A 121,896-nucleotide genomic window follows, 5' to 3' on the forward strand; every position below is an offset into this window, starting at 1 on the left:
TTCATTTCTAATACTGCCCTAATGTCTGTCGCTAGCGCATCAATAGGCTCTATAACTGTGTCAGACCATGCCCCCGTAGGTTTATGTTTAAGGCTTCAGGACATAACACCTAAAGCTTGGTCGTGGAGGCTTAATACCACGCTTATAGAAAACATAGTTAATAGAGACATGATTAGAGATAAAATATTAGAGTATTTCAAGGTTAATGATATACCCAACACTTCAAAAACCATATTGTGGGAAGCTCACAAAACAGTTGTTAGAGGGGAATTGATTAGCCTGGGTACCAGGGTGAAAAAACAAAGAGCAAAAAAGAGTAGAACAACTCCTGCTACAAATCTCCGCATTAGAAAAAAAAGCACAAATCCATTATGACAGATGATGCTCAAAATACTTTGAGTCTCTTACGCTCTCAATTGAAGGATGCGCTCCGTGTTAAGTCGGCCAGAGCCCTGCAAGCGTTAAGGTTTAAATATTATTCACATGGGGATAAGGGTTCTAAATTAATATCAGCTCTTTTGAAGGCCCAGAGAAATAAGACCTTTATTAGCGCGGTAAGGACTAAAAATGGTAATAGATTGACCACGACCCCTGCCATAGCTGAAGAATTCTGTAAATTTTACACTTCACTTTACAACCTAGAGGACGCCCCTGGGAACTCTCCTCCCCATATGCAGGATCACATTGACTCTTTCCTCCATTCCATCAAAATACCTACTATCTCTGAAGCAGGGAAAGCTAGCCTCTTAACACCTTTCACAATCCAGGAGATAGAAACAACTCTCCATACTATCCCTTCTGGTAAAAGTCTGGGTCCTGACGGGTTTCAGATTGCCTATTATAAAAAAATTCAAGGAGGTATTACTGCCACACTTCACTAATAAGTGCAACTCTCTGATGTTGGGTTCTTCCCTCACTCCCCAGGCCCAGTTGGCGCATATAACTATTTTGCATAAAGATGGGAAGGATCCGGAAGACTGCGGTAGCTATCGACCCATTTCCTTGCTTAATACAGATCTGAAGTGGTGGGCGAAGCTTTTCAGCCAGCGCGTTTCAAAACTGCTCCCAGACCTAATAGGAGAAGAGCATGTGGGTTTTGTGCCGGGGAGGGAGGGTAGACACAACATCAGTAGAGTACTGCATTCCATATTTGTAGCTAAGGAAAGAAGGTCCCCACTTTTACTCTTAGGGACGGATGCTGAAAAGGCGTCCAACAGAGTTAATTGGCTTTTCATGAAATCCTGCTTGGTGGCGTTTGGTTTTCCTTTGCAAGTCATTGATGCAATATTTTCGTTGTATTCAGCTCCTTCGGACAAAGTATTGGTTAATGGAACTCTGTAGAACGCCTTTCAGATTAAAAATGGAACTAGACAGGGATGCCCACTTTCCCCCACCCTGTTCGTTTTGACTTTGGAGACACTTCTATTGAATTTCAGACAGTCCCCCAACATTAAAGGATTGAGAATTGATGGCGTACATCATAAGATGGCGGCATTTGCTGATGACCTTCTATTGATGATAACGAACCCAGAGGAAGCCATGCCTCGTGTCCTGGGGATTTTCGAGAAGTTCGGAAGTGTCTCTAATTTTAAAATAAATATGGGGAAGTCTGAGGTCTTAGGAATCTCATTGGACCCTGTGAAAAAGAGACATTTAGAAGCGTTGACCCCTTTTAAATGGCCCTCTGAAGCTATAAAATATTTAGGGATTATGGTGCCAGCTAATCCAGCTCTCCTCTTAAGGTGTAATTATATCCCCTTATTAAATAAAATAAAAGCGTTTCTCTCTAAACCCTCGTTGCCTAACCTCTCTTGGTTAGGGAGAAAAAATGTTTTGATGACATATATCCTTCCTCAGGTTATGTATACATTCAGGGCCCTTCCAATCCCTGTCCCAAAATCATTCCTGAATAAACTGAAAACACTTATGGGTAGATTTCTCTGGGCGGACAAAAGAGCCAGACTCTCTTTTGCGCTTCTAACCAGGCGTAGAAAACAGGGTGGCATATCCCTCCCGGACTTATCTATGTATATTCAGGCTATCCACCTGGAAAGATGGTTGGCCCTGTCCAGGCCGCAACCTTTCCCCCTACATATTTCTCTAGAAAGGGCCCTATTGGGAATAAATCAAGAAAAACTTTAGACCAAATAAATCCTTGCTGGCCACTCATATGATTACAGCTGCAAAACTCCTTATTCCCATTAAATGGAGGTGGACCCCCCCCCCCACTTTGATCATGTGGTATGATAAAATGAACCTTATGTGTCAAATTGAGGAATTGGCGGGGTGGGAGAACAACAGGAGTGTGTTCCTTAAAACTTGGCAACCATGGCTCATGCACATGGAGGAGAAATATGCTCGGGGCAAGTGTTGGTCCGCCTGATGTATCAACCCCACAAATATGGTGCTGTAGATAATGCATTTCTCAATCGTTCACATTTCCTATACCAAGGAGGTTGACGCTTGATATCCTGACTGACATGTATTTTTTCCCCTATGTTCTTTTTGTTTGATGTTTCTCCTCTAATATTGCCTTAAACATTGTGGAGTGAGACAATTGGGAGGAGGTTGGTCTCTTAGCCAAATTCCCATCCAAGGCCTATGACTGCAGTAGCGTGAATGGAAGAGTTAGTTGACTCTAGCATTTAGTATTGGCCACCGGCATCCCCTACCTGCGGCTAAGGGTATCACGGCCCTTCCAGTTGGTCCTCTATCCACCTTGATTGATTGTCAGAGTTGTGCCAAATTAATGATTATACTTGCTTTAACCTCTGATGTATTTATCTGAGCTTTGTATGTCTTTGTGTGAAAAAACGTGGACATAAATAAAGAATAAAAAAAAATAAGATTTGCAAAAAATGGCCTGGTCTTTAAGGTGAAATATGGCCGTGTCCTTAAGGGGTTAATGGCAATATGTCTGGCAAGTTGAAATAAAAAAGACCATACTCCAAGATTGGGGCTAAATACTTTATATTGATATATACTTTAAAGTAAGGAAAACCGCCCAGCTAAATCAACTTCCAGACCATTACAATATACACACAGGTGACATATCCTCATCATTACAGCCAGGGTAGAATAATTAACTCCCGCGGAACTTGAATCTGGTGTGACTAATCAATTACTTGGCAGTACACCAAGTGACTTTATACAAAGTGGCCGGTCCAAAAGCACACACAGTTTCTTAATCAAAATGTACAATATACAATACACGTGTACTACTATTAAGTACTTATACATAGAACAGGTAAAGTTCACACTACACAGGCCATAGACAAAACTGCTATGTAATGGCAAACAGTGGGTCATTCATGTAGGAGTCTGATAATATATAGTCTTACCTTAACGTAATAATGAGACGTTCTTCAGGTGACACACTCCGCCGCATGTTGAAGTCCTGGAAAGTCAAGGCAGGGCTCAACTCCCCCAACATCCGATCAAAGATAGCCACTGACATGTGGCAATATTTAAAGAACTTCAGAGGGTGCGCACGGAGGTCAGAGTACAAACCAACAAATTACCCTTTGCTGGCCCGCTGTGAAATTATTGGATGCACCCACATCCGCTTCCTCCGCTGTTCCTCCTCTATCTTTACTGGCCACTCTCCAAAACAGTGGAAGACCAGCCAATGCAAGAACACATTGTCAGTGGATGATACAGTGAAAGTGGACATCCTGCAAAGGGAAATCCAATCACCAAACACACACACCAGCCAAACGACCAAAACTCCCCAAACAAATGGAGCTGTCCAAAAAACCAATGCATGCTGGGGGTATTTATATGTAGTGATGGTCAGTTTGCAGTGTTTGCCAGTGGGCTGCCATCTTTAGTAAGATAGACTTACCTGTCCGGTGATGCACAGGTAAGCCCTTACCTGTGCCTGTGCCGGGAGCCGGTCTTAAATTAAATGCAGTCACCGGGAGCAGGCAGTTCCGAGAACAGCCGCCGGGTGCCTTCATCTGGCTGTTCTAAGAACTGCCTGCTCCGGTGACTGCATTTGATTTCAGACCGGCTCCCGGCACAGGCATAAGTAAGGGCTTACCTGTGCATCGCCGGACAGGTGAGTCTACCTTACTAAAGATGGCAGCCGCATGTGTTCGCTGGCGAACACAGCGAACTGACCATCACTGTTTATGTGTTTGCAGTAACTGTTGAATCTACAAAACGGACACCAGACGCAAGCAAAATTGCGCGATTATCATGGAATGCACCTCAACGGATCCTGACCAAATCCGTCACGCTCATGTGCAAGAGGCCTAAATGTTGTTGTTTTTTTAATGTGCATGACCTTTCTCTTTATACGTTAAGTTCATTTTGGTTTTAACACGTTGAGAGAGAAAATAATTGAGGAGTGGTGCTGACTCACCCACATCACAATACATAGCATGCAACTCCTCTGTCCTGAAATGACAACTACCCTCTTCGTTAGACAGAAAGATGAGTATTTGTCTAGCACAAAGTGTTGAAAGTTGATATTCCACTATGGCATACCTTTTAGCTGTGCAGTCAAGGAAATACTGACGTGAAATTGATTTCAGTAATGATTTCTGAGTTATGAAGTATGAGGAAACAAGCTACACATTAAACAATACAACTGACTCCCACTTCTTTTACGGAAAATAGTTTCCTTCCTCCTGTTCCCGAGCAATGCAAATTTGCCTCAACCGGGCAACATATGCACAAATAAGAGATATGCAACATGTGACCATATAACTACACCTTGCAATTGTGAGACATTTGTGCACTGGAGAGAAACAGATGCATTCAAACTAAGGATACTTTCACACTAGCGTTTTTACTGGATCCGGCAGGGTTCAACAAAAACGCTTCCGTTACTGATAATCAGTGATTGTCAGTTCGCATTGTTCGCCCGCGAACACATGCGGGCTGCTATCTTTTTTCACAAGTCCGGCGAGGCACAGGTAAGCCCTTACCTGTGCCTGTGCGCAAACCGGTCTGAAAACAAGTGCAGGCAGGTAGTTCCGAGAACAGCCACCGGGAGCCTTCATCGGGTGGTTCTCGGAACTGCCTGCTCCCGGTGACCGCATTTGTTTCAGACCGGCTCGCGGGACAGGCACAGATAAGAGCTTACCTGTGCCTCGCCGGACTTGTGAAAAAAGATGGCAACGCGCATATGTTCGTGGGCCAACAATGCGAACTGGCCATCACTGCTGATAATACAACCATCTGCATCCATTATGAACGATCCTCTTGTATTATCTTTAACATACCCAAGACGGATCCATCATGAAATACACTGAAAGTCAATGGGGGACGGATCCGTTTTCTATTGTGTCAGAGAAAATGGATCCTTCCCTATTGACTTGCATTGAGGGTCATGCCGGATCCGTCTTGCTCCGCATCCCAGGACGGAAAGCAAAATACAACATGTTGCGGTTTGCTATCCGGTCTGGGAACGCAACTAAATGGAACAGAATGCATTTTGGAGCATTCCGTTCAGTTCAGTTTTGTCCCCATTGACAATGAATGGGGACAAAACTGAAGCGTTTTTTAATATTAACCATTTTAGAGTACTTTCACACTAGCGCTTAAGTTTTCTGATATTGAGTTCAGTCATAGGGGCTCAATACCGGAAAACTTAAACGCTAGTGTGAAAGTACCCTAAAATGGTTAATATTTCTCAACAAGACTGATATCTAATTATAAGAAATGTCTGATTCCAATTACTACAGCTACAAAAGGAGGAACCAGAGCATAGTTCACTTGTTATATCGGGTGAGTAAAAAGTCTCAGGACACCATTTTATTTTAGAAACAAAAGGGAACATTAAATATCTGAATACCCCAGCAAGTAATGGGTGAGGGGGCCTATCTTTTAGGCTATGTCCGGAACATGGCTGCCATCTTTAAAGCCGCCATATTGGATCAAGGGGTTAAACCTGAACCCTAGGTGTCTCAAGAGCCATTCTGCCACATATTGGAATACCAGTGTTTAAACAGTTATATAGTTAACATCACTGTGCATTATTCTTGTATTTTTGTACAGCATTTATTATTACTGAAATGTGGCATCACTGTGTGCAATTACCTATTACTTCATAGTATTTATTATCATGATGTGCAGTGACATCACTGACTTAATTATTGTTACATCATGTTTATTACTGCTGCACTGTGACATCAGTGTGTTTATTATACCTGTGCTGTGACTTCACTGTCTTTATTATCCCTTCGCTGTGACGTCACTGTCTTTATTACCCCTGCGCTGTGACATCACTGTGTTTTATTACCCCTGCGCTGTGACATCACTGTGTTTTATTATCTGCGTGCTATGACATATCTGTGTTTATTAACTCTGCACTGTGACATCGCTATATTTATTACTCCAGCACTATGACATCACAGTGTTTATTATACAGGTCCTTCTAAAAAAATTAGCATATTGTGATAAAGTTCATTATTTTCTGTAATGTACTGATAAACATTAGACTTTCATATATTTTAGATTCATTACACACCAACTGAAGTAGTTCAAGCCTTTTATTGTTTTAATATTGATGATTTTGGCATACAGCTCATGAAAACCCAAAATTCCTATCTCAAAAAATTAGCATATCATGAAAAGGTTCTCTAAACGAGCTATTAACCTAATCATCTGAATCAACTAATTAACTCTAAAAACCTGCATAGATTCCTGAGGCTTTTAAAAACTCCCTGCCTGGTTCATTACTCAAAACCGCAATCATGGGTAAGACTGCCGACCTGACTGCTGTCCAGAAGGCCATCATTGACACCCTCAAGCAAGAGGGTAAGACACAGAAAGAAATTTCTGAACGAATAGGCTGTTCCCAGAGTGCTGTATCAAGGCACCTCAGTGGGAAGTCTGTGGGAAGGAAAAAGTGTGGCAGAAAACGCTGCACAACGAGAAGAGGTGACCGGACCCTGAGGAAGATTGTGGAGAAGGACCGATTCCAGACCTTGGGGGACCTGCGGAAGCAGTGGACTGAGTCTGGAGTAGAAACATCCAGAGCCACCGTGTACAGGCGTGTGCAGGAAATGGGCTACAGGTGCTGCATTCCCCAGGTCAAGCCACTTTTGAACCAGAAACAGCGGCAGAAGCGCCTGACCTGGGCTACAGAGAAGCAGCACTGGACTGTTGCTCAGTGGTCCAAAGTACTTTTTTCGGATGAAAGCAAATTTTGCATGTCATTCGTAAATCGAGGTGCCAGAGTCTGGAGGAAGACTGGGGAGAGGGAAATGCCAAAATGCCTGAAGTCCAGTGTCAAGTACCCACAGTCAGTGATGGTCTGGGGTGCCATATCAGCTGCTGGTGTTGGTCCACTGTGTTTTATCAAGGGCAGGGTCAATGCAGCTAGCTATCAGGAGATTTTGGAGCACTTCATGCTTCCATCTTCTGAAAAGCTTTATGGAGATGAAGATTTCATTTTTCAGCACGACCTGGCACCTGCTCACAGTGCCAAAACCACTGGTAAATGGTTTACTGACCATGGTATTACTGTGCTCAATTGGCCTGCCAACTCTCCTGACCTGAACCCCATAGAGAATCTGTGGGATATTGGGAAGAGAAAGTTGAGAGACGCAAGACCCAACACTCTGGATGAGCTTAAGGCCGCTATCGAAGCACCCTGGGCCTCCATAACACCTCAGCAGTGCCACAGGCTGATTGCCTCCATGCCACGCCGCATTGAAGCAGTCATTTCTGCAAAAGGATTCCCAACCAAGTATTGAGTGCAGAACTGAACATAATTATTTGAAGGTTGACTTTTTTTGTATTAAAAACACTTTTCTTTTATTGGTCGGATGAAATATGCTAATTTTTTTAGATAGGAAATTTGGGTTTTCATGAGCTGTATGCCAAAATCATCAATATTAAAACAATAAAAGGCTTGAACTACTTCAGTTGGTGTGTAATGAATCTAAAATATATGAAAGTCTAATGTTTATCAGTACATTACAGAAAATAATGAACTTTATCACAATATGCTAATTTTTTTAGAAGGACCTGTACTTGCACTGTGAGATCACTGTGTTTATTACCTCTGTACTGTGACATCACTATGTTTATTACTCCAGCACTATGATATCACAGTGTATTATCTATCCTTTTGGTGAGATATAATTGTGTGCATTTTATGGGGAACATTTATTATTCCCTCTGCACCAGAAAAATATCGCCAAAATGTCGCAAAGTTTGGCACGTTTTGTACGTGTGCAAAATTTTGTGATTTCTTTTGGCTAATACACACTGCATAACACTTTTGAAAGTGGCCGAGATGTGGGGCTGATATGGGCACTTACTCACAGATCTGGAGCAGGGTACACGTCTCCTGTCTTCATGTGTCCGTGAATGTAAAGTATTTTACTAAAACAGATTTTCAGCTTTTATCCACTGGGTACTTTCCCTTTAGCGGTTTTCTTTTCCGACATAGAGTTCCGTCACAGGGGCTCTATACCGGAAAAAAAATGACTTGCCTGAATGCCGGCATTTTTTCCATCGGGATGTATTAGTGCCGGGTCAAAATACCGGAATGCCTTTAAAAATGAGAAATTTTTTTATACCGGATCAGTTTTGCCTGATGACACCGGAAAAATGGATCCGGTATTGCAATGCATTTTTTCTGACTGATCAGGCATTTTTCAGACTGATCAGGATCCTGATCAGTCTGAAAAATGACATGCTTTTGCATACAGTTTGCCTGATCATGCAGGCAGTTCAGGCAACGGAACTGCCTGCCAGAATCAAACAACGCAAGTGTGAAAGTACCCTTACTATGTTGTTACATGCTGTGAAAACGAGTTCTTTCTGGGAAAAATGCCTATACGACGACATTTGTCGCACCAATGTCGTGCGACAATTTTTATAATGGTAGTCTATGGTGTCGCACTGCGATATGCAACATGCTGCGACACGAAAGTCGCAAAAAAACATTCAAGATGGATTTTTCGCCTACTGTCTCGTTGCAGCATGTCTGACACCATAGACTACCATTATAATAATTGTTGTTGCGCGACACGTGTTGCAGTGTAGTTGTGCCCCTTGTGTCATGCGACTTATTGTCGCGCAGACCTAGCCTTAGACTTCATAAGAGGGATTTTATCAAGCCCTGCTTTCTCATCATGGTGCCTTTTATTGTGACCTACAGATGTGGAGTGAAAATTTGGTCAGGGCTGCAAAGTAGATACCTTTTTGTCACATTTATGACGTGCAAATTTTTAAAAAGTTACAGTTCCACTCCAGGCATCCCCTAGGTCAGTGATGGTGAACCTCTTAGAGACCAAGTGCCCAAACTGCAACCAAATACCCACTTATTTATCGCAAAGTGCCAACACGGCAATTTAACCCGAATAGCAATATAGTATATCTTCCATGTGCTTTATCATTTAGCTATAATAGCTTAATAGCCTACATTCAGTGAGCCGCTTGTGCTGTTCATAGTGCGTCCTGTGCTGATGAATGGCAGGAAAAGTCTAAGGCATATTGGTACGCCATAGACTTTTTCCAAGGCGCGGGTGCCCACAGAGAGGGCCCTGAGTGCCGCCTCTGGCACCCGTGCCATAGGTTCGCCATCACTGCCCTAGGTGTTGTTTCACTGAAATAGGCGCAACAACATTGCACTTGAGCCACATTTATTATAGCCATGTGCCATTTTCATAAAGTTGGCACAGGTCAGCATAACAACTCCAGTCTAACCTTAAATACGCCTACAATGATAAATCCCCCCTACCTGATTTATCATACCTTCACTCCAGAATTTTGGCATCAAAAAGTCACAAAATAGGGCTTACGCGACTGTTTTGCACTCGCTTGCGCAATAATTTATGCGATTGCGCAAACATTTTTGACTTTTTGCATGTGTACACCACTCACTCCAGTTTTGTAATATGGGTAGAAAAGTGGGTGTGGTGAGCTATGTTAATGAGTTTCACTTCAGATTTATCATTGAGACTTTTTTTTTAAAAGTCCCAAATAAGTCACAATCTCACTCCAGAAGCAGGGTGGAGTAGGAAAATTGGAGTAGATTCTCTAGACAGAAGTGTTAGGTTTAAGGACAAGCCAAATTTCTCAAACATGTAACATTTGATAAATGTGGCACAAAGTACTCCAACAAAGACTAAAGCAAAACAGACTTCAAATATTCTCCTAATGATAAATTCCCCCCATAGTGTTTAGTTACTTTGCCCCTTCGGTGTTACACAGGAGTGCTACATAGCGGTATTTGTCTTTACTACCATATAAGCAGGACTGAGAAGAGTGAAAGTTGACACAGTGGGGCAGCTTTACTATTGAAAATGCCTTACTTTTAATGTGCAATTTGCTGCACAAAACTGGTGTACACGCTTTTAGGCGCACAGAATTCAGGAGTAAATCTGGCACAGGATTTAAAATATTTAAAAAGTTTACAGGCATTTGGAAAGAATACAGACCCTTTGACATTTTTATGTTGCGGCCTTGTGCTAAAAAAAAATATGTTCTACTTTTTTCCCCATCATTTTGCACTCAATACCCCATAATGACAAAGTGAAAACAAAGTGTTCGAAATCTTTGCCAATTGATTAAAAAGGAAAAACTAAAATATTGCATTGACCTAAGTATTCACACCCTTTACTCCGGGCCAGTGGCGGATCCAGAGCCTGGTCTCGGGAGGGGCACTTCCAGATTATTTTCTACCCGCTGACACAAAACAATGGTGCTTATAGAACAGACTACACAGTGTATCGGTATACTGTATATTGTGTGGCACAGTGTAGCGGTATACTGTATATTGTGGGGCACAGTGTAGCGGTATACTGTATATTGTGGGGCACAGTGTAGAGGTATAACTGTATATTGTGTGGCACAGTGTAGGCTATATGTGTATAACAAACATATTTCACATGAAAACTTACAAATACTTGGCTTGGCCCTTGGGGATCTCGGAAACCACTTCAACACTTTGGCTGGGGGGCTTGGTGGAGCTGATGTGTTTTATCCTAATGAGAAAGATTTCATAATAACGATTTGGAGAAGGGACAGAGGGATAGCAGAGCAGGGAGAGGCTGGTGCTGCTGCTACTAGTGGGTCATACCATGGGGGATTAATAAAGCCCCCCCCCCAGTAGAAATAATTCTCCTTATAATGTGACAGTGCAAAAAATACCCCCTTGTAATGCCCCCAGTTGAGCTAATGTCCCCATTGTGCCCCATAATGTGCCAGTATAAAATACCCCTATATAGTGCCCCCATAGTGCTCATCTCCCTTCTTCCTTCTAGTGCCCCCCATAATGTACCACTATAAAATGCCCCAGTTGATGCCCTCAGTGTCCCCCATAATTTGCAAGTATAAAATACCCCTTCTTAGTGCCCCCTGTAGATGACCCCATAGTACTCCTCTCCCCCCTTCCCCATAGTACCCACCATAATGTGTCCCAGTATAAAATTCTACTGTATAGAGCCCCCCATATAAAATACCCCTTCTTTGTGGCCTCAGTAGATTCCCCTATAGCGCCCCCAATCATGTGCCAGTAATAAAAGCACTCCCCTCAATCATGTGCCAGTAATAAAAGCAATCCCCCAATCATGTGCCAGTAATAAAAGCACTCCCCCCCCAATCATGTGCCAGTAATAACAGACCCCCCATTATGTGCCAGTAATAACAGCCCTCCATTATGTGCCAGTAATAACAGCCCCCCATTATGTGCCAGTAATAACAGCCCCCCATTATGTGCCAGTAATAACAGCCCCCCATTATGTGCCAGTAATAACAGCCCCCCCATTATGTGCCAGTAATAACAGCCCCCATTATGTGCCAGTAACAGCCCCCCATTATGTGCCAGTAATAACAGCCCCCCATTATGTGCCAGTAATAATAGCCCCCCCCATTATGTGCCAGTATTAACAGCCCCCCCATTATGTGCCAGTATTAACAGCCCCCCATTATGTGTCAGTAATAACAGCCCCCCATTATGTGCCAGTAATAACAGCCCCCCATTATGTGCCAGTAATAACAGCCCCCCATTATGTACCAGTAATAACAGCCCCCCCATTATGTGCCAGTAATATCAGGCCCCCCATTATGTGCCAGTAATAACAGCCCCCCCATTATGTGCCAGTAATAACAGCCACCCATTATGTGCCAGTAATAACAGCCATCCATTATGTGCCAGTAATAACAGCCACCTATTATGTGCCAGTAATAACAGCCACCTATTATGTGCCAGTAATAACAACCACCCATTGTGCCAGTAATAACAGCCCCCCCATTATGTGCCAGTAATAACAGCCCCCCCCCCATTATGTGCCAGTAATAACAGCCCCCCATTATCTGCCAGTAATAACAGCCCCCCATTATCTGCCAGTAAAACTATTGTATATATAAAAAAATAAAATAAACACTTATACTTACCTCCTTGGCAGCGATGCCTGTGTCCCACGCTGTATGGCTCAGGTGGCGCAATGATGTCATCGCGCCGCCTATCAGAGGAACAGGGAAGGGACACACCTCTCCCCTGCTCCTCTGCACAGCCTTCTGTATCGCTGTCCTGAGGACTGCGATCCAGATGACTATGGAGATGAGCGCTTCCACAATGGAAGCGCTTATCTCCCTGTGGCCCACCGCCACCACCCCCATCTCTGAGCAGCTCGGGGGGGGGGGGGCAATTGCCCCGTTGCCCCCCCCCTGAATCCGCCACTGCTCCGGCCAGGGCTGGAGCAGACTGCAGCTGTAACTGACGCCAGCTGCTAGTGCAAGTTATAATGAATATAGTAAATCGGGTGGGCTGCGCTAAGCCACGCCTTCTGCTAAGCTCCTCCCATTTTCTAGCCACTTCATAAAAATTACAAGAAGCCCTACAGGCAGTTCTTTCCTCCCCATGGCTTGGTTTTTGCTCTGATATGCATTGTCAGCTGTAAGACCTTATATAGACAGGGGCTTTCCAAATCATGTCCATCAGCTGAATTTACAACAGGTGGACTCCAATCAAGGCGTAGAAATATCTCAAAGTTGATCAAGAGAAATTTGAGGCCCCAAGAACGTGGTAGTCGCAGACAGAGCTGAGCCTCTAAGAGAAAAGGCAATGCTCCCGTTGCTCCTAGAGACTCATTAGCATATACTTGAAATCTGCTGACAGATGCCCTTTAAATTTGAAGAAACCATAACAAAAATCTTGAGGGCTCTGTGCAGTATATAGTGAGTTTCTTATGCCATATGCATAAGATTGTAATCATCCAGAATGTGACCGATCAATCATCCGTCTGTTTTAGTGGCGTAACTAGAAATGACTGGGCCCCACAGCAAATTTTTTTATGCCCCCCACCCTCCCCTCATGCTACCCCCACTCCTGTTACTAGTCAAGATAGCTCTCTCAGACAAGGCCCAATAGCTGCTCTGTCCATTTCCTACAGTTTTACTGTATATATCATCATTGTATAATACTGATTAGGGGGCCCTGACAATAAAATCTTTTAGTCCTCCTCCTGGGTGGGCCCCCTTGCAGCCGCTTTCCCTATAGCTACGGCCCTGGTCTGTTTATATGAATGATCAGACCATCAACAAACCAAGACTAAACTGGCAAATATCAGACTTAAAAAGACTAATACCACTACTAACTGCAATATAATTGTCTTTAATAATGAAATGTCTATATAAATGATTAAAAGACATGTAAAATACACGGTCATATAAAAGTGTTTTGCTCCCTTCATCCCTGGCTCAGGTTGGGATCTGTCTTTTGCACAGGCGCCGGACTGTAAATTGGTCTAGCACCTGTGTAGGAGAGGATGTGGCCATGGAGGGGTAATAAAGTGGTCACGTGATTAAGCCACATGACCACCTCCATTTTGACTCCAATGGATGTGGTGGACACAGCAGTGGGATGTTTACACAGCCATGCATTGACATTCAGGGGCCATGTGACAAGAATAATTCTCAAATGATGGTCAACCCAACTAGTCCAAGTTTCAGCCTATGTGTATGGGCAGTTTGACACAGACCCTGAGGGAGCAGTGCATGACAGGAGGCTTCAAAGAGCAGCAAAAAATATTTATAATGGGACATTTTAATTTTTAGAAAATATAAATTGTCAAAAAATGAAATTATAAAAGATTAATTATACGGCTCCAAAATAACCAGGACTGGTGGGGGTAACATATTCACGATTTTTATAAATTGGACACTTGTGTCTCATTCAAACCACTATTTGTGGTCCTTGAGCTAATCCTACTTATGTGTCTACTCTATGCCTTGAAGATGTAATCATTTCAAATAATGTTTTGTTATGACCAGTGTTTAGGTTGCCATGACCTAACCATCTTGCTATTTGTATCTACAGATCAAACATTTTTTTTCTTTGTCCGTCTTCATACTGTTGATGTTCTGGTTGTGTACTCCACCCCGATCAAACATGCTACATACAGTCCCCACACCAAACATGTTCACTAAGCCTGTCCCAAAGCACAACCTCACCTACAGAAGGCACCTCAAGCACTTCACTCCACACCTATTACAGTTCTGCTTTAAAGAGTTACATTTCAAGTATCTCAATATTTTATTTGCCAAATATAGAAAACTAAAGGAGAACAAATGATACACTATTTACTGCAGTCCCACACATGGACAAAGTGCATCTGGGACAGCACCCCTTGCTTTACAAACCAATGCATTCTGGCAATATGGAGATTGGAGATTGCTTCTGGCAATATGTGTCGCATCGCCAGAGCCGTAACTCTATGGATCAACTTGTTGCGTATTTGAACCAACAATCTCTGGGTGGAAATGGAACATAAACCTAGGTAAGATCTGATAACGAAATGAAAATGTAAGCCCCAAATCATAGGGGGTTATTCAATTATCAATCAAGTATGGGTTATTGGTAGATTACACCAGAACTGTGTGAGACAGATGTGAGGTCTGTTTATCTATTTTATTCTATCATGTTTCACTCTGTGGAGGGTGCGCTTTGTCTGACACGTGTGCATCTTAGTTTCTAGTGAAGGCGCAGCCCCCCATCATCAGTGGCGATTACGTTAGTTCTTTATAGCCTCTCCAGTCTATCAGTGACCTCTCTCTGTTATAGGAGGTTGCGGTATATGTGGGTTTTAGTGTTAGTCAGGTAGCGTCCACCAAAATAGAAGTTTGTCTATTACAGCCACACTACTAGACTGTGCCCGAACTTGACACAGTCCTTTGTACCTGGGGCGCTGGTCCTTTTGCTGCAGCGGTCTTGTGTCAGTGTTCCTGGCTCTCTACATCTGGGTGTGTGACGCTGATACATTATTGCAGCATAGTTCACAGCAACCATGCAACACCCCACAGATGCGATTTATACAACTCTCATAGGTCAAATATCTATCCTAACTCCTGATGATCCAGGTTTACACTTGTGAAACGCTTTGAGTGAAACATGATGGAATAAAATGAGATAAACAGACCTCACATCTGTCTGACACGGTTCTGGTGTAATCTACCAATTACCCATAGTTGATTGATAATTGAATAACCCCCTATGATTTCGGGCTTACATTTTCATTTCATTATCAGATCTTACCTGGTTTTATGTTCCATTTCCACCCAGAGATTGTTGGTTCAAATACGCAACAAGTTGATCCATAGAGTTACGGCTCTGGCGATGCGACACATATTGCCAGAAGCAATCTCCAATCTCGGGTGCACGTACTCTATGCCTTCGGACATTATAACACCCCAACTAGGGTTAGCGTGTAGTGCCTTGTTATAAGCATTGTGTCTGATAAGAATAGGCTATTGCTTGTGATACAATGGGCCTTCTGCCCACATTAAAGAATTTATTATTTTGTATTTTAGTATCCAGACAAGCAGTGAATTCTTATAATAATTGGGTATGATATCAGTTGTAACTTTCTCTTTCAGTGTTTTTTACACTAGTTAGGAAAGACAGGGTCAATAGAAAAGGAGGTGGCATGTGCCTGTATGTAAGTTGTGATCTGAAGACAAGTGTGAAAGAGGCAATTGTGGGTGAGGATGGTGAAGAAACCTTATGGGTGGAAGTTCAAAGGGATATAAACACATAAAAAAATAATACTTGGTTTACTGTATAGACACCGTAACGTCACAGAAGAGATAGAAACGCAACTGTATAACCAAATTGAGCGGGCTGCACAGGCTGGCACAGTGGTCATAATGGGAGATTTTACCTTCCCAGACATTGACTAGGTTCATGGTTCTGCCTTAACCGCAAAGGGGAGAAAATTCCTCAACTTTCTGCAGGACTACTTCATGGGCCAGTTTGTAGAAGCTCCCACTAGGGGCGATGCTCTGTTGGATGTTACTGTTCGAGAAACACTAGGTAATAGTGACCACAATATAATTATATTCCCCTAAATTATAAGAAGCAAACTGTCAGGCAGAGCAAAGACACAGAATTTTAAAAAGGCTAATTTCCCTGGGTTGAGGGCAACATTTCAGGGCATGGACTGGGAGCAGCTACTGTCTACTGTAAAAATACTGAGGAAAATGGGAGAGCTTTAAATTGAGTAATTGCACACAAAAAAATATTCCTTTAGGTAAAAAGTATAATGGGCTATAATTAAACCCCATGGCTTACAGCTACTGTAAAAAGGTCAATAAAAGTAAAAAAAAAAGGTCATTTAAAAAATGCAAATCTGAGGGGTCAGTTGTAGCGTTTGAAGATTACAAAGGTCTTAATAAAATCTATAAAAGGAGATAAAATTAGCAAAAATACAAAACAAACAGCAGGTGGCAAAAAAGAGCAAAACAAATTCTTTAAATATATAAATGCTAAAAAAAAACAAGATCCGAGCAGGTAGGTCCCCTAAATAATGGTAGAGGGGGAGAAGGGGTAGTCACTGAAGATAAGGAAAAGGCAGAGTTACTAAATGTTTTTTTTTAGCTCTGTATATACAAAAGAGAAAGAAGCAGATATCTGTGGTGCTGGGGCTGTTAGCAAATTGAGTATATTACTAGATGTACTAACTGTAGATATGGTCCAAGAGAAGTTAAATAAGGTACATGTGAACAAGGCTCCTGGTCCAGATGGATTACACCTAAGAGTGCCTAAAGAGCTCAGTTCAGTCATTGCTGTGCCTCTGTTTATAATTTTTTAAGATTCTCTAGGTACTTGTACAGTGCCAAGTGATTGGCGCAAGGCAAATTTGGTGCCTATATTCAAAAAAGGATCTAGGTCCTTCACAGGTAATTATAGACCTATAGGTTTGGAAAGTATAATTTGGATTGAAAACTGGCTGAAGGACCATGTCCATATAGTTGTGGTCAATTATTCCTATTCAGAATGTCCCAGGATATAAGTGGTGTACCCTGAGGTTCAGTGCTGGGCCCTCTATTATTTAATTTATTTATTAATGATATCGAGGACTGGATTAATAGCACCATTTCTATTTTTGCAGATAACACCAAGCTATGTAGTACTGTACAGTGTATGGAAGATGTCCATAAACTACAAGCTGACTTGAACACTGAGTGATTGGGCATCAACTTGGCAAATGAGGTTCAATGTGGATAAATGTAAAGTTATGCATCTTGGTAGTAATAATCTCTGTGCTTCATATGTCCCAGGGGATGTAGCACTGGGAGAGTCACTTATAGAGAAGGATTTGGGTTTCCTTGTTGATCATAGATTGAATAACAGCATACAATGTCAATCAGCTGCTTATAAGGCCACTAGGATATTGTCATGTATTAAACGAGGCATGGACTTGCTGGGCAGGGATGTAATACTGACACATTACAAAGCGTTGGTGCGGCATCACCTGGAATATGCAGTTCAGTTCTGGGCCCCAGGCCATAGAAAGGACGCACTGCAGCTGGAAAAAGTACAGAGGAGAGCCAATAAAATGATAAGGGGCCTGGAGGGTCTTAGTTATGAAGAAAGATTAAAAGAATTGAATTTATTTAGTCTTGAGAAGAGATGTCTCAGGGGGGGACATGATTAACCTATACAAATATATAAATGGACCATACAAAAATACTGTGAGAAACTGTTCCATGTAACATGCCGTCAAAAGACAAGGGGGCACTGCCTCCGGCTGGAGAAGAAAAAGTTCAGTCTCCAGAAGCGTTAAAGCTACTTTACTGTAAGAACTTTGGAATAGACTTCCCCAGGATGTAGTCACAGCAGGAACCGTGGGCAGTTTTAAATAGGGTTTAGATGAATTATCAAAAGTAAACAACATTAATGCTTATGAAAACGTGTAGAAATCTGAGTCTCACTTCCTTCTGCGATTTGCTTCCCCACCTATCCCTTGGTTGAACTTGATGGACTTTTGTCTTTTTTCAACCGTATCAACTATGTAGCTATGAAACCCATTCTTCTCCCAGTGCACACGCTAAGGTTGGGGCTCCTGCCGGGGGGTAGTCGGTGTGCCCATGATGTTGAGTCTTTGTATGGGTGAAAGGCAGTGTGTGTATAGTGCAACGGTAAGCATATGGTGCAGGAGTCAATAACCAGGCCAGATGTGGCAGAATAAATGGCTCTCTTTACTGAAGCCACAAAGTAAGCCCCCAAGGGGAGAGTGTCAGTATCAAAAACATAATTTTTTATTAAATATGCAGATAAAACACACCACTGTGATGCAATAATCTAAAACGTGGGGGGTCCAAGCCTGGTACCCAGACATTGGTAGATAAAGAATAAACCTGCTCCACCTAGTGAAAGGTACGAGCAGTCTTACCAGACTAATAAATGCGATGGGACCAGCGAAGGTTTCAAGAGAGGCAAATCCAGAGGACATCAGATGTAGGTCCGATGGAAAGCCACGGTAATGGACGGGGTCTGTATAGACAACGGAGCACTGTGCTCCATTAAGCCCTATTGGTAGGGAAGGGGACTAGTTACATTCTACCTATCTATACAGAGCACCCGCCCGACAGGGGCGACCCCGTCCGGATACCTGTCCCTATTTCGGACCTGATCCCTAACTCTGAAAATAAACGTAGCCAGCTAGTGCACTCCTGATGACATCCTAACGTGGCACGTTTCTGTCCGTGTCGACAAAAGGAAAGAACACCGGTATACAGCCTGCAGTGACAACTGGGTCAGATGTAGATATAATTGAAAAAAGCCCCCCAGATGAGAGGGTGCAAATACGCAAAGGATATGGTGATCCTATGCTGGTTGGTCAGGAGGATATGATAATCCTACATATGGCAGGTCCCCTATGGTTGGGGGAAATAAAGAACTACCAGTCTGGCTAGATGTACCCTGGTCAACCGTACATGCTATTATCGTAAAGTGGAAACATTTAGGAGTAATAACACGTCAGCCACTAAATGCATCTTCAGTAGCTGATGACCAACTCCCCTTACACATACACCCTCAGTCTGGCTGGTGAGGAGAAAGCTGCTACTAGACAACAGATCCTTATCTCCCAGGAGGACAAAATGACCAGACTTGGAAATTCAACGCCCTCAGTCCTTCTCTACCCCAGCATCATCTATTGGGGGAGAGTTGGGAACTCCCCATAGACATTATATTGTTGGCCAGTCCCGAAATGGCGGGTTCGGCTTACAATAGTCTGATGTGTATGGGAGCCTTAAGTGGTGGGTCATGCAAACCCATTACCTCTCCGGAGAATGTTATTTTTATATATATATATATATATATATATATATATATATATACACACACACACACACACACACACACACACTGTAAGAACTACGGTCAGGGATGTTATATCTGGTAGACACTTAAAGAGGTTCTCTGGGAATTAAGAAAATGAAAAAAATACATAAATATTACATTATTATAAATATATTCTCAAATACCTTTTATTATTAATAATGGCTCGTTTTGTCTGGGAAGCAATTAGGGGAAACAAAATGGCCGCTGTCCCATTAGTTCACACAAAAACCTGTCCTGATCACACATGAGGACTGAGGTAAATAGCTGCCTCATCCTCCTCTCTGCTCTACTTCAGGGATTATTACCCTAAATACAGATGATAAAAACCACCACCCCACCGCCGTCAAAAAAGGGATCCCCAGGGGACAATACCTGTGGGTCCGTAGGAATAGTTCATCGGGAGGGAATTTTTATCATGAATCAGGAAAACTCAGGAAGAGACAGAGAGAGGGGTTATCCTCTAAATATCCTTAGGGACTCCTTCCAGTTTGCAGAGTCAAAAAGAAGAGAGGAGCTCTTAATACCAAGGCAAAGAGACTCTGACGAGAACCTGATACGTCTGATCTCTACCTTTGATTCTGGGAATGGGGAGGTGGTATCCATACTTAAAAGGCACTGGGCAATCTTAACTATGGACCCTGACCTAACACAGGTAATTAGGAACTATCCCCAGGTGACTTACCGTAAAGGAAGAAGCCTACGAGACCGGCTAGTCCATAGCCACTACGAAGGCCCAAAAAGAGAGGGCACGTGGCTAGACCGTAGGCCCCTCGGTGTCTTCAAGTGCGGTTCCTGCAAAGCTTGCAATTTTATTAATCCGTCAAAATCAATAACTTGCTCTGTGACCCAACGATCCTTCGCCATCCGTGACTTCGCAAATTGTAGAACAAAAGGCGTAGTCTACATCTGCCAATGTAGCTGTCCGTTGGACTACATTGGCAAGACTAAGAGGGAATTACGGAGAAGAATCTGTGAGCATTTAAATGACATTAAAAAATCTAAGGATACTCCGGTGGCCTATCACTTTAATAGCTGCCACAAGGGTGATGTGAGTTCGGCTCGTTTCTCGGTCTTGGAGGTAGTTCCCTTTCCCGAGAGAAGAGGTGACTGGGACAGAAGGATTCTCCAAAAAGAGTCCTCCTGGATTTATCGTTTTCAATCCGAGTCCCCCCTTGGTCTCAATGAAAGACTTCATTTTGCATGTTTTATTTAAAATCCTCCTTGTCTGATTTAGTACTTACGATCCTAAGTAATTTTTCCAGTATCGGCGGTATGTGACCCTAGTACTCTGTGCTGATCGGTGCGAAAAGCACCACGCTATAAAGGGGTAAACAAGACTGACTCCCCATATCTTTAAACATGACCTGGTACCTCTAAACTTTATCAATGTAATTGTAGAGGCAGGTCTTTATGTATGTATCCATCCTCCTTAATATCTATAACTAATAGGCATCACCTGTTCAGTGGTGTATTTATGTCATTTGGGAGTTCTGGTTTGGGTTACCTGTGCCCCCTATCTTATTTTAGTGTGTGGCATACAAATGGAAGACCCGATGTGGTTTACAGCAGTTCTGGCATCTGACAATAATGTGCGGACACTCTATTTAAATTACCGTCGGCCTCCCATTCGCCTGGGCAGTGCGGCATCCCTCTGTCACCTTCCGGTGTCGGCATCGAGCCCTATGCGGTTCACGATGCGTTCCACGGCACCGGAAGTGACATAGGCTGGAAGCCCGATGCGTTCCACAGTGCGTTCCGGAGGCCGGAAGTGCATTACCGGCGTCCGGACGCACCGACCTGATGTTATAAATACACTAAACCGGCACCAGCAAGTTAGCTGGGCTTAGAGCAGGCCAGCGGAGGGTGAATTGGCCAGCATCATCATCATGTAAGTGTGCACTAAGGGTCTCTATGTAGAGCTTGCAAATTTATTTTACTGCTTTAGCTGTGACCACCACAGTTATCTTTGATCTAATTTGTCTCCATTTGCATACATCTTCTTGGGTATCTCCTGATGGGCTTTATATATCTTGCAATTTGGTAACCCTACAACCTGCGCTTCCCATATCGAGCGTCTCTAGCTAAGTATCGTTTCTTGTATATCATCGCCTTTGTATCATTGTTGGACTTCGTCCAAATGTCTACCTACCTCCTGATGAGCCTGGTTAGTTACAGGTGAAACGCGTTGAGGTTTGCGTATTAAGATTTGCGTATTGTTTCCTTGAGAAGGTAGGTGGTGATCCTACAACCGGGACCACCTTCCACTCTCTTTGTATCTGTGAAATTTGTGATTGGCTTTTTGAGAGGGCAGGTGGCGACCCCATTTATCTGGACCACCTTCCACTCTCTGTATATCTTTGTTTTAACCGTTATTCTGTATCCAATATTCTTCCCTGGTTAGGGTCGATCTAGGGAATGGACAGTAATAGGTTCGGGGACAGGGAACCCCGCCTTTAGGGTAAGCGTTGTGTCTGCCCTGCCCTCTTCCAGACCTGGTCTTTTTGGCGGTTTCTCGAACCTATAGGTCTATAGACAGTATCGTGTCACCTGTGAATGTTCTGTGTAGGGGTCGCTACTCCCCTGTCAAAGAGTTTAATCTCTTTTAAATGTAGTACACTTTGTTGGTATATACATACCCACTATCACGATTAAAGGTATTTTTAAAAGTCACTAATTCTAAAGCAATGTATGATAAAAACTTTAGCAGAATCTCTTGGGAATTTAGTTAATGAGAAGACATGAAGTTCAGAGAGGACGGACAGGACAGTCTGTGGTAATGGAGATTGTAAACAAGTGCTGCTCCTCATTAGCCACACCCCACCCTCCTCTCGTGGTCTCCTCATCACCTCCATTCCCACAGATTCACCTGTAGTCTGGATCATGATTCCTGACAAGCAGAGCAGAGAGGAGGATGAGGCAGCACTCTGGCTCATTGCGGTGAAGTAACTTGTCCTGCTGTGTGATTAGGACAGGTTTTGTGTGTACTGATAGGACGGCGGCCATTTTATTTCTCCTAATCATTGCTCCCTAGACAAAACAAGCCATTCTAAGTAATGAAAGGTATTTGTGAATATATTTATTATTATAAAATAATATTTAAGTATTTTCATTTTTTTTGTTTTATTCCTGGAGAACCCCTTTAAGATATACTAATTGTAGACCTTTTTCTTCATTTTCTCACAGATTGTAATCGTGACAGAGCATTTAAACTATGGCACCAATAAAGATGTTACGGTGTAAAGCTAATGTCAGATAGAGCTGCTATTTATTACTAGATGACTAAAGCTAAAAGTTGCTATGCAGCGCATACAACTTATCAACAATTTGATAAGGTTCATCTACCTCACATACACTGCACGTAATGAAGTAACTAAAAGATAGAGTATCCTAGACAAAGGGTAAAAGGGTTTATAAAGATTTGCATATTATATAGAGCAGGGTTCAATATTATGCAGATAGGAGTATTATGTAACTAATAGAATACGTAAGGCCAAGTTCTTTAAAGTGAACATGTCAAAATGATTCAATTCTGGTATTATATTTCTACAAGTCTTTTTTTATTTTTCCTTTTTTTAAGCTACCCTTAAAGCATACTATGTGTTGCTTAGCTGAGCTAAAATTGAAACAGACACTTTTACAATATGGCACATAACTGCTATATGTCTCAGATGGGACTACCACTTTATGTTCAAATATTACATGCAGAATGTGACATAATAACATGAAAAGTTATTGCTTCACATATATTAAGGGGGCTAAAAATGTTTTAAAAATAAATATAAAAAAAGAATTAAAAATTCAAATCAAATTTAACCCCTGCTGCTCGCTATAGGTTCAAATGAATGTTCTAAATATCCACCCACACCCACTCACCAGAAAGCCACCCTGCAGGAGACCAAAATAAGCAAGACCAACCATAATAACTCAGTATAACTTTGGGATGGGGGGAATAACCACTCCAATTTACCACCAACTCCAAAATTGGTGGAAAGGAAAACTGGCTTGGTTGCCCCTAGCAACCAATCAGATTCCACCCTTCATTTTTCATAGGAGCTCTGAATAATGTAAGTTGGAATCTGATTGTTTGCTAGAGGCAACTAAGACAGTTTTCCTTTCAACCAGTTTTGATAAATCTCCCGTGGAGATTCTCCCCCGTAGTGCTTTGGAGGATAATAAAACTTCCTCTGATTACTCCTCCTAAACATAGTCCCCTCCCTACAGCCTGATGTTGGCCTTCTTTTAGGCTTTTAGACAGAGTCCTCTACTGTGATGGTTATCAGCAGCAACAACAAAGGTACAGTAGTTAGCACTGCTGCTATGGATTCAAATCCCACTAGGGCAACATCACTGAGGTATACAAGCTCTCCGCCTATTTGTCTGTGTAGGTTTAATTGGGACATTCTAAGTTCTTCCCACACACTGCGGGGGATTTGCCGGAGGATAAGCTTTATTGTCTTTCAATAAGACCAATCTGCAGTTTTTCTGTGTAGAATACAGAATATGTTGTATATCCCATAAGGATTGTTTTCCTCGCATGTAAATGGGGTATAAAGTACCTCATTCACTTGCATTGGATGCAGAATGTTACTGGATTTCATCACATTAGCCAAAACAAAATCCTCAAACATGATTGATATTGCCGTATCCAAAAAGGTCTAAACTAACTCCAAAAGGTAAGGGTGTATGCAAGGATAGGTTTTTGTACTGGGGCACATTATAAGGAGGTATTTTTATACTGGCACACATTATAAGGGGGTATTTTTTTGCACTGGTGCACATTATAAGGGGATATTTGTGTACTGTCACACATTATAAAGGGGGTATTTTAGTACTAGCACACATTGTAAGGGTGTATTTTTGTACTGGCACACCTTGTAAGGGAGTATTTTTGTACTGGCACACCTTGTAAGGGAGTATTTTTGTACTAGTATGGGAACAAAGGGGGCTTGATTACTATTGGGGGCACCGTCAACACTATGTACTCTGGCAGATAATTATTTCTATTATTGGGACTTTGGGGAGCACTATTACCGTGGGAGACACCCTGGCACAGTGTCAGCTTAGCACAATTACTTTTGGAGGAAATTGTTTACAACACTATTAGTGTCAGGGACATTATTTGCTGGGTGCAGTTATGTTTTAAGAAACTGTGTGCAATAATTATTGAAGGGGCAATATCTGAGTTGTATAGTATTTTTAGGGGCACTGTTTCTGCAGTATAGTATTGGGGAGCACAGCTGTGGCGAGATGATGGGGGTTTGATGGAAAAGTAGGAAACTAAGATGTCTGTTTGTCAAACTCTCCAGAGGAAAAAGATTGCTGAAAGAAATCATGGAGGTCTGGACTGAATGGAGAAGATGAGGAAAAAGAATATCTACATCAGAGGACACGTCACTGGATGTAAGAGGTATGTGGGGCTTCATTCTCCTGTATGTTTTGTAGCACTGTATGTAATGTTATCCAAGTATGTCTTTAACAGTAGGGCTGAAAGGAAGGGTTTAGGTTGAGAATTTGGCATGGAGGGGTGCCGTTTCAAAAAGTTGAAAGGCTAGGTGCACCCCTGCCCCCTGCCAGAAAGCACTGAGAGAAGAGGGGCCCAAGCTAAACTCTTGCATCAGGACCCAAGAGCCCTTAACTATGCCCCTCATCATTATTGTTCTATGGTCATAGGTGCTTGAGATATTATGGATCAGCTCCAACTGGATTTTATTGGTTAATGTATATTGTATTAACCCCTAATAAATCACAGTGGCCATATTTGTTTTAAGAGATTTGTGTTTGTCTATTATGTATTGTTTAAAAAAAAAATTATAATATATATATATATATATACACACACCTATATATATATATATATATAGGTGTATGTGTATGTATATATATATATATATATATATACACACACACACTTTTTTTTTTTTTGTAGGTTAATATTTATGTAGTATATAATCCCAAAATATTCTATTCCTGCTTGTAAACTCATCACTGCTTGTATTTAATTACATAGTAAAAAAAAAAAAAAAAACTTTTCCCTCTTAGTCATCTTCAAGTAAATGCCAAAAAGAAAACTCCTTTAATACAAGCCCAGTCCACCTGTCTGTTTTTTGTTAACACTGGCAATAGTGTTTTAATCTGTGAGGTGACTCAGAAGCAATGACTAGTATGTTAAAAATAACACAGTGGAGAGCACCGCCTAATATTTGATAAATAAACTGTCTACGAACAGGTAGATAAAAGAAACGTGCAGTTGCTAAATTTAGTGGAGCTATGCAATGGGTGAAAAAACAAGTGTAGGATTTTGTGTCTTATCCTATCATTATGCCATGCCGATTTACATTGTAAGGCCTTATGCACACGGCCGTTGTTTTGGTCCGCATTCGAGCCGCAGTTTTTGCGGCTCAGATGTGGACCCATTCACTTCAATAGGCCCGCGAAATATGCGGACAGCACTCCGTTGCTCCGTTCCGTGGCCTCGCAAAAAAAAAAATATAACATGTCCTATTCTTCTCCGTTTTGCGGACAAGAATAGGGATTTCTACAATGGGCCGCTTCCGATTTTTGCAGATCCGCGATTTGCGGACCGCAAAAAACGGAACGATCGTGTGCATGTAGCCTAACAGGGAAACATTGAGCTAGATTTACTATTCCTGTCCAATAGACTGTAAATGAAGGGCTTATTTATAAAAGCCAATACAAAGGGCAATGATGGAAAATGATACTGATCACTGCCTGCTCGTCCAGGTGTACTTGTGGCAATCATGCCCTTTGTATGGGGATGAATAATCACAACTGCAATCGTTTCTCCCCATACAGTTTGTCTGTTGTTTACACAGGGTAATGTGCTGCCAACACAGAAGATTTTGCGACTGCTAAATGATCACTTCACCTGACAAACGAGTCATTCGGGTGATCCGCGGCACATTTTACATTTGTTCCGATAATCTGTCTATGTACATGGGCCCTTAGCAGCCTTGCCAACCACAATTTTTCTTTTTTCTAAACAATTTATCCAAGAATCATGGACAGCCAACATTGTTACAGATAAATTGGAAAACCATAATGAATGATAAAGATTATAAGTAAAATAAATATGGAAGGAGGGGACACACCAATCAATACAAGTAATCAGAAGAGTGCAAAAGGGTGGTTAAGAAGTGGTGCAAAACAAGCCTGACCCAAGAGTCACAAGAACCACCTTATATGAATGCACATCCAACAATCACTATCAATAAAAATATATATAAAGTTTATTAGACACACCGACAGACAAACACATAAAAAAAATTGTATACAATATAAACAGCGTGTCAGTGTAAAAATATAGTATCACCGACACATACAGAATCCACTGAACGTCCACTGGATGAGGACATACAATATAACCCAGCTAAACAAAATATGCACCTATAAATAACAAAGATAATGTAAGATAAGGTAAGGCCACTTAATGAATAAAAGCAGACCCCAATGAGATCAAATAGCAAGAGCAAAAACCTGTATGAGCAGCTGGTGCAGTGGATCTGAGTGAATGAGAGATGCCCAACGCGTATCGCCGACGCAGTCCGGCTTCCTCAAGGGTAATGAGCCCAATGTCAGTGTGTCACATATATACAGGAAATGAGATCAATCAATAAAACATAATCCAATTCACCTGTGAAAGATTATAAGTAATACAGGTCTATAGCCAATATACCACAAAAATAATCTAGTCAAATACCACCAGCCTCAAAACAAAAAAAATGGGACGGTTGGCAACCCTGGCCCTTAGAGTCTTTTTTGGGAAAAACGTTTTTGTAACAGTTTCACATACAATTTTCAAAACCAGAAGTGGATTCAAAAGGTAGGGGAAAAAGATGAAAATGGGTTATCCCAGGAAAATGTCAAACAAAGTATTATTGCAATATACACGCCAAAAATGTTTTTAGTTTTCTTATGTACGTTACATTTTTCTCTCAGGTAGCGCCCCCTACTGTTTTTCCTATGGTCAAATTTCTGGTTCACCTTCTCTGAAATCAGTGGTGGACCAGTGATGCTAGTTATGATAATAAAGTGGCCCAGATGCTTTTCTTTCATTTGTCCCTAAATTCATAAAAATATATAGACCTATCTCTCCCTGCACACTGGAGAAGGAAATATGTCTGTTGGGGGGGATCGGGGGGGGGGGGGGAGAGGAGCATAACCTACCGTACTATAGTGCTCTTTATTAGTACTGTCACTGGCGCTGTGTGTGAAGGACTATTTTCAATGAAGGGGTTAACAAGGGCTGACTGCAGTGCCTTCCTGTGAGAGGTAAGTGCTTTACAGAAACGGAAGAGACAAATCCTCGAAATAATCCAGAATACAGAGAAAGAAAATTCTAAGAGAAAATTATACTGGAAAGAAACATTGTTTTGCTTTACTATACTTAAAATATTGGTTTTTATTTACTCCAAATACTTCCTTTTTCCTAATTTGTGGCATGGCTCCTTAATATGCTCAGAACATAGGATGGCCTTCTGTTCCATTCTCCCCCCCCCCCCCCTTTTTTTAACATTTACTTTTCATGTACAGAATAATCCCTTGTAAAAGACGAACAGTAGGAACCTTTCATAAAATAAAAAACTGGCTATGTGCATTAGAATAATGTTGGCCAAACCTGCCGAACAGCCTTCTTGATATCAGAAGGAGATGAAGACCAAGGCAGCTGGACCTTGCCCGATCCTTTTGTTCCCAGGAAGATAAGCTGCTGCTAAAGGTGTATGGCAGAGGCTTATTGCTCTCTCCCCATTCAGAATTCATACACGCTCTGTCCTGCATGCAGTGTATGGCGGGCAAGACTGTCCTAATTAATTGGCAGGAACAGAGAGAAAAATACGAGATCTTTGTGAAATACTGGTTGTCAGTACATGAACCTTGAAATAGCTCCTCAGAAGACAGTTGTGCTGGCTTTAAATAGATATAGCTGTGTACGCCTAACCAAACTGCAAGATATTCTAGTGAAGCTGGAGGGTACAAGAATGTGTTCTATGTTACTCTTATAGAAGAATCTGCAATAATGGGGTTAGCCATGCTATGGGTGTGCTAATGGCTATTTCTTGTATGAAAAGGTTAAAAGGAGCATTTTTGTACTGGCACACATTATAAGGGGCCACTATGCTGGGCACAGTAATTCTTTAGGGCACTGTGTGCCAATAATTATTGAAGGCGAACTATCTGTGTGGTAATAGTATTTTTATAGGGGATTTTCTGTAGTAAAGTATTGGGAAGCACACTGGGCACACCATTAGAGGTAGCAGGATGTGGTATTGAGAAGGTAAGGCGGAGGATGGAACAGTAGGAAACTAAGAGGTCTGTCTGACAAACTCTGTAGAGACAAGAGATGGCTGAAAGAAATCATCATGGCGGTCTGGTCTGAATAGAGAAGATGAGGAAAGATAATGTTTACGTCAGAGGACACATCACTGGATGTATGTGGCACTGTATTACCCTGTATGTTTTTTAGCTCTGTATGTACTTTTTTCCAAGCATGTCTTTAACAGTCGGCCTAGAGGGAAGGGGTTAGGTTAAGAAATTGGCATGAGGGTGGGGGCACCACTTCAGTTTTTGCCTCAGGCAGCGGAAAAGGCTAGATGCACCCCTGCTTGCGTGTTATGAGCATGCTGAGTACTTCCATTAAAGGGGTTACCCAAGTCTTAGGGTCCGTCTCTTAACACCACGCTGATTGGCTGTTTGTAGAGGCAGCCGGTATCCCTTTTATTTTTAATGGGCACAGCGCCCTGGTCTTGGTAGTGGCTGTGCCTGTTATTGCAGCTCGCTACGGCTTCACCTCATTCAGGTGAATGGAACTGGAGCGCAGGGGCTGGCTAGCTGGCAAATTTTAGCCAGGGGGACATGCAAACAGCACTAGCCCATGAGTAGCGGCCCATCTTCAACCTATTTAACTTCTATTTAACAAATCATATAAAGACGGAATGGAAAAACTGGCTTTAAATTGTTAAAAGGAAGTAGCTGGTTGTATTTTCTTGTTGGGATTGCGCACATGATTGAGACCGTAGCAACAGCATGGTCATTAGCGGGACCAGATTTACCAACTGCAAAAAAGTCTTGCATACAGGACTTCTTACTAGTCTATCTTCATCCTTTTGAACTTCTAGAACTTTGGCCAATGTCCATAGACTTCTAGGTAAATCTTCTTCTTTCACTAGCACTATGTCACCAACTTGGACATTTCTTCTGGGTGTTTGCTATTTACTTCTTAGCATAAGATTGGCTAAGTACTCTTTCCTCCATCTATTCCAAAACTGATCTGATAGATATTGAACTCTTCGCCATCTCCTTTTAGCATAGAAATCCTCTTTGGTGAACTTGCCAGGTGGTGGCTGTATGTAATCAGACTTAAGGTGAAGTAGATGGTAGGGAGTTAAAGGGCCCAAACTTATTGGATCGTTGACGTTATCAACTGTAAGTGGACGACTGTTAACAATAGACATTCTACAGGGTCCTAAGTGGAGCATCATCTATTCTTCCGGCGTTCTTTTTCAACACTGAACTTAACACTTTTCTTACAGTTCTGATTTGTCTTTCCCAAACTCCTCCTGTATGGCTTGCATGTGGAGCATTCATATGAAAATCACACTGTTTCTCTAACAAATACTCAGTAATTTTTTATTTATCAATCTCTTTTAGAGCTTTCTTCAATTCATTCTTTGCTCCGACAAAATTAGATCCTTGGTCAGATCTAAGCTCTCTGACAGTACCTCTAATGCCCATGAAACATCTCAAGGCGTTGATGAATGCATCAGTTGACATATCTTCTAACATTTCCAGGTGAATTGCTTAGACATGTAAATATTAGTCCATATCTCTTGTACTCCTTGTGGTTCTGTTTGGTAATGAATGGGCCAAAACAATCCATTCCGCTATAAAGAAATAGTGATGGGTTTACACGATCTGCCGGTAAATCTGTCATTCTTTGTTCTTTGGTAGGTCTACGTGCCTTTCTGCAGACTACACATTTACAGTTGTGTTCAAAATTATTCACTGAAATTGAGTGTTTTGGCCAGTTTGACATTGATTTAATTGTAAACAAGATGACTGAAATGATCAAAATCAAAGAGGCACTTGTAAGTCAGACAAATATAACATAACATTTATAATGAAATAACCACAAATGTCTTTTCTGTGCTCACATCATTATCAGTTTTATTCAACCCCCAAGTGACATTCAATCTTAGTACTTAGTAAAACATCCTTTTCCAGTTATAACAGCTTTTAAACGTGAAGCATAGCTTGACGCAAGTGTCTTGCAGCGATCTACGGGTATCTTCGCCCATTCTTCATGGGCAAAAGCCTCCAGTTCAGTCACATTCTTAGGCTTGCGAGCTGCAACTGCTTTAAGTCCCACCAGAGGTTCACAATCGGATTTAAGTCTGGTGACTGCGATGGCTACTTCAAAATGTTCCAGCCTTTAATCTGCAACCATGCTCTAGTGGACTTGGAGGTATGCTTGGGATCATTGTCCTGTTGAAAGGTCCAACGTCTCCCAAGCCTCAGGTTTGTGACGGACTGAATCACATTTTCATCCAATATCTCCTGGTAATGAAGAGAATTCATGGTACCTTGCACACGCTGAAGCTTCCCTGTACCTGTAGAAGCAAAACAGCCCCAAAGCATGATTGACCCCCCGCCATGCTTCACAGTAGGCAAGGTGTTCTTTTCTTCATAGGCCTTGTTCTTCCTCCTCCAAACATAGCATTGATCCATGGGCCCAAACAGTTCTAATTTTGTTTTATCAGTCCACAGAACACTATCCCCAAACTTTTGTGGTTTGTCCACATGACTTTTGGCATACTGCAGTAGACTTCTTATTCTTTGGAGACAGCAAGGGGGTGCGCCTGGGAGTTCTGGTATGGAGGCCTTAATTACGCAGTGTGCACCTTATTGTCTGAGCTGAAACGTCAGTACCCACATCTGACAAATCTTTTTTCAGTTCCTCAGCAGTCACACGGGGACTTTTCTCCACTTTGCGCTTCAGGTAGCGCACAGCAGTCGAAGTCAGCATCTTCTTTCTGCCATGACCAGGTAGCGTTTCAACAGTGCCCTTTGCCTTGAATTTGCGAATGATGCTTCCTATGGTGTCTCTTGGTATGTTTAACATCTTTGCAATCTTCTTATAACCATTGCCCTTCCTGTGAAGAGAAATCACCTCTTCTCTTGTCTTCCTGGACCATTCTCTTGACTTCAACCATGTTTGTAAACACACCAGTAAATGTCTAGAAGGAGCTGAGTATCACAGTCCTTTTAACCACTTGCCGCCGCGCTAACGCCGAAAGGCGTCATTGCGGCGGCTCTCCCAGGCTACGCTAACGCGCGCGCTCACAGGAACGGAAGGTAAGCGAGTGGATCTCCAGCCTGCCAGCGGCGATCGCTCGCTGGCAGGCTGGAGATGTGATTTTTTTTAACCCCTAACAGGTATATTAGACGCTGTTTTGATAACAGCGTCTAATATACCTGCTACCTGGTCCTCTGGTGGTCCCTTTTGTTAGGATCGACCACCAGAGGACACAGGTAGCTCACTAAAGTAGCACCAAACACCACTACACTACACTACACCCCCCCTGTCACTTATTAACCCTTTATAAACCACTGATCAGCCCATATAGACTCCCTGATCACCCCCCTGTCATTGATCACCCCCCTGTAAGGCTCCATTCAGAGGTCCGTATGATTTTTACGGATCCACGGATACATGGATCGGATCCGCAAAACGCATACGGACGTCTGAATGGAGCCTTACAGGGGAGTGATCAATGACAAGGGGGTGATCACGCATATAGACTTCCTGATCACTTCCCTGTCATTGATCACCCCCCTGTAAGGCTCCATTCAGACGTCCGTATGATTTTTACGGATCCACTGATACATGGATCGGATCCGCAAAACACATGCGGACGTCTGAATGGAGCCTTACAGGGGGGTGATCAATGACAGAGGAGTGATCACCAATATAGACTCCCTGATCACCTCTGTCATTGATCACCCCCCTGTAAGGCTCCATTCAGACGTCCGTATGATTTTTTTTACGGATACATGGATCGGATCCGCAAAACACATACGGACGTCTGAATGGAGCCTTACAGGGGGGGAATCAATGACAGGCGGGTGATCACCCATATACACTCCCTGATCACCCCCTGTCATTGATCACCCCACTGTAAGGCTCCATTCAGATGTCCGTATGTGTTTTACGGATCCACGCATCTATGGATCGGATCCGCAAAACACATACGGACGTCTGAATGGAGCCTTACAGAGGGGTGATCAGTGACAGGGGGGTGATCACCCCATATAGACTTCCTGATCACCCCCCTGTCATTGATCACCCCCCTGTAAGGCTCCATTCAGACGTCTGCATGTGTTTTACGGATCCACGCATCCATGGATCGGATCCGTAAAACGCATACGGACGTCTGAATGGAGCCTTACAGGGGGGTGATCAGGGAGTCTATATGGGATGATCACCCCCGTGTAAGGCTCCATTCAGACGTCTGCATGTGTTTTACGGATTCACGCATCCATAGATCGGATCCGCAAAACGCATACGGACGTCTGAATGGAGCCTTACAGGGGGGTGATCAGTGACAGGGGGGTGATCACCTCATATACACTCCCTGATCACCCCCTGTCATTGATTACCCCCCTGTCATTGATCACCCCCCTGTAAGGCTCCATTCAGACGTCTGCATGTGTTTTACGGATCCACGCATCCATGGATCGGATCCGCAAAACGCATACGGACGTCTGAATGGAGCCCTACAGGGGGGTGATCAATGACAGGGGGGTGATCACCCCCCTGTCATTGATCACCCCCATGTAAGGCTCCATTCAGACGTCCGTATGTGTTTTGCGGTTCCGATCTATGTATCCGTGGATCCGTAAAAAACATATGGACGTCTGAATGGAGCCTTACAGGGGGGTGATCAATGACAGAGGGGAGATCAGTGAAAGGGGGGTTATCACCCCATATACACTCCCTGATCACCCCCCTGTCATTGATCGCCCCCCTGTAAGACTCCATTCAGACATTTTTTTGGCCCAAGTTAGCGGAAATATATATATTTTTTTGTTTGTTTTTTCTTACTAAGTCTCATATTCCACTAACTTGTGTCAAAAAATAAAATCTCACATGAACTCACCATACCCCTCACGAAATCCAAATGCGTAACATTTTTTAGACATTTATATTCCAGACTTCTTCTCACTCTTTAGGGCCCCTAAAAAGCCAGGGCAGTATAAATACCCCACATGTGACCCCATTTCGGAAAGAAGACACCCCAAGGTATTCCGTGAGGGGCATATTGAGTCCATGAAAGATTGAAATTTTTGTCCCAAGTTAGCGGAAAGGGAGACTTTGTGAGAAAAAAAAATAAAAAATAAATTTCCGCTAACTTGTGCCCAAAAAAAAAAAATTCTATGAACTCGCCATGCCCCTCATTGAATACCTTGGGGTGTCTTCTTTCCAAAATGGGGTCACATGTGGGGTATTTATACTGCCCTGGCATTTTAGGGGCCTGAAACCATGAGAAGAAGTCTGGGATCCAAATGTCTAAAAATGCCCCCCTAAAAGGAATTTGGGCCCCTTTGCGCATCTAGGCTGCAAAAAAGTGTCACACATCTGGTATCGCCGTACTCAGGAGAAGTTGGGCAATGTGTTTTGGGGTGTCATTTTACATATACCCATGCTGGGTGAGAGAAATATCTTGGTCAAATGCCAACTTTGTATAAAAAAATGGGAAAAGTTGTCTTTTGCAGAGATATTTCTCTCACCCAGCATGGTTATATGTAAAATGACACCCCAAAACACATTCCCCAACTTCTCCTGAGTACGGCGATACCAGATGTGTGACACTTTTTTGCAGCCAAGGTGGGCAAAGGGGCACACATTCCAAAGAGCACCTTTCGGATTTCACAGGTCATTTTTTACACATTTTGATTGCAAAGTACTTACCACACATTAGGACCCCTAAATTGCCAGGGCAGTATAACTACCCCACAAGTGACCCCATTTTGGAAAGAAGACACCCCAAGGTATTCCGTGAGGGGCATGGCGAGTTCCTATAATTTTTTATTTTTTGTCACAAGTTAGCGGAAAATGATGATTTTTTTTTTTTCTTACAAAGTCTCATATTCCACTAACTTGTGACAAAAAATTAAAATTTCCAGGAACTCGCCATGCCCCTCACGAAATACCTTGGGGTGTCTTCTTTCCAAAATGGGGTCACTTGTGGGGTAGTTATAAAGCCCTGGCAATTTAGGGGCCCTAATGTGTGCAAAGTAGTTTGAAATCAAAATCTGTAAAAAATGCCCTGTGAAATCCTAAATGTGCATTTTGGAATATGTGCCCCTTTGCCCACCTAGGCTGCAAAACAGTGTCACACATCTGGTATCGCCGTACTCAGGAGAAGTTGGGCAATGTGTTTTGGGGTGTCATTTTACATATACCCATGCTGGGTGAGATAAATATCTTGGTCAAATGCCAACTTTGTATAAAAAAAATGGGAAAAGTTGTCTTTTGCCAAGATATTTCTCTCACCCAGCATGGGTATATGTAAAATGACACCCCAAGCAGGCCACATTAGGCCTAGCCATCTTTGTTGCTTTACAACTCTGTTTTATATGTTTTTGTTGTTCAGTTCTAAGGTGCACTTGGAGAATCTATTTCATATATTTGATGGCCCACTACAGCGTAGGCGGCCAGCTATGTTGAGCTACTCTATATATTGTTGGGATAATGTGTAAACTATTGTCGCATAATGCTCGAGGCTTAAACTCCCCAGGTAAACGTAAAATGGCTCTCTCAATATACCATAGGCATAAACCTGATGTCATATGTATACAAGAGACACATTTTACCCCTTCTTCGCATCCCAAATACTTTCACCCTCAATACTCAAGATTTTTCTCCTCCACTTTCTGTACCAAAAGTAGGGGAGTGATTACTTTGCTGCATAATTCATTTCCGTTCCAGGTTACTGACCAGTTTAAAGACCAGGAGGGACGATATGTTATTTTGTTAGGGGAGTATAAAGGGAAAGCTATGTGTTTAATTAATGTATATGCTCCTACTGAAGATCCAATTGCTTTCTTTGGCCACATGCACCAGCTAATAGAAGCACTACGGTATGATGAGATAATCTGGGCAGGGGATTTTAATTTTGTAATGAATCCTTCAATGGACCGAACCTCCCAGCTTAGAACCCCACGATCAGCTGCGTTGGGCCGCCAGATTACGAATGTCATGATGTCTTTTACATTAGCAGATTCCTGGAGGGATTATAATGGTACTCAGAGAGGATATACTTACTATTCTCCCGCCCATCATCTTTATACACGCATTGACATGATTCTGATCTCCTCCTCCCTCTTGCCACAGTTGGCTTACTGCAGGCACCAGGTGATGTCGTGGTCAGACCATGATATGGTTGTAGCAGATGTTACCCCATCTACCCCTACCAGCAGATTGTTTACGTGGAGACTTAATGAGTCACTATTGACCAGACCTGCTATAAGGGATAGGATCCAAGATGAATTGAGACAATTCTTTTTAGATAATTCTGACCCCGACGTAGACCCCGTACTAACATGGCTTTCCCACAAGGCCTTTATAAGGGGTCAATTCATTAAGGAAGCTTCGCGTCTGAAAAAGGAAAGGCAGGCGACGTTGTTGAGTCTTGAGTCCAAGCTTAGCAGATTGGTAAGAGCACACCAGAGGGTGCCCTCGTTATATTTAATTAGAGAAATTAAAAGTACCAAGCTCCAAATAAACATGATCCTCACGGATCGAACAGAGAAGGCACTAAGATGGACTGAATCCTACTACTATAGGTTCGCCAACAAACCTGACAAAATGCTGGCCCGACAACTTAAGGCAAAGCAAACCATTAATCAGGTATTTCAGATTCGGTCACAGGCTGGCCAAATATCCTCCAACCCCGAGACCATCTATCAGACCTTCCATGCATTTTACCAAAAATTGTATGCTAAACCTAGCGGTATCCAGAACCAGAATCTTAGTGACTTCCTAGCCTCTGTTGGCTTGCCACGGGTCTCTCCGGAGGCGGTGGGAAACCTAAACAGACCGGTAGTTAATGAAGAAGTAGAATTCTACATCAAATTGTTGAAACTAGGTAAAGCCCCAGGACCGGATGGGCTATCTGCCCTTTATTATAAAAAAATTCACTCCCATCCTAACGCCGCATATCACCAAATATTGCAACCATGTAATGCAAGGTAATACTCCGCACCCTGATTTTTTGGCTGCTAACATAACGGTAATCCCAAAACCCAAAAAAGATCACTTATCTCCCTCCAACTATAGACCAATTTCCTTGCTGAACTTGGACACTAAGATTCTCACGTCTATACTTGCTCGGAGACTCAATTGTCTACTCCCAAATATTATTGGTAGAGATCAGGTAGGGTTTATCCCAGGTAGGGAAGCCCCTGATAATATTCGCAAAATCCTCAACCTGATTCAAGTGGCAAACAAAGGTAATACACCATTAGCTGTTTTGGCCCTTGATATAGAGAAGGCCTTTGATTCTGTCACGTGGGATTACTTGCACTCAGTTCTCCGGTCTATGGGTATTGAGGGCCCATTTGTACAAGCGGTTAGGGCTTTATATTCGAATCCAGTAGCATATCTTAAACTCCCGTCCCTAAATCCTGCCCCGATCCAGATTCTTAGAGGTACACGCCAGGGGTGTCCCTTATCTCCAGCACTTTTTGCCCTGGCTATGGAACCCCTAGCCATATCCATTAGAGAAGACCAGAATGTGACGGGTGTTAAGGTTGCAGATAAGGAATACAAACTGAGCCTATTCGCCGACGACCTCCTCCTTTCTATAACTAACCCCCTTGTCTCCCTACCAAACCTACTACGAATTTTAGACAACTTCTCTAGGGCCTCCGGACAAATCATCAAAAATCCGAACTTATGTTATGCAATACTCCGTACCCCCTAAAATCAACTCTCTTAAAAAACTTTCAGTTCCACTACCAACCGAGTCATATACCATATTTAGGCACAATTGTTCCCACTCTTCCGCACCTAATGTATAAAATGAACTATGTCCCTATGTACCGGGCTATTAGAGCAGACCTTAAGACTTGGAGCACATTGCCGATATCCTGGATAGGCAGGATACATATAGTCCGGATGGTGGTTTTATCTAGGCTTTTATATTTATTCCGGTCAATACCGTTACCGGTCCCGAGTGGGGATCTCCACGACTTACAGAGAGATGTGCTGAAATTCATATGGGGTAACAAGCGTGCCCGTATAGCTCGGGCTACAATGTGTCGGCACAAAACACAGGGAGGCCTTTCAGTTCCCGATTTTTTAAAATACTACAGAGCCGCTAGATTGGCCCAGCTCTTTCTGACACATACAAAACCTGAAACTCATCCAATATGGGTCTCGATGGAACAGTCGCTCTTCTCTCCTTGGTCGTGGAGGGCTCTACTCTGGTCTGCACTTCCCATTCCGAAGAAAGTTCGCTCTAACTCGCCATTATCATATCAGGCCCTCCTATTATGGAGATCAGTCAGATTTAAGTATTCGTTGCAATCTAAACTTTCTCCACTTTTACACCTGATTGGTAATCCTGCCTTTCCCCCAGGACTGAAGTCCTCTAATTTTAAGTGGTGGATTGATAATAACTGCACAAGTCTACACAGATTCTTGGTCAGGGGAAGACTGATTGCCCTGAGTGATTTTAGAGACAAATTTGGTCTCCCTGGTAGTGAATCATTCAGGGCCAATCAGGTCTTTTCATTTCTTCACTCACTACAGATTGCTGACCAGATTTTAGATTTTACCCCCTTTGAGCGATTTGTGAACTTCTCTCTGTATAGGCAGGGATTATTATCTAGACTATACAGCATGCTGGACCTTTCACCCGAAGGAGTTCGACTCCCATATATGTTAGAATGGGATAGAGATACACAGTTAGACTGTTCATTGTCCAAATGGTTCTCTCGCTCCCAGACGCTGACAAAGACTTCGTGGCAGACCACATTAGCGGAGACTTCTGTAAAGATTCTCCATAGAACCCATCTAGTTCCTTATCGATTACATCGTATATATCCGGATGTGTCGCCTCTCTGCTTTAGAGGGTGCACCGAGGATGGTACAGTATACCACATTTGGTGGACATGTCCACTTGTTCAGCAATTCTGGTCCAAAATTGGGAGACTACTCACTACAATTTTGGGATGCCCTTACCAAATTACACCCACCTCCTGCCTCCTAGGAGACAAACCTTCTGAACTACCCTTCGCTAAATTTAAACTGTCACAATACATCCTAATGGCTGCCAGAATTCACGTAGCGTTTAAATGGAAGTCGAGTACGTTAAGCTTCCAGGCAGTCTTAGACAGAGTCAATAGGATCTTACTCTATGAAAGACTCTCAGCAATTAGGGCGGATACTTTCGAGGCTTTTGAGAAGTTATGGGAGCCTTGGACTACCTCGGCCTACTCCGCCAATGTGCAACGTAGTCTAACACTGTGATATTTCATGTGTCTCTAAAGAACTATTTTGGAACAGATTTATGCCATATGTCTACCTGTGTTTTTTATTAGGTTGTTGCCTCTTATATCTCGAGCTGCTGATTGCCGCTAGATTCTCCACTGATGTACGTTTTTGTTGTACTATCTCTATACTTAATGTATGACCATAATACATTTGTTATTCTAAGAGTGATTGCTACTCAAAATGCTTATATGATGACGAATATATATATTCAATAAAGCATTTGAAACATAAAATGACACCCTAAAACACATTCCCCAACTTCTCCTGAGTACGGCGATACCAGATGTGTGTCACTTTTTTGCCGCCTAGGTGGGCAAAGGGGCCCACATTCCAAAGAGCACCTTTCGGATTTCACAGGCCATTTTTTACACATTTTGATTGCAAAGTACTTCTCACACATTTGGGCCCCTAAATTGCCAGGGCAGTATAACTTCCCCACAAGTGACCCCATTTTGGAAAGAAGACACCCCAAGGTATTTAGTGATGGGCATAGTGAGTTCATGGAAGTTTTTATTTTTTGTCACAAGTTAGTGGAATATGAGACTTTGAAAGGAAAAAAAATAAAAAAAAAATAAATCATCATTTTCCGCTAACTTGTGACATAAAATAAAAAGTTCTATGAACTCACTATGCCCATCAGCGAATACCTTTTAGGGTGTCTACTTTCCGAAATGGGGTCATTTGTGGGGGTTTTCTACTGTCTGGGCATTGTAGAACCACAGGAATCATGACAGGTGCTCAGAAAGTCAGAGCTGCTTCAAAAAGCGGAAATTCACATTTTTGTACCATAGTTTGTAAACGCTATAACTTTTACCCAAACCATTTTTTTTTTTTTACCCAAATTTTTTTTTTTATCAAAGACATGTAGAACAATAAATTTAGCGAAAAATGTATATATGGATGTCGTTTTTTTTGCAAAATTTTACAACTGAAAGTGAAAAATGTCATTTTTTTGCAAAAAAATCGTTAAATTTCGATTAATAACAAAAAAAGTAAAAATGTCAGCAGCAATGAAATACCACCAAATGAAAGCTCTATTAGTGAGAAGAAAAGGAGGTAAAATAAATTTGGGTGGTAAGTTGCATGACCGAGCAATAAACCGCTAAAGTTGTGGAGTGCCGATTTGTAAAAAAGGGCCTGGTCACTAGGGGGGTATAAACCTGTGGTCCTTAAGTGGTTAAATCTGCCTAATTGGTGCTTATTATGCTTGATTGCTGCTCCTTGACATCCACAGGTATTTTCAATACTTGATCGAAAACACTTGAATGAACCTCTGTTCTTAAGAGTGGTAGTCTTTAAGGGGTTGAATAATTGTGTCAATGAAGAAATCACAAAAAAAAAAACATTTAATACTGTATTACAAAAACAATTGATGTAATTTTAGTTGCATTTGGGTCTTTAAAAAGTCTTGTCTTGTAAGATTTCATTCTGAACACAATTACAAAATGTACACTAAAGTCCTGACAACCCTTTACAGCATTGGGGGTTGAATAATTTTGAACACAACTGTACTATACTTTGCTATTACTGTGCTTCCTTTCACTATCCAGTAACCACCTTCTCTCAAACAGCTTATGGCAAAGCATTTTCCTTGATGCAAGGATTTCTTGTGGTAGTGATCAATAATCAATCAATCTTGTGAAGGTAGAGTTTTTGGATAGAATTTCTGGATGCTTCACTCTGTTAGGTAACTATGCATTTTCCAGTCTCCCTCCCACCTTCAGTATACCATCTTGCAGAACAAGATTAAGTTTGTACAACGGGTGGTTGTTTGGAAGCCTTTTAGGTTCTTGACTAAGTCTCTTCAACTCTACACTGTAGAATCTCTATTGAATGAGTCATGACTGTTTCTTCAGCTTTCATTCTGTCTTCTACATTCAACAATTCCTTCTTTCTAATTCCCTTTGCCAAACGTTGAATTTGATCTACTACATTTATGACTGTATTCCATTTTGAATATCTGGCTAGTCTTTCAAAGTATGACATCTTGACACTTGGCAGCAGTGCTCAATGTTTGTACAACTTTTACTTCTGGATCACCCATAGATAACTCTGTGTAACCTTTACTGGGCGCGATTTCCTTTTCCCAAAGGAACTCTGGGCCTGTGAACCAATTAGAATTTTACAATTCTGTTACATTCAGGCCTCTTGAAGCATGATCTGCTGGTTTATGCTTTGTGTCAGTGATGCCAATGTTTCAGCTTTGTTATTTCCCAAATTTTCTCAACGCTGTTGGCGACAAACATATGAAATCTTCGCGCTTCATTGTTTATGTATCCTAGGACAACTTGTGAGTCTGTCCAAATTATTCTTCATCTAATTTTAATTCCAATACTTCTCTCAGAAACTTGCTTACTGATGCCGAAACAACAGCTGCTGTCAGTTCAAGTCTTGGTATTGTCTGAATACTGGTAGGTGCAACTCTGGACTTTCCCATAACCAGGGAACAGTGTATCTTTTCTTCTCCTATTACTCTGATGTAGGAGCACTGGCCATAACCATAACTACTGGCATCTGAAAAGGGATGACGTTCAATTTTCTTGTACTTTCTGTAATCATGAGGTACAAAACATTGGGGTATCCGAACCTCTCTCAAGTTTTGCAGGTCTCTTATCCAACTTTCCCACCTTGGCCTCAAATTTTCACGTATGGGCTCATCCCATCCCAACTTCTAGAGTGTGTACGAACTTTATGTTTTCTTGATATGCACTCTTTTCTTTAGAACTTATGTCTGCAAAGTCCGATTCAAGGATCTTGATTACTTTCGCTGGACTTACAGTTGGTAACTCTTGGACAGATATTCGATGACACAATCCGGTCACCTGTCTTGAGTTTGCGATCTGCTGTTTTCCTCCAACAACACCCCATCCTAGATCAGTTTGAACAGCGTAGGGTTCACCCTTTCCTGGTACCAAGGCTTCGGGACAATCATAGCCTATCAACAGTCCAACACCAAACTCCTTCAGTGGGGACATTTCATGAGATATGACAGATAGGTGCTCCCATTCATTGGCTGTTTCACAGGTAGGTATGCAATCTCGATCTAGAGGTATGTCGTCTTTTGTATAAGCTGGAGGTAGATCTAATGTGCAGTTTGAATGAAGTTCTCTAGCTCTCAGTCCTTTGACCGTTTACTAATGTGTCTCTCCCCATCATTGTGGCGAGTTTGAGCTTTACTGGTTCTGTAGCCACTAATTTTTTGCAGATTTCTTGATCAATGAAGGTGACATCACTCTGGGCATCCAGTAGCGCATAGGCTTATACCTTCTTGTTCCCCCTTTTAGGATTTAATATGCACACTGGTACAACCACTGATGTGCCATTGCTTTCTTTCCTTCCTCAGTATCTTTAGGTATTGAGGATTTATCTTTCTTTGGACGTTCTTCATGTAGTGGTGTAGGATGGCATCCTTTGCAAATGCTGCATGTGGCCCTTTTCTTACACTCCTTAGTAACATGGACTTTTTTTTAGCCATCCAAAACACAGTTGGTTAACCAGTCCAAATTTTTTTCTTTTCATCTGGGGACTTCTCCTTCAATTGTTGGCACTTATGTATGGAGTGGTTCTCTCCACAGAACATACACTTGAAGGTAGTCTGAAGATTTGTCGGTTCTGTCTCTCTACTGATCCTAGTAGTGACTTTGGACTAGCTCTCGTAGGTATCTGGACCTTTACCTGCTGTGTTGGTTGCAAAGCTAGTTGCTTTTGCGCGTCTTACATCTCTCACAGGCCTTTCTTCTGAGGATTTTAAGACGCAAGATGCTGTTACTGGATTACATGCTATCTGTGCTTCCTTATTGATGAACTCAGAGAGCTCTTTAAAACTTGGGAAGTCCTTACCTAGATCTAACTGTTCAGTCACATAGCGATTCCATCTAGAAGCTACTTCTTCGGGTTGCTTAGTTAGCATCCTGTGGTTTTCTAGATAATCGTGGGATAAAGGATGACCATATCTTGCATTAAATTTTTCCAAAGCTTGCTTGTAGGCTTCTTCATCTTTTCTATAGAAGTTACCTTCAAGAACTTCCTTGGCTTCTCCATCAACATATCTCTGAAAGTAGAATAACTTGTTAACTGGAGTGAAGCAATGATGCTCAATGATCATTTCAAAACTTGCCTTCCACTCTTTGAACTCCAGTACATCACCTGAAAATACAGTAGGTTCCGGAACGGGAACTCTAGCTAGGACTGTCCTCTGTGGTCTTGCTGGAACAATGGTTGTAACACTCTCCTGAGCATTGCCATGGCATCTAGGAATCGAATCATCCGGTTCTATTTTCTCACTTACTTCTGAATTAGGGGAGTCCTTTTTTTTTATCTTTTCTGGTAGCGATAGGAAAAAGGTATGTGAATTTACCCTCTAACAATGGACTAGGCCCCTCTTTGTTTTTATGAGCAGGGATGGAAGGATAATACCTTATTTCTTCACTACATGCTGGAGATTTCCTTCCATTCTCCTGGGCATATACAGAAATGTAGGAGTCTGTTTCTTCACTTAGTACAGATTTGAACCTATGACTACTCTGACTCATATCCTCCTCATGTACTCCGAGTCTGGCTTCTATGATCTTAACTTCTTTCTGCCTTTCAAGACTTTTCATCTGTTGGCACTGTGCCTCAATTTCAGCTTCCATTTTTTGGCTCTGTGCCTCAATTTCAGCTTCCAGCTCATGGCATTGTGCATCTATACATTGGCACTGTGCCTCGATGGCAGCTTCCATCTCAATTTCAGCTTTTTTGACAGCAAGTTGTTCAGCTAATTCCTTTCTTTTGGCTGAAGTATTTGAGGACTCTGATATATGGGTGGCACTTCTGCTAGCGAAGAAAGTCACACTTGAGATTGTGGTTCCGCCTAAGGACCTAGCATAGTCTCTCATAAAAAGCTCATTCATTCTACTAACTTCATCATAGTTTTCTGCAGATGATAGTTCTCTCTTGAGCTTCAATACATCTCTAGTGACCGCAGTACATGTGTCCATGTTCCTTACAATGTCCTGGGAAGGTACCATAAGCGACCGCAGGTTGACATTTCTTGCCATAAGCTATAATTCAGATTCGTCTACCGTTTCTCTACCATATCACTCAAGTTCCCTTTTATACTTTATTGTTTTAACTTTCCACGAATGCCTTTAATGTACAATTTCCACTTCTCATACATTCTGGCAAACTTTTTTCCTTTTAATGCTGCTTCTTGCTCCAAATTTTCCAGTATCTTTGGGGTTGGTTTTCTGTCACGTGATGAACGTCTTAGTTAATCTGTTTGGGCTATATTTGTTTGAGGCAAGACTAATGCTGCATCAGACTCTTCTACCTCAGACAGGTTCCCTTGCACTTCCCCCTCTACTCAATCTATCTTTGTATCCTCTCTATAACAAGGGCATGGTAATACTAGGTTCAGACATTTTACTTTAAAAGCTATAACAAGCAATACAAATATTAAGAGTCCTTTAAATTTAAATGCAATACTAACAAATGCAGAAATAAATTACTTTCACTTTAAATGCAATAGAGTTCGTGTAATACAAACTGTCCTTTGTTTTTATTTAAAAGTCTCTTATTTCTGAACACACACAAAAAAAAGTCTCGTTATGCCAAAGCCTATATGCAATGATAAGTAATAAAAGGAAAGCTCTGACCTTATTCTGAAGAGCAGGATACTGCAATCTGAAGGTTGCTGGAACAAATGTCTTAAAGGACACTTGTCTTTTCTTGATGTGATGCGATGCTCTGCACTGACTTGCGATGCTTTGTGATAACTTGCGATGTGCTGGCTTGGATACGCTGCTGCAGGCTTTGGGCTTAGTGGCGGGAATCTAGCTGACTGCAGTACGTGGTCTCTCCGTGGATAGCAGTGCAAGAATTCTAGCTCTGGACTTTGGCCTCCCACCATGCGTCCCTTTCTCTCTCTAGGGATCGCAGGAGGGTCGGCGCTCGTTGACTATTTTGCCTTTGCCGTTATGCCACTTTAAGAGTCAGCTGCAGTTCGACTAATGCCACAGCGCATATCTTTTTTCCCATAAAACTCAGTTCTCAGTGGAGTGAATGTCTCTTCAGCTCCTGTCTCTGGTGAATTATGATTCTAGCAGCAGCAACTGGGGTAGATCCCAGACAGGCTGTGTGTGAGGCTGGCTGTGATTGGTCTAGACTTCTGCCCAGTAACAACAGATTAACACTATGCTTTCTGTTGTTTCCACTGTGTCACTGAGTTTACTTTACATTACAAAACAAATCTTAAAGACAGATCATCTTTTTCTGCTTCTGTGAACACAATATATATAACAGTTATATGACATCCAAAACATGGTGTCACAGTAAATAACTCTGCTTTTGTCTCTAACACATAAACATAGGAACTGTATTAAGGTTATTAGCAGGTTTAGCTGCATACACATAAGCTATACTAGCAACCTAGGGCAGGTCTTAGCTGGCCAGCTACAATCGGTAATGTAATATATTCGCGATTAGAATATTCGCACTCAAAACTACTCTGCATATTTGCCGGATTGTGGCCAGTTCACCACCGGACCCCATTATAGTTAATGTGGCTGGATGGCATTCTGGCAGCATCCGGCAATGCTGAATCCAGCAGGCTGTTTCCTGCTGGAACAGTAAGAAATGGCCAGAGGAAGAGAAGGCGCTCATAGGGTGAGTATGTAGGCAATTTAGAGGCAAAACAGTGTCCTCTAAATTAAGGTGAGTAAATTCTGCTCACCTGCTTGGGTTGCGCCGGATAGGGTGCAACCACAATGAAGGCACACTGGGAAAATAGCAAGTGACTGGTTGGTGCCGCCTACTGTGTCCAAGACAACACCTTAGGCGTGGCCAAGCGGCCGTTCAGGTGGACACTGGAACTAGTAATAGGGCTCCTCTGGACTTTAGTGGTCTAGTGAGCGTGTGGACACAAGGTGCATATCACAACCGGATGTTTAGGTACAATCAGATTTATTGTAGGATAATGGGCTTCGGGGTTCAAAGGACCCCTTTTTCAAGTCTGAAGCGCTGCAGCAGGAGAATAAGCTGGAGCGCTGCCGTCTGGTCCCTGCACGTGGTGCGTACGATCGGCGGTATGGCCACACAGTTGAACAGGCAAGAACTCAGAAACAGGTAATGACCAATCTGAAGTTGTAGAGCTACTGTATACTGTGTTTTTAGGCACTGACAAACAGTGAAGGTGGACAGGGAGTGCATTGTGCAGTACCTGAATATAGTGTATACTGAACCAGTTATATGTGTGTTTACTTACAGTTCCACTAATTGCAAACTACAAATTTCACAATCCAAATTAAAATTCCATATTGCAATCCAAATTGCATACAACTATACCAGATCATACTCAACCAATTTGCTAATAGTTACTGCTAACTGCATACTGCAAATTGCGACCAAATTCAGCAAGTAGAACTATTAGTTATCCTCAGATAAACCTCTCAGAGAGATCATAAAGTGCTTAAATAACTTAAAGTGAGAGTACAGATACTCAAGAGAGAAATATATCCACCATTTTATGTTGAATGAAAAGATTGAACAGTTGAACCACCATCTTATGCATACCGCCATTTTATGAATCTTTATGCAACACATGTTTTGTACATGGACTATCTGCTGTGGAGGCGCAGTGTTATATGAAGAAAAGTTGAAGTTAATAAAGAAGTTATTTCAAGCATTTGGTGTGCTTTTTAAACCTACTGTTTTCATAGAACGGCGCTAAAGAAATTACAGAGTAATAGACAGTCTGGTCAGACTAAAAGTCAGAGATATCAAAATTCTTCTAATACAGCAGCGCAAAAGGCACTTCATAGTGCTGCATCTGCCACAATTATTGCTAATGCTCTTCGCCTCTCTGTAATCTTTTTACTACAAAATCTGTGAGATAAAGTTGTCACCGTGATTTTGTTTTAAAAAGGTCACAGAGAGGCGAAGCGCATTATCAATAATGTTAATGCTCTGTGTCGCTGCTGTCTGGAACGGGGCTTGACACTCTTTCACGCAGCGGATTCCACGCACTGCATCCGCTCGTGTGAAAGAGCCCTTTTACAGTTGAGCATTACGCAGGTTAACCACTGTAATATACTTAAATCTCCATTTTTTTTGTGTTTTTTATGCATCTTAACATTATTGCTTTAGCGCAGGGATGGCCAACCTGCGGCTCTCCAGCTGTTGCAAAACTACAACTCCCATCATGCCCAGGCTGCCTACAGCTATCAGCCTACAGAAGGGCATGGTGGAAATTGTAGTTTTACAACAGCTGGAGAGCCGCAGGTTGGACATCCGTGCTTTAGCGGCTGCTGCTTGGCCTTGAGAGTACTGCTGCAATGCTTGTGGTTAACTTGTCTTTCAACATTGTTCATCACAGTTCCATTCGCCATTTAAAAGGGTATCTGTCAGCGGATTTGTACCTATGGAACTGTCTGACCTGCTGCAGCTGAAGGCATGTGTCAAAGTGCAGAGGGTGCGGCGGTTGCAGAGAGAGCATAACCTCTCGGTGTAACGGCAACGCCTCCGATGCTCCTAGATGTCCATTTGCATATATTAAAACTTTATTCTTCTCAGCAATGCGGGCACATATGAACATGGGACCAACACAGATGCCTTCAGCTGCCAAGTGCACATGTAACAGGTCAGCCAGTTTCATAGGTACAAATCTGCTGACAGATGCCCTTTAATGCGCCATGCTGCCAACCTGTGTGCTTGTGGTTAAACACTTTTTTCTTTCTAGAAATAGGACCTTGTTTATATTCACAGGCCTAGATCTAAAATGATTATTAGAATCTATCAAAGGCCAATAAAGAAATCTTGCTGTTGAATTAGCTAGATTGCTGTATTGACCTTTGATGGACTTGAACATAGTAATGCACCCCTACGCCGCTTTTGCTCCAAAATAAATAGGCTTCATCTTGGTAATCTTTCTGGGTACCGCTTACTTTTTTTTTTACTTCTTTGGTCACCAAGCTTTTTGTACATATCCTGTGTGTACTACAGAATGAGTAAACATTGCTAAGTGGGACTGTTCCATACCAGCAGACCAAGATTCTGCTAAGGACTACATCCCGCACTGGAAACCTGTAGTATTGCATTGGTAGTATAAGAAAAAGAGAAAGTAAGTGCAGAGAGCGGCAAGACAGGTGTTGTGCCCCTATTTTCTCAAAGCTAAAGCTAGAAAGAGAAGTATAAAGGCCGTTTCACACAAGCGGATGCCGTGCGTGACATCCACTGTGTGAATGACAGCCAAGACCCAATGCGGACAGCAGAAGCACGGAGCAATAACATGACTGATAATGCTCCGTGCCGCTCTGTGATCTCTATACTACGAAATGCTCGGTGCTTCTGCTGTCCGCTTCGGGTCTTGGCTGTCATTCACGGCATCCGCTCGTGTGAAACAGCCCTAAGAAAGATTGCTCCAGAGAAGGAACAGCCTGGGAAATTGAAAGACCTGTGGACATTGCAATCTGTGTAGGAGCTACCAGTCCATGCATGCCGAGACCTGTAAATACTGCATTTGAACTTAAAAGGAACCTGTCACCGGGATTTTGGGTATAGAGCTGAGGAAATGGGCTGCTAGATGGCCGCTAGCACATCCGCAATACCCAGTCCCCATAGCTCTGTGTGCTTTTATTGTGTAAAAATAAAATAAAAAAATTGATACATATGCAAATTAACCTGAGATGAGTCCTGTATGTGAGATGAGTCAGGGACAGGACTCATCTCAGGTTAATTTGAATATGTAGCTAATCGTTTTTTTTACACAACAAAAGCACACAGAGCTATAGGGACTGGGTATTGCGGATGTGCTTGCAACCATCTAGCAGCCCGTGTCCTCAGCTCTATACACAAAATCCCGGAGACGGGTTCCCTTTAAGGACTGTTCATCTATTAATCTGGACTCATCATTGCCTTGCACCTCAGAATTCATTCCCACCAAGAGCAACCCCAAAGTAACCCATCCCACCACTGCACAGCCCCAAGGAATGCAAGAGTGAGGACCGCGACCTCCATCATTGCCACCGACATTCCTATCCTCCACTTCTCTTCCCCCCCCTCTGGGCCCAGGGCATACATTGGTGTCATGAACCGGATAGCTCTTTTGTGCCTACTTGTGAACTGCTTATGTGTGTGGCTAAAAAGAGACTTTATTGTGCTGAGGCCAGAATATTGTTACAGGCATTGTAAATCACTTTGCTTGTTGTCATTGAATGGACTGTATTTGTGTTGCTGCTGACAAGACCATGGGGGGGGTTAACTACAGAAATTATTGCTGTGCCCACACTGCTGAGAACCACCCCCTTAACAGTGGTAAACTAAAAAGGTGCTATCCCTCATTCACACGTCCATGTCCGGGACGTAATTCATGATTAGATGGTCAGTGATTCATCCATGAAGATGTCTGAAGGCTCCATGTTTGGTCTTTGTCAATTTTTTTGCTCTCCGTGTCTCATGGACACTGTACAGCTCAAAATTTATTTTTATTGCATCCCCTCCTAATGGTCTGGGAAACATCGATGGCATCAGTGTCCCATCAATGTTTTTCATTGATCCATAGACTATAATGGGCGTGATGGATCGGTGAGCACGGACAAAATAGAGCAGGCATTTGTGCTGAAACCACGGACCCTGCTAAAACACATGTAAATACACACATTAAAATGAATGGGTACATGTGGAGAACACATACAGTACACATCCGTGAATCACTGATGTGTGAATGAGGTTTTATGCTGCCAAGCATGGAGAACCAAGCCACCACCCTGAGCAAGTTATGACAAGTCAGTATGGTCTAGTCAGGCTAAGCGAGAAGAAGCAGTTGCAGAAGTGAGATCTGCTGTAAAGAACCATCATCCTTTTATGCCATTCAACTACCATATAAAAACAAGTACTGAATTTATAGATTGTGTGAGACCAAAGAAGTGTTGGTGCAAAGGCAGCAAGTGTAATTTCTTAGGTCTTCTGGCTAGTGGAAAGGCTACATCACCTCAGGCGCCCACCACGTTTTTACCATGGATCAGCTACACCGTGATGTGGGAACCGTAGTACATTTTGGGACATTATGCACCCCTCTGGTTGATTTAGAAAAAAGTAGACTGGATCCGATAGAAAGAAAGTCAGTAATCTCACTGGCAGTTATCCAATGTTCAGCTTTGGAAGTATTGTGCATGTATCTTGGGACTGAACTAAATACTATCATACTATCATTAAACTACCACAGTAAAGGAACTGCTTGCTATTTAACGGGGCTCATTATTGCCTTGCATTCATCACATTCTCTGCCCCACATGAAGGCGTCCTGCCTTGCGCCTCTAAACCTCACATCATTAAGGGCACCCTACTTAACACCAGGTAGAAGCCCCAGGACTCAGAGTGCCCAGAGGGGGGAAAAAAAGGGTGCGCCCTCTATTCACTGCACGGCCCAGGTGAGTACCACCACTGTGAACTATGATTACTACTACAACCATCATGTCCACTACCACTTCTCCGATCCGGGTTGCTGCACTAGGATACTGCATGCATGTGTTCTAAGTGTCTATACCATGTATATAACATCATAGCTTTGAAATTCTTATGTTGGAGACTCAGGAGTTTGTTTTTTTTACGCTTTCTTCATAGCTTCCAATTAAAACACAATACACAAATTATCTTTTTTAACATCTGTTTTAATTTGCTGAAAATATCTGGACCCAAATGGAGAAAATAAGCATACCAAAAAGACAATGCTGATCTCTGAAAGGCTCCCTTCTTATATTGTACATCCATCATCTTTTTTTCAGTGTATGGCCCCTTTTACATTACAAATGGGAGATATGTTCTACCATCTTTTTACGTTAAGAGGATTGAAATGCAACTCAGGAGAAGGGAAACATTCCCTAAGGAAATATTACACTCCTCCTTTTGTAAAAAGGGCCTAAGGGCCAATTCACACAACCATGATCAGTCTGGGAAACACAGCCCGTGGTGTCAGCCCCATCTGCCAGACTGACCTAGACTCCCTAACACAAAGTGACTGCTTCATAGAGCTTTATGGTGCAGCGAGTTGCTATTTGATCGCAGGTCTAATGTACTGTACTCACATTATCTCAGTACAGTACATTAGACCCACGATTAGATAGCAACTGACTGCACCATAAATCTCTATGATGCAGTCAGTTCTGGTCAGGGGAACGATGGTGGGTCCAAGAGTTGTGGCCGACACATGGACTGCGTTTCCTGGAAGGAGCATGGTCGTGTGAATCAGCCCCTAAGATCCATTATTTCTCTCCAGTAGCAAAAGGAGAGAACCTTGCTTAGCAATTCACTCTCCAATTCCAAACTACCGCAGAGGAAAGTGCATTTTTTGCAGGGAGAAGGCTAATGGAAACACTTAAGGAATACAAACTGAAAAACATTTCTTTGTTTTGATGCAAGTATTAAGACTTAGATTAAAATGCAATAAAGTTGCCACTACCGATGCAAATTTGTCAGGGGAAAAAAAAAAAAAAAAAGTAAGTCATCAGAAAGCAATACAAGAATAAATAAAGTTAAGTTAAAAAATGATGGAAAAAAAATGTTGGGTTGAGTTGTTTTGCTCCCGGCATGTTTATAGTTTCATTGCCAATTAGTTTGAAGACTTTTCTTTTTCTATCCCTTAAAAAAAATATCCACGTCATGTCTCAAGGTCGTGTGGGCGTGCGCAGCTATACATACAAACACGCACACATTCTTGTTTACACACGGAAACTTGTTTGCACTGGATTATTGGCCAAGACCAAAGACTGTGCAAATGAAATGACTCATGTTTCTATAGAACCCCTCCAGCTATAATTCTTGGACTAATTATATTCTCCCACCTCTTTCAGTTTTTAGTGCCATCAAGTTTATTTTAGTTACAACCCTTAACCCGTGTCTTCGTTTTTCACCTTTGACTTTGGATGTACACTGGGGTATTACATGGTAGCTACAGTATTTTCAAGTAGAAAGGGAAGTTTCAACCAAGGCACAAGGAAGTAAATTCAAGTCACTGTTATCCACCAAGGATTCATAACCTTTGTGGTATACAGAGAATAAGGATATACAAGGTATGAGCCTGCACAATTCAATATGCAATCAAATACAGTATGTTGCTTGTATGGTAAGCTCACGATAAGGCAGCAGCTTGTAAAGGGATTAACCTGAACTAAGCAGCACATTGCGTGCCCGGACTCTCAGTGCAAACATTGAAGGATGTCACCGTTGTTGCCACTTTTATATTCTTTTTAAATACTACACTCCTTGATTCTATCGTAATGTCATCACACAGTTTGACATTCTTAGGTGGTGTTTTAGGCAACATCGAGAGTCCCAAGCAAGGCCTCTGTGACCGCTCCTCCTTTGTCTTCAGAAGACTCTTTATGGTAGCAAGTATACACAGTAGGCACCTTAGCTCAACTCTCGACCAATGAGCACCGCAGTCCTGTAAACCTGCATTGCTTCTTCTTCCGCCACACCTAAAGACAGACAGCTCTCTGCCACCCGTGCCCGATAGCATCCCATATCCCAGAGCCTGGGACCATCATTTTCATTGTCCTCATCTGTGTCTAATTTCAGAAGATCTTCTGCGGAGATACTAACCCTCATAGATCTATTTTTTCCTCTTGGACGCTCTCTGTACCGAGTGGGAAAGTCTAGTAACTCAAAAGACTCAGTGGAAAGAATGCTTTCTTGGCTAACAGTGGACTGTACTTTCTCACGAGCCAGCGTGCCAACAGGTAACTTTTCATTCCTTAAAGAACAGTCTACAGCATCAAAAGACAACTCTGGTGCTGCTCCAGCAGAAGAGAACTTTCCATTGCGCTTGAGAATTCCTTTCCTAACCACACTGGTGGCTGCCTCTTGTCCATTTGTACCCGTATTCAAAGCTTCCATACTTGTTGGCACAGTAAATACAGGAGAATCATCATCCTCTCCCATCGGTGAACCCTCACTGTGCTCAGGAGAGGAGTAATAGCCAGACTCTCTCTGCTGAGGCTTCTTTAAAATGCCTTTTTTAGGAGCAGGTGGCACAGTATGAGGCTTTTCCTGAGAGTCCTGAGGTGTTATTACCCGACTCATATTTTCCCTCTTAGATCGCTTCAGTGAACGTTGGCGGGTTACTGTTGCCCCTGGAAGATGTTGCCGTAAAAACGAGCGCATCTTCGCACTATTATCCCACAAAGGACGGGAGGATTTCCGAAGCCATCCACCAACAATTGAGAATGGGGTGTCTTTGGTCGATTCTGGTTCACAAAGTGAGTGCTCATATCCCCAATTCACCCACCAGTGAGAGGCCACATCAGTCAGGGTGGCCCTCCTCTCAGGGTTTACCATTAGAAGCCATCGAATAAGTCCGCATGCATCTGGAAACAGAAAGGCAGGTTATTAGTGGGAAACAAGAGAAGGTAAAGAACAGAAAAGAAACACCTAGAATACAAATACAACATTATTTGCAGATCACACCAACTGGAATATAAACTCATTGCATAAGCGCAAACAAGTGAATGTCTGGGAGACGTTACTCACTTACCTGAGGGGTGGCTTGGCTCTTTGTAGGCACCGCAGCTGATTTGGGTCACTAACTTTTTGTAATCCTGCCCATCAAAGGGCATGCAACCATGGACCAGAATGTAGAGCAGAACTCCTAGGGACCAGCTATCGACCTAGAAAATAGGAAAAATGTTATTAATGTACTTACAGGCAAACACTGACAGCTCTCAGTAGAGTATACAGGTCTTAGGCTGAATTCATATCTGTTTGGAATTCTGTTTTTCCTGGTCTATAAGACCGAGAAAACAGAATTCAAGCTGTGAGGGATCTGTCACTAGTACACCAACAGAGCCCAATGGATCAGTTGGGTTCTGTCATTTTACAAAAAAATAAATAAAAAAATAGCGCTGTTATGCTTCAAATACAGCCACCAACACAGATATGAACAAAGCCTTAAAAGGGACAATAAACCCTGAAAAAAAGAAATTAATTTAGCCCATAGTGCACACACAGCTATGTCTACAGGGTGATGCCCAAACTGCTGCAATAAGCAGTTTAGGAGAGATCTTGCAGACAAAGAACTTTCTCCTTCCCCCGATCCTCTCCACTGTCGGTTAGGTGCACATGCATGACCTCACACACTCTACCGGAAGTTCGGGAGAGGGGTAGGGCTTGTGTTACTGCACACTAAAATGCCCCAGCTGCTCTCTGGTTGACTCCATACATGGAACCAGCATTATGATGATAAGGAAGGGGGTTTCCCCTAAGCATCCTGACAGTGCTTAATCTGGCACCTATCAGGTCCTATTATCAGTATCTGGGATTACTGGATGATCATAGAAAAGCATAGGCAGTTTAATAGCCCTAATTAAGCAATTAAAAAAAAAAAATAACTATGCATATTTACGTCTGTAGGTAGCCGCTCTATGCACTAACGAATTTCATCTGAACAATGGAAGTACAGATTTATGAATGATAGGAGTCGTTGGAATGGACAACCCTACTAATTAAAAGGAATGCCCATATACATTTGGCAAGTACTGCTACATAAAATGGTATTTCATAAGACCAGGAGTGCAAGACTGAGCAGGCGTAACCACTTAGGAGGCTCCTCTGATTAAAAAACAGGTACAGTAGCAGACTGTGTAGACATTAGAGCTGCTTCAAGAATAAAAGTAAAAAAGTCTGTTTCTATAGTATGATCACCCATAATTCAGAATATGATAATTAAGCAGCTATCAAGTCCCTCTGATGATGGCTCTGGTTAGCACTGTTGATTTGCAGCACTAGTCCCCTCTGATCATGTCTGTTCAGAGAAATGATTCTGTGTGAGGCTGCACAACCCCCTTACACATAATACATGTCCATTTTACAAGGCCAAAGAACACTCCAATTACTGGGAACAAAATGTTCGTACAAACACTTTTTTCTGATCACTGGCCCGTGTAAATGTGCTGCCGATTTCCAACCAAACTTTGATGGCCGAGCAATCGGCAACAAAAAAATCCTTGTTTGACGGCAACGCATCTTCTTGTGAACAGGGATGTGCTACCAACAAACAATAAACGTTTATGGGAGGAATGAATAATCATAGTAACAGTCACTCAACCCCATGCAGAGGGGATGATTGATGCAGGTAATCAATGGTTCGGAATGAACTTTAATTGTTCCCGATCACTGCCTACTCTGATCCCATGTAAAAGGTCTCTGAAAAAATGAACCCAGCATGTCTATAATTGTCCATCACAAATACATACATACTAGGGCCAATATCATAGGCAGCCAATGAACCAAGTTGTTTTGGAGCGTTAAAGTAAAGTATACCAGAGTACCTGGAGAAAATAAATGCAAAGACGGGGAGAACAGCCAAACTCTCTATAGGCATGGACCTTGTTTAGACCTGAACTCAATAGTACTAGTCTCCCAGTAGACTACGGGGCACATTTATTAAGACTGGTGTTTTAGACGCCGGCCTTAATAAGGCCCTGTACTGGTGGTATATCGCCGAAATCATGTAGAGGCGCCGACCGATTCTAAATACTGTCTTACATTTAGACCATTTTATAAACCAGGCATAGAAAATGATGAATGAGGGGGGCCTGCCAGGAAATAGTCGCAGATTCTGCCGCAACATAATCTGCGCCAGATATATGCCACAAATGTTTGCAAATGACTACCTTATATAGGCCATACCGTTTTGGAAAAAACATTAAATGGTCCTCAAGTCATCAAAATGTGACTGGTGGAGTAACAATTAGGGATGAGCGAATCGACTTCGGATGAAACATCAGAAGTCGATTAGCATAAAACTCAGTTCCAATACTGTACGGAGCGAGCGCTCGGTACAGTATTAGAACGTATTGGCTTTGATGAGCCGAAATTATTACTTTGCGAAGTCTCGTGAGACTTTGCATAATAACTTCATAAATTGATTTTTACTGTAAAAAAACATTTCCCGAACTCTGGTTCGGTTCCAAGTGGTACTTTGGAACCAAACCCGGGTTTAGGAAATTTATATATTTTTTTACAGTAGAAATCAAATTTATGAAGTTATTACGCTTAGTCTCTCGAAGTAATAACTTCGGCTCATCGGAACCAATACATTCTAATACTGTACCGAGTGCTCGCTCTGTACAGTATTGAAACAAACTTTTATGCAAATCGACTCCTGATGTTTCATCCGAAGTGGATTCGCTCATCTCTAGTTACGATTTCCATCACCCCTGCCAATCAGCTGTTTGAAGGTGCCTGGCCTGTGACGTCACTCCCATCGGTCACATGACCATCCTTCAACCAAGTCCCTTTCAGATGACTGGAACGGAGCAGCAATACCACACACAACTACTATATAATGTATGGCACTGTGCTTGGTATACTACAGCCGACTGGCAGGGGTGCAGGGAGACAGACACCCACAATCACATCACCAATATTTAAGACCACCATGTATTTATACGTCACAAAGAGAAACACAATGTATTCTCACCTCTGGTCCGATATATGGCCTGCCATTGACTATTTCTGGAGATGCATACAGCGGACTGCCACAGTAGGTCTGAAGATGGCTGTCTGAGTGGTAAATGTTGGAAAGGCCAAAATCTGCAATCTAAAGTGAAACAATGTTTTATTAGACTAGTCAGAGGCACAGACTTAGGGATTAAATGAGGGAGAAAGAAAAGGTTAAAGGACGCTATCGTGCAGGCACATACTAGGAGGAGGCGATCATACAGGATCCTGTATGTAAATGAATGAGGAACATTCTTTCTCGCTCCCCTCCCTCCTGTTTGCATAGATATACTGGACTACTGCCAGCACGGCACTCATGCAGGTCTCCTGCTAGAGGATAAAGTCCACAAACGGCAGAAAAACAAGTAGATTTAAAAAGATGCTGCGCTTTGGTTAAAGGACAAGGTCACTTGATTCAGAAGAAAACACGTGGTGAAAAGTTTCAGCTCAGGCTACTTTCACACCTGCATTAGGTGCGGATCCGTCTGGTATCTGCACAGACGGATCCGCACCTATAATGCAAACGCTTGTATCTGTTCAGAACGGATCTGCTTGCATTACCATGAACAAAAAAAAAATTTATATATATATATATATATATATATATATATATATATATATATATATATATATATATATATATATATATATATAAAAAACAAATAGTACAGCAGCACAGTCAGAGCCAATGGACTGGGTGCAAATCCCCACAGAGGCAGGCCGCTCCTCCACGGTATACAATAGACGAAAAAACGAGGCAGCACTTCCAGCTTCTGGTGTACGGGTGAAGACCCCAAACTTTAATCCAAGCGACGTTTCGGCCTACTCAATGAGGCCTTTATCAAGCTTGATAAAGGCCTCATTGAGTAGGCCGAAACGTCGCTTGGATTAAAGTTTGGGGTCTTCACCCGTACACCAGAAGCTGGAAGTGCTGCCTCGTTTTTTCGTCTATTATATTATATATATATATATTTATATTTTTTTTTTTTTTTTTTTTTTTCATGATAATGCAAACATCTGTTTTGACTTACATTGAACATCAATGGGGGGCGGATCAGTTTTCAATTGCACCATATTGTGTCAGTGAAAACAGATCCGCCCCCATTGACTTACATTGTAAGTCAGGACGGATCCGTTTGGCTCGGCATTGTCAGGCAGACATCAAAACGCTGCAAGCTACGTTTTGGTGTCCACCTACAGAGCGGAATGGAGGCTGAACAGAGGCAAACTGATCCATTCTGAACAGATCCTTATCCATTCAGAATGCATTGGGGCAAAACTGATCCGTCTTGGGCCGCTTGCGAGAGCCCTGAAATGTATCTCACAAGCGGACCCAGAAACGCCAGTGTGAAAGTAGCCTTACAGTGAAGAAACTTTTTGGTGTTTGTACCCAGCATACCAGCACTGCTTTATTAATCTCTGGCTTCAAAGTAACAATTAGGTTTGATACACATCCCTGCTCAAATCCCACTGCAATATAAGTGCCTGAAACCAGCAAAGCTGTGGGCCTACACAACTGGCAGTGTTATAGCAGTTATGTGAGGAAAGGGATGCAAAGGAGCTCTGAACAAGCTTTGCCTCTAATGCCACCAGATGTAAGGCAGCTATCCTACAAGTCAAATGTTCAGCTCTTTAACTAAGCCTTGAGACATGACTTGGATATTAAATAAGCCAGCACCTCATCTGCAGACAGCTGTTTCGGGGTGATTACCCCTCATCAGAGCAGAGCAGAGATATTACCCCCCTAGCAGTTATGTGGGCATGAAGCTAATGACCTTGGAGCATTATCATAGTTTCACTAGGTTGGAGAGATAAAGCGACTTAGTAGTTCCATGGGAATTCCCAGTCCAAAGTCAATGGCATTTTTCTACAGCTTTACAGCAGAGGCAGCCATGCGGTTTTCCGCTTTTACACTCTACGGGAGTAGTTATATAGATCTCAGTTCAGTGACCACATTGTCGAAGCAAGTCAATTAGAACATGCACACTTAATGAGACACATTTGTGAGTGACAATAGCTTTTAATATTCTGGCTAATACTCTGGATAAAATTACACACCGCATTTTGCTGTGCTTTTCAGTGTTTTTGTTGGTGGTTTTACTTAAAGGGGTTGTGCTGTGGAGTCATTTTGATGACCTGTCCTGAGGATGGGTCATCAATATTACTCCATTGCACAAACCCTTTAAGGTTAAAAAAAATAAATAAAAAAAATTGCTGAACCCATATATTACTTTAAAGTAAACACTGAGAAGTATATATACACAGCATTTTAATTTTTAGGGTATGTGATGGAGTTTCAGCGGTTTGTAATGCACAGTGCCCCTATCTGATACAGAACCAGTTTTGATACATCTCCCCTATACAAACTACCTTTTATTCAGCTGATTTAAAAATGGTCCGTCATCAGACTATGCTTCCCGGTTTAAAGGGGTTATCCCATGACTAATCTAAAAAATTAAAATCAGACACCATATAGTACATGACAACCTCTTTCTGCCAAAGCTAGAACCAGCCCTGTACTGTACATGGATCCAGAGATCTCACCATTTATTGCTCTGCTAGATTTATATCAAGCTGACAGCTCAAGGGGAGGGTCTTATCTGCTGCAGCTCAGGGGGCGTGTCTCAGCTCTCGAGGCAGTTGAAAGATGAAACTGAGCATGTGCGTCCTTCTCAGTGAGCAGGTCAAAATAATAAGAAAAATAAAACAAACAGCAGGTGGCGCTATACAGATACACTTTATTGAAGAACTCAGTGGCTATGCTAAATTTCTAATGACATGCAATTACAAAAGTGTTCAGATCCAGGTTTGAAAACGATAAATATTTTTTGTGGGACAACCCCTTTAAGGGTAGCATAGTATGGGGGCAGGTCTGTTCAAAACGGCACAAGAGAAAAAGATTGTGCCATTTGGCTAGAAGTAGCAATTAGAGAATACATCAGACACATAGTATAGTCCAACATACTAACGAGGACAGCGCTGCCCCCACTCTCCATACACAGTGTCTGGTGTAATGCGATTGCTTCTATTAGCCGTCCCCATACTATATTGCCCTAGCATAGCCTGATGACAGATACACTTTAACAAACATGGAAACTACAGTACTTCATTGACAACGACTGTTTATGCCGATTGTGGGTGTCGTGGAGGCCCACGTGGTAGCAATGCAGCCTGGCAGCACTGGGAGTATCACCGAGTTTCCATGCTTTCTACATAACGTGATTACAGCATAGTTCTTAAGAGGCCTTGGCCAGTGCTCACCTTCACATTTTTGTTTTCATCCAGAAGAATGTTTTCTAGCTTGATATCCCGATGTACAATCCCATTCTGAAAGAGACGTAGAGATTAGCATATTTCTGATGGAAAGAATTAACATGACATTTCTATATTACGCCCAAGACTCAAACCTACCGCATGACAGTACTGAACAGCAGACACAATCTGCCTGAAGAAGCGCCTTGCCTCTTGTTCGCTGAGCCGCTGGCGCTCGCAGATATAATCGTACAGATCACCTTGGCTTGCGTACTCCATCACAATCACTATTTTGCTGCTGTTTTCAAACACTAAAGATAAAAAACAGATGAAAATTAACTTCATGGAAAGAAGAGATAAAAATGCAGCTCCCAATATATACCCCTCTTCCCAAAAGCCTAAAACAACTGCAAAAAATGTTGACGGCAAACCACTCCATCACCGAGTGCGGTAAACTGGACAGTGAGGGCATTATAAGGTCTGCGGAATACAACATGTGTATGGTTCCACTTCATGAGGTTTCCATATGGCAGTTCATACTCAAGCCTCTATAAAGCTGCCATAGAAATTTTATAAATTGATCGCTCACAATGCGATACTGTAGGGATAATAAAAAAATAAAAAATAAAAATGGACAAAAAAAAACGACTTTCACATAATCATAAAATTGATCTAGATAATGACTCAAGTGTGTGCGACAGTTATGGTTCTGGAAGTGAACAATGGAAAACCACAGCTCTGGATGCTGTGTAATGCCCACTCTCTGGTACTGGTTGATGATCCCATTGAAGTAAATGGGAGGTGCGCTGCAGTACCCAAGAACGACCACCACACCACTATGGAGCTGTTCACTTCCTAGGAATGAATGGGGTTGTAGGGAGCCTCACACGTTTGCTGCGTCTGTTTTTGATGACCTATTGGTCCCAAAAAGGGAACCGACACTGTATACCAGAGGCTGGAATAAAAATACAGTAGACAGAGATTAGGGTGGAGAAGACACGTGAGCTTCCACAAAGAACCAGAAGTTCAGGGTGTGATTTCTCCTGATTTCCCAATAACAAGTTTAGAGAAAGCAGCGACGGAAAGGTGGATCTCCTTGCCATGGGTGTGCTATCACATGTTAGGATGTCTAATGCCAGACCAAGTGACATAATGTGCCAAGTCAGATCTAAACACATGGCAACATTTACAGGACGACTATTAAAAGGTCTGCTCCACCTTATACACAGCATGTTCCAACTCCTCTCACATGTGCAAGGAAAAGACACAGCATTTACAGTAGCAGCGAAGAGGAGATGATTTTAGAAAATCCAGTTAAGGCCTCTTTAACACGACTGTATGGCTTTTTCAGTGTTTTGCGGTCCGTTTTTCACTGAACCGTTGTTCCGTTTTTTTGTTTCCGTTTTTCTGTATGACATATACAGTAATTACATAGAAAAAATTGGTCTGGGCGTAAAATTTTCAATAGATTGTTCTGCAAAAACGGAACGGATACGGAAGACATACGGATGCATTTCCGTATGTGTTCTTTTTTTGGCGGACCCATTGACTTGAATGGAGCCACGGAACTTGATTTGTGGGCAATAATAGGACATGTTCTATCTTTCAATGGAACAAAAAAAAAAATTTGAAATACGGAAACGGAATGCATACGGAGTACATTCCATATTTTTTTTTTTTTTGCGGAACCATTGAAATGAAATGAATGGTTCCGTATACGGACTGTATATGGAACGCAAAAAACGTCCCGTTAACGGGGGGGGGGGGGGGCGGGAAAACAGGAGACCTAAGAGGGGACATTTTCGGCCATAGGCAGCAGAAGGGAAATCAAATTCACTGCATATGGCCAGCAAAAGTTTCAGCAGAAGACAGGCTGCCATTTAGCTCTGCTGACTGGGAATCTGCACTCCGGTGTCTGAAGCTATCACAAGAATGCTACAGCTTAGAAGGGGATCAGTCCTGATAACGATTGCATAATATTCTTCTGTTATGTATGCAATTCGCTAATCCATGTTCCGACATGACCACTGCACAACCACGCTGGAAGAAGACATTACACACTGTATAAGCCTTGAGGTAAGCAGCTTAAGGGTACGGCCACATGGTCGGGTTTCTCAAAGCCAAAATCAGGAGTGGATTTTGGCTTTTTTCATTTAGGGCTGATGCACATGACCCTATGTATTTTGCAGTTCTCAAAATACTGATGACGTCCGTGTGTATTCCATATTTTACAAAACCGAACAGCTGGCCCCTAATAGAACAGTCCCACAAATAGGACATGTTCTATTTTTTTGCGGAACAGGACATACAGATATATGGAAATGGAATGCACATGGAGTAATTGAAATGAATGGTTCCGCATAAGGTCTGCAAAAACAAAGGAAAGGACACAGAAAGAAAATATGTGCGTGAGGCCTTAAGGCTACTTTCACACTGCAGGGATCAGCAAAAACGCTTCCATTTCTGATAATACAACTGGCGGCATCCGTTATGAACGGATCCGGTTGTATTCTATTTAAAATAGCAATGACGGATCCGGCATTAAAAGTCAATGGGTGCAGGATCCGTTTTCTATTGTGTCCACAAGAAAATCGATCCAGCACCACCGATTTGCATTGTGTGTCATGCCGTATCTGTTTTTGCTCCACATCCCATGCCAGACAGAAAACGGCAGCATGCTGCGGTTTGCTCTCCGTTATGGGAACGCAACCAAAAGGAACGGAATGCATTTTGGAGCATTCCGTTCTGTTCAGTTGTGTCCTTATTGACAATGAATGGGGACAAAACGGAAGCGCTTTTCCTCCAGTATTGAGATCCTCTGCCAAGTGTGAAAATAGCCTCATTGCTGGTTTTGGCTGCCAAAACCTGACCGTGCGGCCGTACTTTAGAACAGCATATCTGGTTCATTTTAGTAAAGACGCCCTACAACGTACGGCAGTGCGATCGCGTGGAAGTGCAAGGCTCTGTAGTCACCTGCGAGAGCCCTTAGGAGGAAATGGCTATAATAGGACAGTAAAACCGTGTGTACTCGCTCCAGGTGGCTGGCCGGCTTTATATCTTTACAGCCCTGTTATCTTCCCCGCACGGATAAGCAGATGTTCCTGTTCTTTCTATGTCCTGCACTTTCCCTCTAACAGAAACTGCACAATCCGTTTCCTTGTGCTGGAGTCATTTAGGCCATATGGACGAAACTCTCTAGTCTGAAGAAAAATCTCATTCTATCATCAGGTGCAAGGTCATAATCCACCATAAAAGACACAAAACTATTACACTCTAGAAAGGGTTAATACAGGAGGTGCCACTATAGGCAATACTAGTCTGCCATTCACAGTACAACATTCCCAAAGTCACAAGTTCTTGTCACTTTCTACAACGAGGTGGAGTAATGTAGAAAAGTCCCATTGGGCAGGCGACAGCCCCTATGAGTAATCTTCCCGTCCTCTGGCGGCCCGCCATGAGCCTGTCTCTGGCACTCACAGCCTTCACTTTCCTCCCTGAAATCCTTCTGATTAACTGCTGGGAGGAGATGATGCACAGTTCCTGCACCAGCCTGCCCGCTACCCCGCAGCTGGTCTGCCTGTGCCAGCATGCCAGTCTTCAGGATGCAACGTGTGTGGGTGGGGTTTTATAAAAATGAAGCCCATGATCCTTACTCATTATTATTTATGTGCTGATTACATTACACTGTGAAGCCTCGGGTCCTTATTATTCTTACAGCCACGCTGGGAGGCCTCACGTGGCTCTGGTTAATCAGCCGGGCTTCGGTTACTTACCTTCATATATAGAAATGATATGAGGATGGCACAGGGAGCTCATAATCTCAGTCTCTCGTCGAATATGTAGCATATCCTGCTCATCTTTTATACGGTCCTTGCGGATAGACTTAATGGCCACCTGGCAACAACAAGAAACAAAGATATGAGATCACATTCACCAAGTGCAGATTATAAAAGATGCCGTTTCAGGTTTTTTTTTTATCATCCATTCTTTGAACTCTGTATTGTGCTGTTCCTCTGTTATTCCTCCTAGAAACGTATGAATACATTGACAACTGTATATTACTAGTTTAGGGGGGGGGGGGGGGGGCGGGTTGTATACAATGACACTATCCAATCACTGCTGCTAGTGTCAGATTGCATAGGGACACAACACTTCTTGTACAAGGGGGTGAAAAGATCCGGTTGTCTTTTTATTCAGACATTTCCAGGAGGAAAACCTGAGGAACAACAACAACAACCCAGAGTTATTAGAAAAGATGCATACAAGCTGCTAGCTTATGAAGAGTACAAGTATTTACTAAAACAGACAAGTCCTCTTAAAAAGGTTTTGCCCCGGTGGTCGCCCCAGCAGTCATCTGTTCACATCAGCGTTGTGCTTTTTTTCTAGAAACAGAACTGGACACAATGTACTTTTCCTGTCAAAAAGGAGGGAATCTGCAGCAGACAGCAACACATAATAGATGCAGGCGGCCACCCATTTGCTCTTTACAATGGGCCTTCTGCTTAGGCTAGTTTCACACTAGCGTTCGGCTGTCCGCTCGTGAGCTCCGTTTGAAGGGGCTCACGAGCGGACCCGAACGCTTCCGTCCAGCCCTGATGCAGTCTGAATGGAGCGGATCCGCTCAGACTGCATCAGTCTGGCGGCGTTCAGCCTCCGCTCAGCAGGCGGACACGTCCAGACTTACAATGTAAGTCAATGGGGACGGATCAGTTTGAAGATGCCACAATATGGCTCAATCTTCAAGCGGATCCGTCCCCCATTGACTTTCAATGTAAAAGTCTGGACGGATCCGCTCAGGCTAATTTCACACAAGCTTTTTTTTTTTGCCAATATAATGCAGAAGGATCCGTTCTGAACGGAGCCTCCGTCTGCATTAATATGATCGGATCCGTTCAGAACGGATCCGATCGACCGCTAGTGTGAAAGTAGCCTTAATAGAGGGGCATTTCCATATGTCCTTCAGGGCATATGGAAAGTTGTTCTGTTAAAGGCAATAATTTACCGTATTTTTTGCCATATAAGATGCACCCCCCCCCCCCCCCCAAAGTGGAGGAAAATGTCAGTGCGTCTTATGGGATGAATACTAAGGAGTGCTCTTTATTATGGAAGCGCTCATCAGTACAGGAGGAGTGGGGGGCAGTGAAAGCAGAGCTCTCCGGGCTCTGTAGTCACCTCTTCCTGGTCCTTGGCCGCGCTGTGACTGACTGCGCACAGCAGGAAGAAGAGCACTGGAAGTGATGGAGCGGCGGCAGCATCCAAAGCAGGAGAGGCAAGCTGAGTGGTAATTGTTTTTTAATGTCTGCTCTGAGTCTGGGGGCCTGATTTGAGGTCTGCCCGAGGGCTCATTCCCATTGAGGCTGTGATCTGAAGTCAGATAGGTGGTCTGAGGTCTGATGAAAAATATTTTTCTTATTTCCTCCTCTAAAACCTAGGTGCGTCTTATGGGCAGATGCATCTTACACAGCAGAAAATACGGTAATCTGTTTTTGAAGAGGCAGGAAACAAATCCAGTCATGGAGAGAACATACAAATGTCGTGCAGATATTGTCCCCAACCAGATGCTATCATATGTGCACAAATACGGACGCAAAAGGTTCCAGACACTCTGGTCCTATGTCTAAGCCTGAAATGGCCAATAACGGCGAATATACTGCTGAGGAGGAGACATTAAAAGGACTATTATCTGCAGTAATACCTGCGTAGTACTACACATAAAGGGTCTGGATTGCCATTTCTTTATTCCCTTAATGTCCCCTTTACTCAAAGTTGTGATGAAAGACATTGTCAGGACTGCTTTGCCAACATGACGGAGAGGACGTCTGTGCACAGCAGTCCTGACAATGTAGTACAAGGTACATATTAGGTGGTGATTGTCCTCAGGGATTTGGCTGCATAAAATCCTCATTGTAAGAAACTGACCTCCGATGCAGCTATAAATCCACAGCGCGTCAATTATTTGTGTGGCTCCACGGCTGATTGATTGTGATTCGCCCATAGATTACAATGGGGTTGTGAAATTGTGAGCAGAGGTGGTGTAATACAGCAGCAAAGTGACAAATCTCACGCACACTTTGCTTTTTCTTCCGGGCGCAAATTGACTTGTCTTGCGGATGTTTAAATCAATTGTTTGTGCTATTCCGCACCTTATGTAGAGTGGGTTTTCCCATAGGCTTCAATGGGGGCTGTTAAACAGAAAATCTGCACCAAAACCAGGATAAATTGTGCTGATATATATTCTATATAATATATGTGAAGATTTCATGCGGGTTTTCTGAAGCTTTGCAGCGTTCTATCATCCGGCAGGTCGGACAGAACCTGATCTTCACCGCTCTCGTATTAAGGGCCATGGCACTGGAAGGCGAGACGGTGGCAGGCGGCCAAGAAAGCAGCTTTACCCGTTTCAGCACAAAAGATAAGGTTTATTGAGAACCATGAACCATAAAACTCTTCAATTAAGCAGCAGGTAAGCAGAGGGCAGTTTATACGTGTATTAGCATGAAACTGACACCCTGCATCTGTCTCTGCTGTACCTTTGAGAAAAAGCACCTTTGAATTGACTAAAGCAGCGTTCCTTGCAGGAGAAAAAACGGAGCCATATGCTTCCTTTTTAATAGCAAGAGTATTACAGGTGCCAGAGCAGCACATCCACTTTTGGCGAGATGCTCTGCGGCTTCTGGAATTTTTTGGCTGGGAGGGGGCAGGCTTAGTGTATAACGCAAAACAAAGGAAAAACAAAGACGCTCCAGAACAACTGAAGGAGCAGGAATGCGGAAGAAAGAGTCCCACAGACAGAGGATGTGTGTCACACATGGGGGCGGGAAGCCATGCTGACCCCAAGAGTCCCAGCACCCTGTGATAACAGCTCTTGTTGTTGCAGGTGGGGATCCGCTGGGTGCACAGCATCACTCATAGGATTCAGTCACTGCTCATATCCAGGTCTGATCCTCCTTCTGGTCAAGCAGCAGATGAGCAGAGCTTTACATGCCACGCTGGGCTAAACACACAAGGCGGTCTCATTTACGTATGGCGTATGGAGATGCTCATGCCATCTGCCTCATCATTCAGAATCTATGATCAGCTCCCTGCGCCTGACAAAAAAGCTGTAAATTACCGCGCACTGCAATGTAGACTGCGCGCATGTAAATCATGAAGAGGGTGCTGCACAAGCGCTGCGGCCCCTTTATACAACTGATCGTCAAAGGTGTCAGGAGTCGGACCCTCAGCGATCTGACATCGATGACCTATCCTGAGGATCATCCTGAGTCATCAATATCATAGAATTGAAAATCCCTTTACACCCAACCGTTGTTTGGGTCCACATCTGACCCGCAAAAACTGCGGCTCGGATGCGGACATTCACTTCAATGGGGCAGCAAAAGATGCGGACAGCACTATGTGTGCTGTCCGCATCCGTTGCTCCGTTCCATGGTCCTGCAAAAAAATATAACCTGTCCTATTCTGGTCTGTTTGGCGGACAAGAATAGGCAGTTATATCAATGGCTGTCCGTGCCATTCCGCAACGCAAGCGGAAGCCATACATGTTTTGCGGATCTGCAATCTGCACGAGGCCTAAGGATGTGGTCCACGTGGTGTCCCCTATTTTTTAATGGAAGAGTATAGGACATGTTCTACCCTTTGCAGAACAGACATACAGATGCAGAAAGTACCCCTGTAAGCTTTCTGCATCCATATGTCCGTGAACAAAGTCAACGGGTCCGCAAAAAAAAAAAAAATGTGGACGGCTTCCATAATTTGCAGATCGGCGGTCCTGTGTACCACAGAATGCTTACAGCCATGCGCATGAGGCCTTAATGAATGATGTATATGGCAACACACTTAGGCCACGTATATACACCGCATGGATTTGTATGCGGTAAGTAGACAAGACTTCAAAACTCATCTAAACACAACGTATGTATTTCATATACTGTATATGTCACTTGACACTTCTCGGATGAATGTGATAAAATGTGCCAATGTAAGTAATTGGACTTTGGGGGAATAGTTAGGAGAAAAGTACCAGCGAGCAAATAACACCGACAAGACAACCAACAGACAGGCAGACTTCCTCCTGTCTAGGACATCTTATGGGAGCATAGCCTCTATCTATAGATGGCCGGACACTGGAAAGCTGTCTGCCTTCTGAAACAGCACTGAACTGGTTAATGTGAGGGCACCTGTTGTCTTCACGGCAGAATCTGCGAGTTCATCCATGGCCGAAAAAAATCAACAGTTGTAAGAAAGAAATACCCAAAAGAAAAACAGGAATAACGAAACCGGCCTGCTATTTTTAACAAGTCTGCTGCGCCCACGCTCTGCACGGCTCGTTTGCTGGCCTGCTCCCAGAGCTGCGGTGTGTCACCCTGCTGACAGAACAGACACCACTGCCCGGGGGGACAATCAGGACAGACAGGGGCAAATGACAAAGGAGGTTCTGTACTTAGAGGGATGACACATAATTGGGAGAAGCATTACCTATAAATCTGATCCACCTTATGGCCAGTGTGGCAAAATGCTTCCAATAAATTTGGCACTGTGTAGGCCCTGGGGTGTATACATTTATATGGAGAGGGGGTGAAGAGCAGAGACCGTGTGATCAGAGGCCAGGACACAGCCTGGAATTTGTGGATAAAGGCTGAGCCTCCTTTATGAAGCAGATTACCGGCAAGTGCACATGTTTGCAAACCAATCGGCTATTGTGGGTAACCGTGCAACAGCAAAGAGCGTGCTAGGAGGAATTCTACCATCGCCGGGCATTGTTCACACACTTACCAACCAACACATATTCCTTAGTCTCTACATGGCTGATGTGTACTGGAAAGTCCTGACAATGTGAGCCTCTGTCCACATCGCTCGCAGAAGCCAGCAGGCATGCTGGCAAAAAAAAATGAAAAAAATAGCACAGCATGCAGCACTATTTTTTCTGGCTAAAAAAAAAGACCAAACCAGACAGACCCCACTAGAAGCCAAAGGGATCCATCAGGCGCTGCTGTCATGTGACTGCTTGGATTCCTCTAGGATTTTGGTAGAATTATGGGGGAGAGTTATCAAACTGGTGTAAAGTAGAACTAGCTTTGTTGCCCATAGCAACCAATCAGATTCCACCTTTCATTTTCCAAAAGAGCTGTCAAGAATTAAAGGTGGAATCTGATTGGTTGCTATGGGCAACAAAGCTAGTTCTACTTTACACCAGTTTGATAACTCTCCCCCATAATTCTACCAAAATCCTAGAGGAATCCAAGCAGTCACATGACAGCAGCGCCTGATGGATCCCTTTGGCTTTTTCTTTTTGTGATATTTTCATACGATTGGCTGTCAACATAATAAAGACTATAAAATAAATAAAGACAACAGGCTACTTTCACACTGGCATTTTGGCTTTCCGTTTGTCAGATCCGTTTCAAGGCTCTCACAAGCGGTCCAAAACGGAATAGTTTTGCCCTAATACATTCTGAATGGATAAGGATCCGCTCAGAATGCATCAGTTTGCCTCTGATGAGTCCCCATTCCGCTCTGGAGGCAGACACCAAAACGCTGCTTGTAGCGTTTTGGTGTCCGTCTGACGAAACTGAGCCAAACAGATCCGTTCTGACACACAATGTAAGTCAATGGGGACGGATCCGTTTTCCATGACACAATCTGGCATAATAGAAAACAGATCCGTCCTCCATTGACTTTCAATGGTGTTCAAGACGGATCCGTCATGGCTATGTTAAAGATAATACAAATGGATCCGTTGTGAATGGATGCAGACGGTTGTATTATCTGAACGGATCCGTCTGTGCAGATCTATGACGGATCCGCACCAAACGCGAGTGTGAAAGTTGACTTTTAGTGAAAGTCAGGGCCACACATCCACAGGCCAATGTATGACTGTAACCCCGGCCAGTCATAAGGAAGTAGGACTTCAAGAATCACATAAGAGGATGTCTGCCAACAAGTCCCAAGGGCAAGACGCATGGCAGTGCCAAGTAGTACTGTAACTCAAACACAAACAAGACGGTCCTAGAAACAACCGTCTGCTGTCCTGTCTGTGGAAAGGCTGGTAGACTGGGCAGGAAACAATTACGGGGTGCATTAAGATGGCCGAATAAACTACAATTCCTAATGCAGCCTTATGACCAGAACCCAAGCATGGCAAAAATCTCATCCCCTGCAGCGTCACCAGCTCTAATGGTCTAAGAACACGAGCACACAGCGCGGTATTAGAGGCGCAGCGTGGCCATTAAAGGGGTTTTCCAAGAACAGGTCATCAGTATCTGATTGGCTGGGATCCTGGATGTCAGACTCCCACCAATCACCCGTTTGAAAAGCGTTGTGTCCTATTCTCAGCTCACTAAGCAAAGCGCCGTACATTGTAGAGTGGTAATGCTTGGTATTGCGCTCAGCCCCATTCACTTCTATGGGACTGAGCTGCAATGTTTGAAGACCGCAGTACTACGTCGAGCGCCAGTGCCTTCTCAAACAGCCGATTGGCATGGGTCCCAGGTGCCAGACGCCGACCAATCTGATACTGATGACCTATCCAGGGTTTAAGACCCCTTAAGCAATACAGACCGACGACTGAACAATGTGGTCTTTATTACGTTTTATTCGGTCAGTACAGCCACGTGGTACACAACCGTACCATGTGGCTCTACCCCAAATGGACAATTTCAACCATAACAATTGTTCATTGGGCGAAATTTAAGGTGCGACTGTTTTAGTCCGATGCAGCTGTTGGCGGCTATACGAATAGTAATTTCCTAAAAGATCGCATGCCATGTGCCTGAAAACGTAAGACTATGGCTGGGTTCACATTATGTTTTTTTTTTCATCCGTTTAACGTATACTTTAAACGGGTGCCTCAGACCGATGCCATACAGAAGCATCCATTCACCATAAGATCCATTGTAAAAAAAATAATAATAGTATAATAAAAGTGTATACTTTTTTTACCAGACTGAAAAATGCAAGAACGTGGTCTGCTGCGTTTTTGTAACGTATGCGTGAACCCAGCCTATAATGTGTATGAGAAGCGATTAGTCCCCAGAATATACCGTAGATCACTCAACCATCGTCGATCTGATGTGTACAGCCACCTTTGGGGTACACGCATACCATGCCGCTTGCGTACATTTTTTCCAAATGGACTTTCATGCTGAAAACGCACAGAGTAATAGAGTACCAGCAAAGTGAATGAGATTAGCTTTTTTTCTTCCATGAGGATAACCTTTTGTGCAGATTTTCGGCATACAAATCCACAGGTAGCCTTAGGCTATTTTAGTAAAGCCCCCCCCCCCCTCCTTCCCCCCAGGAAAATAGACAAAGCTGATAACTCAGAGGAAACATAAATCCTATAATAACGCATGACTATGTCTGAGCAGCTTTGCATGAGCTAGCCTGAGGGATCCATCCATGTCTGGTCAGGGGTGATCAGAGCCATGGGGACAGGTGGTAAGTGAAGGCAGACATTATTCATGTTACCACAGGCTGCCAGGGATGCCCAACAGTGTGTATAGGGCGCAGGCTCTCACCTCCTTCCCCTGCTTGTCGCGGGCTCTCTTCACCGTGCCGTACGTGCCTTTCCCCAGAGACTCCAGGAACTCATAGCGGTGCTTCAGGTTGTGCTTATGAAGGTGCCTCTTGACGGCCTGGCGGCGCAAACCGGCTTCCCTCACCTCCATTCCCGGCTCAGAGCTCCGTGCAGCTGAGAATACCGTACAACGGGACGTTACTGCAGAGGAGAGCAGCGGGCGACAGACACAACTCCTCCTCAGTCTATGCCAGCACTACTAGGTAATACACAGAGCTTCCCGGCTCTCGCTGCTTCCCCGTCCACTTGTCGCTGATTGGCTGCGCTCATCACCTATTGTTTCGCGCCCCTCCTCCTCTGCCAGCTGATTGGCTGCTCCTCCAGCTGTACTCTATGCCACACCCTTTACGGGAAAGCTTCAGGTGAGGAAATGAAGCTCTGCAGAGCAGACTGCCTGTGTCCGGATGCCGTCAGCATGGCAACAATAGGTGTCACTGCCTTTATTAGTAATGGCCAGCGTGTGCCTCAGGAGAGTTGCATCTAGACCTCAGGCCCTTTCCAACAGAAAATACCTTTTACATCGCTACAAAGCGAGCGTTAGGTTGTGGGGGTTTGACGCCAATGGTTTGATCATGTTTTGCATTTGTTTTGTATTTTTATTTTATAAAACTGTCTATTCCTGTCATTTTTAAAATAAAATGCAGGCTCATGTGTGAAGAGAAGCGAATAACCACAAGGCCAGGAAAAAAATCCATCCATCACACTTGCGTTGTCCGGATCCAGCGTGTACTCCACTTGCCGGAATTACATGCCGGATCCGGAAAAACGCAAGTGTACTGAAAGCATTTGAAGACGGATCCATCTTCAAAATGCTTTCAGTGTTACTATGGCAGCCAGGACGCTATTAAAGTCCTGGTTGCCATAGTAGGAGCGGTATACTTACAGTCCGTGCGGCTCCCGGGGAGCTCCAGAATGACGTCAGAGAGCCCCATGCGCATGGATGACGTGCCATGCGATCACGTCATCCATGCACGTGGGGCGCCCTGACATCACTCTGGAGCGCCCCGGGAGCCGCACGGACGGTAAGTATACTGCTCCCCCGCTCCCCGCTACACTTTACCATGGCTGCCAGGACTTTAGCGTCCCGGCAGCCATGGTAACCATTCAGAAAAAGTTAAACGTCGGATCCAGCAATGCGCCGAAACGACGTTTACCTTAAGGCCGGATCCGGATCAATGCCTTTCAATGGGCATTAATTCCGGATCCGGCCTTGCGGCAAGTCTTCAGGATTTTTGGCCGGAGCAAAAAGCGCAGCATGCTGCGGTATTGTCTCCGGCCGAAAAACGTTCCGTTCCGGAACGGAAGACATCCTGATGCATCCTGAACGGATTTCACTCCATTCAGAATGCATTAGGATAAAACTGATCAGGATTCTTCCGGCATAGAGGCCCGACGACGGAACTCTATGCCGGAAGACAATAACGCAGGTGTGAAGGAGCCCTTACACAAAATGATACATTGTGCAGATGAAAAAATATACAAACACAAATCACTGCAAAAAATGCACCAAAATGATACGCAACTGACAATACTAGCTAATTCCTCAGGCCGATGTTAAAAGATGAGAACTTTGCCAATATCTTCCAATCAGGAACATATCGGAGCCCCTCATGCACCACGTCACGGTGTCTCAGCACGCATGGGGTCCTACCACTAACCTGCCCATAGTGTGTGAACAGGGTCTGAATCAACTCACAGCCAGGCTCTCACATGCCTCCATAGTGGTATCACCAATGCACTGTGAGGTAGAATAAAGCTGTGAGCCGCACCCACAACAGACCATGTGACACAGAAGCCACCAGGGCCGTCTTTAATATTGATTGGACCCTGGGCAAAAATTTACTTGGGCCCCCTGGATCCTGCCTTCCCACACCTTAGCAGGCAATCACGCCCTCCACCACAACACACACACAAAAAATCCACACACCTGGTAGAGTACAGTGAATGACTGTAAATACTTCCAGTTCTGAAGACTCCAGCGGCTCAGGATCAGTGCTCTGGGCTGGAAGTGGGCACCGCTCTGCAGGAAGGAGACCAGGGCTCGGCTCACCCTAGTGTTACAGTGCACCCCAGCACCCCACAGTATGCAGTATAGCACCCTATACTGTAGTATACAGCAAACCACAGTATGCAGTATAGCACCCTATAGTATACAGCACCACACAGTATGCAGTATAGCACCCCACACTATACAGTACCCCACAGTATATAGTAAAACAGTATACAGCACCACACAGTATACAACACTTCACAGTATACAGTAGAGCAGTATAGCACCTCACCGTATACAGCACCCCAAACTATACACAATACAGCACCCCACACTATACAGCCCCTCACACTATAAAGTACAGCAGTATAGCACTCCACACTATACAGCACCCACAGTATACAGCCCCCCACAGTATACAGTACAGAAGTATAGCACTCCACAATATGCAGCACCCACAATATACAGTATACAGGCCCCCCACACTATACAGCCCCCCACACTATACAGGCCCACACAGTATACAGCCCCACACAGTATACAGCCCCCCACACAGTATACAGCCCCCCACACAGTATACAGCCCCCCACACTATACAGGCCCCCCACACTATACAGGCCCCCCACAGTATACAGCCCCCCACACAGTATACAACCCCCCAAACAGTATACAGGCCCCCCACAGCATACAGGCCCCCCACACAGTATACAGCCCCCCACAGTATAAGGCCCCCAACAGTATACAACCCCACACAGTATACAGCACCCCACTATACAGTAGTTTACAGTATATTAGCATAACAGCCCCTGTCACCTTTTTCTGATGTAATCTTCATAAAAAAAAAGCTCCACAGTTAAGGCAAACTTCTCCTGCAACACTCCTGGTAGGACCTGTGATGACCTCATAGCCATGTGACCAGTAATATTGCTAGGTTACTGGTCACATGGTGATGATGTCATCTGAGGTCCTAGATTACAGCTCTCACTCACAGTACGCTGCATGGACTCAGTGCCGGCAGGCATGGCACGGCAGCACCCCCTGTGTAGCTGACAGCCTGACATCCGGGGCAGTGGCTAGCAGGGCTCAAGAGGCAGCTGCCTTGGGCCCCCCCGGAGCAACTGGGCCCAGGGCAGCTGCCCCTTTTGCCCTTTGGCAAAGACAGCCCTGGAAGCTACCAAGTGCAAAAGAACGTTACCAACAAAATAAAGTGGCACATTCCATACACATAAGGACAAAAACTCACTGCCTTGCAGATATGGAACAAAATAGTGAAGCGTGCTGTGCTTTTTGTTTTCTAAAATCCATGTGGGCTGGCCCACTGAGGAGTGGCTGCTTCAACCTGCAATATCTCAGACGGTGTGCCAGTGCACATCTTGCATGATGTATGCAGTCCTGGAACAGGAGTTCAAGGGTGCATATTTTCATGATGTGCATGTGCATATGTTCAAGATGTGAGCAAATTACCCGTTTGGAATCGCTAATCGAGTCTCTAAACGGGCAAGTTGCAACACTGAGAGGCATTGACAATTTGCAAAAGAGTTTGCTTCTCACCGAGCAAGCACTCTTTGGGGTAGATGAGGGGGAGGGTGACAGAGAGGAGGCTGAGGAAAGTGAGGTAGCTAGCTGGGTAACATTAAGAAAGCGGGGTAGAGGGAAGAGTGTCAGGGAGGCTAGCCCTGATCTGACACACCCCAACAAGTTTGCACGTTTGGCAGATGAGGGGGATGTCAGTCCAGGGATGGCAGGGCCGCAGCCAGACACTTCCTCTGCCAGTCAGGGGAATGCCAGCTCCGGTAAGCAGGGGACCAGGAGAGCAGGGCAGGCCAGACAGGTGCTGGTAGTGGGAGACTCAATTATTAGGGGAACAGATAGGGAAATCTGTCACAAAGACCGTAATCGCCGAACAATGTGCTGTCTTCCTGGCGCTAGAGTTCGACACATCGCGGATCGGGTTGACAGATTACTGGGAGGGGCTGGAGAAGATCCAGCGGTCATGGTCCATATCGGAACCAATGACAAAGTTAGGGGTAGGTGGAGAGTCCTTAAAAATGATTTCAGGGATTTAGGTCAAAAGCTGAGGGCAAGGACCTCAAAGGTAGTATTTTCCGAAATACTACCTGTACCACGGGCCACACAAGAGAGGCAGCGGGAGATTAGGGAAATTAACAAGTGGCTCAAGAACTGGTGCAGGAAGGAGGGGTTTGGGTTCCTGGAGAACTGGGCCGACTTCTCAGTCGGCTACAGGCTTTATCGTAGGGACGGGCTGCACCTCAATGGGGAAGGGGCAGCTGTGTTGGGGAAGAAGATGGCTAGAAGGTTGGAGGATTGTTTAAACTAGGGACTGGGGGGGAGGGTAATTATGTTATAGAATGGGAAGATAGTGCAGATAGAGACCGGGGGCAAGGTAGTGAGACTGGGGGAGGAATGGAAGGAGGGACTAGAAACGTTCAGAAGGAAAGGTGTAAAGTAAAAAATATACATAAACCTCTCAAATGTATGTATACTAATGCCAGAAGCCTGACTAATAAAACTGGTGAACTGGAATTAGTGATGTGTGAGGAGGACTATGACATAGTGGGAATAACTGAGACATGGCTGGATGATAGCTATGACTGGGCAGTTAATGTACAAGGTTACAGTCTGTTTAGAAAGGATCGTCAAAACCGGAGAGGGGGAGGGGTCTGCCTTTATGTAAAGTCCTGTCTAAAGCCCACACTCCGGGAAGATATAAGTGAGGGACATGAACATGTGGAGTCACTGTGGGTAGAGATACATGGCGCTAAAAACAATAATAAATTACTAATAGGAGTTTACTATAAACCACCTAATATACCAGAGTCTACATAAAATCTACTACTAAACGAGATAGACAAGGCGGCAAATCATAATGAGGTGGTTATTATGGGGGACTTCAACTACCCAGATATAGACTGGGAAACTGAAACTTGTATATCTCATAAAGGAAACAGGTTCTTGGCAATAACCAAAGACAATTACCTCTCCCAACTGGTTCAGGACCCGACTAGAGGGACGGCCATTAGTATTAGTACTTAGTATTAACCGATAGGCCTGACAGAACAACAGACGTGCAGGTTGGGGGACACCTGGGAAATAGTGACCACAAAGTAATAACCTTCCAATTATCATTCAAAACAGCGTTTCTACAGGGAGGAACAAAAATACCAAACTTCAAAAAAGCTAAATTTAGCCAACTAAGAGAGGCCATAGGCCTAAATAATGGGATAAAGTCCTCACAAATAAAAATACAGCCACAAAATGGGATATCTTTAAAAGCAACCTAAAATCTCAGTGTGAGAGGTACATACCGTATGGGAATAAAAGGTTAAGGAACAAAAAGAAACCAATGTGGATAAACAGAACATGTAAAAAACTAATAAAAGCGGCCAAACTAGAGACCGAGAGATTAATTGCCAAAGAGAGTAAAACTAACCCTAAAATGTTCTTCAATTATATAAATGTTAAAAAGTATAAATCTGAAGGTGTCGGCCCGTTAAAGAGTAATGAGGGGGGAGTCGCAGAGAGCGACGAGGAAAAAGCAAAGCTGTTAAATATTTTTTTCTCCAATGTATTCACTGAGGAAAATAAACTGTCAGATGACATGCAGAATGTAAAAATAAATTCCCCATTAAAAGTGTCCTGTCTGACCCAGGAAGAAGTACAACAAAAGATTAAAATAGACAAATCGCCAGGACCAGATGGCATACACCCCCGTATCCTAAGGGAATTAAGTAATGTCATAGCCAGACCCTTATTTCTGATATCTGCAGATTCTATATTGACAGGGAATGTCCCACAGGACTGGCGCATGGCAAATGTGGTGCCAATATTCAAAAAGGGTCCAAAAACAGAGCCTGGAAACTATAGGCCGGTAAGTTTAACATCTGTTGTGGGTAAACTGTTTGAAGGTTTTCTGAGAGATGCTATGTTAGAGCATCTTAACGGAAATAAGCAAATAACGCCATATCAGCATGGCTTCGTGAGGGATCGATCATGTCAAACAAATTTAATCAGTTTCTATGAGGAGGTAAGTTCTAGACTTGACAGCGGCGAATCAATGGATGTCGTGTATCTGGACTTCTCCAAAGCATTTGACACTGTACCACATAAAAGGTTAGTATATAAAATGAGAATGCTCGGACTGGGAGAAAACGTCTGTAAGTGGGTAAGTAACTGGCTCAAAGATAGAAAACAGAGAGTGTTTATTAATGGTAAATACTCAGATTGGGTCACTGTCACTAGTGGAGTACCTCAGGGGTCAGTATTGGGCCCTATTCTCTTCAATATATTTATTAATGATCTTGTAGAAGGCTTGCATAGTAAAATATAAATTTTCGCAGATGACACTAAACTGTGTAAAGTAATTAACACTGATGAGGACAGTATACTACTACAGAGCGATCTAGATAGATTGGAGGCTTGGGCAGATAAGTGGCAGATGAGGTTTAACACTGACAAATGTAAAGTTATGCACATGGGAAGGAATAATGCAAGTCTCCCGTAATTATTAAATAGTAAAACACTCAGTAATACTGACATGGAAAAAGAGCTAGGAATTTTAATAAACAGCAAACTAAGCTGCAAAAAACAGTGTCAGGCAGCTGCTGCCAAGGCCAATAAGATAATGGGTTGCATCAAAAGGGGCATAGATGCCCGTGATGAGAACATAGTCCTACCACTTTACAAATCATTAGTCAGACCACACATGGAGTACTGTGTACAGTTCTGGGCTCCAGTGAACAAAGCAGACATAGCAGAGCTGGAGAGGGTCCAGAGGAGGGCAACTAAAGTAATAACTGGAAGGGGGCAACTACAGTACCCTGAAAGATTATCAAAATTAGGGTTATTCACTTTAGAAAAAAGACGACTGAGATGAGATCTAATTAATATGTATAAATATATCAGGGGTCAGTACAGAGATCTATCCCATCATCTATTCATTCCCAGGACGGTGACTGTGACGAGGGGACATCCTCTGCATCTGGAGGAAAGAAGGTTTGTACACAAACATAGAAGAGGATTCTTTACGGTAAGAGCAGTGAGACTATGGAACTCTTTGCCTGAGGAGGTGGTGATGGTGAGTACAATAAAGGAATTCAAGAGGGGCCTGGATGTATTTCTGGAGCGTAATAATATTACAGGCTATAGCTACTAGAGAGAGAACGTTGATCCAGGGATTTATTCTGATTGCCTGATTGGAGTCGGGAAGGAATTTTTATTCCCCTAAAGTGAGGAAAATTGGCTTCTACCTCACAGGTTTTTTTTGCCTTCCTCTGGATCAACTTGCAGGATGACAGGCCGAACTGGATGGACAAATGTCTTTTTTCGGCCTTATGTTATGTACTATGTTACCTAGAGAATATACACTTTCAACAAGACCAGAATTGTGGTACTAGCCGCCATACAGCCTGAAATATAATTTTTGGGCAGACAGATCTTGTTTGAAAACTGAGATTCTTAGCTTTAAAAGAAGACCCTGCCTATATATCAAATTGCTATACAGAAACCCTTATACCTTCTTGGGTTACTGAAAATTACTGGCACATAACGTAGCTGGTACAAATGAAATACTGGCACCGGCCTCCTACTGGTAACACTGGGTATACTGGTGGTTTACCTGCCAGGTGGCAACCCTAAGAAGTGCTGTACAACTGAACTCAGTTTACTTAAGAAACAGGTTTGCTCCATAGGAGGCACATGTACTTCAACATTGCAAATGACCCGGTTAACCACACAGGGCAAAGCAGGAAAAATAGCCGTCCATCTGGAGCCAGGGCGCAGTATTTCTCTGTCCTGTACAATGGCTGCAGTAGTAGTAATGGCTTTCTTGGGCATCATCACACTTTCCTGCTATATGAAGGGTTCAGACCTTTGTTGGACCTTGCTTATTACCACCCGCACATCTCCTCACAGTGGCTTACAGCCATGTTAATGGTATCCAGGCCTTAGGTCTACTGCATGGACTCCATCAGGGTTCCCTTTTATCACATTTCCCAAGCCCAGTGAGGCATTACTGGCAACCGTGGCATAACAAACACCTCCCATAAGCATGACAGGCAGGGCTTTTTTTTCACCTCTGCAAGCACACATACAGTCCTGATCAAAAGTTTATGTCAAAAAATCATATTTAGCATGGCTGGATCTTAACAAGGTTCCAAGTAGAGCTTCAACATGCAACAAGAAGAAATGGGAGTGAGACAAAACATTTTTTGAGCATTCAATTTAATGAAAACAATGAAAAAACTGAAACAGGCTGTTTTTCAGCTGATCAAAAGTTTAGGACCACATGCCTTTAAAAGGCCAAATCTGTGCAAAGATGTGGATTCATTGTCATTTTCTGTCAGGTAGTCACTCGTTGTGATGGCAAAGGAAAAAAAACTCTCCCTTTTTGAACGTGGCCGGGTTGTTGAACTGCATAAGCAGGGTCTCTCACAGCGCGCCATCGCTGCTGAGGTGGGACGCAGTATGACAGTCATTGTTAATTGATCCTGAGGGTTATGGAACAAAAAAGTCAAGTGGAAGACCCCAAAAAATGTCCTCAGCACTGAGCCGGAGGATCCAATTGGCTGTCCGTCAAGACACTGGACGATCCTCGACCCAAATTAAGGCCCTTGCTGGTGCTGACTGCAGCCCCATAACCATCAGACGGCATCTGAGACTTAAGGGCTTCAAAAACAAAAAACTTCTTCAAAGACCTTGTCTCCTTGAACGCCACAGAACTGCTCGTTTGGACTTTGCAAGAGAGCACCAAACATGACATTCAAAGGTGGAAGAAAGTTTTATTCTCTGATGAGAATTTTTTTTACCTTGATGGTCCTGATGGTTTCCGTTACTGGCATGACAAGCAGATCCCACCTGAGATGTTTTCTACGCGCCACAGTGGAGGGGGCACCATAATGGTCTGGGGTGCTTTTTCCTTCAGTGGAACAATGGAGCTTCAGGAAATTCACGGGCGTCAAACGGCCGCTGGCTATGTACAGATGTTGCAGAGAGCATTCCTCGTGACTGAGGGCCCTCGTCTGTGTGGTAACGACTGGGGTTTTCAACAGGACAACACTACAGTACACAATGCCCGCAGGACAAGGGACTTCTTCCAGGAGAATAACATCACTCTTTTGGCCCATCCTGCGTGTTCCCCTGATCTAAATCCAATTGAGAACCTTTCGGGATGGGTGGCAAGGGAAGTTTACAAAAATGGACTACAGTTACAGACAGTAGATGGCCTTCGTGCGGCCGTCTTCACCACTTGGAGAAATGTTCCCACTCACCTAATGGAAACACTTTCATCAAGCATGCCGAAACAAATTTTTGAAGTGATAAACAATAACGGCGGAGCTACTCATTACTGAGTTCATGTTTGGAAGTTGGATTTCAGTTTTTTTGGGGGGAGGGGGGGGGGGGTTATTTGGAGGTGTGCTCCTAAACTTTTGATCAGCTGAAAAACAGCCTGTTTCAGTTTATTTGTTGTTTTCATTAAATTGAATGCTCAAAAAATGTTTTGTCTCACTCCCATTTCTTCTTGTTGCATGTTGAAGCTCTACTTGGAACCTTGTTAAGATCCAGCCATGCTAAATATGATTTTTTGCCATTTTTCAAGTGGTCTTAAACTTTTGATCAGGAATGTGTGTGTATATATATATATATATATATATATATACATGTAATGAATAGTGTTGAGCAATCTTCTGTATTCAAGTTTGGCGTACAGGTTCAGGTTATCTAAAATTCCCGTTATGGATTCCGTTACCACGGACCATAACCGAATTCTATGACGGCATGCACTACGGAAGGCTATAAGTGGCATATTCTGTATTGCATGCTGGCCATAGACTTCTATTATGACGGAATCCAATACAGAATGCCTCTTATAGGATTCCGTGGTGAATGCCGTCATAGAATTCGGTTATGGTCCGTGGTAGCGGAATCCATAACGGGATTCTTACATAACCCAAACCTGTACTACAAACTTGAAAACACAAGTTCGCTCAACACTAGTAATGAGAAGGAAAAACTGCCATGTACAGTGGTAAATCATATAAATAGCAAGACATTATATAAACTAAGATGGAGACCGGAGGCAGGACCACTCCCCACTGTAAAGGTGGATTTTCATGGGGCCAGGAGCAGCCGATTATTGGGAAGGATGTGTTCCTTCCTGACCATCGGCTGCTCGTTAAGAGGAGATAAAAACGCTGCATTTACATGCAGCACTTCACTTCCACTGTATGAGGACAAGCGATCACTGCTGCTATCGCTCGTCCCCATACATCATCATTGCTCCTGGGAAGCAGAGTGCCTTTTAGACAGCACAATCTGCTGCCCAGGAACGATGACTGAGGTGCCCTCACCTCCGATCATTTCACCCGATGAACAAGCGTTTCAGTCGTTCATCGGGTGATCTGCGGCACCTTTAGACGGGCTGTATAAATCCACCTTTACAGCTCTCCAGGAAAAGTATTGTCACAATGTTATTATACTTTTAGGTGACATACAGTAGCTTGGAGCTGCTGTGGTCCACCAAACACCCCATGTCATTTATTCTATTGCTATGTTGGTGAAAGGCCATTTGGACAATCTCAAAAACATCTAGGCATGGTTTCATCTGCATCCTCTTTATCCCATATAGTTATGTCAACTTCTGAGAAATGACAATTGTGTTCTCTAGGGTGCCAAGAAAAAACACAAGTTAAAAGAGTCTTAAGATAGGTCATAAACATTTAGTAAGACTCCCTTTTAGCATCAACTGGCAAAAGTTGCAGTTGGCCACAACTTTGTGCCACCTTACTTGTTATTGTTGCTCAACAAGTCTTGGAACATGGAGCCCAATGCCTAAACCAGCCAGAAATGCAGTCTTGGCATTCTTCTCTTTGCAACTAGCATGATGTAATCTGTGATTCAGCCCCATACAATGAAACACCAAATGCCAAGGATCAGATTAGACACATCACCAACAGACATTGGCTCAACTCCCACATCTTTTGTCTAGGTGTTGGGCTTCTGTCTAGACATGTTCATGAGCCTTTATTGTGTGCCTAACTGTTCCTAAAATGTAAAGTAGTACTGTTTCACAACTATAAATGTACAGTAAAGCCAAAGATAAATGAAGATACAGTCAGAGGATATTGAGATGTGTGGTGTTGATATCGGACAGTCACAAGCTATGCTGGGTGTTGCAGTTTTGCACCAGCTGGAGAGACAAAGTTGGACATTATAGTTTTGGATTTGTGTAAGGAGATCTGAGTACTGTATAGTTTCCAACTTTTGAGGATTTTTTTTTTATGGACAATTTTCTGTATGTATGTTCCACCTTCAAAAACTGGCATTGTCCCATAATGACAGCCAAAGGACTCTAACAATGTTGGCTTCAGAGAGTTTCCCCAGAAACAATGTGATCAAGAGTGTTCACCCATAAAAATCCCATCCATAGAGTTCATCCATAAACAATGTCATCCAGAGACTGTCTCAATAAACAGTCATCTAGAGAGTTCCTCCACAAACAATACCATGCAGAAAGTGCCCCATGAACATTGTCATCAAGAGTGTTCCTCAATAAACAATGCCAACCAGAGAGTACCATATGACGCAGTACCCATATAAACAGACCCACCCAAACAATTTACTTAGAATCAATGTCATTGAAAGAGGTTCCTTTGAAATAATGCCATCCAGGGGGTGTCCCATAAACAATGTCATTGAAAGAGCTCCTCCATAAACAGTGTTATCCAGAGAGTCCTACCATAAACAATTTGACCAAGAGAGTACCACATAAACAGTACAAGTCAGTGACTAACCGCCCCAACTAAAAATACTTTCTGTTTTTGTGGGGAGATTTATCTACCATTCTGGGGGTCTGGAGCACTCTCCTATTTTAATGAGTCTCCTGGAATTCCATACATGTAAAGAACTTTTCACAAGTCTAGGATCAGTGTAATTGCTCTGTATAAAGGTACTGCTGATCCAGAAGCATTTCTAGAGTCTCAAAAGATCTAGAGCCCGAGACCCAATATATATGTGCCAAATTTTTGAAGTAACCCCCAGTAGTCCCCCAACTGCCTGAGTTGCCTGCATCCAGGTGAAGGCCATCGCGATGATGTCATCACAAGGCCTGCACCGTTGATGCAGTCTCTAATAGGCTTCAGGTCTAGCAGGCTATAAGAGTGAATTATGGTGGGGCAGGGAGGGATTGGCTCCTATGCCCCTCTGCAATATTTAACAGAGATACAATTGAATGTGCAGGGGTCACAAGGTTTGGGACCCTGGGCAAAAAGTCTAGCCCCAGATGCATTGGCCTTGTGATGTCCCTGCACTGATCCTCCGACGAAAAAGGAAACGCTTGGGTGACCACATGTCATATGCAGCACATAAAATCATTGTTTGGCAGCAGCACATTGTGTAAACAGGAATGTGCTGCCAACAATCCATAAATCTTTATGGAGAGGAACGATCACAGTAGCAATTATTCCCCCATACAGAGATGGTGATTGCTGCATGTAAATGCTGCTCTCACCTCAGCTTAATGATCAGGCTGTGTTTGGAAACGCTTGGTTTGTTCCCAATAATTGCCTGTGCATTGGTCTGTGTAAAAGGGTCTTTAGCCAGTACGGAGGACCATGACAATAGAATGTACAGGACTACAAGTGATGAACTTTATAGTCCAATAAAAAGAAGGGACGTTTTCAAACTGCACTGCACCATCTCACTGCACTAATCCAACACCGATTATCAAGTCCTGAAACAGTGGTGCTCTATACTTTAATAGAAAAGTTCAACAAAGTAGATTCACAAGCAAATACACCATTTACACCATTTCAGACAAAGTTGATGCTTTATTCTAAAAACATCCACAAAGAGATATACATGGGTGTGGGATAGCAAGCTTTCTTCTCATGGACTGACACAACAGCCATGACGCTTCATTAGGTGCCTCACCAGTCAGGACCTTCTTCTGGACTGTGCACCAATATAAAAAACTTACAACTTACAATAAATACATAAAGTTCATATAATAGTCCCATTCAATGTAACAATGCAGGTAATATTCTTATGGCAAAATACATATAATTCATTCCAATTATTAAATCCAAGGGGTCTCAAGAACTATGTACCTACAATTAATGCTACCCCCTTCTTCAATAATACTTCATGTCTCCTATATGAGCATTTAACCCTTAAAAATGTGTTCCTCAACTCCACTCCTCAGGGCTGACCTGCTGGTCAGGATTTGACAATGTCCTCTGAATACCTGTGGTAAGTCCTGATCCATCAACACTAATTCTATCACCTGCTCAATAGAAAGGAAATCCTGGAAACATGACCAACAGGTGGGCCCTGAGGACTGAGGAACACTGCCTTAAAAGGCCTGCAAACCTCAAACTTGATGCCATACCTTCATGACATTCCCTGACATGCTGAATAAGTTAAGATAGCCCTTTACCACGTCTTATTGAATTCATGTTTCCTAAGCCTAGTAAACATTGAATGTATTGTCTTACCGTATAGAAAAAAACCTAAATGTTCTCTTTTATAAAAAATTGTATTGATCACCTGCAAAATGTTTAAATGTATAACCAATAGATCTGACCCAGTGAAATTTGATATTGATTTACAGGTATATGTATCTATGTGTAAATTACACCTACACAAGTATTATCATATCATAGAATGATGAATGTACAACTTGAAATTTTAGAGGGTGAACTTGCCATGTATGTGGACCCCTTAGGATTCAGTTTACATGAAAATGTTACTAGTGCGGTTAATCTGCTATATGACACAAAGGTTACTTTCACACTAGCGTTTTTACTGGATCCGGCAGGGTTCAGCAAAAACGCTTCCGTTACTGATAATACAACCATCTGCATCTGTATCTGGTTGTATTATCTTTAACATAGCCAAGACGTATCCATCATGAACTCCATTGAAAGTCAATGGAGGACGGATCCGTTTTCTATTGTGGCAGATTGCGTCAGAGAAAACGGATCCGTCCCCACTGACTTGCATTGGGGGTCATGCCGGATCCGTCTTGCTCCGCCACCCAGAACGGAAAGCAAACTACAACATGCTGCGGTTTGCTCTCCGGTCTGGGAACGCAACTAAACGGAACGGAATGCATTTTGGAGCTTTCCGTTCTGTTCAGTTCAGTTTTGTCCCCATTGACAATGATTGGGGACAAAACAGAAGCGTTTTTTTCCGGTATTGAGCCCCTATGACGGATCTCAATGCTAGAAAACTAAAACGCTAGTGTGAAAGTAACCTTAGCTAGTCCGTTGGGGTTGGAGGATGATTACGATGGAAATATGGAGATTTCTCAGGACAGTTAAAAGCTCAAATGAAATTGTTGTTGTATAACAAACAGGTTTGTAATCTGAATTTGAGGTTAAAGCTTTTAAATGGCTAAAGAGTTGGCAGGACTAACAGTAATTATTAAGCCTGCTGACGTGGAGCGTTATGTCGTTGTGATGGCTAAGAAATATTATTTGGAAAAAGTTAATCTCCAATTTAGGGACTGTAGGGTGTATGATCTACTCTAAAAATAAATCAAATTTCTAGTTTCTAGTCACTTTTGCATAATGATGTGGAGTCGGGTATTATTTCTAAAAGGATGGGTGAGTGGTTATACCCTAAGGCCCCTTTCACACAAGCAAGTTTTCCGCGCAGGTGAAATGCGTGACATGAACGCATAGCACCCGCACTGAATCCTGACCCATTCATTGCAATAGGTCTGTGTACATGAGCGTTTTTTTTCTTGCATCAGTTTTGCGTTGCGTGAAAAACACAGCATGTTCTATATTCTGCGTTTTTCACGCCGCCCTGGTCCCATAGAAGTGAATGGGGCTTCAGTGAAAAATGCATTGCATCCGCAAGAAAGCGTGGGCGCAATGTGTTTTTTTTTACTGATGGTTGCTAAGAGATGTTGTTTGTAAACCTTCAGTTTTTTTATCACGCGCGTGAAAAACACATCAAAGCGCACTGCACTCACGCAGAAAAAACTGAACAACTGAACGCAATCGCAGACGAAACTGACTGTGCTTGCTTGCAAAATGGTGCGAGTTTCACTGAACGCATCCGGACCTAATCCGTCACGCTCATGTGAAAGAGGCCTAAGAATCCTGGAGTTCCGAGGTGGTATTTTTTGCCAAGAATCAATAAAAATTATAATTACACTTACCAGTAATTTGATTTTCTGGAACCCATGACAGCACCAGAGAGAGCGGTATCTGCCCCACAGCTGGACAGGAAGCTATAGAGGAATTAAAAAGAGGAACACCCACTATCTCCCTCAACAGGTTCCAAAGTAGATCTGTAGGAGCTGTACAAATGCATTCTTAAAAACCTTTTGAAATGTACTTAATCTTGTCTTTTAGATTTACATTTTTTTCACCAAAACAAGAGGCAAAGAGACAGAACACCCATTACCAGCTACAAGGGAAGGGAGGGATTAAGAGGGGTGCTGTCATGGGTTCTGGGAAATCAAATTACCAGTAAGTGCAATTATCATTTTTCTCTTCACCCATGACAGCACCAGAGACAGGCATAACGGATGAATTAAACACAGAGGAGGGACCACCACCACAGAAAGTTCTTACACCAAGAAGACAAGTGACAACAAACAAGTAAAGCAAAGAAAAACCAAGGCCAATGAAAAGACAGATCTAAACCTAAAGAGTATACCACCAACCTAATTATTCATAGGCAGATAAGGCTGAGTTCACACGAGCGTGACAGATTAGGTCCGGATGCGTTCAGGGTGCGTTCAGTTAAACTCGCACCATTTTGCAAGCAAGTTCAGTCAGTTTTGTCTGCGATTGCGTTTAGTTGTTCAGTTTTTTCCGCGCGGGTGCAGTGCGTTTTGATGCGTTTTTCATGCGCGTGATAAAAAACTGAAGGTTTACAAACAACATCTCTTAGCAACCATCAGTGAAAAACGCATCGCACCCGCACTTGCTTGTGGATGCAATGCGTTATTCACGCAGCCCCATTCACTTCTATGGAGCCAGGGCTGCGTGAAAAACGCAGAATATAGAACATGCTGCGATTTTAAAGCATTGCAGAAGTGATGCGTGAAAAAAACGTACACAGCCCCATTGAAATGAATGGGTCAGGATTCAGTGCGGGTGCAATACGTTCACCTACTGCATTGCACCCGCGCGGAAATCTCGCCCGTGTGAACGCAGCCTAAGAGTATCCTGTCTTTCTGGCCATAGACACAATGGATAGGAGCTGGACCCATTGACTAATATGGGAGTGTTTCCTAGACATGCTGTGTGACCTGTGCAGAGGTCAGGAAGGAGCTGATAATCTGTAATATCTCCAATGGTGAATGGTGGATTCTGTGTTATCTGTATACAGGTAATACTGCCTGTAGTGATAATGAGATTTACAGAACAGGAAACATGACCTATTATTGGACCTAGTGGCCACTGCAAAAATTGCAGGATTATATACATGTTTCTTTTCATTTAGAAAGTTACATGGACAATTTGAAACATCTCACCAAAAATTCTTTAAAAATAAGTTTAACATAAAAATGTGATTTAAACAATTGTTCATTTTCTGATGACACAGTCTCTTTAAGGAGCAAGTAGGAAACCCATTGTCTCAGATGGAGATGAATTAATATAGAGTAAGTATCGGACTATAATACATGGTTAGAACGTAATTTACCGATTAGGAATCATAGATGTGGGTCTTGCTTGTTTTGTGGCCAAGTTGTGAGGGACAGATTCATTTAATTGGGATCTGACATTTCGAATTTTCCTCGTTCCCGATTATTGCTCGCTCTTTTGACCCATGTAAAAGCACCCTTAGGGCTCATTAAAATGACTGTGAAAAACTGCAATGTGGTGGCCATTTTTAGAATGCCCTTCACACAGACATTATCAGAACTAGATAAGGTCTATGAGCCCCATATGTTCATGTGTCCTATTTTCATGTACAAATGGATGCCAAAGAAACCAATGGGCCCATTTTTATTGGCCATTTAGACAGGCATGCACCCATTTAACGGCCGTTATAAACAGGTACACTATGTAAAAAAGGGCCTTTCAGGAGTTAAAAAAGAGCCCATGTGATTTAAACAATTGTTCATTTTCTGATGACACAGTCTCTTTAAGGAGCAAGTAGGAAACCCATTGTCTCAGATGGAGATGAATTAATATAGAGTAAGTATCGGACTATAATACATGGTTAGAACGTAATTTACCGATTAGGAATCATAGATGTGGGTCTTGCTTGTTTTGTGGCCAAGTTGTGAGGGACAGATTCATTTAATTGGGATCTGACATTTCGAATTTTCCTCGTTCCCGATTATTGCTCGCTCTTTTGACCCATGTAAAAGCACCCTTAGGGCTCATTAAAATTACTGTGAAAAACTGCAATGTGGTGGCCATTTTTAGAATGCCCTTCACACAGACATTATCAGAACTAGATAAGGTCTATGAGCCCCATATGTTCATGTGTCCTATTTTCATGTACAAATGGATGCCAAAGAAACCAATGGGCCCATTTTTATTGGCCATTTAGACAGGCATGCACCCATTTAACGGCCGTTATAAACAGGTACACTATGTAAAAAAGGGCCTTTCAGGAGTTAAAAAAGAGCCCATGCACTTGCATGTGAGGGAACACTTGATCCACACAAGAGACAGCAGGATCTGACGCTCCCAACGTTGTGTTTCCTCACATGTAGGTGGATGAGGTGAGTTGTTTTTTTCAAAAAGGGTCTGTCTACACTACTTTGGGGTGGAGTGGAGGAATGAGAGGCGACCATTATATATATACTGGGGGCAGTATGGGCGGCATTATGTATACTGCAGGGGTTGGGATGTTAAAAAAAAAAAGCCAATGAAATACATTTCTTTTTAATGTCTGTTTTTAATGGCTGCAGAGGCGGCTCTAGACTTTGTGAGGCCTTAGGTGAAACTCGAACATGAGGCCCCCACGAAGATTGTTGGGATGCTCGTGATCTCCTGTACGGCGCCCCGGCTCAGTTCTTAAGAAATAAGCTGTGTCAACCACCGCACGGAGCGGTGGTGTGATCAACACTCCCCCTCCATGTATCTCTATGGAAGACTCAGAGATACACAAGTGCTGTATCTACGTCTCTCCCATACATGGAGGGGGAGTGTTGACCACCACTTTGGGCACAAGGAGATCCGGAGTACCATACAGGAGATAGTGGGGGATCCCAACGGCCAGACCCCCCTGATCAGACACTTATCTCCTATCCCTTTAATATGCAGTGACATTACAGTAAAGGGTTAATATGCACAGTGACAACACAGTACAGGGCTTATATTCACAGTGCATATTAACATATGGACATCTTAGCTTCCTCACATTTCTATCCTCATCCTCCAACCTGGAGTCCCCACAGTGTTATCCTGCTGCTCACTGTGCCCCCAAATACTATCCTGAAGAAATATTAGTGCCCCCCATAGTAATAATACTTCTCATAGTCCCACCAATAGTAATTCTCTTCTAGAATGCTCTCATTAGTAATACTGCCCCCCACACTGCCCCCATTAAGTAAATTGCCCCCCACACTGCCCCCATTAAGTAATTTTCCCCCCACACTGCCCCATTAAGTAATTTGTCCGCCACACTGCCCCCATTAATTTGCCCCCACACTGTCCCCCATTAAGTAATTTGCCCCCCACACTGTCCCATTAGGTAATTTTCCCCCCACACTGCCCCATTAGGTAATTTGTCCCCCCACACTGCCCCATTAAGTAATTTGTCCCCCCACACTGCCCCATTAAGTAATTTGTCCCCCCACACTGCCCCATTAAGTAATTTGTCCCCCCACACTGCCCCATTAAGTAATTTGTCCCCTCACTCTGCCCCATTAAATAATTTACCCCCCCACACTGCCCCATTAAGTAATTTGTCCCCCACACTGCCCCCATTAAGTAATTTGTCCCCCCACACTGCCCCTATTAAGTAATTTGTCCCCCCCACACTGCCCCATTAAGTAATTTGCCCCCCCACACTGCCTCACAAATCTTCCCACACACTGCTTCATATTATGAAATCCCCCCCCCCCCACACCTTGTACTTGTCTGCTTATCTGCTAGTTCAACTTCAGTCACTTGACAGCGCAAACCTCATCCTGTGGGGCGTAATCCCGCAAGACCCATGACCTCCCGCGGGTCTCGCGGGATTACGCACTGCACTACTGGGTTGCGCTCTCAAGTGACTGAATTCATGACCGCGTGGCGCAGCAGCCTAGCAGATTAGTGGACAGACAAGTACAAGGGGGGTGGGGAATAGCATTCGGGGCCTGGAATGTTTTGACCTAAGGACGCTCCCACCCGACGCTCCCACCCAAGTACTTGCGGCGGTGTCGAGTGGGAGCCAGAGCGAGGCCCCCACCACTGCGAGGCCTTAGGCGGCGGCCTAAGTGGCCTAATGGAAGAGCCACCTCTGAATGGCTGCTAAAAACAGATGCAAAACAGACTTTTTTCTAGACGGACAGAATATTGATGCACACACTGATGCAAAATGGCCATGAAAGCTGAGAGTGTTTTTAACTGCTGTTTTTTCCCCCCCTGTCATGTGAATGTATCCTAATGGAACCTTTATATGAGCCAACACAGCATGCTTCTGCGATCGCTCGTCCCAATGGAGAATCATTGCTTCTGGGCAGCAGATCATTGTTTAGAAGGTACGATCTGCGGCCCAGAAGCAGTAATTTAGGTTACTGCAACAGCGATGCCTTCATCCGATAAACAAGCTTTTGCTCATTCATTGGGTGATCGGCGGCACCTTTACATATCGGGAACAAGTGTTTCTAGGAATGCTCCTTCCCGATAGTTGGCCCCATGGCACTTAGGTCATTTGGAATGCATGTACTAATGAGTATACATCCCCTAGAGCTGGCCTAGTACTCCAACCATATGGCTATCTACCTCTCCTCAGAATCTGTGCTGATGGAAGATAAGGTTTTGTTGACCCATTCTCCCAGGCCATTAGGTCTTGTTTATTATGACCTTCCTTTTGGCGTGCATTCTAGAGTCAACCCAAATTCTTTAAATGTTTTACTTTCTGCTACTCGTTTTAGAATCCTGTATGTCTGTGTAATTTACATAGGGATGTTAGGGTAAAGAAACACGTTCAGGTTTCTTGATGCAGTTTTTGAAGCCAAAACCAGGAGTGAATTAAAAAAAAGAGAAGTCGTATCTGTCCTTTATACTTTCTCTCCTTTCATGATCCACTTCTGATTTTGGCTTCCAAAATTGCATCAAGAAATCTGAACGTTTGGACGAACCCTTATTTTACTAATGAATGTGTTAATTGATTCTGTAGTAGTTTTCGGGAAAGTAAATTTGTGGATATTTAATGGTTAGTTTTACATTATTTCAATGCAATAGAAGAGACATTATAGTCATCTAATATAATCTACTGTTTTTCTGCGTCTGTATTACTGTGTCATAAAAACATGATCATGTGGATCTGGCCCGCTGACCCTCTTGAATCCCAATATAAAGGCCTTGACTGCTTCCTGGTTGTATCTCTCTCTCTATCTATATATATAAAAATAAAAAAGGGGGGTGGCAGCACCGTCAAGGTAAAGGCAGGTGGGTGCAGCAGCCCAACTGGGGATAAGCAAACCCCGTATATAGAAAATTGAAAAACGGGCAGCACTCCAGAAAATAAAATAAAAAAAGACATGTATTCATCCATAAGGCAATGCAACGTTTCGGCTCAGTTTCTGGAGTGCTGCCCGTTTTTCGATTTTCTATATATATATATATATATATATATATATATATGTATATAGTGACACAGGGGTTGCTTACTAGATGGGATATATTTTCCTCCCAGCATGTGACAGCTAGCTAAATGGGTTCAAGCACCGGACCGGATCTCATATGCCGGTCCGGGCTTTGCGGATGCCCAACTGTTATTAAAGCCAGCTGGGGTGTAGTAGGTGTCTGTGTTAGGGTACTTGTGCCTGGATGCATGTTTGCAACCTGTCTGGGAGCACAGGTCGATGATGTTCAGGACTTGAACCCTTTAAGCTGATCTATTGCAAGGTGTGAACTGAAGACCAGGACTTTACATGTATATGCGGTACCCGCAGCACGGTCATGGTGTAGCGACACCTGAGGAAAAGAGATGTCGCATAGTCAGAGTCGGGAGGACTGTTGGACCATATCCTCCCAAGGTATTGCGCTTTCACCGTCAGGAGGACTGGTGGTCCGAGACCCCAATAGGTTGCATTGGTCACAGCTAGGAAGCTGTCTGACCGCATGGCTGAGTGAATTCGAATACCAAAGTGTGAACACTGAGCTAGAGGTGAGTTAGGGAAAACCTCTGTATGGTGAGCGCCTAGCCGGGCAAGGATTTATTGTTTTTTATTGATTTAACACGTGATGTGAAGCTGTGACTTCATTGTGCCAAGTGACGCCAAACTTGGAAGTTTGATGTGCTGCGTGACAAATAAAGAACTGTTTGAGCTTGAAAACCCCCCTGTTTGATGAGAAGACTGTCATTGCCGACTCCCTGTGAGAGAGCAGTCCCTTACAAGATATATATATATATATATATATATATATATATATATTATGACACAGTGAGAGGTTTTGTCTGGGATATCAGTTATTTTCCTCCCAGCATGTGCTGCTAGGCTGATTTACAGCCAGGTGAGGTAAAATACCGGACCGGATTTTAAGTGCCGGTCCGGGTTTTGGTAGCACCTGGCTGTCCTTAAATAGGCAGCTGGGCTCAGAAGCGAGGTCTTTGTGTTGGTATCTGGGAGCCTTGTGTCTGGATGAAGGCTTGCTACCTGTATGGGGTGAAAACAGGTTGGTGCTGCTATGGTAAGGGACTCTTTGAGGCAGAATTGCCGCATGGTGTGAATTAACAACGGTGACTTTCTTTGATTATGACTGCTTGTTTTGTCACTTGCCTAAAGTGTGAATAAAACACTGAACTGTTTCATCCAAAGAACTTGTTGCCTCTGTACTGCGTCTGCTAATCCTGTCTACCAGAGCGACACCCCACAATATATATATGAACAATCGGAAATAAATCATGAGAAATATCCTATTCTTAGTAGAGAAGAGACCCCCATTTACTTTCTAATTCTAAAGCAAAGTAACATTTAAAGGGTTGTCCTATCAGGGTAAGCCTTTCTTAAAATATAGCCCTGGGGATCAGCTAATGCTGGAAGGAGAATATATTAAATAGTGGTCTTGGGTGAATTCCATGGCCCCTTCTAACTTCTCTTTTTTTAATGCATCAATGTTACATAGTACAAAGAAGTACGGAGAGTGCCCCCATTCACTTAAATGCAGATTAAATGAAGCATTCAGGCATGTGCGCTTCAGGATCAGAAGTTGCATATTATAGCAATTGACGACAGCCTGGATGTCATCAGCATATTTATTATGAAAATTGGAAAGGATTCCATTACAGGAATAAAAAAAAAATCTCTTCTGTAGCAAATGTATGACGTAGCATTTTCTTGCCATTTGTTTCTTAGTTTCTAGTGTTTTTCATGTTTTTTCTTCTCTATTTCAGTCAGCAGATGTGAGCATGAGGTCCTATTACCATTTGGAAGTAGAAGACGTCATTTCAGTCTCATTTCATAGGAAAATACGTGTATTTGGAACCAACAGGTTTATTTTTGGATGACAGGTGCATTATATTGTAAAGTCAAGCCCAAGATCTTGTTTGTAAAAGACAGGCATGTGACAGACAATACACCCACTTAAATGTCGATCCTGTTATTCACAGTGAAAGCAATGCACACTTCTATAGCTCCAAGAAGTCTTTTTGGTACTGATCGTTATTCTCTGGCTGTTTCCATTGTAGATACTACCTGACCTGGAGACACAATGACCCTTAAACGGCTCTCCTTTCACTCATATACACCCTGGGGATATCATCATGGGATTACAGCTAGGACAAGATTGCTGAGTTACAACCTAAAGTACTGTCTATTACCCTGTCATTAAACATTTTATGGTTTTTAACATCAATTACGTATGTTAGTCAGCAGCGCCATGCACCCAGTAGTCCTGCAGCAGTTGTTTTCACAGTAGATTTTACATACAATGGAGGAGATTTATTAAAGGGGTACTCCTATCTGAGACATTGCCATCACCTCTAGGACCCACCATTATCTCCAGGACAGGGCCCCTAAAGTGAAGCAGAGTTCACCGCGCGTAAGAGTTATGAAAATAGCTAAGCAAGCATGCTCAGCTATTTTCAGAATTCCCATAGCGGTGAATCGATGGTGGCTGCTCTTGTGGGGTGCACTTATGATGTGGGGGCCATATCATTACTTCCAGGACTCCTTGTTCTTCTATTTTCTGAAGATAGTTCCTAATTACATACGCTGTATGTTTGGGGTTGTGGTTCTGCTGAAGAATCAATTTGGGGCTAATCAGAGGCCTCCCTGATGGTATTGCATGATGAATAACTGTTTGCGTGTAATTCTCAGCATTGAGCACACCATCAATCCTGAACTCAATTTTGTGAATTTTGCAAGGAACCTCCACCATGCTTCACAGTAGGCCTCAGACACTCATTATTGTACCGCTCTCCAGACCTTTGACAAACACACTACCTTCTGTTACAGCCAAATATTTGAAGATTTGACTGTTGCACCTGACGCCGTTTTTCTGTGCCCTGGTGCCTATGTTTTTGTGCATAGCTGAGTCACTTGGCCTTGTTTTCACATCGAAGGTATGGCTTTTTGGCTGCAGTTTATACATGAAGACCATTTTTGGTCAGACTTCTCAAAACAGTGGATGGATGTACCTGGGTCCCTCTGGTTTCTGCCAGTTCTGAGCTGGTAGCACTCTTGGACATCTTCTGATTTTGAAGGGACGTAAGCATGATGTGTATTTCATCTGCTGCACTAAGTTCTCAACAAATGTTGTAGGAATATGGTCAGAATTAATAGTGTCCACAATGCTGAGAAATACAGGCAAATACTTATCCATAATACAGTACCATCAGGGTGGTGTCTGATTGGCTCCACATTTTTTCTACAGAAGGACCATGACCCCAAACATACCACCAATGTAAAAAAGAACAAGGAGTCTTGGAAGTGATGATATGGGCCCCACAGAGCCCTGAGCTCAACCTCATCAAGTCTGTCTGGGATTATTATCCCAATAGTGCTCCATGCCCACCCCCACTCTGCTATCTGGGTTAGGCACGGGCATCACATCACTCACCTAGCTTCTGCCTGGCTGCCAGACTCCTGTGTCCAACACTGCAGGCTGCAGCCTGGATGCAAGGCCTCTCCCTGTGTGTGTATTAGAGAGACTTTTCACTGCAGGGGTTAATTTCCTTTCTGATCTTGTGCTCAGCTACTTGACTTATTACCTCATCAGCTATTTAACTGTGCTGCGTCTTGTAAAGAGCTATTAGACGTTTGCCAGTTATACCATTTCTGCCTGTTTTATTGATCCAGGCCCTCTATCACCTGATCTGACCTGTGGCTGTACACCGTACTGATCTTGTGCCACTTACTTTGGCCTTCGTACAAACTCTGCCCGTTCTGACCTAGGTCTGTTATTGACTACGAGTTTGCTTGTTCCCTCGGTGCCACGTACCAGTGTCTGATTCCCGTGGGTCTGTGACCAACAACACAGGGAATATTTTAAGAGGTAGCTGCTTAGTGACACCCCTGCAGTGAAAGCCAGTTCCCTGTATAGGGGTTAAAGGGTGGAAACCAGGGGACTGCCAGCATAACAACCTTGGGACTAGCCCAAAGTCAAACTGGTTGTTGACATAGTGGATCCACATGCACTGTCCATAACAATTACACGAAGAGACAGAAGGATTTGAGTAAGCCTACATTCACAGAAGATCTGTGGTTAGTTCTCTAGTATGTTTGAAACAACCTACCTGCCAAATTCCTTCAAAAACAGTATGCAAGTGTGATATTATTTATCTTTTGTTCACTTTGCGTTTTGTTAGTTGATAAAAATAAACTATTAACACTTTTTTCCACACTTGCCTAAAACATTTGAACGTTTTCACAGTACTGTGTATATATATATATATATATATATATATATATATGTATATATACATATATATATATATATATATATATATATATATACATATATTTATATATATATACTAGCTAAAGGACCCGGCTTCACTCGGGTATATTTAATCTATTTCATTTAATGTTTGTGTGTGTCGTTAAAAGATATCAACACTATCCACTATGACAGTGACATCTACAGCACCACGCCCCCATAACAGTGACCTCCACAGCCCCCACCCATTAACACTGCCCCCCCCCCCACAGTGCTCCGTCTCTTAAAATTGGACCTCTACAGCAGTCCACTTTCTTCACTTTGACCTTCACAGCAGCCTGCCCCTTTAACAGTGAGTTTCGCAGCAAACCCCCCCTCTTGACAATGACCTCCACAGGGGACCGTCCCCTTAACAGTGGCCTGGACAGCAATCTGACGCTTAACAGTGACCTCCATAGCGGACCATCCACTTATCTGTGACTTCCACAGCAGCTTGCCCCTAGGGGGGCCAGAGGTCAGTTTTAGGCCGGACAGTCTGGCTTTCAAACTCCCTATCCTCCGTCTGGACGGACACAGGGATGTCCTTTTTGAACAGCTCACTTTCAGACAGCAGCACCGTGCTGTCTGAGTATGAGCTCCAGGGAAAAGTCACCCGCACTCCCACCCCTGCAGCTAACAGAAGTTGATTTTTAACTTCATTTTTTCAATCCCTGTAGGCTGAGGAGCGGGAGGGGGCGTGACCTAACCGAATCGGGGGCATGGCTTAGCGGGACCTAGAAGTTGATTTTTAACTTCATTTTTCAATCCCTGTCCGCTGAGCTGCAGGGAGAAAGTCACTGTCCCTCCCACCTCTGCAGCTGACAGAAGTTGATTTTAACGTAATTTTTCAGTCCCTGTCGGCTTAATTGAAGTGGGCGTGGCCTAACCGGATAAGCAGTGGGAGAGGTCATGGCCTAACCAGATAAGGGGCGTGGCTTAGCTGGGCCTGGGTATTAAATTCGTCTTTTGAGGGTGGACACATTGTGGCAGGGGGCATGTCTGTGCTCCTTGCTGCAAGAGTGACGCCCCTCTCGGCACCTTACTGGATCATTTGCATCCCAAATAAACTGGATTTTCAGAGGATAAAAACAAGAACAAAGGCACATCTTGAAATAAGGTACTAAGTGCTATTAGGCCATGGCTTTACTTCAGCAGCAATTATCCTGGTGACAGATTTCCTTTAAAGCTCTCCTACAGCAGTGAAGAAAAATGGCTGCATTGTTATGGAAACCTGAAGTAAAACTGTGTATGTGGAGGCTAACAGCCTGCAAGCTTCTATTGGCTGATAGGGGTCATGTGACCAAGCTTCTATTGGCTAATGCATTTTTTGGGATTATCTCAGGAACGGTACGTCCTAGAGAGCTGTGACCTTGTCTAAAACCTTCCCGGACACCTGATGTACCTGTGTGCCAAATTTCGTCATTGTAAATGCGATTCCTTTAGCGGACATACATATATATAAACACACACACACACACATACACAGCTTTATATATTATATATATATAGAGAGAGAGAGAGTGGATTGTAAAAGTTTTCACTCCCTTGTTGTTTTGTGGCATTAGAACCCTGAAGTTAAAATTAATGTCACGGTATGCTAATGTCATATTTGGTATAAATATGTGCACTGTTCTAAGACATGATTGAAAAAGGATTTCTATAACTGAAACATTACGTTGGAATAAACCTTGGCTCTTTGCAGCTTTAGTTGGAATTTTTCTGATTGGCCGCCCCTTACCAATTTTATGAAATGGGAGCGTGGCGAGGGTGGAGGGTGGGTGGAGCTGTCTGCCCATGGTCATTTATCATTATTTACGCCAGAATCTGGAGCAAGTAACTGAAATCTAGGGTAGCTCCGAGTTGCCGTAGATTTCATTCTAGCGCATGGACTGTTGCAGGAAACAAGTAATGACAAGACCTGCACCCAGGGGCGTACATAGAAATCACTGGGCCCCATAGCAAGAATCGAAATTGGGCCCCCATTCCCCGTTTATAGCCCCTCCCACTACCCATTCCAGGCCTCTCTCTTTGTTCAATGAACTATTCTTGCTGCTGCGTTTTATAATTTATGCCTTCAGGGCTGGATTGGGATTACAAAACAGCCCTGGCACACAAAATAGGTATAATAGATGCAGTGTGTACAGATGTGTAGAGTATACAGCAGTGTACTGTTATGTGAGGTACGAGGTATAATAGATGCAGTGTGCACAGGTATATAGTATATACAGCAGTGTACTGATATGTGAGGTACGGGGTATAATATATCCAGTGTGCACAGGTATATACAGCAGTGTACTAATATGTGAGGTACGGGGTATAATATATGCAGTGTGTACAGGTATATACAGTCATGTGAAAAAATTAGGACACCCTTTGAAAGCATGTGGTTTTTTGTAACATTTTTAATAAAAGGTTATTTCATCTCCGTTTCAACAATACAGAGAGATTAAAGTAATCCAACTAAACAAAGAAAACTGAAGAAAAGTCTTTTCAAGATCTTCTGTAAATGTCATTCTACAAAAATGCCTATTCTAACTGAGGAAAAAGATAGGACACCCTCACATGTATTCCCTCTTAAATTGGCTCAGATCTCACACAGGTATATCACACCAGGTGCACATAATTAGTAGATCGTTACTCTGCATGTTGAATGAGGCTTGCCCTATTTAAACCTCAGACATTTAGTTTGGTGTGCTCCTGACTGTTGAAGTGAGAGTGAGCACCATGGTGAGAGCAAAAGAGCTGTCAGAGGACTTCAGAAAAAAGATTGTAGCAGCCTATGAGTCTGGGAAGGGATTTAAAAAGATCTCAAAAGATTTTGAAATCAGCCATTCCACTGTCCGGAAGATAGTCTACAAGTGGAGGGCTTTCAAAACAACTGCCAACATGCCCAGGACTGGTCGCCCAAGCAAGTTCACCCCAAGAGCAGACCGCAAGATGCTAAAAGAGGTCTCCAAAAACCCTAAAGTGTCATCTCGAGAACTACAGCAGGCTCTGGCTACTGTTGATGTAGAAGTACATGCCTCTACAATCAGAAAGAGACTGTACAAGTTTAACTTGCATGGGAGGTGTGCAAGGAGGAAACCTTTGCTTTCCAAGAGAAACATCGAGGCCAGACTGACATTTGCCAGAGATAAAGTTGACAAAGACCAGGACTTCTGGAATAATGTTCTTTGGACAGATGAGTCCAAAATTGAATTATTTGGACACAACAGCAGAGGACATGTTTGGCGTAAACCAAACACAGCATTCCAAGAAAAGAACCTCATACCAACTGTGAAGCATGGAGGTGGAAGTGTCATGGTTTGGGGCTGCTTTGCTGCAGCAGGACCTGGTCAGCTCACCATCATAGAATCCACGATGAATTCTACTGTGTATCAGAAGGTGCTTGAAGAACATGTGAGACCATCAGTTAGAAAATTAAAGCTGAAGCGGAACTGGACCATGCAACATGACAATGACCCAAAACATACTAGTAAATCAACCAAAGATTGGCTGAAAAAGAAGAAATGGAGAGTCCTGGAATGGCCAAGTCAAAGTCCAGATTTGAATCCCATTGAGATGCTGTGGGGTGACTTGAAAAGGGCTGTACGTGCAAGAAACCCCTCAAACATCTCACAGCTGAAAAAGTTCTGCATTGAGGAGTGGGGTAAAATTTCCTCAGACCGATGTCGAAGACTGGTAGATGGCTACAAGAACCGTCTCACTGCAGTTATTTCAGCCAAAGGAGGTAACACTCGCTATTAGGGGCAAGGGTGTCCTATCTTTTTCCTCAGTTAGAATAGGCATTTTTGTAGAATGACATTTACAGAAGATCTTGAAAAGACTTTTCTTCAGTTTTCTTTGTTTAGTCGGATTACTTTAATCTCTCTGTATTGTTGAAACGGAGATGAAATAACCTTTTATTAAAAATGTTACAAAAAACCACATGCTTTCAAAGGGTGTCCTAATTTTTTCACATGACTGTAGTATATACAGTAGTGTACTGATATGTGAGGTACGAGGTATAATAGATGCAGTGTGTACAGATATATAGTATATATAGTATATACAGCAGTGGACTGATATATGAGGTACGACCTGTAATTTATACCTCATACCTCATACCTCATGTCAATACACTGCTGTATCTACTCTATACCTATATACACTGCATCTATTATACCTCGTACCTCACATATTATACTACCGTATATACTATATACCTGTACACACTGCATATATTATATCTAGTACACTGCTGTAGATACTATATATCTGTACACACTGCATCTATTATACCTCGTACCTCACATATCAGTACACTGCTGGATATACTATATATCTATACACACTGCATCTATTATACCTCGTACCTCACATATCAGTACACTGCTGTATATACTATATATCTGTACACACTGCATCTATTATACCTCGTACCTCACATATCAGTACACACTGCATCTATTATACCTCCTACCTCACATATCATTACACTGCTGTAGATACTATATACCTGTACACACTGCATATATTATACCTCGTACCTCACATATCAGTACTCTGCTGTATATACTATATATCTATACATACTGCATCTATTATACCTCGTACCTCACATATCAGTACACACTGCATCTATTATACCTCCTACCTCTCATATCAATACACTGCTGTACATACTTTATATCTGTACATATTGCATCTATAATACTGTGAAATATTTGCAGTGCATGTGTATATACATACATACATACATATATATATATATATATATATATACACACACACACACATAGCAGTGTATTGATGTGAGACATACAAGGTATAATACTATAGATGCATTGTTTACAGAAATATGTGGTCAGTTATACATTATGGTCACTGTGTGTGTGAGGTACATGAGGTAGTGGTCACTGTAACTGTCTGAAGTATTATACATGAGTGAGCAATGAGTAAAAACAGGGCATGGAGGGGGGGGGGGGGTAAATGATGAGAAGTGGTGGGCCTCTCTTACCATTCCATTCCAGTCTGTATGGATCAATGCAGAGCTGATTGTGAACTTCTAATACTTGCTGTTAGGGGTTAAAGGACCTGTAATGATGTCATCATCGGTCCTGGCAGATGTACCTTTCAAAGCTAGGAACTACACCATTTTTGGTGCAGTTTCTTTGCTACATCCTGCAGGACCTGAGATGTTGAAGATTATGTCATCACAGGTCCTGACAGATGCACTGTTCTAACCTGGGAACTGCACTTTACACTGTGCAGTTCCCTTACAGGACCTGTGATGACATCATCAAAGGTCCATTAGCTTTAGAAAGATAGACAGAAGTAATTAGGGGGCGGGCCTCTCCTCCACTGCGGGCCCCTCTTCCTCACGGGCCCCATAGCAGCTGCGTGGTCTGTCTATATGGTAGGTAAGCCACTGCCTGCACCTCATCATAGAGTAGCTGATGCCAGTCTTGATGCATCAGGTCCATAGAGTGTAATACTCCCCACTTTGTGTTTATATTATACAGAAGTTGGTTTTAGTCCTATTGAACTCCTTTAAATAAAAATATGATAGAACTAGAATATGTAATCATTCATGGAGGGGAATTTGCCCTGGGATATACATGAGAAAGCTTCAGATGGGTTTCTTACTAATTTTTTGAGATCAGAATAACAAATGGACTATTGGGTTCAGTACTGTTTACTGTATGCATTAAAATACATCAGCTGCTTTTTCGTTCCTACACAGGAGGTTTAGCATCTGTGCTCAAACTGATCCTAGTCACATGTATTTTTACAGAATGATCAGAATCTGGAGTTTCCCCCCTGCTGGGGGTGAAGTCAGGACTCTTCAGTGGACAGCTCAGGAATTCAGCGTGGAGGTCACAGATCACTGCTTGAGGAATGTACCAAGCTGATCAATTCTTTGCATCCACCAGTTTCAAACAATCTGCATATATGAGTGGTTAGCCTAGCTCTGCACCTGCCACACTGAGGCTGCAGCACCTGATTTTTAATGGAATACATTAGTCATGTATTCAATTAATTTGTTTGTAACAGTATGTTTATAAATTTAGAATGGCAAATCTGACAAATGTGGATTAGCCCCACTGTCATTCAGTTGGTCTAATCCATGGCTTTGCCCTGCATAATCTGTGAGGAAAATTAACCTGCTCATCATTTCCATGGTGTGGACAACAATTTGTGCAAATCTTTTCTGTGTCTAAATCTTGAACATGTGAACAGAGCCTTATATTCCCATTAAAGATTAGTAAACTTCTTGAAATTAGTTTTGTGTCCTATTCGCTGAATGATTCCAAAAAATTTATTCAGTTCAGAATCAATTCTATCCAAATCAAAAGTGCTCCAAATGGCTTAAAAATGTATATGACAATCTGAGGCCTCCTAGGGCTCATATTTTTTCTCTCTTATCTTTCTCTCATTTTTAATTTATTTATTAAACTTTTTGCTCTCGCCTCTCTCCTTTTAAGCTCTTTAACGCAATGACAGCAATAGCAAATGACACTCATTTATGTAACAATGGGTATATGTATGGTTGACGGTGTTAACAAACAGCGTGTTTAAAAACATACTGCAGTGTTGGATTTGTTCTGCTTTTTATTATTAGATACGTTCCAAAAATTTTCCCTTATTAGCATATGGTGTCACAGTGTTATCAAAAAAAAAACTGTGGCTTGTTTGGACAAAGCAGACAAACTTATGTCTAAACAGAGCCCCTGTTGTATACACACAAATGTAATTATCATAAGAAACAGTGGCTTGCTCTGCACAAGCATCCAAGCATATGCCTTAACAAGACCCTTGTTTATACATACACAAATGGTAGTGTCAGAAAAACAGTGACTTGTTATGAAATATTCTCCCATTTTTGGAAGCAGCAGCAGTATAGTATGGATTAGAGATGAGCGAATATCATATTTTGACATTCTTTCACGCTTCATTTACTGGTAAAAGGTGACTTGCGTTATGGATTTCTTTAGAGGCATTCCGTTATTCATTCCCTTATAATAGAAGTGTATGGGCTGCAAAACGGCTCCGGCCCGTTTCCTCTTCTGCTATAACAGAATCGTGACAAATCCGTTTTGCAGCCCATAGACTTCTATTATGATAGAATGAATAACAGAATGCCTCTAAAGGCATTCCGTTATGCATTCCGTCATAGAATTGCGTCATGGTCCGGTGGTAACGGAATCCATAACGCAATTCAACTTTTACCAGTAAACGAAGCGTGAATAAATTTTATAACCTGAAATTTGCTCATCTCTAGTGTGGATGTTGAAAAGGGTAAGATGTGTAGCGACAATAGTGGCATGTGGCAGCAATAGTAATGGCAGCAGTAGCAGCACAGTATGGAACTGACAAGGTAGTAGATGAGTATGTGGCTGTGCAGGGGTAATAATAATAATAGTTGTCTAAGTAGGGCTAATGGAAGTGGCAGTAGGGGGATTGGCAGTGTTGGCAGCAGCAGCTGTAATTGTGTAAAAAGTAGAGAGGTCCAGCTTCTGATAAAACGATATCCTTTATTCGATGAGGTAAAATCCATACAAAACAAGACAGTTGCAAAATCGACGCTTTTCGGATCTCAAGTTAACGATCCTTACTCATGATATAAAATGCCATCTGTGACTCTCCCATATAAATACACATCCTCCAATCACATGCATAGAAACAACATCACATGATAATCAGGTGTGGGCAAATCACAAAGCATGGAATGACAAATCCAACATGTGCAGAAAAAAAAAAACTAAGAAAAGAAAAAAGTTTCAAATTCATTGATACTGTAAAATCAAGTCATGTTTTTTGTTCATGCCTGTGGGAAAGCAACTACCAAGTTCGAAAATCCAATGTGCCTCTCTACATAGTAGTTTGTGTCTATGGTCACCCCCCCCCCCCACCCCACCCAACTGGGAGCGTGACCCTCTCCACACCCTGGACTCTAAAACTTTTTTGTATTACCCTTATATACAATGGTAAAGTGCAAAGTGGCAGAATAAACATTGCGTGTTTGATAGTGAGGTATGTCAGATAAATGTCTCTGTATTCTAGTTTTAATCTGTTTGGCGGTACATCCTATATATTGCATAGAGCATTCAAAACATGTAATTAATAGTGTTGCTCGAGCATGCTCGGCCGACTACCAGTTCGGCTCGAGCATCGCTATGCTCTGCACATCGTGGAGTTTTAAATGTAATTTGACATCTATTGCTGAAAAGTTTCTGCCGGGATTTGAACTCCCAACCCCTTGTACATTAGAGACCTTATCCACTCAGTTATAAAGCTGAATACTAAACTGTGTCAGAAAAACCTCATAGTAGTTTCTGATGTAGTGAAAATTCCTATTCACCAGAAGACTTATTTTATATTTCTGTTCGGGTTAACATATAGCTGTATAGTGTAGTGGTTCACTGTGGTCGTGACTGTTTGACTAACGGACATATGTTCGCAGCATGTGCATTTTCTGTGGCCTCATTTATAACTACCCTGATACGAAAGCCACACTGGTTTGGCCTTCGGGCGGTCACAGAAAAAGCTGGGACTGATCCTGTGACCCAAAGTGGGGTCCTGCGAGCAGCACATCTGACATCCGAAATCACTTCACTCGGCATCATGGTTTAGCACTGGTAGATGTTTTTTTTACAATTTTACAAATGTCAGTGTATTCCTCGCTATAACTGGTAGTAAAAGTAACTGATTTCATTTTTTCTTGGGTATTTGTTTTGGTAATAGGTTCTCCAGGAAATACTAGTCTGTTTCTATCTAATGTTAACGCCCATTGTCTGACTTTCCGAATAGATTGTGTAGTGTATAGCCTGGAGTGTAACCTAGAGCTAATAGCAGCAGCCTCTTCAGCAAAAGATTCGTTGGTCGAGCAATTGCGTCGTGCTCTAACCATTTGTCCTTTTAGTATATTTTTTGTTAAATGTGTAGGATGACATGAAGTTACTAGCAATGTGGTGTTCCCTGCGGTTTATTTTCTGTAAGTAACAGAGGAAACCTTTGTTTTTGTACCATCTACATATAAACGCAGATCCAAAAATGCAATAGAAAATGGATCATGGTGTAGAACAAAATTCAATGAATCCAATTTGCCATTAAGATAATCTCCAAAAAGTGGTATGTCCGCTATATTACCTGACCATAGAAAGAGCAGGTCATCGATATAACGTCCATACCACCTTTGTTTTGAAAGAAGAGATTATTAATATCAAACAAAAATTTGCTCTCACACCATGCCATAAAGATGTTTGCTATGGAGGCCAAAAATTTCACCACCAGAGAAACACCGGAGACCTGAAGAATATAACTGCAATCAAACATAAAAAAATGATGTTTCATTAAAAAATCGACTGAAATACAGATGAAATCTTGCAACTCCACAGTATAGTTGCTATAACTTCCCAAAACCCATTTGAGGGCAGAGATTGCCAAATTATGAGGAATATTCGTATATAATGAGACCACATCAGCTGTAATCCATGTGAAAGCATCACACCATTCAAAATTATGAAAAGATTGCAAAACTGTGCGAGTATCCTTAAGGACGCCTGGTATAAGCTGCACTAAGGGTTGAGGGGAGAGTGTCCACCTATTCTGAGAGCCTTTCTGAATATGAGCCTATTCCTGCCACTATCGGCCTAATAGGGAGCGGAAACTCTCCTTTATGTACCTTTGGCAGAGAATGGAATATCGATATGGGATGTTCCACATAAATATATTTCAATTCTTTCTTACTCAAAATACCACTTGAGAGACCCTGTTGCAAAATCTTAATAAGTTTCTGCTGAAAAAGGGGGAAGGGGTTACTTTTCAGAGGAGTATAGACTGTTATATCATCCAACATTTTTAAAACCTGTGATTTATAGATATACCTATCCAAAATAACCACTGCTCCCCCTTTATCAGCTTCCTTAATTATTATATCTGTTTTCCTCTCTAAGTCTCTCAGTGCATTGCGTTCTTCCAGGGCCGATGCAAGGATTTCTGCCAACACAAGCAAAGCTACATTTTGGCCTCCTCGCAGCTCACCTGGCCCTGGTCCCGTCTGCAGCAGCTGGGTTCTCTATGTGGTCCTGGTATTCTCTCTCTGCTTCAGACAATCGCTGGTTTAAGGACCGTATTTTTCGCCCTCTAAGACGCACCTAGGTTTTAGAGGCGGATAATAAGAAAATAATATTTTCCATTGCACCTCAGGTCAAACCAGCAATCAGACACACAATGTTAATCAGACCTCAGATCAGCCCCCCATGCCTCAGATCAGTCCCTCATGTCATACATCATTCCCCCATGTCAGCCATCATGCCCCCCCATATCAGCCATCAGCGCAAATAAAATAATGGAAGTGCTTCATTAGTATTCGCCCCATAAGACCCAGGGGCAAGAAACACAGGGTATTTTAAAAATAAAGTTTCATTTTTTTCCGCCCCCCCCCCCTCCCCCATCTGTGCGCCCTAAGGCAGCCGCTTGGTCTGCCTTATTATAGCACCGGCCCTGCGTTCTTCCAACGTGAAATTGTCTCTTTTACTGCTCGATTTAAATCGTTTCTCCTAATTGTATGGTGAATACATTTTTATTTTTTGTTTTTTTTCCCTTTCAACAAGATCCTAAAAGTGGTCGAGTGCAGGCAACTTATTAATATGGGAGAGTCACAGATGGCATTTTATATCATTAGCAAGGATCGTTAACTTGACAACACGTTGATTTTGCATCTGTCTTGTTTTGTATGGATTTTACAGCATCGAATAAAGGATATTGTTTTATCAGAAGCTGGACCCCTCTACTTTTTAAACAGTTTATGTTGGCTTTGTCCTGGCCACATCCGTGCCTCTGATACGATATGTAGGTGAGCGCTGCAATTTGACTTTCTATATCTAGCAGCAGATGTAAGGTATGGAACAAGATGGTAGGCAGGCAGACAGCGACTGTGGCATATTAGGGTCAGTAATAGATAGCCATCAGTAATGGCAGATCTATTCATCAGCCTCAGCCAGAGGTGTGCGAAAATCCTCACAAATCCATGCCTCTTTCCTTTTGACAAAAGTGATATTTTATACACTTGCCGAAGACAACTCTCTGTCCATTTTTGTGTGACAACATCACCTGCCTGCATTTGTGACATTACCTTGGAAGCTGGACAAGGAAGTACAGTGAGAGCAATCTTGGCCAGTTCCAGCCACTATTCCAATCTGATTGCTCAGAAGTCCATGGATCGGAGTATGTGCTAAGGAAAGGTCATTTAGAAAAGAAGACAATTTTAAAAATTTAAAGCTGGCCAGAAGTACAAATATCAGTCAAAAAAATATTTGGATGAAGATGCAAAACTGCACCACATTTCCAGAACAAGGCAATTTTTATTTATATCTGGACAGAGACAGCAATGCTTGTCTGCAGTATCAAATTTTGGGGAAGTGTAACGCCCTGCTAGGGGGCATTACCACCTTTTTGGATCCCCACTATCTCTTTTGGGTGATTCTGTGTCATCATATGCATTTATTTCCATATCCTGCATAATGTGTATATGTATTTCCTATTTTGCAACTGGTCAAGTGTAGTGTACCTGGTCTACCAGCAGATGACGCCATCTAAGGCAGAGCTAGTTTGCCTAGAGTGGAACTTGCTATCCATTCTAGCCCTCTCTAGAGAGGGAGGAGTTTTAGTTAGGGAGAGGAGTTCACAGTAGCCTCTGTATGGGGAAGGAGCAGACCCTCTTCCCTGCTGAGCGAGCCTGCAGGAGTTAGTTGAGTCTACCCCCTGAAAGGGGAAGGCTGTGTGCCAGCCAGCAGAGCCTTTCTGCTGGGTGTGGAGGCCTAAGCTGAATGCCTCCAAAGCCAGGAAGAAAGATTCCCTGGATAAAGATAACGACAGAGTCAGACTACAGAAAGCTAAGTTGCAGCCTACAGCAGAAAGGAAAAGTTTATATTTAATCCAGCCAACATAGCAGAGCCGAAAGAGTACAGATGTAGCATGGCTGAATGTGTTTGCCTGCCAGAAGTTAAGCCAAAATCTGCTGATGACCAAGATAAAGTTGGAAGATTGTTCCCTGATGCAAGTTTATGCAAAGTAAAGTTGTTAACTACTTTAATACAAGTCTAGACTCCATTTATTTTACTCATTCTTCAACTGCTAATCCTATTTGCACTGCTTCGGATGACTACGCCAGGGGTTCTGGGATATCCAGATAGGAGCACCGTGACAAGTGCAAAAGCTGCACCTAAAGGGACACTATATACAAACCCTTACACTACTCTGGCATTCCTACACCTGGGTTCAACCATCACCTTCTACATAGGGGGACCTAGTCCCTCGTTGCTGAAATGCAACTGGCATCACAAAAAAAAAAACACTTTCATTTTAAGGGACCCCCTTGGTATTACCCTGTCCGCTGAAGAAGGTGTGTAAGTGTGACACATTAAGAGAATGACAATTTTTACGGACAGCTGACCAGAACAAGTAATGCCCGCTGAATTAAATATTGTGGAAGGTTGGGAACTGTATTACATTTACCTCAACTAAGTGGTATGGTAGCAACTTGGACAGGTGAGAGTTCAGCTTACACACAAGCTAATCGTTGGTCGAGAATAGTTTTCTAATGGCCACACATTCCATTATAGATGGAATTTGAGCAGGAGAAGAAGCAGCTGATGATGATAAGGACACTGAATTGCCTGGGGATGTAGTCTGGCTGCCACAAAGAAGACCAGGAAAAGGAGGACAGCCTTGTTTCAAAAGCTGGCCAGTTCATTTTCCCCACAGGATCTGGTGATGCCACCTCATGTTCTGCAATAAAGCCCTGGTACTTATGTTTGTGTTTGAACGCTCATGGGTTATTTTGATCCTGCAGATCTTGTACACAGCTGTGGTTTTGTGTGCCCGGCCTTGTGGTGAAAACCCGCCATAATGGAGATGCTCGCACAGAGCTAGAGGCAGCTGAGCTTGGTCCACTGTATCAGTGGCATCACCAGTTCCTGAACAATAGAAGCAGATCTGGCCTTGTCAGTTTTTGGGGGGTTTTACTTTGGAAAACCCCTTTAGTCCTAACCCTGCATTCATGAATGGAGCCAACATGTGTTACATAGCTGCTTCTTTATGCTCTTGGAACCTGAACTGTAGGTTTATAGCCAGACTAATTATCTTTTATTGCAAATTTCTGTCTCTACGTGTACTTTCAATGAACTTTTACCCGCTTCTTTTACTTATATCACTAACCTGCCAACGTTGCATGCACCAAAAGAGTAAAGCTGGTCATATACATACATACAAGTATCTAATGTGTATGGCCATTGTCAGAACAAGTACGGCCTTATGCACACGACTGTATGCATTTTGCAGTCCGCAAGATACAGATGATGTCCGTGTTGCATCAGTTTTTTTGCGGACCCATTGAATTCATTGGGTCTCTGGACTGCACTTTGTGGCCAAGAATAGGACATGTTTTGTCGTTTGTGGAACGTACATACGGATGCAGAAAGCACATGGATCATTATGGCAAAACCCCCATAAGGATATGAAAAACATGTCACTGTCAGGGTGTGTGATCTAGCGGGTGCTTTAGTACCCCTTCATTTGTACATACATTACCTAGAAGTTTTTTCTGTCACTGCCAGCTCTGTGAGAAGATCTGGCAGACGTTCTTCTCTACCTGTTGTGTGATGTTCTTTGTTTTGGTTTTACTTTCTATCTCCTTTCCTTCTCCCAGCTGTCACCTATTTGCACTGATTGTCTCCCTTTATATTCCCTCCCACACTGCCTCACTTTGTGGTTTATACTTCTTCCTGGATTGTATTCACTACTGGATGCTGCTTCTCCTGATTCCTTAGATAAGTCTGTTTCCTTTATTTGTGTTTTCTTGCTGGCTTGATTGTAGGTGACCCTGACTCCGTTCGTATTAAGTGCAGGGAGCCGGTGGTCGTGTCCCCTCACTATTGTAGGGTTTTCAGGTGTCACATAGTATAAGGTACGAGGACATGCAACTGTCTACCCTTAAGACCTTTGCATGGGCATAGCAGTCAGCAGGGGCGTACATAGAAATCACTGGGCCCCATAGCAAAAATCTGAATTGGGCCCCTTAACCCCGCCCACTACCCACCATGGCCCCTCCCACTTCCTGACCTGGCTCCTCCCATGCCACACCCCCATTAAATAAATGTATACATGACCTAGAGAAACTGTTAGGGATAAACATTTTTATTTTATTATTCTAGCTCCATGGCTCCGACATCTTGATTGCTTCCTAGCCCCTTGTCTTGATAATGTGGCTTATTTTCTACTGGTGGTGCCTTCCACATTTTTGGCTACGATGGTTTCTTATGTTCTAGTTGTTTTTTTTTCATCATCCTATCCCTGGCCAGTTTCTTCCTATCATCCTCCAGTGTCTTCTTGCAATAACTTTCACTCTTTTGGGTGAACTGAGTCAATGTTCTAAAATCCCATGAGGCATGCGACCAAGACGTTACCAATTGGATTTGTCTACCCCACCCTATTACCCCATGTATAACAGGTCACTGCATGCAGCCCCTGCTCTGTACATAGTAGCATGGGGTATTCTGTGTGCTGTGAGTGGTAAGTATCTCTGTACATTGTGCTATATAGTGACCAGCACAACCCCACCCGGGGCTCACTGGGTGAATCAGAGAGGATCTATAGAGCGTATATACAAATTGCAGCATATATAGACACACCATATACGGACTGACATACAGTAAACAATACATGATGCATAGTAGCAGCAGTGGTCTGTATAGCTATATATATTCATACAGTTGGCGTGAGTACCGGTATACAGTCTCAGATATACTGTTACATATACAGGTCCTTCTAAAAAAAATTAGCATATTGTGATAAAGTTCATTATTTTCTGTAATGTACTGATAAACATTAGACTTTCATATATTTTAGATTCATTACACACCAACTGAAGTAGTTCAAGCCTTTTATTGTTTTAATATTGATGATTTTGGCATACAGCTCATGAAAACCCAAAATTCCTATCTAAAAAAATTAGCATATCATGAAAAGGTTTTCTAAACGAGCTATTACCTAATCATCTGAATCAACTAATTAACTCTAAACACCTGCAAAAGATTCCTGAGGCTTTTAAAAACTCCCAGCCTGGTTCATTACTCAAAACCGCAATCATGGGTAAGACTGCCGACCTGACTGCTGTCCAGAAGGCCATCATTGACACCCTCAAGCAAGAGGGTAAGACACAGAAAGAGATTTCTGAACGAATAGGCTGTTCCCAGAGTGCTGTATCAAGGCACCTCAGTGGGAAGTCTGTGGGAAGGAAAAAGTGTGGCAGAAAACGCTGCACAACAAGAAGAGGTGACCGGACCCTGAGGAAGATTGTGGAGAAGGACCAATTCCAGACCTTGGGGGACCTGCGGAAGCAGTGGACTGAGTCTGGAGTAGAAACATCCAGAGCCACCGTGTACAGGCGTGTGCAGGAAATGGGCTACAGGTGCCGCATTCCCCAGGTCAAGCCACTTTTGAACCATAAACAGCGGCAGAAGCGCCTGACCTGGGCTACAGAGAAGCAGCACTGGACTGTTGCATGTCATTTGGAAATCAAGGTGCCAGAATCTGGAGGAAGACTGGGGAGAGGGAAATGCCAAAATGCCTGAAGTCCAGTGTCAAGTACCCACAGTCAGTGATGGTCTAGGGTGCCATGTCAGCTGCTGGTGTTGGTCCACTGTGTTTTATCAAGGGCAGGGTCAATGCAGCTAGCTATCAGAAGATTTTGGAGCACTTCATGCTTCCATCTGCTGAAAAGCTTTATGGAGGTGAAGATTTCATTTTTCAGCACGACCTGGCACCTGCTCACAGTGCCAAAACCACTGGTAAATGGTTTACTGACCATGGTATTACTGTGCTCAATTGGCCTGCCAACTCTCCTGACCTGAACCCCATAGAGAATCTCTGGGATATTGGGAAGAGAAAGTTGAGAGACGCAAGACCCAACACTCTGGATGAGCTTAAGGCCGCTATCAAAGCATCCTGGGCCTCCATAACACCTCAGCAGTGCCACAGGCTGATTGCCTCCATGCCACGCCGCATTGAAGCAGTCATTTCCGCAAAAGGATTCCCGACCAAGTATTGAGTGCATAACTGAACATCATTATTTGAAGGTTGACTTTTTTTGTATTAAAAACACTTTTCTTTTATTGGTCGGATGAAATATGCTAATTCTTTGAGATAGGAAATTTGGGTTTTCATGAGCTGTATGCCAAAATCATCAATATTAAAACAATAAAAGGCTTGAACTACTTCAGTTGTGTGTAATGAATCTAAAATATATGAAAGTCTAATGTTTATCAGTACATTACAGAAAATAATGAACTTTATCACAATATGCTAATTTTTTTAGAAGGACCTGTATATTTGGACTAGTCGGCCGAGCCAGGCACTGCTGCAGGGAGTGCAGCCGGCAGTGACACAGCAGGACGAACGAACGGTACATCACTTGTTCTGAGTCTCTGAGTGACTTACTTCAGGCCAGCCAGCCAGGGACACAGCCGGTGCACTGCTCACTCACTGCTTCAGAATCTTCGTCTCTCTCTCCTCAGCTCAGGGCGGTGACGGCCGACGGCGAAGTTTGAGCCAATTCTCCCGCCCGCCCCCTTGCGCCACTGGCCAATCAGCAGCTGCATCAACAGAGTTGCCTTGTGCTGATTGGCCAGCGGCTCGAGCGCCACATGCAGGCTGGTTTGATCCTGATTCCGGCAGACGGTCAGGAGGACGTCAGTCAGGGTCAGGATCAGGTCAAACAGGGGGGGGCTTGGCGGCGATTGCGGAAGATGAGTTGGGGCTGGAGAAAAGCAGCCGCATAGCCGGCTGCAGGTCATGAGTGGGCGGGGCCAAATAGTGTGGGTGGGGCCTTCTCTGCGCTACGGGCCCCCCAGTGCTGCGGGCCCCATAGCAGTGGCGTGGTCTGCCTCTATGGGCGGTACGCCACTGGCAGTCAGGGAGAGCTCTAGGGGTTTTATAGGGCTCACCCATATGCTCCTTAGTTTGGGATCAAGCCAGTCGGATGTTTATTTATAAGTTCCAGCTATCTGCAACACCATCCGTGACACTTAGGCCTCATGCACACGACAGTTTTTTTTCACGGTCCGCAAAAACGGGGTCCGTGGGTCCGTGATCAGTGACCGTTTTTTCGTCCGTGGGTCTTCCTTGATTTTTGGAGGATCCACGGACATGAAAAAAAAGTCGTTTTGGTGTCCGCCTGGCCGTGCGGAGCCAAACGGATCCGTCCTGAATTACAATGCAAGTCAATGGGGACGGATCCGTTTGATGTTGACACAATATGGTGCCATTTCAAACGGATCCGTCCCCATTGACTTTCAATGTAAAGTCTGGAGTTCTTTTATACCATCGGATTGGAGTTTTCTCCAATCCGATGGTATATTTTAACTTGAAGCGTCCCCATCACCATGGGAACGTCTCTATGTTAGAATATACTGTCGGATATGAGCTACTTCGTGAACCTCAGATCCGACAGTATATTCTAACACAGAGGCGTTCCCATGGTGATGGGGACGCTTCAGGTTAGAATACACTACAAACTTTGTACAAGACTGCCCCCTGCTGCCTGGCAGCACCCGATCTCTTACTGGGGGATATGATAGCACAATTAACCCCTTTAGGTGCGGCACCTAAAGGGGTTAATTGTACTATCATATTCCCCTGTAGGAGATCAGGGCTGCCAGGCAGCAGGGGGCAGCCCCCCCCCTCCCCAGTTTGAATATCGTTGGTGGCACAGTGTGCCAACCACCATCGGCCCCCCCTCCCTCCCTCTATTGTATTAAATCGTTGGTGGCACAGTGTGCCAACCACCATCGGCCCCCCTCCCTCCCTCTATTGTATTAAATCGTTGGTGGCACAGTGTGCCAACCACCATCGGCCCCCCTCCCTCCCTCTATTGTATTAAATCGTTGGTGGCACAGTGTGCCAACCACCATCGCCCCCCCCCCCCCTCCCTCTATAGCAGTAACATTGGTGGCAGTGTGCGGTCTCAACAGTAGAAGATTCATACTTACCGGCTTGCTGCTGCGATGTCTGTGTCCGGCCGGGAGCTCCTCCTACTGGTAAGTGAAAGGTCTGTGCGGCGCATTGCTAAAGAACTGTCACTTACCAGTAGGAGGAGCTCCCGGCCGGTCACAGACATCGCAGCAGCAAGCAGGTAAGTATGAATCTTCTACTGTTGAGACCGCACACTGCCACCAATGTTACTGCTATAGAGGGAGGGGGGGGTGGCGGGGGGGCCGATGGTGGTTGGCACACTGTGCCACCAACGATTTAATACAATAGAGGGAGGGAGGGGGGGGGGGCGATGGTGGAGGCACACTGTGCCACCAACGATATTCAAACTGGGGAGGGGGGGGGGTCTGCCCCCTGCTGCCTGGCAGCCCTGATCTCTTACAGGGGAATATGATAGTACAATTAACCCCTTTAGGTGCCGCACCTGAAGGGGTTAATTGTGCTATCATATCCCCCTGTACTGTAAGAGATCGGGTGCTGCCAGGCAGCAGGGGGCAGTCTTGTACAAAGTTTGCAGTGTATTCTAACTAGAAGCGTCCCCATCACCATGGGAACGCTTCTGTGTTAGAATATACTGTCGGAAATGAGTTTTCACGAAGTGAAAACTTAGATCAGAAAAAGCTTTTATGCAGACGGATCTTCGGATCCGTCTGTATGAAAGCAACCTACGGCCACGGATCACGGACACGGATGCCAATCTTGTGTGCATCCGTGTTCTTTCACGGACCCATTGACTTGAATGGGTCCGTGAACCGTTGTCCGTCAAAAAAATAGGACAGGTCTTATTTTTTTGACGGACAGGATACACGGATCACGGCCTCGGCTGCAAAACGGTGCATTTCCCGATTTTTCCACGGACCCATTGAAAGTCAATGGGTCCGCGAAAAAAAACGGAAAACGGCACAACGGCCACGGATGCACACAACGGTCATGTGCATGAGGCCAAATCTTGTTGAATGTAGTTTTACCAGTAGGTCACTCAGTGGACATAGATCAGAAGACAGGATTTAGATTAAAATCTGCTTTTCAGAGTTAAAATGACTGTGCAGACTGGTTCTATCAGTACGTGTGCAGCAATGGAAATCATTAGCTGATTTAAACGTAACATTCCATTCTTGGCTATTATATAAAAATACTACAAGAAAATAGGATGGAAGATGGGTGTGGGCAAATGCACGGAGCAAAAATATGAAAAATGTAGATCCATTACATAGGAAATAACCTAAATAAAGGTAGCACAAAGATTCAGCTATTTCCATAAGAGCATGAACTGAATTATATCATTAGCCCCATGCACACAGTCATATTACAGATCCATCTCATGGGACCCATAAAAAACCTTCCCATTTCATACAGAGGCGTATATTGTTCTTTTTAATGGACTCCTTCACATCTGGTATTATGGAGATTAGATTTCTTCTTCTGGAGAATACAGTGCTGAATGGAGGCATCATATGTCAGCAAATGAATAACAATGGTTCTGGAATACGCGTTACCTTGTGCATGGAAGTGGTGCTTTCAGTACTCCTGCTACTACTGGCAGACACAGTCAGACTGCTATAGAAAGTAGTGCTAATTGCTTTAAAACTGAGGCTCATCCTAGAGGGAACAAGATCAGGATCAGATAAATAATGGGACAATTTATTCATTTACACATTTTCATACTTTCCTGTTCAGAAATGTGTCAGTCAACCATGCCAACTACAGTCTGGCTTCAGCGTCTGCACTGCTGGCACAGAATTCTTTTTCTGGTGCATCATACGCCAGCGTGGTATCTTAGACATTTCCCCCACAGACTCCTCAAGTGACTTAAAAAATTCCCCTCATGATAAATTTCCCTTGATTGTGTTCAGAGCCTAAAGGCGTATTCACACGGATGTTAAAATGAACAGGAACTAGACCGAAAGGGACATTTATGTCACTTTTGTGGAATTAAAAAAATGACTAATTATGTAACACGGCATATTTATGCTATAACTTGCAATGTTTGGTGCTTTTTGCAGAGCTTAGTGGGAGAAGGCTGGGGCAAGCCCTTCCTGATAGATTTGCATCTGATGTCGTTCAAAACCACACCATAGCTGGCATAGATTTGAATGTCTATCACACAGACTGCCAGAAGATGCGCCAAATGTATTAAGAGGCTTTTGCCTCTTTGTACATTTGACATATTTTGTGCCAACGGAAGTTAGACTAAGAGTGGGGCATGAAACCAATGAAAACTTTCCTTACGTAATTTCTGACCATCTGTTCATTCAGAGAAATTCGCAGCATGTTCTTCATCCATGTTTCTTGAAGACCAGCATGTCCGGATTAGGTCCGGATGCGTTGCGAATGCATTCAGTGAAAAATGGGTGATTTCACAGGCAAAGTCATTCAGTTTTGCCTGCGATTGCGTTCAGTTGTTCAGTTGTTATCGCGCGGGTGAAATGCGTTTTGCACGCGTGTGATAAAAATCTGAATGTATACAAACAACATCTCTTAGCAACCATCCGTGAAAACGCATCGCAGCCGCACTTATAATATAGAATGCGTGAAAACCAACGGACATGTACACAGCCCCGTAAAAATGAATGGGTTCGGATTCCGTGCAGGCGCAATGTGTTTGCATCACACATTGCACCCACGTGGAATACTCGCTCGTGTGAAAGGGGCCTTAGGACTGGTCTTTTCAAGTAAAAGAATCAGTAAAAAAAACCTGCAGTAATCGGATGCCATACTTGTGCAGTCGTTTTTTCAGTGATGGTTGCTAGGTGTGCGTGAGCCCTTAGTAACCATACAACCTTTGTTTTAGTAGGCGGTACGTAGGGTTGAGTGCAACACCAATGCATATATTGTAGTGCTTTATTGCCCTCTAGTGGAAAAATAGAAAAATGCATAAAAGACTTGAGAAAGTTAAAGGGTTGCCATTTGCCAACTTTTCCCAAAAACATTTATTATGTCATATAGACTTAGTTTAGACAGTTTAGATTTATTGATGAGACCCCACAATCTCTAGAACGAGGGGAGAGATGCGCACACACATTGCGTTCTTTCTCCTCACTGCATATACAGTAACTTAAGTCTATGGGCCTGTCTTTATTCTATCCTTAGCAGTGAGGAGGGAGAGCGCAATATGTGACCGCGTCTCGCCCCTTGTTCTAGAGATCAGTGGGGGTCTCAGCTCTCAGACCCCCACCGATCTAAACTTTAGATATATCTCTATCACATATCAAATTGAAAAGTTAATGAACCTAAGCCAGCAGAAATTTGTGCTATGGAAACCAGCCCATTACATAATTAGAAAGAATGGAATAAGATCTGATAGAAAATTTTTCTATGAAAGAACTATATTTAAAAAAAATAAAGGCAGGAGTGATTTTAAAAGAAATGGGAAATGGAAGGACTTATACTTCTTCTTCTGGATCCATTTCTGGAGAAAAATGCAGTGCATTTTTCCCCAAAAACACTGTGTATGGCACGATTCACATTAGTTTTTTTTATTTCCATTGTTCTCCTGCGTTATAGGAGCAGAGCAACGAAAGTAACAGAAGTGGCGTTTCTATGAAATGACGGAAACAAACAGTGCCTACTAGACTACATCACCTATCATTGTACTAGACAAAATATTGACACTGTGATGTGCAGGTGTTCAGTATGTGACCTCTGCAACCAGTCGCTGATAGACAGTGAGTAGCTGGTCACGTGCCGTATACTGCACAGCACTGCTGAAGTTTGTAGACTGGACCAGTGTTGGAGAAAAAAAGGGGAGTACACAGTGTTTTTTTTATTTTTGGCTATTGGAGACTTGTCTAAGATTTTAAAGTATCTCAGACAACCCCTTTTTATACTCTTTTATTAGTATACAAATTTTTGGGTAAGAGCGCACTTTAGGGCACACTTACATGACAATGTTGTGAGCACATACAGTTGTGTTCAAAATAATAGCAGTCAGACATAACTATAACCTGATCACTGTTTTTGGTAGAAATGATATTTCTACATGGCAAATAATATACTAGCAGGTGTAGTAGGGTAATAGAAACCCAACAGACCCAACAGTCATGACATGCATGCTGCTGATTCTCTGTAATTCAATCACTTATTGAAAGGGGCATGTTCAAAATAATAGCAGTGTGGAGTTCAATGAGTGAGGTCATTCAAGCCACAGTACACTGTGATAACAGTGAAGCATGGTGGTGCAAGCATCATGATATGGAGATGTTTCTCATACTACGGTGTTGGGCCTATTTATCGCATACCAGGGATCATGGATCAGTTTGAATACATCAGAATACTTGAAGAGGTCATGCTGCCTTATGCTGAGGAGGAAATGCCCTTGAAATGGGTGTTCCAACAAGACAACGACCCCAAACACACTAGTAAACGTGCAACATCTTGGTTCCAGACCAACAAGATTGATGTTTTGGAGTGGCCGGCCCAATCCCCGGATCTTAATCCAATAGAAAACTTGTGGGTGACACCAAAAATGCAGTTTATGAGGCAAAACCAAGAAATAGAGAAGAAATGTGGGATGTGGTCCAATCACCCTGGAATACCTGTTCACGGGTGCCAGAAGTTGGTTGACTCCATGCAACACAGATGTACAGCAGTTCTCAGAAACAGTTGCAACACGCCAAACCTGCAGGGTATAGCGAAGTGAGGTCACGGTTATGGGCAATCGAGGGTTACTCACTATATTTTGGAGAACCCTGGGCAGGCGCGTGGCAGTGAAGGAGAGGTAGACACGGTTCCTCTGGGGCACACTCTGTATATAGGGACCAGGCCTGATGGTGGATGAGGTGCCCTGGATGTTACAGGTATTTTGAGTGCCTGGGGCAAGGTCCCTGTTGGATTCGTGACGCCAGTGCCTTAGGACGGTGGCACACCGGTTGGTAGTTGGAATGATGGAGGTACACAGGTAGAATAGTGAACCAAACGTTACTTTTACTGAACAGTTCAACTTTGTACAGCAGGTGGTCACACAGTCTTTCAATCACAGTTCCACAAGTAGGCTTATTCACAAAATGGCAGGTATTAATTACGCAAGATACGCAGAGGGTAAATTCACAAGCACTCAGCAGCAGGTTGTACCTTTCCTCAGAATCAATGTACAGTGTCCTTTCTAGAACTCCTGCTTTGGCTTTATCTCCCAAGGCCCGGATGCCTAAAGGGTGGCTTAAATCCTTGGTTATTATATCTTCCTCTGGTATTAATTAAATCCTTGCTTTCCTTTCTATTTGCATCTGCCCATCAGGGTTACTTAGCTTACCCTGGAGTTTCCTCACTTGGCTGTGGATTGACTGTGGGTTTCTCCCAGGAGGTTGGGTCCTGCAACTGGGGTGACTTCAGAGCTAACTAAGGCTCTCTTGGTTTCAGGCAGGCTGGAGCTTCTCAACAGCCTCCTGGACATCACTAGCAGCCAGGGCTATCAAGCTGCATGTCAGGAGCAGGCTTTCTAGCCTCTGTCTTCTCAGACTCCTGACTCTGCACACACTGCACTGCACAGTACAGCACTCACTCTCCCTGTCTGGGCCTGGACATTTTATACTAGGGGGTCCCTATCTCCCTCTAGTGTCTGGGATGTCTAACTACACCCAACTAGGCCTGCTGTTGCATCATATAGGGGTACATTGCATGTAAAAACACATTAGAACATACATTAAATGCACAATTAAATATGACATTTCTGTCCCTTGTGAGTAGGAGTAACGCGCACACCAATTGACCCTTGTGTAGTGCCCACCCCTACCTAGTGGGACACTACACAGTGGTTATACAACTAAATAAGTGATTCAAAGGAAAGCAAAATCTTCAAACATTTTTCAGTTTATATAGTGAATGTTTGAGTTTGTAAAGAAGAATACAAACACTGCTATTTTTTAACAGTCTAATCACTTTTCTTAATTTTTTTTAGAGGAACAACACAGATTTGATATATTTTTCTTCATGTTTTGATTTGGAATAGAATGTGTAGTGTTCCCAATGCATTTGTGTGTAGGGAAATAAAAGCTAATAGAAGGATTTTGAGCTTTATTCACTTTTTTAAACCCAATGCTATTATTTTGAACACAACTGTAGCTTCAAGAACAGCAGATATACTGCCTACAGATAATGTGGGATCGTTGGCATTCTGTGTCCTGCCCTGGGCTGCTCTGTGAGGTCACGTATTCTCCCATAGAAATGTGCATGAGCTCTTAGATATACGGTTAAAGGGTTTATAGTCCATAATTGATGTAAAAAACCAGACATAATCTAGTACATGACAATCTTTTTCTAGCAAAGCTAGAACCAGCTTTGTACCTCACATAGATCCAGAGATCTCCCCATTCATTGCTCCAAGAACTCTGCTAGATTTTCTTTAGGCTGGCAGCTCGGGGGTGGTTCCTTTCTCAGGGGTTGTGTCTTTTCTGCAGCAGCTCGGGGGTGGTTCCTTTCTCAGGGGTTGTGTCTTTTCTGCAGCAGCTCGGGGGTGGTTCCTTTCTCAGGGGTTGTGTCTTTTCTGCAGCAGCTCGGGGGTGGTTCCTTTCTCAGGGGTTGTGTCTTTTCTGCAGCAGCTCGGGGGTGGTTCCTTTCTCAGGGGTTGTGTCTTTTCTGCAGCAGCTCAGGGGGTGGTTCCTTTCTCAGGGGCTGTGTCCTTTCTGCAGCAGCTCAGGGGGTGGTTCCTTTCTCAGGGGTTGTGTCCTTTCTGCAGCAGCTCAGGTGTGGTTCCTTTCTCAGGGGTTGTGTCTTTTCTGCAGTAGCTCAGGGGTGGTTCCTTTCTCAGGGGTTGTGTCTTTTCTGCAGCAGCTCATGGGGTGGTTCCTTTCTCAGGGGCTGTGTCCTTTCTGCAGCAGCTCAGGGGGTGGTTCCTTTCTCAGGGGCTGTGTCCTTTCTGCAGCAGCTCAGGGGGTGGTTCCTTTCTCAGGGGCTGTGTCCTTTCTGCAGCAGCTCAGGGGGTGGTTCCTTTCTCAGGGGCTGTGTCCTTTCTGCAGCAGCTCAGGGGGTGGTTCCTTTCTCAGGGGTTGTGTCCTTTCTGCAGCAGCTCAGGGGTGGTTCCTTTCTCAGGGGTTGTGTCCTTTCTGCAGCAGCTCAGGTGTGGTTCCTTTCTCAGGGGTTGTTTCTTTTCTGCAGTAGCTCAGGGGTGGTTCCTTTCTCAGGGGTTGTGTCTTTTCTGCAGCAGCTCATGGGGTGGTTCCTTTCTCAGGGGCTGTGTCCTTTCTGCAGCAGCTCAGGGGGTGGTTCCTTTCTCAGGGGCTGTGTCCTTTCTGCAGCAGCTCAGGGGGTGGTTCCTTTCTCAGGGGTTGTGTCCTTTCTGCAGCAGCTCAGGGGTGGTTCCTTTCTCAGGGGTTGTGTCCTTTCTGCAGCAGCTCAGGGGTG

At 43.2% G+C, this 121,896-nt stretch overlaps 1 protein-coding gene and 1 long non-coding RNA gene across 2 annotated transcripts; one reads left to right on the plus strand and one right to left on the minus strand.

Annotated features, from left to right (window-relative positions):
* Positions 1-50,800: 50,800 nt before the first annotated feature.
* On the minus strand, positions 50,801-71,699 carry NUAK2 (NUAK family kinase 2). The gene is made up of 7 exons (XM_044286247.1): positions 71,411-71,699; positions 63,668-63,788; positions 60,054-60,205; positions 59,904-59,969; positions 56,623-56,742; positions 53,677-53,809; positions 50,801-53,509 (listed from the first exon to the last, which is right to left on the minus strand). The coding sequence occupies exons 1-7, from the start codon at positions 71,558-71,560 to the stop codon at positions 52,554-52,556; spliced, it is 1,698 nt and encodes a 565-aa protein (XP_044142182.1). The 5' UTR covers positions 71,561-71,699; the 3' UTR covers positions 50,801-52,553.
* Positions 71,700-94,018: 22,319 nt separating this feature from the next.
* On the plus strand, positions 94,019-102,502 carry LOC122932063. The gene is made up of 3 exons (XR_006388269.1): positions 94,019-94,120; positions 94,298-94,415; positions 102,305-102,502. It is a non-coding gene; the product is annotated as an uncharacterized LOC122932063 (long non-coding RNA).
* The last annotated feature ends 19,394 nt before the right edge of the window (positions 102,503-121,896 follow it).

Source organism: Bufo gargarizans, chromosome 3 (assembly GCF_014858855.1).
Source record: "Bufo gargarizans isolate SCDJY-AF-19 chromosome 3, ASM1485885v1, whole genome shotgun sequence".
In the NCBI taxonomy this organism is placed as follows: Eukaryota; Metazoa; Chordata; class Amphibia; order Anura; family Bufonidae; genus Bufo; species Bufo gargarizans.

Bases quoted from the DNA above. Each gene is read 5' to 3' on its own strand.
- NUAK2 (XM_044286247.1), bottom strand. From the start codon at position 71,560: ATGGAGGTGAGGGAAGCCGGTTTGCGCCGCCAGGCCGTCAAGAGGCAC. The intron at 60,206-63,667 runs GTAAGTAACCGA...TTTTATCTTTAG, and splicing joins TATCATTTCTATATATGAAG to TGTTTGAAAACAGCAGCAAA. The intron at 53,510-53,676 runs GTAAGTGAGTAA...TTCTGTTTCCAG, and splicing joins AGAGCCAAGCCACCCCTCAG to ATGCATGCGGACTTATTCGA.